Source organism: Aythya fuligula, chromosome 2 (assembly GCF_009819795.1).
Source record: "Aythya fuligula isolate bAytFul2 chromosome 2, bAytFul2.pri, whole genome shotgun sequence".
Classification (NCBI taxonomy): Eukaryota; Metazoa; Chordata; class Aves; order Anseriformes; family Anatidae; genus Aythya; species Aythya fuligula.
In genome coordinates this window covers 99,642,305-99,786,483 of record NC_045560.1, presented here as the reverse complement: position 1 = coordinate 99,786,483, position 144,179 = coordinate 99,642,305, and the positions used below count along the sequence as shown (strand labels likewise).

General features: G+C 35.9%; 1 protein-coding gene across 3 annotated transcripts; it reads right to left on the bottom strand.

The window, feature by feature from the left end:
- Positions 1-73,984: 73,984 nt before the first annotated feature.
- Positions 73,985-143,460, bottom strand: NETO1 (neuropilin and tolloid like 1). 3 transcript variants are annotated; one of them, XM_032183411.1, is made up of 11 exons: positions 143,239-143,460; positions 139,612-139,665; positions 137,933-138,070; positions 129,833-130,081; positions 106,584-106,625; positions 106,351-106,478; positions 92,752-92,980; positions 79,777-79,890; positions 76,974-77,532; positions 75,796-75,870; positions 73,985-74,511 (listed from the first exon to the last, which is right to left on the bottom strand). In XM_032183411.1, the coding sequence occupies exons 1-10, from the start codon at positions 143,264-143,266 to the stop codon at positions 75,810-75,812; spliced, it is 1,602 nt and encodes a 533-aa protein (XP_032039302.1). In that variant the 5' UTR covers positions 143,267-143,460; the 3' UTR covers positions 73,985-74,511; positions 75,796-75,809. The 3 variants fall into 3 exon arrangements, with proteins under 3 accessions (XP_032039302.1, XP_032039303.1, XP_032039304.1); XM_032183412.1 differs by lacking the exon at positions 73,985-74,511 and adding an exon at positions 74,666-74,956; XM_032183413.1 differs by lacking the exon at positions 73,985-74,511 and having other exon boundaries at positions 75,801-75,884.
- Between the last annotated feature and the right edge of the window lie 719 nt (positions 143,461-144,179).

Sequence of the window (144,179 nt, the reverse complement as noted above, 5' to 3'; positions counted from 1 at the left end):
TATTTATAATTTTTTTGTTTTCCTTTTTTGTTTGTTGCTTTTTTTGTTGTTGTTGTTTTGGTTTTGACCTGGACAGTATATGTAATAAAGTCAAAAATTACAATTCCCACTTAGGCAACACACTTGGAATCTGAATTTGTGGATGGAGAGCTTCTCCATGACAATTTTGAGATTTTTCAAATTCTCTAATGAAAGGATTTACAAAAGACACTCAGACTGAGATGATCGTTATTTTTTATTGTGGCTTTGTTATGTTTCCCCCCCCTCCCCCCCCATCAGATTTTCTTTTATTTCTTTTATAATTCAGTGATGACAGTCTGTAATTGTAATTACTGTGTTCATTTTTTTTTATTTTTATGTTTAAGTTTGGATATTAGTGTAGCACAGCAAAGATGTAAAATACTACAAATCTCAACAGGCATTAAGAGGCATAATTATGAGAATTGGCCTACAAATTTATTTAGAATTCAGTAACTTAAAACACCTCTTCCTTTGTAAGACTGAATCCTTTAAATCTAACTAAGGTGTAGGTTGTGTGTTAGGAAAGTTGCTTTTGAAGGAGCAATTTTCATTAAATTCCAGATCAATTCAGGGACAGCAACTCTAGTTTAACAAATATGCTTGACTTTTCTAAGGATAATTGAGCAAAGTGATGGAGGGATGTAGCTGACATTATTTTGTTTAGACTTCTAACATATTTTATTTTGCATGACAGGTAAAAGTCATCTTGAAAATAAAGTCTCTTGAGGCTATAAGAATAACAAAGTAAACTGGAACATGGCTAGAAGAAAGAAGGAAATATCTATGATTTATGTAGTAAACATAGGCTAAAAGGCAGTCATTTTTGCAGTCCCTTAGACAAGGCACAAATTTTCACATTTGTTATTTTTTATGTAGATCCTTAATCTCTTTTCTAACAGTAAACTATTTTGTAAAGTATTGTAAACTATTTTTGTAAACTAGTTTGTAAAGTATACTAATTAGTTTTTAATCCCTACAGAATGTAATTATACATTAGCAACCTAATTCTCACTCTTGGTGAAGCTCAGTAATCAAAGTCAACATAAATTAATTAGGTAACAAGTGTCAATTTATTTGATCTCATTTAAAATATTTATTTTAATGAAACATTATGATACTTAGGCAGAAAAAAAAAATCTTTAGCTATTCGTGTTAAAAAAGATACAAAAAGTGTTAATAATTGATTTAATAGTTGTATAATAATGTATGTTATTTGCTTGCCTGCTGCTGTTGGTGGTTAAATTCAAAGTGCTGACTTATGTTGAATTATCAAGGCTTTTTTTTTGTCTTTACATTAGATTGGATCTAGAAACCAAACTTTTACAACTCTAGACAAAAGTGAAACTTGGTAAATGAAAGAGAAGCCTGAGCAGAAATGTACAGAAATCATTTCTCTTTAATAGAATCATATTTCTGCATAACTGTTACACTTATTTGAACTGTATGCATGCTATGGTTGAGCATATTCCTAATTTTGCTGTTTTGTCAAATTGGTTCTAAGCCACCTTCTTTTGAAGGAAGACTGTGACTGACTCTTTAAGGAACTCTGGAAACCATTTAAGCCCAAAGCCTGAAATGTACAGGAACAGTGTGGGAACAAAGAGTCAAAGAATGAAACAGAAGTTAAACTGGTGGTTCTTTGCCTTAACAATGCGTGTACAGCTAGAATCCTAGAATGGTTTGGGTTAGAAGAGACCTTAAAGATTATCTAATTCCAACCCCCCTGCTATGGGCAGGGTCAACTTCCCATAGACCAAATCAAAGCCCCATCCACCTGGCCTTAAACACTTCCAGGGGTGGGGCGTCTACAGCTTCTCTGGGCAACCTGTTCCTCAGAGCACAGTAAAGAATTTCTTCCTCATATCTAATTTAAATCTACCCTCATTTAATTTAAAGCCATTACTCCTTGTCCTATCACTGCACTCCCTGACAAAGAGTTCCTCCCCAGCTTTCCTGTAGGTCCCCCCTAGGTATTGGAAGGTTGTTATAAGGTTTCCCTTGAGCCTTCCTTCCTCCAGGCTGAACCAGTGCAACTCCCTCAGCCTGTTTTTATAGGAGAGGTGCTCCAGTCCAGTAACCATCCTTGCAGCCCTCCTCTGGACTTGTTCTAACATTTCCATGTCCTTGTGCTGGGAGCCCCAGAGCTGAACGCAGTACTCCAGGTAGGGTCTCAGAAGGGCAGAGTAGAGAGAGGGGAAGAATCACCTTCCTCAGCCTGCTGGCCATGCTTCTTTTGATGCAACCCAGGTGGGCTTTCCAGGCAGCAAGAACACATTGCCTGCTCATGTAGAGCTTCTCATCAACCAGTCAAAGATTTATGCTAAATGGAGTCAAAGATTTATGGCAGTTGCTTTCTTACTCCTACATGATATAATAAGCATGGAATCTCAAATAACTTTTGCAGCTATGATTAGGAAATACTGATGAGTATTTGGGCAACAAGCTTGTTATTAAATGACTGTGAAAGTTCTATTTGTAGTTTTTACTGACAACCAAGTTTTTGGGATGTGTAGTACAAAAACTTTCTGAGAAAACATCATAAAGCACTTTACCTCAATATTATTATATATTTTTTTGCTTTTTCATTATTAAGTCTGGATGACTTGGCACAATATACTTCTACAAAAGGAAATTCAGATTTTGGATCTATTAACAGTGCATAAAATATTTATTAACTTACGGTATATCATGAGTAAATTGGCAATTGGCAGGCATCAGTGAGTCATAGATTAACATAACACCACTGTTGTATTCAATGCTTTCTAAGCAATCTATTTCAGACCAGATTTTTTTAACAGACACTTCTTTTATTCTTCACTAAAGGCATAAAAGGCATTTAAGTTGGTCTGTTCATTTGCTATTGCTTTGTCTGTAGGCATAACTCTATGTTTTGTATTGACTGGAAGAAAAGATTTAGTATGTCATCAATCATTTCTGAGATTGCCATCACATCTAGCTATTTAGCATAGGAAGGGATATTCACTATGTAAAAATCAGCAATAGAACCTGCTGTTAGTTTCTGGAACAATTTTGTGATCTTGTTACAATAGGGAGTGAGGGAAGAAGTGGCAATAATAGCACGATGTGACTGTAGATTAACAAGGGCCTGTTTCTTCAGCATGATCTCAGCAAGGTTATCATTCTTGTTGAAGAGTGGCTTTCTTCCCAAATGGCTTGTGCCAGGCAAACTTTCTCAGATAAACAATTATCAACATGCTGAGAGAGCAAGAGAGAGAATTTTCCAGTTCACTCATTGTTTTAACTACGCATTCCTTCTCCATATCATGCAACTGTAAGATCAACAGCATGCTACTTTCTCTAGCTGCTGCTGATATTCCTCCATAGAGTAATTCAAAAAAACTGATAGCTTAGAAACTTTAAGGTACTTCAGAAAGCAGTAAAAATCTCAGAGGTTGTCTGACGTTTTGGGATCACTGACACTTTTACCCCCTGCAATTTTATCTTGTCATACTAGGTCAAGAGCTTGAAAGAAAATATAGGTATTTTCCTTTTAAAATGTACTCTAATGGTGGGGGGGAAAAAAAAAAAAAAAAAAAAAAAAGGGTTCAGCAGAATTGGATTTACCCCAAGATTGTAGTGAAAATTTCACTGTGAATTTTAAAATAGGCCCTATCCCTACTGAGTGTCCCAAGTTAAGCAAAGTAAAAAGAACAGATAAGGATATCACAAAAATTTTATTTTGGCTTAAAGTTTTTGGATATTGAGTTTAAAATGTTCAGTAATGTTTTCATTTGCTTAAAATACATATCTACATACTTTTTTTTTTTTTTTTTTTTTTTCCAATGAGAACATCAAAAATTCTTATTTCTTATAGACATGTTCTGAGTGAGATGTGGATCTCTTGATTTAATTTAGAAAGGAATGTTAAATATCCCCAAAATTGTTCACACAGACTTTTCTCAACCAAAAATAAAGTTTTAATTAAATCATATTTTTGACAGGAATAGTCAAAGTTAAAGACTAGTTATAGTCAAATATAAGTCTTTAACAGGAAATATTAAATTTATTTTCATTCAAATTAACTTTTAAAACCACACACAACAGCTTTCATTTAATATAATTTTTGCTTTATCTTATAAAAAAAAAAAAAAAACAAAACACAAAGAAACAAAACCTCCCTACACAAATTAATGTGGTATGGCATACTGAAAGGCTTATTAAAACTGACAAAAAATAAATATTACAAACATACTATTTTTTCTAATAGATTCTTTTAACTATCTGAATAATCATTAACTAACCTTGTTGTGTTTTTTGTTTGTTTGTTTGCCTTTTGTAAATTTTGTTTTTATTTCTTTGGCAGTATTGAGTCCATCTCACAAAAAAAAAAAAAAAAAAAAAAAAAAAAGAGTTCTTGAGGAGGAGAGTGCTTTTGATGGGTCGGAAATATGAAATCAGTCAGTTTTGTTCAAACCAATACATTTGTAACTTATTACAACGTGAAGTTATCAAAAGATTACTCACAGCAAAACACAAATCTGAAACTTCTTATGAGTTTTATGAATTAATAAAATTCACAATGATTCAGTTTGATATAAATAGATCAGAAATTTAAATAAAAAGGAAATAAGGACAAACAATATTTCTTTAAAAATAAATAAAAATCATTGATCTTTCATTAGGACTGATAAACCTATGCCATGTCTATATCTGTGTTAGCTGATGTATATTGTGTTATTCCTATTTGTCCTAATTGGTCCTATGTCATGGAAACATACCTGACTTCTCTACTCACCTACAGTTTATTCCCTCCAAATTAAAATTCTTACTGTTGTAAATAAGTATAGAAATGGTAACGGATCCAGCTCATTAAGTAGTTTTTGTGCATATGTTAATTTAGAATAGTATTTCACTTTTCAAAACAGTAATAAACAGTTATTAAAGACTGCTGATTAAATACTAATTTTCTTATCAGTGATATTTAAAAGATTAAAAAATAAATAAAAATAAAACAAACAACAGATCTTCAATAAAAGGGAAAAATAGCCCAGCCAATATCAGTGTATAATTCATGAGGGATACCGAAATTGTACAGGGTACTTTCATACAAGGTGTAAACCCTGAGAGCTCGTCAGAATAGAAGACAGCTTGGGGTGATTAACCATGCAGTGATGGCTACTCCTAGCTTATAGTGTATGCATAGCACGTATTGTGATTAACCATATCATACATGTTTTCTTCATCAGAGACAAGCAGAACTAAATATAGAAGTACTTATTAACATGCAATGCTCATTAAGAAATCAAATGATATTGATAACATTTGTGTAATTTTGTAACACTTCCATTCATGCACCAGTAATACATGGTTTCTGCCACCAATCACAACACATGAAGATCTTGATATTTGTGGAATAAGCTGAGGGATCTTTCCGAGTCATATAAATCTTTTGATCATTATCAGAGTGCAACAACTGAACAAAAAAATGTCATGCTAAAGGGTAAATGCCGAGAAGCAGCAAATCTGAGCTCCCACCTTAGGTAAAGCTACAGGTATAGGTTAATATGCTGGAAAAGTATTAAGGAATTAATTTAATGAAAGATAAAAAGGTAATTTTTATGTTGAATCTTAGTTATTTTGAAAGTCTTCTTTCTCCTCTGCTAAGAATGTTGTTAATAAAGCAAAATACAATAGTATTTCTGATCATGGACAACTCATTCTTTATATTTTACTGCAATGTTTTTTCCTGTCTTTCACAGCATATGGCTGGCTAGTTTTAAGACATAATATTTGCTGTTATAGAGACTATACAGACACAGCACAGCTCCAGGGTATGAAATGGTTCGTAAATGTTTGAAAAGGGATTCCTGCCTCATTGGTTTTCATAATGTATCACTGCCCCGCAAGCAAAAGGTTATCTTCTTCTGACACCCCCAGTGACTGCTAAGAGGAAGGATACCAGTCTGACAAATGAGCAGTTTTAGTTTGGCAAATTTTTGTTTCTAGTTCTATTTAGATTAAAACTGGGGGAAGAAGGGGGGAAGGGGAAAAAGGGGAAGGTTGTTGGTGTTTTCAGTTCTAGTGTTTTTGTTCTTTTTTTTTTTTTTTTTTTCATCTCAAAGTATGCCCATCCTGCAGGAGTACTATGGATTGACATTTCTAAAATAAACCCCTTGGAGATCCACAAAGCAGGCAGCTGGAAAGCTGACACATAAAGGAAAGAATAAAGGCACTTTTATATTTTTTTGCTGAAGCAAATGATGGCACTTAAAAGCCCTCAGTCCATTTTTAAGTCAATCTCTATTTTTTTGTGTTTTGCTTTTGTTTGTTTGTTTTTGTCTTTCTTTTTCCCTCTACCCTACTATTATTACAAAAAATGTGTCAGATTATGGTAATGCAAAAAGATTAGTAGGGGGAGAAGCTCATCTTTCCATTGACAGAAATGCATGTACTTAGGCATCATACAGAGTTGTGTTCAGTTCTTTATACTCATCTGATCTGATTTATTGGCCATTCACCTACAACAGAAAACTCAAAAGCTTAAATTACCCTTCTAAAACTGACATATTGGCAAAGGGATTCAGAATGGGAATCACAGTGCCTGAAATTCCTTAAATTCATGTCAGTATACACATCCATATCCAAATACACAGATCAGATTTAAAAGGTTTTCACTGGTTGGAAATATGAATATACATGTATATATATACACTTATAAATATATGTATATAAGTAACAATAAATACCACCACAAAATAAATAATTAAACAAACAGACCAAAGAAAAAAACTAAGGGCCAGGACAGACCAGGATTTTCTGTGTAAGGAAGCAGGGAAAATAATCCCTGGGAAGAAAACAGAAACAAAATTTTCAGGGAGGGTTTTTAGCTTGGTAAGACAGAAAAACAAAAAGAAAACAAAACAAAAAAATGGTTTGAAGCAGTTAACAGTGACACAAAAAGTGAGACAGGAAGAAAACAGTTCATGTTATATTGCTCTAGGATAAGTTATAGAAAAATAAATTAAGGAAAATGTACAGAAATATATAAATTAAGACTTATAAACCATAAATGATTTAGGTTTTGAGACATGAGAAAATAAGAAGTATACAAAAACAGTTTAGCCAGCAGCAGGGAAAGATTTTAAAAAATAGCAAATCACTGAACTTTCATAAAAGTTAATCAGGTAATGGTAACAGTAGTAGATCTCCATATTGGATAAGTTAATTTGCAGCCATACTGTTTCCAGAAACTGAGTCAGCTTTTGGTACATGAACTACTCTGCCCACATACTCTTTTTTTAAAACATTCCTGGAAGGAATAGTATGTGATTAGGTTCCTTCCTTCCTTCCTTCCTTCCTTCCTTCCTTCCTTCCTTCCTTCCTTCCTTCCTTCCTTCCTTCCTTCCTTCCTTCCTTCCTTCCTTCCTTCCTTCCTCCCTCCCTCCCTCCCTCCCTCCCTCCCTTTATAACAAATGTGATTCTTCTTTGGGAAACTGAATTATTATTTTGCTACCCAGTGATGGAGCACTTCCAGCTTTTATAAAGAGAGATTGTCATATGTCTTATCAATATTACACTGTAAACCAGAATTAGATAGGTAGGAATACTCATATTTAACTTAAATCATCTGAATAGTTAAATGCAATGCTAAGTTAGCTAAGAACTGCTAGTAACAGAATGGATACAATTTTCAAATGCAGATATGAAGTGTGGACATCAATCTAACAAGGTCTGATCTAGGTACACCACTGCTGAATCATCTACCACCTTTTCCTTGTCTGAAATGACAAGAGTTTAACTTTGCCATGTGGTTAAAAACTCTACCAGCAAGGGGCTGGGTTGCAGAGGGCTGCTATACTTTCTATTAAATTCCTTGTCTTTTACACGCCCTGCATGGCCCAGGGATGGAATCTACTTTGGTCTAGTACAGATCAGAATAAATAGCTTATCTTAAATATGGAGTTCCAGGAAGCATTGTCCCTGACTCGGTATTGGAATGCCAGAATTTAGATTAATTAAATGATTAAGACTAATAATATTTGATGGATGAAAGGATAAAGGAATCATTCCTAAAAAAAAAGAAATAATAAAAAAAATCTTGTAGAGTAGTGGACGTAAATGTATGTAAATGTACAAATGGATATAAATGTTACATACGCATAGGCAAGTAATGCAACTCAATAGCAGGGAATCTACCAGGTGAAACAGATGGTGTTAAAGATCCAGTGTCCACACCACTAATATAATGTTGACGTTTACTTTATATTTGTTGTAATTTGATCCTGAGGCCTAATTTCCCAATAGCTGTTGGATTGCATTTAACGTGGTCCTAGGCCACATCTTCCAGATAAGTTCACCTGAAAGAAATCTAGCTCTTGTACTCCTGAGATTGCCTTACTTTGAGAAACAAAACAGTTTGAAAAAAAATATAAAATAAAATAAAATAAAATAAAATATAAAATAAAATAAAATAAAATAAAATAAAATAAAATAAAATAAAATAAAATAAAATAAAATAAAATAAAATAAAATACAGCTTTCAAACACAAGTATACAACCTTATTTTATTCCTATGTCTGAAAATGAAGGGAACTCTGCTTCCTCTGAGAGATCTAGAAAGGATATTCAAGAAAATTTTCTCTTATCATCTTCACTCATAGACTCCAAATATGACGTTTAGCTTGAGCCAGATTGAGGGATATATTGATTTGACAGCCACTATTTATGATAACACACATTGTTTTCTCTTACAGGGAGCTGACATCTGCTTTTCTCTGATGGAAATGAAATTATAGAGAAGAGAGAAAAAGGAAGTCATTCATGACTCATTACATTTTCATGACAATGAATGTTTTTATAGACAACAGAAGACAAATGTTCACCACATACATTTTAATATTTTAAATTATCATGTCTTACTCCTAAAATTTATGTGTTCATTGTGTTATTACCTGCAAAATACCAGGGTCACATCTAAAAATAGCTGCCTGTTTTTGTATAAAAAGTGTATATCCTAGAGTAGGACATGCAAACCTTAGAACCAAACTCCATAGAAACCTGTTTGTACCCTATAAACTTAAATAATAAGCCCTTCTCTGTCATTTAATTTGCTTTCCTATTGTATATATTTTTACAATTATCAGAATGTCTGCACTCTATTAATATCAACATAAAATCTATAGCTTATCTCCTGACCTGCTCTTCAGAATATACATATCTAAGATATCTTTTTATAAGTTTAATGGTCAAGTTAGAATCATAGAATCATTAAGGTTGGAAGAGACCTTCAAGATCATCTGGTCCAATTATCACCCTACTACCAATATCACTCACTAAACCATGTCCCTAAGCACCAGATCAAACCTTTCCTTGAACACTCCCAGAGATATTGATGCTATCATTTCCTTGGGCAACCCATTCCAATGCCTGACTACTCTTTCTGAGAAGAAATGTCTCCTAATTTCTAACCTAAACCTTCCCTGGCAACACTTGAGCTCATTCCCTCCAGTCCTATCGCTAGTTATCTGTGAGAAGAGGCAGATGCCCAACTCCCTACAATTTCCTTTAAGGTACCTGTAGAGAGCAATAAGGTCACCCCTGAGCCTCCTCTTCTCCAGTCTAAACAACCCAGTTCCCTCAGCTGATCCTCATAGGACCTGTCTTCCTAGGCCCTTCACCAGCTTCACAGCCCTTCTCTGAACATGTTCCAGGGCCTCAATGTCTGTCTTGTAGTGAGGGACCCAAAGCTGAACACCGTACTCAAGGTACAGCCTCACCAGCGCTGAGTACAGAGGTACAACCACCTCCATGGTCCTGCTGGTTACACTATTCCTGATACAAGCCAGGATGATGTTGGCCCTCTTGGCCACCTGAGCACACTGCTGGCTCATGTTCAGATGAACATCAGTCAGCACCCCCAGATCGTTTTCCTCTGTACCCCAAGCCTATAGCACTGCATGGGGTTGTTGTGGCCAAAGTACAGGACCCGCCACTTAGCCATGTTGAACCTTATCCCATTGGCCTCTGCCAATCGACCCATCCTGTCCATGTCCCTCTGCAGGGCCTTTCTAACCTCCAGATCAACACTTTCCCTGAACTTGGTGTTGTCTGCAAACTTTCAGAGGGTGCACCTCATCCAAATCATCAATAAAGATATTAAAATAGATGGGCCCTAACACCAATCCCTGGGGAACACCACTGGTGACCGGTCGCCAGCTGGATTTCATTTTATTCATCACCACTCTCTCAGCCCAGCTCTCCAGCCAGTTTTTAACCCAGCAAAGTGTGTACCTGTCAAAGCCCTGTGCTGCCAGCTTCTCCAGAAGACTGTGAGAGACCATGTCAAAGACCTTGCTGAAGTCTAGGTAGACTATGTCAACAGGCTTTCCCTCATTCACCAGACGGGTCACCCAGTCATAGGAGGAGGAGGTGAGGTAGGTCAGGCAGGACTTGCCTTTCATGAACCCATGCTGATTGGGCCTGATCCCCTGGTGGTCCCACATAAATTGTGTGATCTCATTCAAGATGACCTGTTCCACCACCTTTCCTGGCACCGAGGTCAAGCTGACAGGCCTGTAGTTCCCTGGATCCTCCTTACGACCCTTTTATAGATGGGCCTCACATTAACAAGTCTCCAGACATCCGGGATCACTCCAGATGACCAAGACCACAGACAGATGATGGAAAGAGGCCCAGCAATCACATCTGCCAACTCCCTCAGCACCCTCATGCGGATCTCATCTGGTACCATGGATTTGTTACAGTCCATGTGGAACAGCAGGTCTCTGTTTCTATCTGAACTGTGGAGGAGTTCTTCTGCTCCTCATCCCAGACTTCCAGGTTGGGAGGCTGACCACATCTAATCCACCAGAGTAGTCCACAAGTCTATGGTTTCTCTTCTTTTAACATTCTGATACAGAAGTGCTGAAATAAGCTTAAGGATACTTTTATTAAATTAAATCCATTTTGCTTGAACTTTACTATTTGTCAACATCTTCCTAGAATTCAGTTTGTTGTCCAGGCTAATCTATATGAAAGGATCAGATCTGATTTAGTTTTATTGATTCAAGAGTGAAAGTAGTCTGAAGGACTATAAGCTGTGAAACAAGAAGCTGTACTATTTTATAGAAATTAATTCTTTCTTGTATACACAGACACACATGCTTATTTCTGTATTTTCCGCAAAGCTGAGATGGTCTGGGCAAAAACAATTCTTAACAGGTCTATCCATACTATCCATAGCTTTTAAATCCATTGTGGGCTAAAATAATGGTCATTAAAGTAGATTGCTCCTAAACATAAAACAACTGTTACATTTAAAAATGCATATTTTCTTCAGGGATATGCACAAACGGTTTTAAGAAATCTGGTTAATCATGGTCCCTCAAATCTATCTTGCTAAAACACACGTATGGCACTAAAACACAAATAATTTTATGTACAAATATATAGATATATACAGACATTCATGTTTACACACTCTCATATTTACATTTACACATTTTACGTATTTATATAAGTCCTTTAATTGATGAAATGTTTTTTGGCTTTGATTTCTTTTAACTTCATAAACACAAAGATAAGAAATGCATTTGTATTTAACTACTTCCTGATGTTCAATACCAAACATTTTTGTTTAAAACAAAATATATTTCAGGTTAGATTTTTTTTTTTTTTTTTTTTTTTTTTTTTTTAATACCAAGTGAGACTGCAGTTTTTCAAAACACTTATGATTTTTAGTTCAGCAATAAAGAAAGTTGTGCCAGGAAGTACCATTCTATTCTTATTTCAGTATTTCTGAATGTATTTCAATTTCTATTCTGCATAAATATCAAGTCACATCAAAAGAAAGTTACGATATGAAACCAGGAAATATTTTATTCTTCAAGAAACGTGTGAAAACTATCCTATGGCCACTCGTGCCCTATATTCCTGTGCAAAACTTCTGCACTGTTAGACTAAACTGAGAACATAGATAACATGCCTGAAAGCAGTGTTATTTCCCTGTGAAAATGCAAGGAGATGGAGTCAGACTTTATCCTTTATTGTTTCAAAATGAAATATCATTTGCATAGTTAAAACTTCTTAGCTTAAAAAATCTCTTCTGAAAAAGCATTTTGTAGTGATGTTGAGAACATTCTTTAATATTTTAACTCTGGGTATGAAATTTTGTCTCAGCCAAAGTCAAATCTTCTACTCTATCAGGGTTGAAGCTGCATTAATATTTTTCAAAAGCTTGTAACAGAAATGTATTTCTTACCTATATAGTAAGGATTTCTCTGTAACACAATCCTGTGATCGTTAAAAATACCAGGTCATCTTCTCTGAAATTACTATTCTTCTTACTGAAAACATAAAAACCAGATGACCATATAAAGCCAACTATAGCTTGTCTGTGGAAACATAGCATCTTAAAAATATTCTGAATCTATCTGTATTTCTCAGAGATTATGTTAAAATGAACAACAACAACAACAACAAAAAAAAAGTCAATCAAACAAACAAACAAAAAAAGCAACGGTATATTGCTTCAAAACATTTAGGAACAATGTGGGACTGCTGGAAAAATCTTTCTCCAGCACCCTGTTTCTGTTCCGCCATAACCTTACAGGACAGCTGTCACTCCGTATGACAGTCAGTGCATAAAGTTTAATGTAATTATTTTTCCTATAAAGGCAAAATTCACCTGAGAACGTTTCAATCATACTTCATTTTTATGTCAGAATGCACTCCTCCTTTGAACGAAAGGAGGAATTGTTATACAAGTAAAAAAAAATGAAGTTAAGGTAGGCTTTTTACTGTTAATAGTCCAATGAAGGAGTCACAATATGCTGAAGTGCAAAAGCAGACAACGACAGACATATGCATATCATAGAAGTGGTTGAGATACAACACTTATACCAATCATTACAGTCTGTAATATACAGGGATTCCAATACAACCCAATTATTGCAGAACATGAATTAGACATCCAAGTTGAAGCAGCATACACACACAAAGAAAATGCATAGCTACCCATCAGTGATTTTAAAAAGAACTCGAAAAATTATGTTTATTAAAATATATTATACTCTACATGATTATCTTATTTGAAATGTGGAGCTATACACCTGCCAAGTTGGGAAGTTCTGAACTTTTCATTAAAGAACTGTATATCAAAAATTGTTTCAGTACACTGTTGTTTTTTGTTTGATTGTTTGTTTTAATTGTACATTAGTGTGCCAGTAAAAAAGGAAGAAAACTATCAGATTAATGTAACTTTTCCCTATTTAACATATATGTTGTATACATTCTGTCTATCCAGAGCTTATTTACATCTTAAGAAAGTAACACTTATCTCAATGTTTCTTAGGTAGTCTTTTCATGTCACTGAATTCTGAAACCCTGTGGCATTTTATAAATGTCTTTAGAAAAGGCTGAAAAATTTTCCAATTGAAGAAGATATATACTCCTAGTTTATGGAGTATATGTTATAGAGGTTGTTGGTGACTTTACACAATTACATCATCTTTCCTCTATGAGCATTTACAGACCTTGAAAGAACTTATAAGTGTTACTTTTAGAATGAATTTATGGTTTAAAACCAACCTATCACAGTAAGAAAACACATCCATAATGAGATTCTTATCTTGTGATATACTTCTGATGCAATGGTAACTCAACTGCTTGTTTTATGGGCTCTTATTACTCTCACTTCTCCTTCTTAGAATGTCAACATTTCCATAAAGAAATAATGCAGTTACTAATTCCTAAGGCTTTTATTTTTATTTATTTATTTATTTTTCTTTTAAATCAGGATAACGTCTTCCACCAAATTTCAAAAGTGTTTTTTATTATTATTATTATTTTTTTTTTTAGCCAATTGTGTTAAGAATGTCACCTATCCTTTTTGTCGGAAGGAAGGAAGGAAGGGAGAAAGGAAGGAAGGAAGAAAAAAGAATAAAACAAAACCAAAATACACTTTCATGAAATAAGTACAATAAGGACCAGCTCAAGCTAACTCTTATTTTCTTGGGAATAAGTTGGGAGAGAGCAAGGTGCAGACTGTCACATGGAGTGTGCTGGAAGAAAGAAAAAAAAAGTTGAGAAACCAGCGGAAAAGGATCTGTAGCATGGTGACCATGAGGCAGATGGAGAATTTCTGAATTTCTTTTAACAGAGTTGGATAGAAAAGGAAGTCTGAACCATGAGCAAAGAAACTGCTTTCTGGTATTTGCCCCTGCTGGGTTCAAAGAAAGAGTATATTCTTTTTGTGTGTTCTGTCTATATAAGCAGATCTGTACTGATAAAATATTCAGGTGAACATCTAACAGAAAGCTATCTTATGAGCTTGAATATTAGTTAAGCATCCACACAGAAAGGGAAAATGTTTTAGCATATAACTGCCAAATAATTTAGGTTGGAGGGACCTCTGGAGGTTATCTGGTTCACCTTTCTTCTTAGAGCAGGGACAATTTAGGTCAGACTGCTCATCACCTATATTGTACTTTCTTACAATAAAAAACTTTTACCTAGTATGTAATCAGAGTTTTACTTGTAACAATTTTTTTTTTTTTAATGTCTCTCATCCTGTCTCTGTGCCTTTCAGAGTGGCTCCATATTCAACTGTACCTTTTATTAGGATATATTTGAAGGCAGCAGCTAGATCTCTTAACCTTCTCTTTTTTAGAATTGAATAAAGCCAGTTTTCTCAGCCTCTCTTTGCACTTCAAGTGTTGCATTCCCTTGTTCTTTTTGGTGCCTCTCTGCTGGATCCACTCCAGTATGTCCATGTTTTTCATGTACTGGGGAGCCCCAAACTGTACATCACCACAAGGGCATACTGCTGTCTCATACTGCTTGTGGACCACCAGGATACTGAAGTCGTTTTGTACTGAGCTGCTTTCTCTGGCTGTACTGTAGTATGGGGTTATTCCTTCTCAGGTATGGGATTTTTCATTTCCTTTTGTTGAACTTCTCTAAGTTTTTGTCAGCCCACCTCTCCAGCCTGTAAAAATCCCTCCGAAGAGTAGCTCTGCATTCCGAAGTATTGACTGTTCTCTCCAGTTTGGTATAATCTGAAAGTTTCCTGAGATTACATTCTGCCCCATTATCCAGGTTGTTAAATGCCATTGCATTGAAAATTATTGGCCACAGTGTGAAATTAAGAAATGCTTCTACTAACTTACTCCGACTTGTGTAACTCTGATCACAACTCTCAATTCAGGGTTCCAGTAATTTTCCATCAAGCTTCTCATTCATCTATCCATTCATTATCTCACCAATTTGCCTCTAACTGGAGGCCATGTCAAAAGCCTTCCTGAAATCAAGGTCAACAACATACATGGCTTTCACCTTTTAGTGCCAATAATCTCATTACAGGATATAGTCAAGTTGGCCAAGCATAATTTGCCCTTTTTGAACCTGTGCTTGGTGTTCCCAGTGACCTATGTGCTTTTTGAGTCTGGCCATGGTTTCAGCAACTGTATACTACACATTACCAGGAACAAGTTATAAATGATTTCCGTTGAGCAATATGGTAACTTTTTAGACCTGAGCAACCTTTACCCTTTTTACCTTTTTTTTTTTTTTTTTTTTTTTTTTAATACAAAGTCTGTACATTATGTGGAGTGAAAACTCACCATCTTGCTAGAGCTTTATGTTTCTGACAAAGATGAAAATAATGTTAAAATGTTCAGCTCGAACTTTTCTCTGGCCTCAACTGCTCTAAGTATTGCTATCTTAGGACTTTTTTCTTTTTTTCCTATAAAAGTTGTTATTTTTGAGACTCATTTAACATTTTCTATTTGCAACAAAAGGAAAATGTTCCAGACAAATCCTACTAGTTTGCACTCTAAATCAAACAGCAAGGTAAGACACATTATTATGAACATGCATTGAGCCTGAAGGTACTGAAATGTGCAACTCAGTTTTTCCTTTCTTTTTACCTTCCAATTAAATTAACAGATTGAGTGAGCTTTCTGTCTATCTGACAATAGTGCATATTTTATCTGACAATGTTTGTTTTGAGAAAACCACAGGGAAATCCCAAGTTGGAATTTTGATTTTTCTCTTCATAATGTTCTCTGGCTGCTATACTGCCTCATAATTAAGTAAGCTGTCAATATATATTGCATCCACTGGAGAAGGATACTCTGTCAACACTTTTCCCAGATGAGAAGCACATTAGAAGGACTTCCACATCTGGCTGAAAAAGGTGGGAACTGGAAAATACAAAGAAAACTCAATGCATTGATTTCCTGTATTATTATTAACAATCAAAGTTCTTTATTTTTACTAAACCTAATCAATCAAGTCTTTTGGTACCCAGTCAGAGGCAAATGAGTAACTGTGGAGAAAACTGCATTAATTAGTGGATAAAACTAACTGAGAATCACAGAAAAGCATGAATGGTCTGATAGCTGTATTGGGAAGGGAAAAACAATTTTTATAAGGTTTGAATAAACAGTTTGGTTTTAGCTTTATTATTATTATTACTACTTCGAAAGAGGTCAGGAGAAGACCAGATAAGCTGAAACACGTTATTAGGAATGATACATCTATTATAATCCTTACCCCGATAAATATGAGCAACATAATTGGTTAAAAACAACAAACAAACAAACAAACAAATGAAAAGGTAGCAAAATAAGAGAGTATACATAAAATTAGAATACTGAAGGTGGGTGCCTTATTCTTTATAAAAATTGATGTAGTTATTTGAGACATACAAGCAAAGTAAAGCAAGATTTACATGTGTTCTGAAAGGTGTTTTGCCTACAAGACAACAAGCAAAGTCTAAGAACTATGGCAGGCTGAACTGACTAATGAAATTAACACATAATTGCCTGTCTTGATAGTTCAACATTTGGAATGTTAGAGTCTTTCAACCCAGGCCAGAGGAGAGGAGAGGAGAGGAGAGGAGAGGAGAGGAGAGGAGAGGAGAGGAGAGGAGAGGAGAGGAGAGGAGAGGAGAGGAGAGGAGAGGAGAGGAGAGGAGAGGAGAGGAGAGGAGAGGAGAGGAGAGGAGAGGAGAGGAGAGGAGAGGAGAGGAGAGGAGAGGAGAGGAGAGGAGAGGAGACAGAAAAAAAAAACAAACACTGCTATTTAGCTGTATTAACAATACAAATATTCTGTTGTTGTATAAACAAGGACTTTTTTTCCCCATGATTAGTGGCACACAAACCACCTGGGGCACACAAAATACCTGGGTCTCAGAGATGCTGCATTAACCTTTTTCTACCCTAGAATCAATTCAACAATCTAAGACTTGAGAGAAAATGTCTTTAGGCAATGGTATAAATATGAAACAAAATTTCTAGTGTTGCTTCTCCAATATTAATATGAAAGGATGAAATCGGATTTGGTACTTCCACTATTCATGATAGGAAAATACTGTCTTGTAAAATTTACAAAGCGCTTATAGACCAAACCATGCAGCATTAGAGAAGTTAGAAATACTAGTATTTCCTTTGTTTCTCTGGTAAGTATCAAAAATAAGTATAAAAACTCTGTTCCATCATGCTATGTTTAAACATATGACACTGAAAGTCCTGTCCTTGGTAGGCTTTTCAAGACAATGCCATGTAAAATATTTAGTCACTGCAAGATTAAAGGAGCCTTTCAAACAGTGTCATAAGAGCAAAGGAAATTAGAAATATTTTTGTACCTTATGAATCCAAAGAAATTAGTACAATACTTTAAGTGAATCCTAAAGGAACCTTATTGATTACCAAAAAAGCTTTGGCTGCACCCTACTAAGACTCAAGACAGAACTAACTCATACTAAGAACTTTCTGCTCATGCACATAGACATACCACCCAGATAGAAGTCTGACTTGCAAGAGATCTTAGATGGTTAAAATCTGAAAAATAAGTTTGTGTATTTTAACTACGTGCACTAATATCTCTTTCACATTTAGTGATTTGAGAATCTCAGACATGCCCAAAAAAAAAAAAAAAAAAAAAAAAGCATGAAATTACTTGTCAGCCTGGAGGAAAACACAGCCAGTGAAAACACATTTACATCCTTTCCCTGGTACTGAAGGTAAAGCATTTTTAGGACCTTCTCTGTATTTTACAGACTCACAGAATTTCTAGGTTGGAAGAGACCTCCAAGATCACTGAGTCCAACCTCTGACCTAACACTAACAGGTCCTCCAATAAACCATATCACTAAGCTCTACATTTAAACATCTTTTAAAGACCTCCAGGGACGGTGACCCCACCACTTCCCTGGGCAGCCCATTCCAATGCTTACAACTCTTTCAGTAAAGAAGTTTTTCCTAATATCCAACCTAAACCTCCCCTAGCACAATTTTAGCCCATCCCCCTCATCCTATCATTGGGAATGTGCACGAACAGACCAATCCCCACCTCACTACAGCCTCCTTTAAGGTACCTGTAGAGAGCAATAAGGTCACTCATAAGCCTCCTCTCCTCCAGGCTAAAAAAAAACAGCTCCCTCATATGTTCCTCATAAGACTTGTTCCCCATACCCCTCACCAGCTTTGTTGCCCTTCTCTGGACTTGCTTGAGCACCTCGATGTCCTTCTTGTAGCAAGGGGCTCAAAACTGAACACAGTACTCAAGGTGCGGCCTCACCAGAGCCAAGTACAGGTACGTATGGACAATCACTTCCTTAGTCCTGCTGGCCACGTTGTTTATTATGCAAGCCAGGATGCTGTTGGCTTTCTTGGCCACCCGAGCACACTGCTGGCTCATATTCAGCCGACTATCAACCAATACTCCCAGGTTCTTCTCCGCCAGGCAGCTTTCCAACCACTCATCTCCCAGCCTGTAGCGCTGCTTGGGGTTGTTGTGCCCCAGGTGCAGGACCCGGCACTTGGCCTTGTTGAACTTCATACAGTTGGCCTCAGCCCACCAGTCCAACCTATCCAGATCCTTCTGCAGGATCTTCTTACCCTTGAGCAGATGGACACATGCACCTAACTTGGTGTCGGCTGCAAAATTACTGAGGGTGCACTCAATCCAGTTATCTAGATAATCAATAAAGATATTAAAGAGAACTGGTGCTAGTACTGAGTCCTGGGGGACTCCACTAGTGACCAGCCTCCAACTGGATTTGACCCCATTCATCATGACTCTTTGGGCCTGGCTACCCAGCCAGTTTTTAACCCAACAAAGTATACACCAGTCCAAGCCTTGAGCAGCCAGTTTCTTCAGGAAAATGATGTGGGAATCTTGATCCCTTTAACGTCTTTCCAAGGGACATAAAGTCCATTTTGATATTTCAGAGTCTCTCTGTTGCAGCCTCATTTGTTCCTACATGAAAGAGTAGGAAGAGGTGGTAGTCTTCTGGCTCCACCAGTCTGGATAGCCACTTTGTAGTATCATGAATGTGGGCCCCAGGATGGCAGCAAACCTGTCTGGAGATAAATATCTAGATGATTTAGAATTAATAATTTCTTGCAAAATATTCATCATTAATCTTGCATACTATGAAAAACATAAAGAAAACAGGAACACAGCTTAAAATTAATTCTATCCAAAATACTTATAATGCTGTACTAACTCTTATGAAATACCAACCTATAAGGTCCAAGAAAAATGTATCAGTGGATGAGCATGCATCACAATATGCCAAGAAAGTTGTATCATTTTGGATAATAGGTACTCTTACATACCAAAAAAAAAAAAAAAACAAAAAAAAAAACAATGAGGCCAGAACAATAAACCTGCTTAAAATCACCTGAAATGGTCCTTCTTCAGAGTATGGAGTAATGTCCACCTGCTCTTTAACTCAAAATAAATCTGGTGCTGAATTTTTAAAGGACCACTTAGTTCCTGTAATTAATATATAAAGGCAATAGAACACTAACAACTACAGGACTTATAAATTTGCAAGAACTGCTAACAACACCCATTGTGTTCTGATGTTCTATTTAATAATGTAAGGTTGAATTTTTTTTCAGGGAATTCTAATTCACCAGTTTAAAAGCAATGAGATAAACTGTTGCAATATCTTCTTTTTAAAGTACTTCATAGTCTGTGTACGTAGCCCTGTCTTGAGGATTAAAAGTTACAAGAATAATTTAATGTCACAACAATCCAAATTCCACTCCAAAGCAGACTTTAAACATAATCCATCACCTCTCCATGTGAGTTATTTTTGTTATTCCATAAATACCCCAACAAATATTCCTGTATATTAAATGAAACGTTTACATAAAATCAATAGATTTTTACATTATTAATTTAAAATACTTATCAAAAATGGAGAGTAAGTTCTATAAATAATAAGGGCAGAGAGTTCACATTCCATAATTTATGAATTATAAATCATCATTGTAGAACATAGAAGAGCAACGCAAAGACAATGGATAAGACAGCATTCCTTCATTTTAGGACTAAGCTACTAAGGAAACCAAAGAGACTGATATCCATGATTTACCACAACACCTCACTATAGGAATATTACAAGTTGTAGAGTTAGTCCTCGTATTTTGTGGTTAACAATCAAAACCTGACTTGGTATCTTCAGAGCAGATACTATGAAAAGGGTGGAAGCTTGTATGCTTCAAGACCGAATCCTTTAGTGCTGTTTTCACAGCATAGCCATAACATGGGGTAAAGTTGTACATTAGGAAAGGCTTACATGGATTTGCTTCCATTATCCTTTCACACACCATACTTAAAAGTGCTGAAAGCAAGAAAACCAAACTTTTAGCCTGTAATGCCTCTCTTCTCTGTCTTCAATGAGATTGAAACAATGAGAGTTTATAGACTGAATATTATGGTGCTTGAGGGAAACATGAATATAAGAAGAACATTAGGGGTTGACATCATTAGAGTACTTTTGAAGAAGGCAGTTCCATATACTTTACTCTTTTGCCTTCAGAACGTACTAAGAGCTCATTGTTATGTTATTTTAATAAAACACCTAATTACCATGAGTTACAGGGATGATTTGTTTCCCTTTGTCTCTTCTATTTCTTATCCTCTAAGCCAAAGAACTAATATTCGGCAATGATTATAAATGCTGCATTAGGATATTTTAGCTGAAAGCAGCACAAACTTCAAATAATGGCAATTTACATACTAAGTTAGGTAAATATAATGAAAATAAATTTATAAATGAATGTCTATGCCATTCAGGCATGAAGACAGAAGGAGTCTGAGTCAGCATAATACTTTATTTTGCTCTGGGGAATATTAAGGTCATCATCGAAATGCTCAGTATCTAAACCCCATATTATGCATGTGACAGAAAAAAAAATGGAGCTTCACATCATTAATCCTAACTATCAACACTTAAAAGCTATTGTATTAAAGACTCTATGCATAATGTTTATTTCTTTTGCTATATAAAGCTGTATTAAAATGTCTTTGCTAAACTGACATTGTTAAATATGCTCTGTATCCTCTTTTATTGCTGTTTCAGAGGCAATTGTTTTGATTGTGGAAGGATATTTTTTAAATAATGGTACAAGTAGGGTGAGACTTTAGGCAGCTGTATGACAAGGCTCATTAACCCTGTACATATAATTATTAACGTACCACTAACTGAAAGAAAAACAAACAAAAAATATTAACAGTATAAGAATTTAAATAAAATGCTGTCTAACTTAATTTATCTAGTCATCTATAGCTGCCAGAGCCTTTAGCTTTCCAGGTGTCTCAGATATCTCTGGAGTTAAACTACAATGGCAATGTTCAACTCATTATGGAGTTAAACTACAATGACAATGCTCAGCTCATTATGCTCTCACTTCAATAGCTGACCTCCTTCCTCTCCCTACCAAAACGTCTTTAATATTTTTTTTTTTCTTAATAAATAATACCTATCTTGAGTCTGAAGTTGAAAATGAGATTATATCATAGAATAAGCTTTAGCAAAAAAAAGTTAAACCATCATGTTATCCATTCAGTTTTGACACAACTACAGTTTCATTCAGGAGTTGTTCAAATCTCCATGGCCTGTTATGTTAAGTTGTTATTTATGATGTCTTCAAATATCAGGAGTACTCAGACTAGCCAAATGTTAATGTCTGAAGGTGCTGTCTGTCAGATTTAAGAGTTTGTAGGAAAAAATAAAAATAAAATAAAAAATCATATAATCAGTTTTAGTTTCTTCTGAGATTTATCATGCTTACAATTATTTTTGGATCCCACAGATTTCATTTTGTGGAACAGGAAAAGGTGTAATAATCAGACTGTAATTAAAATGCTGGGAGCACAAAAAAAAATAACAGTAAGGTAAAAGGATAAAAACCTTTCCTTTATGAAAATTTCAGACTGTCAGAAGTGGTGTTAAAAGGCTTCAAGCCTAAATTCAGGAAAACGGATATACAAAAAAGACCAACAAAGTCATTGTCATTTGTTTCTGAATGACCGAAATCACAAGGAACATTTCCTTTAGTCAGGGAAAAAGGAAAGAAAATTAAAAAAAAAAAAAATACAATATTCAGAGCTGAAACATTATGGCTGTTGCACAAGGCTCTTGTGGAAACTCCAGTGAAATACTCTCTACACTTATTTGCACACATATCAAGCTGAGTTAGGAGCTGGGAGGAAAGACACTGCAGGCAACCTAATTTACAAGAAAAGGTTTTATGTCTGTCTAAATGGAGGGAACCTGCGGATGAGGTAATAAGCCCTGCTGAGATTTTCTCTTCCCCTTCAGAAACATTGACAGTATAGCAAAACAAATATAAAATGTTAACAATTAAAAATAACAGACTTTACTTGGATGGGAATCACCTTTGACCTTTTCTGTGTTTTTATCAGTTGACTAAAGGGCCAATTTAAAATAAATAAATAAATAAATAAAGATCTTCTTCACGGCACTTCCTGTATTTTAATTAAACTTTCTCATACATAAGGTAAAGTCATATTCCATTGCTGAGACTTTATTACGCAGAAGACATCATTTTACTGAATGCTGTAGCAGAGCATTCTCTTCAGGACAATTACACACAGAGCCTCCTGTTTTGCTCAATGGAAACAGAAACACATAGAGAATATGGAGTTGAAGGAAACCTTCACACGCAACTTGCACATTAAACGCATTTTAATGGACCTCTCCAACATGTACATTAAACAAAAATAATATTGTTGAGCAATGTAGCCTTGTTGTGAGACAATTTCAAGAAACAGATAGAATCTTAGAAACTAAAAAATAACCAAGTTTACATAATGAATTAAATAAATTGCATTTTACACTTTTTTAAAAAGCATATATACACTCAAGTGGCTTTGAAAGCAAAAGAATGATAGGTCCCCAGAAGCACTTTCTATTTTTTGAAGTGCATTGCTTTCTAAGGATGGGAAACCTCTGTATATTGTTCAGTGAAACATTTTTTTTTTTTTTTTTATTAAGCAATGAGAAATCTTTTTCCATAATGGGAAGCTTTCTTTTACACAAGGAAAGACAAGTATCCAGGCATTTGGCTTCCTCTGTCTTAGAGATATTCTCTCTGGGAGAGGTTTTTACTCCACAAAAGAGGAAATTTGCAAAAACTGTGTCCCTTCAAAATCTTGAGCAGCCCTGAGGCTGGTATACAGAACATAACACAGCAGATCATACTCACCTACACAGAGCTAGTGCATTAATTAAAGCAATTAATACACCTTATTTTCACAGAATTTATATTCATTATTATCACTTCTATTTTCAGCGTGTTTAGAGAAGCTTAGCTGAATTTACTAAATGCTACTTCCCCCCGCCCCCCCCCCCAAAAAAAAAAAAAGGAAAAAACTAAGTATAGGAGAGAGACAAAAGAAAAAGCTAGAACATTTGCTTTAAGTGGGGACATACTGTCAAATGGAGACAAATTTATGAGAAGCTGTTTACTCAGGAACACCTTTCTCTATTCTTTTTATTTTTTTCTTCGTTCAAAAGCTATTTTTTCTTCTTCCACAATGAAGATAACGCAATGTATAAACAACAAAAAAAAAATCCAACCACAGGCTATGCCTGTGTCGCCCATTAGTTGAATTCAAATTTCAAAATCTTGTAGCCTACGAGTGATACAGTTTAAACAAAATTAGATTGGTGTCTAAACACTGAATCATTTATGAGAACATTATGTAAATATATTTACATTTTGTGCTACATTTTTTGCAGTTGGCCTAAAATGTAACACAGGGTTTTGCCACTTTAAATTGTCCTTTCCTGAAATCAAGGCTTTTGGATAATTAAAGTTACTTTTAGAGAAGATGAGAATGAAATCTGCAACCCCACTAAATAGTTTATATATATATATATATATATATATATATGATTTTAATAAATTGTTTTATTCTGAAATAAATGGTAAAAATATTTGTCAAATAATAATATTTCATCTTTGTACCTATTTTTCTCCATTCAAATTTTGATTAATTACCTTCGGAGAGGGAAAATTCTGTAGATTCAAATGAGTAAGTTTTATGGAGAACTGCCTACAAACCTGGAGAGGAGTATGAATAAAATTTGATAGTAGGTATCTCAGGCACAAAGTGACAAGTAGATAATATGGATTTGAAAATGGAGTTAAAATTTTTAGTCATTCAGGTTCTTGGAAATTTATGTCCATTTTGCATGGCAGGATTAAAGTAGCATTTCAACCTTTCCCCTAACGTATTAATATATGTTGTTTTGTTTGTTTTGATAAAGGAAGACCTTAATGACAAAGAAGAAGTAAATGTAACTATATATAGAATTTTGTCTTTCTCATTTTTCAGACATTTCAATAGATACTTTAGAGAAACAAGTAAGATTCCATTAGACTAGGTTTTTGCAACTTACCATAACTTTCAGTTATTAAGTTTAAAGTGCTGATGATTGTTAAAAACAAAATTAGATGTCGAAATCTCACTGTAGCCCACAGATATCAACTGGATGTATGCTGAAAAGTAATTGGCAGTTGAGCTGTAATATCAACAAGAACAATTGTATTATTTTAATGGAAAAAAAGGAAGAAGAAATGAAAGCTGCATAGACAAAACATAGACAGAGGAAGAGTTCAGATATACAAAGAGAAAGACCAGAAACAGTAATTGTCCTAAAAGCCTGTGATGGATGCCTGAGCTGGTGAGAGCTCTGGGATGTTCAGATATCCAGATCTTCTATAGAGTTCTCCAAAAGAACTGAAAGACTTTTCAGTACTGAAAGCCCAATTTTATTAGTCTGTAATCTAAGATCATGAACTTCAGTTAAGAAAATTCAAAGTGACTTGAGCAAGCATAACATGAATGCTTCAGTTCATGTCCAACATACCCAATGTCTTATAAATGAGTCTGGCTTCCAGACTTGATTTGAGTCACTCAGTAATTTTCTCAGCTGCAGGAAGTCACTCAGTAACTTTCTGAGCTGCTTAGAGAAGCCCTTCCTTTTCCACTATAATTGGCCTCCCCCACCCCTTTCAGCAGCCTTGCAATTTTGCTGTCTGAACTATTAACCACAGTTCCTGCCACCACTTTCAATCTCCTCTATCTTCCGTATTTGACCAGGATCTGTAGCAACTAAAGGCAACAATCCCTCTTTTACATGTAAGTGGCTTTGCCTGATCCAGTTTTTAAGGAATTAACATTATACATGTATAATTACATATAAAGATGGAAAAGTCTTAAATATCATTCCTCCTGATGGGCATCTTCCTATTAAGTTGTACCATTTATAGCAAAAAGGCATCACGAATAACAAAAGTTAACAAATTATGGGCAGTCTTTTCTTAGAGTACTAAGGTCAGATACTAATACTGAAGAATTTCATATGGATACTTATATATCAAGGATTTCATTAACACTGGGGGATGACATGTTTTTCAGTGTGTAATCCCACCCACAGCCGAACTGAAAATCAGTCAAAATCAATTTGCAACTCCTCCATATAACATTTCAATCACTCTTGTCAGGTCAGAAATAACAGGTGATTTACTTAAAATCACTTCCCATCCCTAAAAAGATCTTCATGAACACCTTCGTGCCCCACTGACATCAAGAATCATTTGTGGTTGCCTCAGCCTCTTCTTATGGCTTCACTGTCTCCAAGACCCTAAAGACAAAGACACAGTTTTGTGTAACATGAATGAACTTGCAGTCAGTGTCTCAGGAATGCTATGCAAACCCAGACAGGTGATTTCCTGCCACAATCTGTCTGAACCATTCTACCACACTCCTAGCAATCTAAACAACCCTACATCTTGTCAATGACAATAAGTAAAAAATGAGCCATAACCATGTGCAGTAGAAGCAGCCTGAAACTGATGAAGAATAGTAATCATTTGAGTGGACAGAGGCAGATTTTTGAGAAGGAATTCTGTGCCTACGTATCAAGAAGAATGAGGAAAAGTAGGTGTTTCACTACACCTGCAAATCTGGGCTGCTCTTTCTTTCTGATGACATTCCCAATCACATGAGCTCCAGATCAGAGAGGGAGTCATAAGGAATTGAGGGATGGATCACATTACAAGGTCAGCATCTGCAACACAAACACTGCAGCGAGTGTTGATATATTCCTCCTGAGAACAACTGAAGGAGGATGACTTCCTCACTAATGGGCACTTACTGTGCTTTAAAGGGACATAAGGGTTAATATTTCCCAACATGCAGACTATTCGTTTCTAATGTATTTCCTCTCTCTGATTGGTCAACTTGAACCAAGGGCAGCTGTGTGGAAATACCTGACACTTCCTGAAGCTGGAGGCAGAGGGAATGTGCCACAAACATGTTAGTTATGCAGACTCCTTCCTAGCATCATTTTGACCTAGGTTCAGTAAAGGCATAAGCTTAAATTTAAGTCTGTAAAAAGTCCTACCACAGTCAATATAACACAAATTTCATGGTTAAAGTAATGACATCTTAGATGCTTTACAGCAGCAAGCAATATGAAAATTGCTGCATTTTGGTTATGGCAAAAACTATTTACTGACAGTCCCAGTAGCCAAGAATGAGATTTCCTACTTACCACAAATATATTTGTTTACCTGCAACTCTTAACCTTTCTAAAACTAAATCACTAGACAATTAATTGATTTATCAATGTTGTCCGGGAAGAAACTTAATTGCTCGAAAGTGGAAAAGATGTCAATAACATTACCTTGGGTCAGACAGTGGCTTGGCATGGAATGTGACTGGACACATAAATTAATTTATGCACATACAGATAAAACACAGAAGACCCTTACAGAGTAAATGTAAAGCTAACCAGTAAATTTACAAAAGGATAGGATTGCCTTACTGCCACAGGGCATGAAGAAGTCTTGAGGTTAATTTACATCCTCTTTCTTCTTACTCCATCTTCCTCATAGACTGAATATTTGTTGTTTCCCTTGGAAAAATAAGCTCTCAGAGAGAATAAGACAACCTTTAAAATAAGGTTATTATTCTGCTTTTAAACCACTAACTTTTGTTGGACATCTATTTCACCCTTAGAAAATTCTCCCAGAGCTTCAGAGCACAACCTACCCGGTGCCCTGAAGGACCAAGTGCCCTGCTATACACTCTGCAGCTCCCTCTTTCAGCCAGGACACCTCAGCCTCATAATTGACTTAGTATTTGCTCCTTGCCTCTTCAATCTGTTCTCCATTTCCCCTCTCATCTTGGTATTTAAATGTTGTATTTGCCCCCTAATCCTTTGGATTGGGTATAGGTGGAAAGCTGTTGGCAATGGTAGCTGGCAGGGTTCCTCCTTGAGAAGAGGCCAGAGGCGCCTGGTGCCAGACACAGCAGGTTCCAGCCGGCTCCAATGACCACACCACAAGGCATGTCTGAGCTCAGCTGCCACAATGGGGAAAAAGACAAGAAAGGGGAAAAAATGCTGCACAGCAGTGAGAAATGGTGAAAAGAAAACAAAAACAAAACAAACCAAAAACAATCAAACAAACAAAAAAAACACCAAGTGAGAAACAGCTCTGTGAACACCAAGGTCAGAGAAGGAGGAGGGAGAGAACGTGCTGCAGGTGCCAGAGCAGAGATTCCTGCAGCCTGTGGAGAGGACCATGTTGAAGCAGGTTGTTCACCTGTAAACATAATGGAGGATTATGCTGGAGCAGATATCCTCACTGTAGCCTGTAGTGGACTGCATGCTGCAGGGAGATAGATGGGCCTAATCAAAAACTACAACCTGTAGAAAGCCCTTGCTGGAGTGGGGGAAAAGTGTGAGGAGGAAGGAGCTGCAGAGAGGAGCTATGGACTGTTCGCAACATCCATTCCCCATCCACCTGTGCTACTAGGATGTGGAGGGGAGTTAGAGGAGCTAGACTTTGAAGGAACAAAGTCAAGCCTGGGAAAAAAAGTATGGGCAGGAGAAGAAAGGGTGGGCAGGAGGAAAGATTTCTATGTTTGTCTTTGTTTCTTACCATCCTAATCTTTTTTTTCTTAAACAGCAATAAATGAAATTAATCTTCCTCAAGTTAAGTCTGTTTTGCCTGTGATAGCAATTGTTTAGTAATCCTCCCTATGTTGACCCATTCATTTTTTTCTGACCTATTTTCTCTCCCTGTTGTGTTTAGGAAGGGAGTTGAGAGAGCAGTTAGTGGGCTTCAGGCAGCTGGCCAAGGTCAACATCACAACCCGCACCTACCCCCCACACTCTCTGAGAAAAAAATAGAACCAGAAAAACAGAGCCACCAATGTATTTTTCAATTATACTCTGCTTGTGTATTATATAATTTTTAAGTTCAGGGTACATATTACATAAACAAAACAAAAATCCTGCTTGTTGGAGCACTGACTACTTTAATACTCTATAATTGCAGAACTCTAAGAGATTACTATGACTATAAAATACTCATAATTCATAAATTGTTCCTTCCATAAAATTACCCCCAAATCTGTCTTCTTTTCTCTGTGCTTCCTACCTAATGGCTGTCTTGGCAGCTCAGAGAAGCACTGTCTGTTTGTAATAGGAGTATTTGCAGAAGAGAGCAGCTGCAGCAATAGAGACAGAAGGGCAAAGAAAGATAAGATCCTTATCAAACACATTGCTCTGTAACATGAAAACCTCCCGTGACATCATGCTCCTTTAAATTACATCCATGTAGAAGGTAGCACGTGCAAAGATGACCAATCTTGTTGCACATATCACAGTTAAAATGCTACACTGCAAGTTCACGGACTGCTCTGCAAGAAGACAGGTCCTAGTTCATTACTGCATCCTCACACCTTGTTAATCACCCGTTTGCCTGCAGCTTTCTCAGCTGTGGCACATCATATGCTTTAAAATAGCTCTTGCAGGTAGTCATTCAAATCAAATGTCTGATCCTGTCTTTGAAATCAGACCCAGAGGCATTTCCCACATGGCCCTCAATAGCACAGCTGTGCACTGCATGCTTCAGCTCAGTGAGGCAAGGGCCTCACTTCTGTGCTCATGCCTGGAGGATTCTGGTGGTCAGTAAAATGCCCAGCACAACCTTCTGAACGTGCCCGTGCTGTAAATAATGTAGCATTTATCTGACAAGATTATTTCAAGGATCCTGCTTATGAAAGTAATTGGCACCCTCTGGTGGTTTGTCGGTCTTACTGCTTGAGAACTCTCTCCCGAACTGCAGTGCCAGAAGGTACCAGTTTCTGTCATGATGACAAAATCACTTACAAGCCCTGGGAAAAATGTCAGAGTCTCTCAAATCTGAAAGCAGGCTATACTCCGTTAAACTGTTTAGATTTCAACCCACCATGCTCTTCAGAGAGAGTCAAAGACAGGAAAAATCATTCCTGTTCTCATAACAATTTTTTTAAGACAGTGGGGGGAGGAGAGGAGAGTGAGCAGCCTAAATTTTTACCTTTTCTTTGTGTTTAAAATGTTGAAAATTTCCAAAAAACTGTAGGCAATTAAAATGATGTCAAGCAGGAAGGCAACAGTACTATGATATTTGCATTCACTTGTATCCCTTCCCACAGTAAATGTTAAGATAGAATTTAAATCTTTTTGGTGGTGATGGTGGTGTTTTGTTCATTTGTTTGTTTTTGCTTTTGTTTTGTTTTGCTGGGGGTAGATGAGTTTTACAATAGAAGGTATAATTTCAATGACAGGGCTAATCTAATTCAAATTTCAGTTTGGTGTGATTGACATGTAGGAACAAGAAAGCCAGCTTTACTGGTGGGTGCCTTCCCAGTCATGCAGAAGATTATATAAGCTTCCCCAAAGCAGTTCTTCATAGAAAGGGCAACACACAGAACTGTGCACATCGCATGTCATGTTATGAAGGGCAAAAAGGCAAATATCATCAGACCTGGAGCCGCATGTGCCCTCATTCTTTTCTTTTTTTGTCAATGGAGCGTTATTGCTGACAATATTGAGAATGTCATGGCAATTACTCTGACAGCACAAGAACTACAGGGGTAGAGATGACTGATTTTGCAAAATCATGTCATTCACAGCCAGCACTTCACATCTGTAAAGTACATGTGGGAGCAGCGGTTTATTCAATGCTGCCCCAACATTCATCTCAGGTGCTTAGTAATAATTGTGTTGATGTATTGAGCTGTTTGTTAAAAATAAGTAAGTTCCCTGTATACTATAGAATTCAAAGACCATGTTCAAGAATTGTCTTTATCTTTTGCCCATGACAAAAAAAAAAAAAAAAAAAAAAAAAAAAAAAAAAAAAGTATCATATCACCAACCCATCTTGTCACTTCTTGTGGAAATTCATTATATCATGCTTTGTTTTTTCTCTTCAGAAAGGAAGCAACCAGAGAAATCCATTTTGGAGCCAGTTTCACAAGTGGACCAATATTTAATGCTGTCTTGATTACTCCAATCACCATTATGAAGAGGAGATGATGACTGACTATGTCCACCTCACAAATAGCAAAACTGAAATAAAGATTTACAAAATGATTTGTCATGTCACATAGGTTATCTCCCTCAAGTTCCTATTGCTAATCTATTGTCCACAATCATCTAGCAATATATTCTAAAATCTATTTTGATTACTAAAGGCCTTAAATAGAAACAAGAGTAATACTCTCTAATTCGTATTCTTAAACCTCATACCACAAAGAATATGGGCCAGAAGGTGTCTTTGAAACTTGCTTAGTCCAACTCCCTGTTCAAAACAGAGACAACTTCAAAGACGTTAAGGACCTCTGGTTGATCAAGGTTAATCCAATTCAACAGTATGTTGCAACATATAAAAGAAATTCAGTGATTCATAGAAAACTATTCTCTTTCCTCATAACTAATACTGTTCCCTTTGGAAGGTATTTTGCGAGGCCCATATCTGAAATCATACTATATTTAGGTGTCATTTACTACTTTTTTCTTTTTCTTTTTCTTTTTTTTTTTTGGGGGGGGGGGGGGGGGGGTGAAGGGGAGGCAGCAGGGATTTCTGTTTTTTCTTCTTCCTCTCTTTCAGTGGTGATACCCACTGAGTCACAAAATGGGATGAAATCGAAAGTTCTAGCAAAGGAGTGACTACAAAGTTGCACAAAATCACAAGTCCCAGCAAAGTATGATGAGACAGCAGCATTACTTCCATATTAGATGCATTTAATAAATGCTTCATAAAGAAATATAAACAGAGGGAAATAAAGATTACTCTCTTGTTTACATGATGATAGGATGTGAATATACTCATTTTCACTAAACCTCTTCTATTTTCAGCTAACTCTCCAAATTTTATTAACAAAGATTGTGTCAACCCCCACATTGATTAGATGTATACAATTAGTATACAATTTATGGGTGAGATAACTTTTGTCTTGTTATATTTCACCTGGAAAACAGGCTATTTTTTTAGCAAGGTAATAATTCAGCTATGGATTGAAACAATTTAAAGATGGTTATGCTTTCACCACAAACTAGTTGTAAAAAAAAAATGATCAGTCTCCCTTTAAATCTTCACCTTCTATGATATAATTTAATCACCAACAACATAAATATATTATTGTATTATTCATTTACACTTACACTGACATTATTTAGTCTGGGAAGCTTTCAATGTTCTGCACTGCTACTTACAATGACCTGAAATTGCCTTAAAAATTAGTTTTCAGGTCTCTTTATGCGGGACAGGGTGTTCAGAGTTGAGGGGGGAAACTCTGAAAATGTCAGTTAAGACTTTCAATGTAGGTAATATTGTAATATTGTTTGCTAACATCTGTCACTTGTCCTCAAGTCTTTTTTATTATTTTTTTTCTTCTAATGAAAATGTATGTTTATTTTACTTAAACTGATAAGGAAAAATTAATATACTGTTCATATTTATTTTTACTTTTTTTTTTTCATGTTTTCTTCATGGATAGATATGCTGTTTATGTTGAATGCTGATCTTCGCTGTATCATAGTTATTAGAAATGAAACTCTGGTCCATTAGTTTAGTTATTACCTATTGATTTTAGATTTGAGCATATAAAACTTAAGAACCAAAAATAACAATCAACACATACAAGACAAAACATGAAATCTTTACATTCATAACACTTATAATTCTTGTTTGCTGACCTTTTATCCAGCTGATGGATCTAGAACAAAATAAATACTAATTCAAATATTTAAACATAGGACAAGGATGTCATGCTTGACACTTTTTCATTCTCCTTCCTCAATGGGTCTTTGGACATGGGAATCATTTGTCATGTTTGAGGTATTGCATGCTTCCACTTTTAAGGAATAAAAATTTGAAAACCTTTCCCTGTAAAATCTTCAGTAATTCAAGAACAGTGTCCTGGTTTCAGTTAGTACAGAGTTAATTTTCTTCCTAGTAGCTGGTAGAATGCTATATTTTGGCTTAGAATGAGAAGAGTGCTGATAATGATGTTTTAATTGTTGCAGAGCAGTGCTTACACCTAGCCAAAGACATTTCAACTTCTTACTCTGTCCTGTCAACGGGCAAGCAGGGGGTGCAGCAAGAGCTGGGAGGGGACAGACCCAGAAGAGCTGACCCAAACTGGCCAAAGGGGTATTCCATACCATGTGACGTCATGCTAAACAATATATAGGGGTGGCTAGCTGGGGGAGGAGGGCTGGACTTCTCAAGGTTAGTGTGGGCATTGGTCAGCAGGTGGTGAGCAATTGCATTGTGCATCACTTGTTTTGTACATATTATTAGTAGTAGTACTATTATCATCATTATGGTTGTTGTTATTATTATTATTATTATTATTATTATTATTTTCCTGTCTTAATAAACTGTCCTTATCTCAACTCACAGGCTTTACTTTCCTATTTCTCTCCCCCATCCCAGAGAGAGGGGGGAGAGTGACCAAATAGCTGTGTGATGTTTACCTGCCGACCGGGTTAAACCACAACAGTCAGTCAACCTAATTTACCTTCCCCTGAAAGCCTAGCAAACAGCTGCTTTACCTCAATGTCAAGATGCAATAATCCCAGTCTGGGTCATTTTTTTCCCCAAGTGTTACATGTGGAGAAAAGGTTTTGGAAACTGTCAAGTCTAGATGTTAGAAGTGTGTTCAGCCTGCATCTAGGGGTAAATGTCAGGTTCAAATGGGGAGAAGCTAATAAACTAAAGTTATGGCTAGGCCAGAAAGAGCTGCTAGGCTTTGTCTGTTCTGAGTCTGCTGCTTAGAAGGACAAGTCTAGAATTGGCTCTGTGTTTAGCAGAGATTACCAGAGCAGAGTGATAGACAGAGAACAAATTATGTAAGAATATGTTTGCATGCTTTTAAGTTCACCATTATAGTACCAGCACATCTATCAGCAGAGATCTGTTTGCTTTGTGTTGCTCTGAAACTGCTAATGACTCTGGACATAATTAAAGCTAAGATTAGGATTGCAAACATTGGTCAGATTAGTAAAGAACTGCAAATTATGTTAAGGGCTGTGTTTAGAGAGACTGTCTAGTTCAATACTGGTGCTAAAAGCAAAAAGGGTTGGAAAGCCTCCGAAGCCAGTGATGTCTAAGGCAGACAGTTTTGAATTGACACCCATAGCTGACACCTTGTTCAATCTGCTGAGTTTGCCAAGGATGATTCTGTTATTCAGACTGACAGGACTGGAGAGCCACGCCCTTAGTTACTGCCTCTGAGGGAAATAGAATATTGGGAAAATCTGATTTTTGTTTGTTTGGTTGGTTAGTTTGTCTTGGTTTCTATACGGTTTGTCTTGGTTTGAAAATGGTACAGGATGAATGTTGCAGCCATCTGATAATCTAGAGTTGTACCTGATTGTAGAATGGGCAGTAGAATAAATTTCTCTCACACATCTCCAGGTGCAGCAAGCTTTGTGCTGGTCTGAGACTAACAGGGGCTTCATAACTATGATTAAAGCTAAGGCTGATGTTAGGATTAAAGATATAGTTGAAGTCAACAGACAACTCTGGTCATATGTGGACATGTAGCTCATGGGGTCTGAAGCCAAAACAATTTTACAATTTGTCCAGGTAGTGTTCCTTGTTCAAATGTTTATTTCAGCTGCCTTTTGTCACTAGTATTTTCACACAACGACACCATAGGACTCAATCTTGTTTGTATTGAACAGATTTAAAATTGGTCTTGATAAACAAGAAACTTGAAAAGCTCACTGTAAGGAGGAGGTGTTGTAAGTGTTGGGGAAAGCTCCTAGTCAGACCAAGCATATAATTTTAGACAAGGAAAGATTTGTCAGTTGATAGACATTCTCTAAGGAGAAAGGTGTAAGAAGCCCAAAAATCCACAATCTTATCTGTTGCCTCTCTGCAAATATGTTTTTCACAAGTAAAGTCCATGATAAAGAAAATGACCTTTAGAGAGCTGTGAGAACTGTGACATGGAAAACTGGATATATATGTATATATATATATATATATATATATTTGTTTTTCTCTATATTAGACAAAACTATTTCCTAAGGTCTGTATTTTCTGACACTGAAATTGAAGAGGCAAATAAGCACTTATATGACGTTATATAGTGTTTAAATGAAAACTTAATGCAGGGATTAGCACGGATGAGCAGAAACAAGAAAAGTTTGGTAATATGCTATTTTTTAACAGAGTTGTTCAATGAGGAAGAAAAACAATTTTTAATTTCCATGTTTTTCCTGTGTTGTGTGAGATCTTTAATTATCGAGAGAGAGGAGAAGAGAAATGAGACCTTTATTTTTCCTCATTCTTCCTCCTTTCTCTCTTTTTCTGTGGTAAAGGTACAACAGAAAAACATAGACAGACACCACAGTGTCTGTATATATATATATATATATATATACATAAATTATGTATGTAATTATGTATGTGGAAAAGACTGTATGTGGAAAACTGAAATATGTAACAGAAGGAAGGGAAGACAAGGAAAAGCAAAAAGTGAAAGTAGGTAGGAAGAAGGAAGGAAGGAAGGAAGGAAGGAAGGAAGGAAGGAAGGAAGGAAGGAAGGAAGGAAGGAAGGAAGGAAGGAAGGAAGGAAGGAAGGAAGAAAAAAGATTTATTCTGACACTTTTTAGAATGAACAATCTTTTACACACTTTCTTAGATGAGTCACTAAAAATGTTTATTTCTCAAGCTACTCTAGCAGGAATGAAGTCAGTGGTGTTTTACAGCAATTAATCTAAAAGCAAATAAATCAGAAGAGAATTATAACATTACTATGCATTATTATGTACGCCTTTAAATACTTTGTAACTGATGTTGGCGCTTTCACCTCAGGTTGTATCATAACCCTACAATCCAACCTAATTAAGGAATAGTCATTCCTTAATGACTTAATTAAGGAATGTTCATTCCCAGGGATGAACAGATGACTGAGCAAGAGTTACGTTTTTCTCTTGCTGCTGGTATGACTACTTTACAATAATATTTTTTGCTAGTTTCTCACCCTTTGCTCTGGTTGGTGCTTGAGCATGGCAGAGGAGACCTCACGCTTATCCTTGTTCTTTGGTTGAGTATTAGGAGAAACAGCAGCAGTGTTTTTCTTTTGTACAATATAGTATTTTAAATATCTTGAAGACTGTGTATTTCTTTCTGTTACAGTGTGAGAGTTCACCATATTTTAAACAATTCTGTATATCCATGGGATTTTTATAAAGGATGTAGACTGCTAGTCTTTGCCCATTTCCATTCTCACATGTATCACTATCATTTTGATGAGCTCTGGATGCCAGTAGAGTAGCATTTGCCTGGGGAGGCAGCTATTCCACATGCATTGAGTTTCAGGTACTGTCTACATCTGGCTTACATGTGAATCTGACATGTTTGTTTGATTTTGATCTTTGATCTTGATCAGGTGGAACAAGATTGTCAGTTTTCACTTTCACAATTTTCTCTTTTCACTGTAGATTTAAGAAGAGGACAGAGGAGTCCATTTCAACATAAGTCCATTTCAACAGCTTTCCTTTCTTTTTAATAAAAATGTCAGAAAAAGTTCCTTTATATCTTCCTAACAGTTTGGAGTTGGATCAAAAATCCTATTCAATGATGTTGAAATTTTGTCAAAGCACTACATTCTGATTGACTTGTCTTTTTTAAATGAAAAATTAAATATATATTTCTCTCAGAAACAGAAAATTTCTGTATTGATGTTTGTACAGAAGACAAGATAGAAATTTGAAAACTAGAAATAATTATTTGGATATGAGAACTTTGAACCAAAGAAATTATCAGGTAATAAACAATGTTATTAACTACTCCCAAGTGCATAAACTTTCTGCATCCATTTATGTTACAGTCAGACCAGAATATCACAAGGAAAAATTCCTTTAGAGCATGGTTCCTTTTACTTTAAATTTCCCCATAATTAATGATTTGTTCAGAAGGATTAATGTCAAACAAGTTCTATTTCTTTGCCATTAGGTGTCTCTGTTATCTTTTGAAAAACACCAATGCTGTATGTTTTCCAGTGTTTCTTAAAATGTGTTCCGACAAGTCTTGTTATCCCTCTTGCTTATGCTTCTATTTAGAATCATAGAATCATAGAATATCCTGAGTTGGAAGGGACCCTTAAGGATCATCAAGTCCAACTCTCGACACCGCACAGGTCTACCCAAAAGTTCAGACCATGTGCCTAAGTTCACAGTCCAATCTCTTCTTAAATTCAGACAGGCTCGGTGCAGTGACCACTTCCCTGGGGAGCCTGTTCCAGTGTGCGACCACCCTCTCTGTGAAGAACCCCCTCCTGACGTCCAGCCTAAATTTCCCCTGCCTCAGCTTAACCCCGTTCCCGCGGGTCCTGTCACTAGTGTTAATGGAGAAAAGGTCTCCTGCCTCTTGACAACCCCTTACGAGGAAGTTGTAGACTGCGATGAGGTCTCCCCTCAGCCTCCTCTTCTCCAGGCTGAACAGGCCCAGTGACCTCAGCCGTTCCTCGTACGTCTTCCCCTCAAGGCCTTTCACCATCTTCGTAGCCTTCCTCTGGACACTTTCCAACAGTTTCATGTCCTTTTTATACTGTGGTGCCCAGAACTGCACACAGTACTCGAGGTGAGGCCGCACCAGCGCAGAGTAGAGCGGGACAATCACCTCCCTTGACCTACTAGCGATGCCGTTCTTGATGCACCCCAGGATACGATTGGCCCTCCTGGCTGCCAGGGCACACTGCTGGCTCATATTCAACTTGCTGTCTATCACGACCCCCAGATCCCTCTCTTCTAGGCTGCTCTCCAGCATCTCATCGCCCAGTCTGTACATGCAGCCAGGGTTTCCCCGTCCCAGGTGCAGGACCCGGCACTTGCTCTTATTGAACTTCATGCGGTTGGTGATCGCCCAGCTCTCCAACCTGTCCAGATCCCTCTGCAAGGCCTTTACGCCCTCATTTGAGTCCACAACTCCTCCAAGTTTGGTGTCATCAGCAAACTTGCTCAAAATACCCTCTATTCCTACATCCAGATCATTTATAAAAATATTGAAAAGTACCGGCCCTAAAATGGAGCCTTGAGGGACCCCACTGGTGACCGCCCGCCAGCCTGACGCAGCTCCATTTACCATAACCCTTTGGGCCCTACCCGTTAGCCAATTGCTCACCCATCGTATGATGTTTTTATTTAGCTGTATGGTGGACATTTTGTCCAGTAGGATCCTATGGGAAACCGTGTCAAAAGCCTTGCTGAAGTCCAAAAAAATCACATCAGCTGGTTTCCCTTGGTCCACCATACGGGTGATCTTATCATAAAAGGAAATCAGGTTAGTTAGGCAGGACCTACCCTTCACAAACCCATGCTGGCTGGGACCAATGACTGCTTTGTCCCCCAGGTGCGCCTCAATGAGTCCGAGAACCAACTTCTCCATGATTTTACCAGGCACTGACGTGAGACTGACAGGCCTGTAATTGCTAGGGTCTTCTTTCTGACCCTTCTTGAAAATCGGCACAACATTTGCCAGCTTCCAGTCTACTGGGACCTCTCCAAATTCCCAGGATCGTTGAAAAATAATTGATAGAGGTTCCGCGATGACATCCGCCAGCTCTTTCAGCACCCGGGGATGAATCCCATCCGGACCCATGGACTTGTAGGGATCCAGGTGGAGTAGCAAATCCCGCACACGTTCAGGGTCAGTTGGGAGTTTGTCATCCCCACCGTCCCGGTCCTCCAGCTCAGGGCACCCTGGGTCCCGAAGCCCATCATCGGCATTGAAGACAGAGGCAAAGAAGGCGTTAAGCGTCTCTGCTTTGCCTACGTCATCGTCTGTGAGGAGACCTTCCCTATCAAGGAGCGGCCCTATGTTTTCTTTAGTTCTCCTTTTTCCATTTACATATCTAAAAAAAACCCTTTTTATTTTCTCTCACAGACACAGCCAGCTTCAACTCTAGCTGTGCTTTGGCCACTCGAACTTTCTCCCTATAAACACGAACAGCATCCCTGTATTCTTTCCATGACGCCTGGCCCTCCTTCCAGTAGCGAAACACTCTCTGTTTCCGCCTAATCTCCATTAGAATGTTCCTGGTCAGCCACGCCGGCCTCCTGCCCCGCCTGCCTGACTTGCGATATTTTGGAATTGCCTTATCTTGTGCTTCTAGGAGGCATCGCTTAAAGAGTGACCAGCACTGGTGGACATCGAGGCCTTCAAGAGCAGTTTCCCAGGGGACCTTACTGACTAGTTCCCTGAGCAGCCTGAAGTCCGCTTTCCCCATATCTAGGGATGAGGTTTTGGTGGCACTTTTCCTTCGGTCACCATAAATTTTGAACTCAACCAACTCTATTTGTGAGAGAGCTTATATAATAGATTAAATATTAGTAGTTTTAAAAGTGCTATTGTTGCTTGGCACATGCCAAATAATGAGAAAAAGTTTTCAGTGTTGCATCACAACAAAAAGGAAGAATTTTTTAATACTAATTTGTTGGAGTTCAAATAAAATTAAATTCATTAAATATATATATATATAAAAGGTTTTTTTTTTTTTTTTTTTTTTTTTTTTTTTTTTTTTTTTCCCAGCAATTTTCTGGATATCTTCTCTCAGAAAACCTCAAGTGGATCAAAAGTAGGAGATAAGTGAGATAAGGTCTTACAATGATAAAGTATGGATTATTGCATGAATCTCTGCGTCCTCATTGCCTCTACACCTTCATTTAACTGTACACTATTTTCTAATTAGAATGCACAAAAAAAAAAAATATTTTCTCCACATTATAGTTTTCCAAAAGTTTTTCTAGAATGAAAACCATTCAGATCACTCTATTCTAGATGCCTCTATATCATCAAATTTTCAGAGAAAAAGAGTAAAGAAAATAAATTAGAAACAGCGAACTGTTTCTCAGCAATGCCTGTTACATTACATCAAGAGCTTCATTAAAGCTGCACAACTAAATGAGAAATTTCAAAAATAGCCCTCACACAGACAGCAAAGAGACACCAGAGTTTTCCATAATAATTTTCATTATCTGGGCAGTAGGGAAACCTCAACTGCCCAAGTGGCCAAAGACACATGAGCTGCCTAAATATTAGATTAAGCAAACACCAGCAGCCCATGCTACTTTCTGAGGGGCGACAGACTATGAAAGCAAATCCAACTGTGGGCTGGTGTGGACTCCACTATGCTGACAGAAAAACTTCCGGTGTTTTGCTGTCTGATTTCTGAAAGAGTTGGTGACATTCTGTCTTGCATACTTATATTTTGATCCTCTATGTTTAGTAGGTTTAGTACAGATCTGAGTACTGAACTAGAATCTTTACCTGACTCAAATGGCATGAAGGTAATTGGTACTTAAGTTCTCATTACAAAGTCTATTCCTCTGTTGATTCTGGTACAATAAAAGACAACTTTATTTTCGCAAACCACACAAACTTGCACACAGCTAGAAAAGCCAATTTCTAACTTGTAAAAAAGAATATGATTTCATCTGGTAACAATTGACAAGTAATAAATGTGGAATCCACAAAATATGTTTTTTATGAAAACCACTTTGCTGAACAGAACCACATTTTAATGTCAACTGAGTGTGTGTTTTATGTTGAAGAAAAAACAGCTTAGTGTACCATCTGTTACTTCTAATAGCAAACAAACAAAATGAGTTGTAGTTAATACTGTTGATGTAAAATATAAGAGGGATGTTATAAAACTGCTTGCTGACAGATATAAACATGCTTTGAAATATGAATGAGCTCAAGCAATTCAATATGCAACTTTTACCAGCCAGCTGTTCTGAAAAGATAATGCAACACCAGAATTTTAACAAACTGTGCCAGACAAATGCAGGTTTATTTTACCAACCCACAAGATGATGGGAGAGACATTTCCTATCTAAAGCATATATAGGGTGACAGATCCATTCAATTAAAAATGTCCAATTTAAGGGAAATAATTATGCCTTATTCAGAATTGTCACACTTCCCAAAGGTGGTTTGAAAATGTCATCATGAGTATATACATCTAGAAGAGACTTTTGGGACAAATTTCTGTACAGAGATGTCCAGAAAAATTCAAATAGCAATTCTTCATTTTGTGCTTGACTAATGGTCATAGAACCATAGAATCATAGAATGTTTTGGGTTGGTAAAGACCTTAAAGATTTTTATGAATTTAATGAATTCCAACCCCCCCCCCCCCCCCCCCGCCATGGACAGGAACACCTTCCACTAGATCAGGTTGCTTAAAGCCCCATCTAACCTGGCCATAAACACTTCCAGGGATGGGGCATACACAGCTTCTCTGGGAAACCTGTTTCTGTGCCTCACCACCCTCTGAGTGAAGAACTTCTTCCTAACATCTAATCTAAATCTACCCTTTTTCAGTTTAAAGCTATTACCCCTTGTCCTATAACTATACTCCCTGATAAAAATCACTTCTCCAGATATCTTGTAGACACCTCTTAGGTACTGGAAGGCAGTTATAAGACCTCCCTGGAGTCTTCTCTTCTCTAGGCTGAACAACTCTATTTCTCAGCCTCTCGTCTTAGGTAGCTTAGGCCACCTTATCTTAGGCTCCAGCCCTTTGAACATCCTCTTGCCCTCCTCTAGACTCACTCTAACAGAATCATATCCTTCTTATGTTGGGGTCCCCAGATCTGGATGCAGTACTCTAGGTAGCATCTCATAATGCTGCAATGAGACTAGTTATAACATAGGCCTTGGTGCTATATGTGCTCAGGTACTGGGATATGGCACATGGATAAAAGCACAGCCAATCTATATTACAGCTCCCTTTGACAAGCTCAATACTGAATTACAAAGAAGTGGATCTGCATTTCTTTTCTCTTATATTAAAATTTAACATTATACACCCTTTGGTTAATACACATTTCTCATTTTTGGATGATCAAGACTATGATTTAGGAAGCTTAATTAGCCTATTGCCATTAATAATTGCCAGGTTTCCTTTCTGATAGCTAGTCGTTCATTGTTTAATTTTGTTTTCTGTGAAATTTTCTTCCTCATCCTGAAGACTCCAAATAAACAGACCTGGTGCTTGATAGAGAACAAATTGTTGAAATCTTTTTAATAATGTCTACTAATGTTTTGCATTTTGGATGAGGAAATTTTGATGGTTTTCTTGATCCATGTACATGTAGTATTTATGCTCAGTAATTCTCTCACAGGCTTAAATTAGTGTCTGTTGCATTTCTTACCAATGATGAATTATTCCAGTGTTAAGTAGAGCTATGTCAGGTTCTGGCCAAGTTACTTCTCAGTACCTACACTGAACATTGGTCAGTAATAGATGTAAAGTACATGTTGAAGTCAGTTTAAATCAAAATTACTATCAAAATCTTTGGAAGCAAATGAGATCATCTCACAGAATTTCAGCAGTACAAAACATGTCCAGTGCAGCCTGTTCCCTTTGATTCCCTTTGTTTTTGTCTTGGATTATATGTTAATTGAACTTGATTGAAACTTGATTAAAAGTATGGGTTACAAATTGGGTCAATGCTGATAGTAGCAGATTCATGTGCAGCATTTGATTTTGTTCATCTAGTGGTAGGGTATTAGAAAGTATACAGTCTACAACTTCCTCGTAAGGGGGTGTCGAGAGGCAGGAGACCTTTTCTCCATTAACACTAGTGACAGGACCCGCGGGAACGGGGTTAAGCTGAGGCAGGGGAAATTTAGGCTTGACGTCAGGAGGGGGTTCTTCACAGAGAGGGTGGTTGCACACTGGAACAGGCTCCCCAGGGAAGTGGTCACTGCACCGAGCCTGTCTGAATTTAAGAAGAGATTGGACTGTGCACTTAGTCACATGGTCTGAACTTTTGGGTAGATCTGTGCGGTGTCAAGAGTTGGACTTGATGATCCTTAAGGGTCCCTTCCAACTCAGGATATTCTATGATTCTATGATTCTATGATATGATAAGTGATGTGAATGCACAGAAGATGATCTAATTTCACCTATCATATATGCCTTGCACCCAGACCTGATGAATCTAAACAGTAAATTTACACATAAAAAGAGCAGTATCTCAGGAGAACTGTTCTTGAAACTCCAGTAATGCCTATTTCAGGTGTGATTTGCCCAGCTTTGCCTTATTTTCATAGAGATCCCAAAGTATTTATCAAATTAACCTTTTCTTAAAAGAATTCCAGGGATCCCTGTAATGTCCTCAGCAGTTCTGCCTCTAATAAAATTGTTTCTTTTCAGATGGCAAAGACTAACTTCAAATCCTTAGTGGAAGGTGTAACAAGATAAATAACAGAATGATTTTTAGTAATGTAACTCTGCAATGCTTGCTTTGTTTCCTTATCCATGGACAGGCAGTCTTGGAGACAATAACTTCAAGTAATTAACAACAATATTTATGCACAAATGTATCATCATAAATCCATACCATACTCCATAAACTCCTTACTGTTTTTGATTACTGTAGCATGACAACACCGTATTAAAAAGAAAACAAATAAAATAACCTTAAAGGTAACCAATCTGCCCAGATTTCAATTTATATTACTTGGATTCTGAATTTGTTGAAGACATTTAAGTGGATGTCTTTCAGGAGTTACCGATTTAGATGATAAAAAGCTCACACATTATGTTTCAGATCTAATGCCATTCATTCAGGGATGAATCAGGGATGATTTTTAAATTCCTGTTTTGCACAATTTCATGTGAGCAAGTGAATGAGGAGTAGTCATTTTGATGTGTTCATTGTGTTTAACAAAATTTTAAATATCATTCTCAGAGGACTTTTCATATATTCACAGTTATCAGGTAAGTACAGGATTTTCTTGGTCTGTTTTAAAGGTCACAGTGCTGTACCAAGTATCTCACTAAAGCAATAACTATGAAAAAGATAACAGAGATATTCTGCAACTATGCTAGCTTAAATATGTATACATACACATGCATATTAAAATCTGTTGGGAAGTAACCCCCTAAAGAGAGTGAAATCATCCCTCAGATTTGAAAGAGGCTTTGGATTAAGTGAAAAATGCTATAAAGCAAACAGATTTATTTGTTTAATTATGTAAGACAGTCAATTGTTTTTAATTCAAAACAATACCAAGAAGTAAACAGTACTTGAATGAAAAAATGGATCATCATGTGGTCTGTTTGATGGTTAATTCATGTACCATCCACACCATTTTATGCTACATATAGATACACAGTACTTTCTTAATTATAGGAAAAAGAAAAAAAAAGAGAGAGAGAGAGAGAGAGATTGTTCTACCGGTCAGAAGAAATTGCCAAAATTCTGAAAGCACTGACTGATGAATAGCAAAAATGACAATGAAAAAAAAAAAAAGGTTCAGGTAGACTGGCATAATAAATATGAAATGAATACATTTATCTGATAACACTGTTCCACTGTCTTGATTTAAAATAGAAAAATATTTCTGGTAAATGCAGTTGTGTTTTTTTGTTTTTTTTTGTTTGTTTTTTTACACACCAGAATGCTTGATATTGAGGGATTAAAGAAGGACAGCCATTTTATTTGCAAATAAATGGTACAGGAGGCAAATATATTAGAAAATATATTAAATTATATTATATTATATTATATTATATTATATTATATTATATTATATTATATTATATTATATTATATTATATTATATTATATTATATTATATAATTATATATTATATTATATTATATTATATTATATTATAACTTTATATTATATTATATTGTATTATATTATATTAGAAATATCTTATTTCTAAACAGCAGACATGGCAGAAAACTTGCCATCCAGTAATTTTTTTTCTAAGTAGTTTATGGATCCAGATAACCCAAAGTTCCTTGGTTGCTTTCATAACTTACCCCTGCTTCTTTCTAGGAAGAAAATGGCAATGGAGATTATAAAATCAGAGCTGGGCTGCCTCAAAAAGTAGGGGCTGGACATAAAAGGGGTTGAAGAAAATAACAGAGTGGTAGAGCCCTGTAGATCTAAGCTCACTGCTCAAAACTGTGAAGTGTTCTGGCCTAGGTGGTGGGCCCACAGCCCCAGTGATTAGTGGCTTCAATCATGGCTGCAGTCTGGTACCAAGGGCTTTTTTTTCATTTCCATCATAGGTCTTCCCTGTCTGGGAAATAGCCATCTTTGTTTACGCCACTTTGTCCAGAGTATCACAAAAATTTGCTATCTTTCTTATAGTATAGTAATCTGAACTACTGGCAAACAAATTCCTGATTCTGATCTCTTCTGTGCATACTGAGTAAGAAATGAGCCCAGACAAAAACTTATTCAAACACTTTAAATTTAGCCCAGCTTGAGAATTTTCATAGTGATTGTGCTTCTTCAATAGTCATATTCAGAGCCAATATGTGTACTCCTGTTCAATCCTTAATTTCACTTAAATCAATGCCAATTTGTGCTGAAGAGTGCTTTTATACTGTTTCTAAAATGCGAGTCAACCAGCTATCTACATGGTTAGTTTATCAGGATTTTCAGAATGTCACATTTTCTGCTGTGGATCAGATATTCCCCAAAATATTCCCCAAAGCTTTCTTTGATCTACAAATCACATACATTTTATCAAAAATATTAAGTATATAATGTTTGGTGTGTATTATATCTGTTCCATAACAATCTACACTAATATTCTGGTTGTTATTGTTGTTGTTGTTTTGTTCTGTTTTGCTTTGATTTTGTTTGTTTGTTTGTTTGTTAGAGATTAATTTATATAAAAGTATAAAAAGTAGGCTTTTGTAGACCTTAATGAGTAAGATATTAACCTTAGCTTTCATTCTGTCTGTTATTAATAAGGTTGTCATCACAGTTGAGATAACAACCATTTATTTACTAATTTGTAATTTTTTTTTTTAACTTTGAGGTTAATATTACTTTTTAAACTCCTTGTTTTAAGCTAACCTCTATTGCCCTATTGATTTTTGTAATTATTCCATTGTAATTCTTTTAACATTTAGTGTACTGTTGTTCCTGACCAGTTAACTCTCAAATTCCTCATAATTTGTGAATATTAAAATAATGGCTCAGGCTGGGGGCTGGAGGGGAGACAAATTCGCTGTTCTTGTCTATATAACTTAGTTTTAAGGATTTCAAGAATTAGTTTTTGTGAAGATTTTCGGGGAAAAGTTTTATTTATTTATTTATTTATTTATTTGGAAATGCTTCATAGCTGTTAAAATTTGAAGCATACTTTTCTTAGAAAGAGTAGTCAGGCATTGGAATGGGTCCAGGGAAGTGGTGGAGTCACCATTTCTGGGGCTATTCAAGGAAAGGTTAGGCCTGGTGTTTAGGAACTTAGGTTTAGCAAATAATATTGGTGGTAGGGTGATGGTTGGACCAGATGATCTTGAAGGCCTTTTTCAATGTTAATGATTCTATGATTCTATGTCTAACTGCAGTGTTGTCTTAGGACTCTTGTTCTCAGATAGATTCCATTTGATCATTTGATCTGATATGGCAATTAGTCTAGAAGCAACTAATAGTTGTTACCTGGCCTAAAAATATATGAGCAGATGTGCTACATATTTTTACAAACTATTTCCATTGCCATCAACAGGAAGCAAGTCTAATATATGCAAAGGATTATTTCATTCTGGTACTTTGTCAGGAGAACAACCCCAGCAAATGCTATTGTTGTTGCTAGTTCTGAAGAGATGAGCTCTGGGTTTCTCTGAATACTTTCTAAGCACTCAGCCCTGCTAATAGTCAGATATAGACAGATATTTCCTAATGTGGGACCTGGATCTTGGCTCTACAGTTTCCTTCTTTTTCTTCAGTTGTCCACCAGATCATATTTAGTACCTACTAGAGTGCCTTCTCCTTTTCCTGGACAGGTGATGTTGCAACTGTGACAGCACCAGAAACCAATGTAGCCTTTTTAGATTTTTATGTTATTTATTCAAGTTAGGATCAATTTCCAATATTTTCATATTTTCACAGCAGAATTATAGCTCCTCAAAGGAGCCATCACATCACCAATTTCAAAAATAGTTTTTCATTAGAATTAAGCAAGTCATACCAACACGTTGGGTAAACAATGATTTTGTGTAGATTCTTAGAACAGTTCTCTTCTCAGACAACAGGAAGGGATGATGCCTACTTTTACATCACTACAGCAATACAGAATACATATCTACCTAGTTTGGCTGGCAATTATCAATGGAGTTTTACCCTTGACCGTCCCTACTTAGAAAGCTAGTTTCAAAAGTGCTACTGGAAGGAAAAACAGCCTGCACCTTATGAAGGAGACATAGGAAAGTTTTCAGTTTTCCAGACAAGGAAAACTGTTTTCATCCTTCTCTCCCACTTATCTTAAAGACTGTTGATCATAATTTGACATTTAAGGAAGACATGGATACACTGGAAAGGGTCCAGTGGATACACTGGAAAGGGCCACCAAGATAATCAAGGGACCAGAGAACCTCTCCTATGAGGAGAAGCTCAAAGAGCTGGGACTGTTCAGCCTGGAGAAGAGGAGGCTCAGTGGGATCTCATGAATGTGTATAAATACCTGAAGGGAGGGTTTAAAGAAGATGGAGCGAGGCTCTTTTCTGTCATGCTCAGTGCCAGGGCACAAATTGAAACACTGAAGGTGATCTGTATATCAGGAAAAACTTCTTTACAGGGAGAGTGACGGAGCACTGGCACAGCTTGTTCAGAGAAGTTGTAGAGTCTCCCTCCTTGGAGACCTTCAAAAGCTACCTGGACATGATCCTGGGCAGCTGCTCTGTGTCAAACAGGTGTCTTTGTTTGAGCAGGGGTTTGGACCAGATGACCTCCAGAAGTCCCTTCTAACCTCAACCATTCTGTGATTCTGTGATTGTAGGTCTTGAGAATCATTTAAACTTAGTTATATTTAGTCATGTCAAATTTTTCCATAAGATATTTTGAAGAGCACATTTACAAGAATCATTAGAGATCTGAATCTTTGACTTGCTGATATTACTTATGTCTTTCGTTCCCCTCAAAGTGGATGGATAGAAAAACATGCAGATGAATCATTCTCCACACACTTCTTCACACTTGCCTTTGGATGGAATGATTCACTCTTCAGGGAAGCATATGGCTTGATATGGCTTGATCCACTGACTGCAGGGGTAACTCAGCTAAACAAGATATACATAAACGATAGAAAAGACCAACAGCTCATTCCAGAACAATTCTGAAGGTAGAGGGGAAAAAAAAAAATCCCACTGCTCACAGATGTATCAAGCCTCCAGCCTTTGCCACGTGAACTGGCAGCTGTAGGACTACTGTCTCCAATTATACAATAATAATGTGCCTCAGCAAAATACAGATTTCTTTTAAAGCTGCAGGTGCTGGAAAATCTAGCAGCTGATTTTCCCAATCCAGTATATGATTCATGCTCATTCACTCATGATAACAATCCTATCCAGACTGCAATCATATCTGGCTAAATCCAACATACCACCCCCACTACCTCCACCAAAAAAAAAAAAAAAAAAAAAAAAAAAAAAAAAAAAAAGTAGAAAAAGCTTTTGCTTTTACTTCAGTCTATGTTGAGTTTACTTCAGTCTACGTTGAGTATAAATACCAGAGGTGAAATCCGGTGTGGTTGAGTTCAGTGAGCCTTGTAATATCGACATCAATAGAACAGTATTACAGAAGTTTTGCTTCAGAAAAGCCCCTCTTTCTGTGGGCTAAAACCTTAAGCTACTAAAAGTACTTAGTTTAAAAATACCTCACATGAAAACAATTACCTGCAGATCTTAGAATTCTTTTATCAGTATAGGTTTTAGTACAGATTCAGGACAGTGACCATGCGTTTTGCTGACATTGCAATTGTTCAACAGCAACAATATGTAAATCTGCTATAGCAATATAAATATATGTATGGAGTAATCAGTGAAACAGAAATTCAAAAGAGCTCGCAGAAGTAAATTCATGCCATTAGCTGATATGATGGAACAATCAGGAGTTGGTGTTTTTCTCATCTTTATGACTTATTATTATAAGCATAAATATTTTTTAAAATCTTATGGTACATTTGCAAACAAATGAAACTTCTGTATATAGAAAAATAATGCAGATTTCCTTTTAATATATACAATGAAGACAGAATCACATTAATTTAATGGACACCCTGCCAACTTCATTTTCACAAATCAGAAAAAATTATCTCTGAATTTTTAGTCTTAGATTAGTCAAATTCAGAAGCATGTTTGAAATAATACTAATGTGATTTCTGTGTGTCAGTGACCACTAGCGTACAAGTCTGTATAATGGTTGCTTAAACTTTAAAATATCCATATTTTTATATTACACACATTCTCCAGACAATTTTTTTTTTGTCAATAGAGAATTTGCAAGCAACACAGTGAAGTTGTTGCCTTTGAAGCAAAGTTCAGTTTTGTATAATCTATTCTATAGATTAAAAATTAACCTATTTCAAAGATAAATCATTTTTGAACCAAAGTTCAGTCAGTTTGCAGATGAAATGCAATAATCAATCAGTATTTGGTAGTGCTATGTTGAAAGCTTTACATAAACAAATGGGGATTTTTTTCCTCTGCTTTAAAGTAAGAGGAAGACTTTTTTCAGCACAGTACTCTGTAGTACTTGGAAATCATTCACTTAGTTAGGGAAAACCATATTAGCCCTGAGAAAGTTAAAATGAAAGGCGTAAGAGATTGTCAGAAGAATGTTTGGTGTTAAGATGTTTTGGATAAGATAAAAGCAAAGCAAAGATAAGCAAAGGTTTGCTTATTAGACTGGGGAGCTGCTCCAAAGAATAAAGGAGCAGGTAACCACTCATCACATTAGAGCCACAGACCTCAATCAGAAGTGTTCACTTTTTAGACAGGCTACATGTGGTAGCAATGTAGTACACTGAAATGTGTACCTACTGTATAGAACTGAAGTGTAGAACTACGTCCCTGCTGTTAGTCACGTCTGAGAGACATTTAAATGCAAATGGATGTGAGTTGTTTGTCAGTGACTAAAAACTCTCTTTCAGGCAACTGCCTCAGTAATTAGAAACCATCTGGTATCATGAAAGAATACAATATTTTCAATATATCCACAGGCTAAAAGGATCTATGTTTTTATGTTAGAGCTGTGACAATTAATATGCAAAATCTGATCAATTTTGGTATTTTTTCTCTGGGTCACTCCTGGAAAAAGATATAAATGAGAAGTGTGAAAGAAAGAGTGACATAAACTAAACATTTGGAATTTAAGATGAACGCACGCACACTGACAGATGAGACCCTAACAAAATGAAGGAGCCTTGTTGAAACCTATACCTCCTCATTACCTGGCAAGATTTTGTGAGACTTAAAGCAAAAGATAAGTTTGAATGCTCACCTCTCAAAACTTACAAAAGTATGTCCTGTATTTTAATGGTATATAGAAGATTCACAGAATATAGCAGTCTATTTTAAGTAAAGTAATTTATCAAAAACATATCTCTTCCCTGTCCAATTTTAAGATTTTAATGATTGCAGAGACTAAAACAAAAATATTTTAGTCTGTTAGTCTAAACCTGAACTACACTTCATCATCTTTGTTTCCAAACTAATATACCCTAACAAATAGATAGGCAGATAATTCTTTATGAAAATAATAATTAAATTAAAAAAATGCAACTTCAGTGCTAGTCAGGGACATTAAGTGGTACTGATATCAAATAATGATATAAATTTAAATTAATAATTGCAGTACTTGTCTACTTCACAACATATCATCTTCAACATCTTATTTGCATCACATTAACAATTTTCAGCTTCATCTGGCAGTTTGTGACAGTTAGGAACAATATATATATTTATATAAGTGTATATATATATATATATATCAGTTCCAGAATTTACTAGTTATAATAATTTATTAAGTATGTGGAAAAAATAACATTAAAATATTTATTTTTGATAGTTTCTATGATTAAGAATAATTCAATAATCCAATAATTAGGAATAATGAGGAATATTAGAAAGAAGTTCTTTACTGTGAGGGTGGTGAGGCACTGGAACAGGTTGCCTAGAGATGTTACGGATGCTCCATGCCTGGAAGTGTTCAAGGCCAGGTTAGAAGGGGCTGGTCTAACCTGGTCTAGTGGAAGATGCCCATGACAGAGGGGTCGGAACAGTTGGAACTAACTTTAAGGTCCCTTCCAACCCAAACCATACTATGATACTAAGATAATTACAGAAGTAATATGACAGGCCCACTGTAGTGACTTAAATAATACAGTTCTTATGCACAATGAAACCTCTGAAAGATCCAGGTTTCTGTTTTTGTGCATCAAAATAAAGAGGTGATGGTAGATCCACAATTGACCAGGCTGCATGATGTCCTCTCCAGGACAGAGCCAACAATACAGGTTACCAGACTAGGTATATATCCGCAGACCATGTTGTATCCTGTACCATCATGCAAGTATTTCTAGGGCTATATACTACAGAAACTGTAGTTTAGCTGTTCCTAAATTTATTCTTACATGTACCAAAATAAAATCTCTATCTGCTGTCTGTGTAATTCATGGAAGATCTCCCTTCAAAAAAGTACATCCTCCCTTCTCAAAAAGTACATCAGAAGTATGGAATCTGAATCATCAAAACAGTGAATAGTAAAAGTATCATCTGTGTGTGTGGGCAGGGACTGTGTGCTTGTGTTTCTGTGTGTATCACATTTCCACAGCTCAATTAAGAACAGCATTTTTTCTTTGCATATTTAAGTGAGCATGGTAACTGGGATTTTCTTTCAGGCTCTCAATATGCAGGATTCTCTACATAGTAGTACCTTGGGATATACCAGCTAGGAGCAATGAAACTAATTTACAATTACATAAATATATTTGAGACTCAACTTTGAATCATAATAATTATTCTGCTCATGTGATGTATGCTCTTAGGTTAAGAGGTCTTGATTTGGTTTCTCTTCTAACTTTTGTTACAAAACAACTTGTACAAAAAGTACACAACCTTGTGTACAAAACCAACTTTGACTCTCTAGCACTCATAAAAGATGTCTCTTCACATTAATGGTTTGTTTTATAGTCTTATTTAAATCATTAAATGGCAATATAGGGAAATCAATCATGTTTGCCAAAAACTATGCTTCATTCAATACCCCTGTGTGTAATGGTTATTTAGACAATTAATTTCCATATCAGCACACATTCATTCTCCTTTTGTATATAAGAGGTTGAGTTATATTTCTGCATGTATTTGGGTTATTTTCCTAAGTGAACTTTAATCAATGAGATAACAAACCTCTATAGCCATTCAGTTCCTCATAATTTTCAGTTAATTTTCTTTGCCAACTTACCCTTCAGAATGGTTTTCTAATGTTCAGCCATTGCATCCATATTCTCTGCTAATGCACAAACATTACTTTGATGTGAGAAACTAGCAGGATGATGTATCCTGTCATCAGTATCCTGATGTATCCAAAACATTGATGGTTTTAAAGATAGCTACATAGTTAACAATTTACTCGCCATTTACTCGCCATTTGCCGAGGCGATCGGCTCCGGGGCAGACGTGTTCTGCAGCGGAGCGGGGGATCGGGCCAGGCAGGGCTAATTTTTTCCGGCATCGAGCCTACTTGAGGGAGCCGCCAGGACCCGGCAGCCCTCGTGAGGGAGGCTGACGAGGCGAAGGCGGAGCCAGCAGCGCCCCCTCCCCAGGCGTTCAAAACCTGCCCCTAGGGAGCGCGAGCGACCAGGAGCGCGGCGACCAGGGCGGGCAAACAGGGCGTGGCGCGTCAGAAGGGAGTGGCGCGGCAGTTAGCGCGGCAGTTCGTGCAGGAAGGGCAGAGCGCTCCCCCTACACACAAACAACACCTCCTTAACAACAGCCGTAACTAGGCGATAATGGTCGCCACCAGGCACGGCGTGCACTCCAGAAAGTCGGTACACACGCAGACCGACTACCCGTTAAAAAATGCAGCAGTTCAGGTCACCGGATGCAAGGAGTGTCTGAGCCTGTTGCTGCCATCGGCGGGAGGCAGAGAAACTGTGTGCGTGAGGTGCGAGCAGGTGGATGACCTGGTCCGCATGGTGGCGGAGCTCAAGGAGGAGGTGGAGAGGTTGAGGGCCATCAGGGAGTGTGAGTGGGAGATAGACTTCTGGAGTAACTCCCTGAAGGGCCTCAAGGGGAGGTGCCGAGGTGAGACTCCTCAAATGGGGGCGGACCCCCTGCCCTGTGCCCGTCGGGCAGAGGGAGGGGATCTGGGAGCTGAGGAGGAATGGAAACAGGTCCCTGCTCGACATCGCAGGCGATGCCCTCCCCTTCCGGCCCCACCTTCCCAGGTGCCCTTACACAACAGGTTTGAGGCCCTAGAGATTGAGAGGCCGGTGTGTGAGGAAGAGGTAGCAAATGTTCCCAGGAGGATGCCTGGGGCGAGGAGGTCAACTCCGCGCCTCAGGACTGCCTCCACCAAGAAAGACAAGAGGGTTATTGTTGTTGGTGACTCGATTCTTAGGGGAACAGAGGGCCCTATTTGTCGGCTTGACCCTACCCGTAGGGAAGTCTGCTGTCTCCCTGGGGCCAGGGTCAGGGACGTTGCCAGGAAGCTTCCTAACCTGGTACGCCCCTCTGACTATTACCCCCTTTTGATAGTCCAGGCGGGCAGTGATAACATCGAAGAGAGAAGCCTCAAGGCTATCAAAAGGGACTTTAGGGGACTGGGTCGGTTAGTGGATGGAGCGGGAGTGCAGGTGGTGTTTTCGTCCATCCCTATGGTGGCAGGGAGGGGTTCAGAGAGGACACGGAAAGCCCACCTGTTACACATGTGGCTCTGGGACTGGTGCCAACGCAGAAACCTTGGGTTTTTTGATCATGGGGCACTTTACTCAGCACCTGGCCTGATGGCCGCAGACGGGTCCCTATCTTTTAGGGGAAAAAGGATCCTGGGCCAGGAGCTGGCAGGGCTCATTGAGAGGGCTTTAAACTAGGTAGGAAGGGGGATGGGGCTGAGGCTAGGATTGTTGGGGCTGTGCCAGGGGGAACAATGGCAAGGCCGGAGGATAAGGCAATGGCCCAGCTGAAGTGCATCTACACCAATGCACGCAGCATGGGTAACAAACAGGAGGAGCTGGAAGCCATCGTGCGGCAGGCAGGCTATGACTTGGTTGCCATCACGGAGACGTGGTGGGACAAGTCTCATGACTGGAGTGCTGCAATGCCTGGCTATAAGCTCTATAGAAGGGACAGGCAGCACAGAAGGGGTGGTGGTGTGGCTCTCTAGATTAGAGAGTCTTTCGAGGTTGTAGAACTCGAGGCTGGGAATGACAAGGTCGAGTCCCTTTGGGTTAGGATTGGCAGGGACAACAAGGCTAGTGTCCTGGTCGGGGTCTGCTATAGACCGCCGAACCAGGATGAGGAGACGGATGAGGAATTCTACAGGCAGCTGACAGAGGTTGCAAAATCATCAGCTCTTGTACTCGTGGGGGACTTCAACTTCCCTGACATATCCTGGAAGCACAACACAGCCCTGAGAAAGCAGTCTAGGAGGTTTCTGGAGAGCGTGGAAGATAGCTTCCTAACGCAGCTGGTTAGTGAACCTACCAGGGGAGGTGCCCCGCTAGACCTTCTCTTCACAAACAGAGAAGGACTGGTGGAGGACGTGATCGTCGGGAGCTGTCTCGGGCAGAGTGACCACGCAATGGTGGAGTTCACTATTCTTGGCGAGGCCAGGAAGGGGACCAGTAAAACCGCTGTATTGGACTTTCGGAGGGCTGACTTTGAGCTGCTCAGGACACTAGTTGGTGGAGTCCCTTGGGAGGTGGTTCTGAAGGGCAGAGGGGTCCAGGAAGGCTGGGCGCTTTTCAAGAGGGAAGTCTTAATGGCGCAGGAACGGTCTGTCCCCACGTGCCCAAAGACGAGCTGGCAGGGAAGAAGACCGGCCTGGCTCAACAGAGAATTGTGGCTTGATCTTAGGAGGAAAAAGAGGGTTTATAAGCTTTGGAAAAGTGGGCAGGCCACTAAGGAGGACTTTAAAGAAGTAGCGAGGCTGTGCAGGGACAAAATTAGGAAGGCCAAAGCTCATCTGGAGCTCAATCTGGCTACTGCCGTTAAAGATAACAAAAAACGTTTTTATAAATACATCAACACAAAAAGGAGGACTAAGGAGAATCTCCATCCTTTACTGGATGCGGGGGGAAACTTAGTTACAAGAGATGAGGAAAAGGCGGAGGTGCTCAATGCCTTCTTTGCCTCAGTCTTTAGCGGCAATACCGGTTGTACTCTGGATACTCAGTACCCTGAGCTGGTGGAAGGGGATGGGGAGCAGGATGTGGCCCTCACTATCCATGAAGAACTGGTTGGTGACCTGCTACAGCACTTAGATGTGCACAAGTCGATGGGGCCGGATGGGATCCACCCAAGGGTACTGAGGGAACTGGCAGAGGAGCTGGTCAAGCCACTGTCCATCATTTATCAGCAGTCCTGGCTATCGGGGGAGGTCCCAATCGACTGGCGGCTAGCAAACGTGACGCCCATCTACAAGAAGGGCCGGAGGGCAGACCCGGGAAACTACAGGCCTGTCAGTTTGACCTCAGTGCCAGGAAAGCTCATGGAGCAGATCCTCCTGAGAGTCATCATACAGCACTTGCAGGGGAAGCAGGCGATCAGGCCCAGTCAGCATGGCTTTATGAAAGGCAGGTCATGCCTGACGAACCTGATCTCCTTCTATGACAGAGTGACGCGCTGGGTGGATGAGGGAAAGGCTGTGGATGTGGTCTACCTTGACTTCAGCAAGGCTTTTGACACCATTTCCCACAGCATTCTCTTGAAGAAACTGGCTGCTCTTGGCTTGGACTGGCGCACGCTTCGTTGGGTTAGAAACTGGTTGGATAGCCAGGCCCAAAGAGTCGTGGTGAATGGAGTCAAGTCCAGTTGGAGGCCAGTCACTAGTGGCGTCCCCCAGGGCTCGGTGCTGGGGCCGGTCCTCTTTAATATCTTCATCGATGATCTGGACGAGGGCATCGAGTGCACCCTCAGTAAGTTCGCAGATGACACCAAGTTAGGTGCGTGTGTCGATCTGCTTGAGGGTAGGAAAGCTCTGCAGGAGGATCTGGATAGGCTGCACCAATGGGCTGAGGTCAACTGCATGAAGTTCAACAAGGCCAAGTGCCGGGTCCTGCACCTGGGGCGCAATAACCCCAAGAAGAGCTACAGGCTGGGAGAGGAATGGTTGGAGAGCTGCCAGGCAGAGAAGGACCTGGGAGTGATGGTGGATAGTCGGCTGGATATGAGCCAGCAGTGTGCTCAGGTGGCCAAGAAGGCCAACGGCATCCTGGCTTGTATCAGGAACAGTGTGACCAGCAGGGCTAGGGAGGTGATCGTCCCCCTGTACTCGGCTCTGGTGAGGCCGCACCTCGAGTACTGTGTTCAGTTTTGGGCCCCTCGCTACAAGAAGGACATCGAGGTGCTTGAGCGGGTGCAGAGAAGGGTGACGAAGCTGGTGAGGGGCCTGGAGAACAAGTCCTACGAGGAGCGGCTGAGGGAGCTGGGCGTGTTCAGCCTGGAGAAGAGGAGGCTCAGGGGCAACCTTATTGCTCTCTATAGGTACCTCAAGGGAGGCTGTAGCGAGGTGGGGGTTGGTCTGTTCTCCCACGTGCCTGGTGACAGGACGAGGGGGAATGGGCTTAAGTTGAGCCAGGGGAGTTTTAGGTTAGATGTTAGGAAGAACTTCTTCACTGAAAGGGTTGTGAGGCACTGGAACAGGCTGCCCAGGGAAGTGGTGGAGTCACCATCCCTGGAGGTCTTCAAAAGACGTTTAGATGTAGAGCTTAGGGAAATGGTTTAGTGGGGACTGTTAGTGTTAGGTCAGAGGTTGGACTCGATGACCTTGAGGTCTCTTCCAACCTAGAAAATTCTGTGATTCTGTGAATTCTTAAAAGATTCTTAAAGATATGACTGTGACAAGTTTGAGGTGATCTACAAGTAGATATTTTAAAGTTCTAGAGACAACATGTAAAATTTCTGCAGAGCATCCTATCTGAGTAGAAACAATATGTAATACATGTATATCACATAATCAACATCATACTTGAATGAATTCTAGCATTTCATATTTTTATGTCATATTTTTATGTCATATTTGTTTCACAAAGAAGAAAAATGGGAAACAGGAAGGGGAAAGTTAAAAAAAATGGAAGGGGAAAGGAAAAGTGTTTTATTTTAGGTAGACATAAAAAAGGGAGGTTTACTTATAATTCCTTATAATTTTTAAATTATCATATTTTGTAAAAAAATATGTAAACTTTTTCAAGCTGAAGATGTGTCATTATCCATAATATTAAATGTGGTTCTTCTTTTATAACATCACTCACACAGATAGTCCTTCAAATCCCTATTCTTACTTGTACAAGTGGTTTCCCTGAGTAACTTTTCTTGCCAATATTGATGAAAGGTTTCTAGCCTGTAGCTTTCATATTTTAACTCAGTTTTACTGAACTAAAATTCAATAATATAGATGACAAAAGTAATTTACATAACATAAAAGAATAATATTCCAAAACTTTTCAGCAGTGTGATCCTAGGTTGTGGGGTTTTTGTCATTGTTATTTTATTTTGTTTTGTTTTGTTGTTGTTTTAAGAATATAGCTTGGCATACCACCAAAATTGCAAGATAGGAAAAGAGATTTCTTATGTCAGGCATAATAATAATAGACATAATTTGTGTTCTTGCTTGAAGTCTAAGAACTAGCCATAAGAAAATGATAAAAGAAAGTGTTTAACAAAGTCTGTTTAACAAAGAGACTATCTAAAATAAAAGAACAAGTGCAATTTTTATTAGAAAACTATAATATAAGAGCAACTTTCAAATATCTAGTAACCCAATGTGAACCTCAGGAATATATTTACAATTTATATATACAGATTTGCAGTTTGGTTGTGTCATAATCTACAGTAAAGCCAGTCTGCCCACACAGGATATAACTTTGCAAAACACAATGGTGCAATTTTCCAGTGTTCAGAGAGTCTTGTTGACCTATACAACACTGTTAACAGCACAAATGGGGTCAATTAGGCTCACATCAATCAAGAGAAATAGGAACTATCACAAGAGTCACCTCGTATGAAACACTTTTTATAAGAGAACACATTAGCAGGCAAAATATCATTTATGCTAATTAAGATGCATTATTTGATTATAAAGTTTCTGTGAAATTTCTGTGAATTAATGATAAAATTAATGCCTTCCATTTCTAATGGGAAAAGACAAGAATTATTTAGGAGTCCCACTGTATTATTCTCTTTCTAAAACAGATTTTTCAAACAGCTCCATTTCCTGTAAAGTTCCATTGTAGTCAGCCAGAGGATTCATGGTTTATGGAAGTATCGTAGAGGATGGAACCACCTCAGATGTGCCAAGAATCCACCTTTTACTATTTGTTCACCAGAAATGATCAGTTTTTTTGAAGATTGTGCTAGCTAAAAATTACAAGTTACTCTCTTCAGAGGTGCCAGAAGGAACAAGAGTTTCAGAGTCATTTTGTTTCACTCTGTGCATATCTGTATGCCTAGGAGAGGGAGATGAAACACTGATAAAAAGAGACAAATTTTGTTTGACTTTTCTCCAAAGTACCAGAAAGTGATTACTTCAAGTTTTTGGGCAGAAATGGAAGGACATGAGCACCATTATGCAGAAGGAGAAAAAGGAGAAAGTATCAGGAGTGTCTGGACACATCTGGCAGAAATCTTTCAAGCTCCTTCTTCTTGCCTTTGAAAATTACTTGCTTTAGAGCTATGGAAATTATGATTGGCAGTGTCCAAACCTTCTCACTGTTACAATAATGACTCCTGGAAGTCCAGAGGCGAAAACCAGAAGTCCAACTACACATCTTTTGAGTACTCTAGCCTTGAGTACAAGAATTTTGTTGGTCCTTGTCATGAGGTTTAAGGATCTCCTTTTATATCAACTGGAGAAGGCAGAAGCAAATCATGTGCTCAAATGCAGATGTATTTTTAAATTGTCATATGTATGCTTTTCATAATCAGTGGAGAGGGGATGTGGTTTAGGGACTTAGTTCATCAGATCTACTTTAAATAACTTCATGAGCATGATAAGATTTCTGCTACAAAAGCGCCCACACAATCTACAAGAGAGATCTTGAGCAACTAAATCAGATGTTGAGACAGTCCTGCAGATGTCTTAATCAGACATGTCAAGAATAAGAAGCTAAAAGCCCTGAATTCATTAGCTCAGTCTGTGCTCCCAGGCATTCAGGATTTCACACATTTACATGACTTGATACATTTTTTTTTGTTGTTGTTTGTTTGTTTGTTTTTCCATTTGAATATACATGGGTTCAAGAGGTAGGGGAGAATTTAGTTTTACTACTTTCTCTTCACTTTAGGAAAAATCTTTGAAGTTATTCAGAAGAAAAAAAAAAAAAAAAAGGACCCTTTTATCTCCCTAAGGTATTTTTTTAAAGAAATCTTTCCTATAAAAAGTTTTCCTTCAATTTGTAATGTCTAAATTCCTTTCATATATATAGACATTTTGAAAATGGTCACTTCTCATAAAATATACAACTCTTGGTTGTGCTATTAGTTTTAATTAAAATGCTAGTGACAGAAAGTCAAGTGTCTAGTGATATCACTAATAGTTTTATATCTGTATGTCAAGTATTCACATACTAATGTGTTGGAAATTTAAAACTTAAATTCTCCCCTGTCCTGTGGGAACTAAGAAATACTTAGATATGTATCTGCATTGTTTCTCATAATTTACCAGTTTATTATATGAACATAAATTTCTGCTTTCTAGATCAAGTATTCTGAATGCGATTCTGATTCATATTCTGAATATGAGCAGTGAGCCATACATATAACCATTTTGCCAATCACATCACAACTATTATATCTTCAAGATCTTCTAAGGTCTGAGGAAAGGATGCCACTTGCTTAGAGCAGACTTTTGCTAGATGTCTGTTCATTTTAGGAAGTAAAGGCCTGATCCAAACCCCGCTGAAGTCAATGGAAAAAGAATCCCATTGACTACAATGGGCTCTGGATCATGCCCTAAGTCCAGTCTCTTCGTTAATAATAAGATGACTGTCCAGTAGCCTGGAGTACCTAAGGTCCCATCAATTTCACTTTAGACTGCAGTCCACTGAAATTTGAAAGATGAAGCTGAGGTCTTTTTTTGGTGATAAGAAAACTTAAACTGTGGGCATTTTCATTTCCTAATTATAGACAAACCCATCAGTTCAGTAGAAATCTTTAGGCATCCTAATGAGAAAACACCAAGAATAAGCGAAGCTAAAGAAATCTATGTTGTCCTGAACATACATGCTTCAGAAGCATAGTGTAGGCTCTAATTTGATCAATGAACAAATGCAACACAATGGTTTTGGAGAGGTCAGCATAATGGCTGACTATACAGGAGAAGCTAAAATGTTATATATAATACAGTTAAATATTTAAGAGTTTAAGTTTTATTTCTTTTTAAGCTAACAGACAAAGCATGGTACAAAGATTCTCAAAGTGTTTTCTCGGTTTTCACGACAAAGCACAATAAGTTCATAATGAAAATGGCAGAAAGTTATTAACATTACAAACAGTAATAACACCTCTAAGTTTTTTGAACTTGCAGATATAAATTTTGAAATAATGTTATATTAGTATAAGCTTTGACAGTAAATGAATGGAATTTTTACAGTGTCAATAAATCAGATACAAATATATATATGTGATCAGTTTTATATATAAAAAAAATCTGAAACAAATATATGTTGTGCTTTTCTTATTTAAAATTGTATTTCTAATAAATCATTGGGCAAATCAGACATTCCAAATGAACCCAAGAACCCCATGTTATCTATTATCTTTCATTAAATTGCCATTAGCAATACTTATTATTTTACCTTGTTTATTCATATTGACAACAATAGTTCAAATATATATCTATATCATCCAGGCTGTTGTGCACTATATAATAAAGATCTTTCTAAAGATATATTTTATCTCTTAAAAAAAAAAAAAAAGTAAATTTATTGTAAATTCAACAGGCTTTACTATTAACAGATCAACATATTCAGTGATCAATGAATGGAAAAATAAAACAAGTGACATAATGGTCCTCCCACTAAGCTAGTGGGATAGAAAAATTTAAGGTAAGTTTTGAGCTGAAATTTTTTTTTTGCCTTTGCATTAATGTAGATAAACATTTCTACGTCAGGTATCAGATGCATTTCTGTAACACTGTGACACCACTTAGGTTTAACTTTAAGCAACTCAATAACCTGTTGATAATATTTATACTAATTAATTTCAGATATAAAAAAAATGAGGTCTTAAATCTCTTCATCAAAATATACCACTTTTCCAGATAAGTATATTAATTAGTATATTAATTTTGCTTAACTATAATCACAAATTTGCTAATCCAAGAACTCTTATGAAGTATGGGAAAAAATTATATTTGGATCCATAGTATGAATCATGTCAGACAACAAAACACCTGAATATTATAATTATGAATGTTATTGGATGTTCTGGATTTCTCTCTTTCTTTTTGAATTAAAAAACTATGCCGATTTTGCTGTAAAATAAAGGTATGTAAAACTTACAAATATTGCAATTTTTTTTGGCAAAGTAAAATTTGCCTTTCTCTAGAGCTCCCGGTAATAGAACACTGGCACAGGTTGCCCACAGAAGTTATGGAGTCTCCCTCCTTGGTGATCTTCTAAAGCTACTTGGACATGGTCCTGGGCAACTTGCCATGGGTGATGACCTCCAGAGGTCCCTTCTTACTTCAGGCGTTCTGTGAGAATGATGAGATTCACTACTTCAGCTTAGAATCTAATACTTACCAACACAAAACAAACCCAAATTAAAAGTTCACTGAACAAATGAAGTACAAGCTCCCTTTATTTTTTTTTCTCCCTTCATCCTTGTGTAATGTCTAGTCAATCCTATTTCATTCAAATCATAGTCTGAAATTTAATGGAAAAAGTGAAAGCCTCCCACCACCTGGATCAGCTGGAAAAAAAAAAAAAGAAAAAGAAAGAAAGCTTGTGCATTTTACATGCTGTTGTCTGAAGCCAATGTAGATCAAAGATTTTTTTCACATCTATTTAAAAAAAAAAACAAAAGCCATTAATTTGCCTTGATGTGTTTTTCAAATTATCTGAGAATATCCATTTATGACTTTTCAGATTATAACTGTGGCTATCATCAGTAAGATTATCAGATAAAGGCTTTTCAAACAAGTTTTAGCAACTGCTTGCCTGAGGCATGTTGGCTACTAACTAAATAGCTTGGATTATTAGATTATATAGCTAACTAAAATTAGCTTGGATTATTAGATTATAAATAATATGTTGATTTATAGCCCCCATTTTATTTAACTATATAAATATTAAATTCCTTCACTTAGAATCTTGTAGTGACACTATCCAAAATTCAAATTGTAGAAATTGCCCAAGATGTACAATGTATAGAAAACTTCCCCCATTGGTTTTCAGATAGACAAAGTATTTGTCCAGCACTGCTAGAGAGGATTTCACAGCACAATTCTGCTTTGAAAAAAATTCTTCCTTGTCTACTTCCTACAGCAAGGAACTTAAAGCACACAGGATGCTTGAACTACCTCATCAGAGGAAAAGTTCAAGTCACGAAGACATCCATTGTATTGTTTAAGCTTGTTTTAAAATCAAAAAATTAGGCAGAGACATTTGTATATTAAATATATATATATATATATATTAGCAGTTCCGTCTTTCAGAGTACATTGGAAATAAAAATTTTGGGTAAGTTTGTAATGTTCCTTAGATACCTAGAGAAATCAATAAACAAGGCTGGAATTAGTTCACAGGCAGTTTTTTCATTGAAAAACCTTGTAAATAACGAACAGTTTCATTCTTATGAGTAGTAGGGCTTCCTATAACACATCTAAAACCTTAGACTTTATAAATCAGGTTTTTAAAGCAGAAGAAGCTACATTTTATGCCATTAGAAGTCCCTTGTTACTTTTGCAAAAAAGTAGATTGGGTTTTAGTTTCTCCTTCTTCTCTTCTCTTCTCTCCCTCTTCAGTTATTAAATGAAAGTGAAAATGCAATTTTTCATTATTTTCAAGAGCCTTACCAAAGTCTTCAACTGTCATCTTCATGTACCAATATGTTGTGTGCACTTACACAGAAGAGAGACAAATACTGATCTTTTTGGCCTTGAACAAAACCCAAGTCAGTAATTGTAGTGTAAAATCTTTGCATAGATCAAAGTTAGGATTTTCATGTATGTACCTGAAATGAGGGCAATGCACATGAATTAATGTATAAGCCATGCGATACTACTGATACATACACAGCAACCCAATAAGTTGCTAATACAAACTGTGGTCACAGTTTAGTCACTAAAACAAATCAAAGTGAACATCATACTTTTTTTTTTTTTTTTTTTTTTTTTTTTTTTTTTTTGTCCCTCTCCACTACTCAGGTAAATATCTGTCTTTTTCATTCCAGATCATACCAGCATATGAATATGTTTTCAGAAACATTGCTTGGTCCACATCTCCTCCTTCACTCTCTTATCTGAATCTGTAGTCCCTGTTATCACATACTTTTCACTTGTACTGTCAGCCACAGCAAACACTGCCACAAATTGCATCAAAAGGCAATATTTTTAGTTGACAATGATGTAAACTCATAAGAATTGATCTCACAGGTTTACAAAGAAGAATGAATGAATAAGAATGCAACTTCAGAAATAAAGTTGAGTATCAGTAATATTTTGTTTCCATGATAGAAAATAGAATAGGCTTCTATTTCCTCTAGAAAGGCTTGATGATAAACATGATTTTTATTAACCAAATGCATTTTTTTTTTTTTAATTAGAATAAGAGAGAGAAGGCATGCTTACTTTCAGATCCCCGTTCTTTTCCCCATTCATCCTCAGGCAAACACATTTGATAGATTAGGTCTCCACTAGAAAAGTTATGTTCATTATCGTGTTTTTCTGTCTTTAGAAAACCATCAAAACTGAAACATATTCTGAAAAGTTTAAAAATAAAATAACACTACAAACAAAGGAACTCTTAATTAAAACTTAATGAAGAACAGAAAAAGCAATAGCACAATATCAAGGGAGAGGTAGAAGAGAAAGAAGCATTCACTCTGAGATACTCGATATTTTAATTGGTTATCTGCAACAAATAAGAAACTGTGTGTTATGATTCTGATTCTAACCTTAATAAAGTCCATGGCAAAAAGCCCAGTGAGTTCAGTGGGGCCAAGATGAAGTTCTAATTGAATGAATAAATGACTTCAGATAAAATAAGTTACTTTATTTCCTTCACATGTGTATTCTAGCAGAAAGAAACAACAAAGATTTATTGAAATCTGTCAAAGAGGCAGGTAATTGAGTTTATTTTGACCTGGATCAAAGGAAATAAGTACTTATGAGGAGAGTAATTTTGAGTATGAATTCATTGAAGTAATGGAGTTAGACATTCAGTTTTCCATTTGAAATGTATGTGTCTAAAACCTGCCCTGAACTGAAACCTGAACTGTCTAAACACCTTCCTGAGAAGGAAATTCTATTTTAACACAACAACTGTTGAACCATTCTCAGAAAAATATGCAGAATTTGTTGACAAAAAGGGGTTCATCCTTCTGTGCTTACAGTCCTCTCTACCAGTCTCACTTTAAATTCACAAAAGAAGGAGCTATTTAAAAATCATCACTCATCTTTCCTGAATGCAAAAGGACTTAGCTGTTAGCTATGAAAGACATAATAATAGATGAGAGAAAGACCTCCTTTGCCCTCTCCCAACACCACCTCAGGGTCTCCTTCCTCCAGTTGCCACTAGTTGTTGCCACTAGTTGCTGCCACCTCTTTGTCCCAGGTCATCTGTGAGAGAGACTGATCTGGCAGAAGGCTATCTAAGGCCATCTAATTATGTTGGGGAATTTTCTGTAGGGATTTTCTTCCAGGGCTCAGAAGCAGGAAATTTCAAATTCAATGCACTAGCAGAACTGAAACATGGAAAGATGGATGCAATATCAGAGTTCTCCTTTAACTGGAAGGTTTCAGATATTGTTGCCCAAATCTGTCAATTCAAGCAATTCAAGAAACAGGTGTAATGAATTATCCTAAAACTAATTGCCTGCAAATGCAGCTCTAGCTGTACTTCCATAGTTCTTTGCCAGATTACTATTATGAGAGTTATTCTTCTTTCTGTTTAAAAACAACCATTCATTAGAACAAGAGGGAAAATTAAGGTAGAGGAGTAGGGAAGAGCATAAATCCTTAGCCCAGTGGTTATAGACCATTTTATTTCATGTGGGAGACTAAGGTTCAAACCTCATGGATCAGTTTAATGAGAGACCAATTCTACTTGTGAAAACTAATGCAGACAACAACTTGCTAACAAAACAGAAGAATATCAGAGAGAGAGATTGAATCTGCATCTCATATTCTCTTTGATGTCAGCAAGAGCATCTTTTACAGATGAGGGTCTTTCTTTACAGTGCTTTGGTTCCAAACATACATTGAGATTAAAGATTACAACAGACATGTCGAATTTTTTGCAGAGAAAGCCATTTGTACCCATCATTCCCTTTGGTTCTCCTCATCTTATCCTGGTGAGTATTCCATCCATTGAAGTTCTTCTTGAAGTAAGATTCAGTTTCAAGATATTACATATCCTTGACTAGCAGCTTATAACATTCATTAAGAGTAATTGAAAGGTATAACAATTTATAGCAAAATATAAATAAAATATTTTAGTCATGATCTGGTAGAGCAGATGTTTTCTAAGCATCATGACAGTTTAACTACATATTCTTCTCTCCTCCATCTCCCCCCCCCCCACCTCCCCAAATAAAACATTACAAGCAACTTCAGCAAGTGAACTAATAAATCTTTTAAATTTATGTTCGTTATCATAGGAAATGAAATACATTTTGGAATGCCAAGCATGAAATGTTCTGGAAATGGATTGAGAGGTTTTCTTTGTATTTCTCAGTCTAACTTCTATGTGTAATATCAGTCCAAATACTTACAGCATTAACTTGGGAACATTTGCCATTTTCAGCAATCTGATGACTGCTTACTGCTGTCTGGGGACACATAAACGCTTGTGTTCATTCTGAAGTATCCACGTACCTGTGAAGTATGCATACTAAATGATGGAAAGCATGCTATATTACAAAACTGATTGCATATGTCAGCGTATGCACCACATTTTACAAATTAGTCTGTGTTAAACTCCTCTTCATGCATGATTTAAGGGGAGATTCATGACCTTTGTTCAAACTCAAGCTTCTTTCTAATTTTTTATCTGGAGTTTCTTTTCTGTTGAAAACAGAAAAGGCAAAATGCTGTAATATTCTGATAAAATGTTTATTGGACTTATGAATTTTAAAAACCTTCAATAACAAGGTTAGGGGAGGCTTGTATAAGCATTAGCATTATATGTAACTATCAAAAGCCTGTATCAGCACAGAATTTTCTCCTAACAGCACATCACCCAAGCAGCAGATATAGAGATAAGCAATACTATTATCATGAAAGAAAAAATCTGGATTATGTTTTTGTTCTCCCTTTCTCCTTCACAATGCCTCTAATCATTTGAGACATCCGCATATGAAAAAGGACAAATTCAAGCTCTTCAAAAATAACTCTGCACTGACTTTTCACTTAAACATTCATTTCAAGGTTGTATGGATCTTGTAAGTGACTTTGTTTTAGATCATTGTATTTTTCTCCATCAGACAATGTATTATGACTACAGTACTGGCTAGATGCCATATCTATGCAATGTTTTGCAAGGCACAACAATAATTCCATAGCATAGATCCTGTTTCTTCTATAAAGATTTATAAAATATGTAGAGCAGAAAGTGTCTGAGCTTTCTGACTACTTCGGAATGTAGAGATTTCATAATTCTTAGAGCTATATGAAATAAACATAATTAAAAAGTTGTCAGCCAATGTCTTGTCCAAGTGTAAAACCAAAACCAATAAACCTAGATGATTTGCAAATTCTCCAGCAGGAACAGAAGTGGTCCCATTTCACAGCATGTTGTACATTATTTGTATGTATAAGTGTACAATAATTGATTTACTTACCACTGCTGCATTTTTCAGTGTTTTTTCTTAGCAGCCACTTTACTTTCCGCTTTTTCCTGTTTCTATTTTGCAAATGAAGATAACTAGGATAACCAGTTTTAATGTGGAAGAAATTAAACTATAGCATAAACCTAGGGGTCTGGAACTTTAGTTTCTTTTTTCCCTTAATATTGGGAAGATCCACATGGAGGATCCAAGTATTCAGGTCATTCTTCACATTGAGAAAATAATTTAGCAATCTTCAGAAGCAAAGTTTATTCTTCTCTCTTTTGACCCAGCTGATACTCATCATTAACAAGTCAGCCCCAAACAGTATAGCAGTTCCTGATTGGCTTGGAGGGCCTTAAAATCTCAGGAAAAAAAAAAATAAATAAATAATAAAAATATCTTAAGAGTTTTGTGCTCAAACAAAGTGTCCTTTGAATCATGGTATTCAACAAGAAATACTTCAGATGTGAATATGTCTCAAAAATGCTGAAGAAGACCCAGACAGGATGATAGAATGTGTTTAAAATTTATTTTTAAATATTTAATAATATTTAATTAAAATAAATAATAAATAGTATATGAATAAACAATAATTTGTTTTAAATTTAATTAGTTATTTCTACTTTGACTACTAAAATATAGAGGCAGATACGGTTGATATGGATGGGTGTATGGTTAAGGCTTAACTGAAACAAGTTCTCCATTACCCACTAACTTCTGTTGTTATCATCATAAATGGAGTTTGAATTGAAAGTGCCACCAAAGTCAGCAATAAAGTCTGTCACAAAGACAAAGAACATCACCTCTGTATCATTAGCCAATTTAGTGTCATCAGCAACAAAGGGCGGTGAGCCCATTGTCATAGACTGGGTGACAAGATTTGATTCAGGAGCTGACCAAGAGCCTCAGTAATCAAAGAGTTTTGTTAGTGGGTTCATTGTATACTACGTTCTTAGTGTGTGGCAGCTTTAAACCATAAGGCTTACAGTAAAACTAAAAACAAAGGGAGGTGTCAAGTTTTACAGTATTTCAGGGTAGTATCTAACAGGTTTGAAGTCACACACCATACTTCTCAACAGTCTTTTTTACCATGTTTTCCTTCTCTTGTTTCTTAAATACTGATTTTATACTTATTTAGATATTTTGTTCACCATGGTGTACCAACTATGCAGACAAGAACCTATGCAAATTCTGTTTGACTAGTTCTGAGTGTCAGAAGAACCACTCAGTTTCTCAAACCATTAAAAAAGTTCCTGAATGTTTTCTTTCTTTTCTCCATATACTCAAAACAGATGTATGTTTAAAACATTATGCTATATGAAGTTTATGTCCCTGTAGAGATTTCTATAAAAGTTTATGCTTGTTGAGCTTTCTGTCTTTTGATCAAAGCCAGTTGAATAATAAAACTGAGAGAAGTAAAATCATGCAGAGCTTCCAGAGTAGTTTTCTATTTCTGTTTTTATGCATCTTGGATATAATAATTTTCCAGCAGTACATTAAGTGATTCAGCTAAACTCTAATGACATCTGATAGCTCTGATAGCACTTTTTAAAAAAAAAAAAAAAAAAAAAAAAAAAAAAAAACAGCTGTGCATTGTACCACAGTGTAGTTTTATGTTTTTGTTTTGTTTTGTTGATTTTTAATTTTTATTTTGAGTCACCAAATTGACATAAACATGTCTATATTAGGAAAGGGATAGGAAGACTAAAACTAAGAATCCTAGCTGAATTTAAGGAGAAAAATCACACATATTAAAACACTTATGATGTCACATCATTTTTGCTCCCTTCTGATAAGAACTGAAAGTTCTTGAAATTAATGTCACTCCTCTTTTTCAGTCACCAAAGTGATGATGACACTACCAGTGGAGATCCTATACTTGCATTATTTCTAAAAGTATTTATTATTAATAGCTATCTCAAAATATTCAATATTTGCCTAGGTTGGTGAAGACTGTCCACCAACACACTACAAGTTAACAAGATCCATTATGGCACTAAAGTTACTCTCAAATGATGGCACAAGTCTCTGGGCCTCAGTCATGAAAGTAAAAAAACATTACACTTTTGTCTGCAGGAGGAATTTCTTCAACCTTGGTCTAAGTAGGTGCCAGATGCATTTAGAGTATCGAACAAAACCACCCCAAATGCATTTTCTATACCAAAATATCCAGTAAAATGTGGGAGTGAAAAAGTTAGAAAGGCATTTACTTTTCTACCTTAAAGGGGTTAGTTAAGCATAAAACATTACATTTTCTTTGAATCACTGATCTGTTAAACAAAGAGAAAGAGCAGCTCACCTATATCTTCACTGATTTTGAAGTCCTTTAACACTAAGGAAAAAATCATGGAATGAAGCTCTCCTTCCCCAATGTAAATTGCATTCTGTTCTTCACTAAAGGCAGTGAAAGCTATTCACTTCCAACAAACTGCTTTTTCCTAATTAAAATTTTCACTGAAGAGAGAAAAGTAGGATCAAGAGGGATGATGTGAATAGGTCATGAATCAGAGCCTGCAGTACTATTAGAAAAATCACAGATGCAAGGCGTCTTCCTTTATTGATGCAGTTGTTGCAGCTGAATGGTTCATTTAACCTGTATTGAGGATCTGTGCAAAAACTCCAAATATTTTTGTTTTACAATAGTTTCAGCAAACATTGTTGTTGTCTTTCATATAGGAATACTGTTAAATGCCAAATGACCACCTTCCAGTGAAGCCACCATTTCAAAAAAAAGTTGATTTTGTTTACTGTCTCTCACTGAAGCTGAGGAGGATGGATTGAAGAAAGGTAAGCTTAAAAAGATTAAACAAGTAGATATTGCAGAGCTATGTGCTGCATGTGACATCACAGGAATGCTCCTATACTCCCATTAAATCCTTGTCTGCCTACACTTGTATAAGAAGCTGCTAAGTCCTTTCCAGAGCACTGCACAGAGTCGGTACTCACAGTTGTGGTGTCCTGCTGCCTAGGATAAAGCAGAATTTCACAGCAGTCTTCCATTATCTGAGAATGAAGAGACGTAATGTTTATGCATGGTGTTGGTCAGGCCTGTTACTTTGATAATGAAATCTGAGCAATGTTGTTGCTTCCATTTTTTTATCATGAGCATTTGGATAGTCTGTACTCTCAGTTGCAGTTTGTATAGGGTTTCCCTTTCTCCTATGGTGAGAGAGAGCTTGCAGATCAGCATGATTCTCTCCTGGGAAGGAAAATGAAAGGGAAGCAGCAGCTCCCAGTAAATGATGTTCTTACCTTGCTGCTGCTATCTCTGCCATACCACTGGCTGGTGTTTGCAAGGCTTTGCAGCAAAAATGTGTTTTATTAGACATGTAAAAGAAACTAGGATGGTGATTTATGTTGTGGGAAATAGGATAAAACATAGAAGTTCCTGAAGCAAAATTTGGTTTAACAGTAGTGCAGGTATCACTGGGAGAAGGGAATAGGTGGAGGTGAGTTTCTCTTTGCAGCACATTGAGGTACGGCTATAGCAGGAGCAAGCATGCCAGCCCAGAGGTGGGCAGCCCAGACAACACTGAGGCCCAGTAATTAAGATACAAACCCAGTATCCTTAATAAACCTTTACTCAAGACCTTCCCAATACATCTTTATGGCTTTTGTTGTGCTGTATAAATTAAAGGTGACTATGATAAGATTAAGATGGCTCTGAAGTGATAGATGGGACAGAGCCAGGTGAATTAAAGGGTACAATAAGGTCAAGGAGCTAATAGGATTTCAGCATTTTCAATTAATTTGATGGAAAGAGTGGAACAAAACTAAATTCACTGTGGACAAAAAAGAAATGTAAAAGTGAGAATGACATAAAATCATCATCAAAGAGTAAAGAGAGATGATGCTGAAGTAATGATAAGGAAGAGGAGCAGAGCCATGAGTCCAGGACTTCATATCAAATGTTGAGTCAAGAGTGAGGAGATAAGAGACTCCAAGTTCAGATACAAACTTCCATGTTTAACAGTTCTGAATGATGCACTTTTCCTTCTTTGTATCAAAAGAGTCTTCGTCTATATTCCCTTAACTAGAATATCTCTGTGTGATAGCAGGGAGAGTCCACATAAAGCAGAAGACAAGAAAATACAAAAGACGAATTTGTTGTCTGCAGTATAGTGTTTCCATAAAGCAGAGGTAATGCGGTTATCTTGGAGCTGGACATGGATACTTTTTACATGGTAGCTAAATGTGTCCACAAATTTGTGAATGGATGTGAGAAAAAGTCCTTCTTACTATTCTAATTATATTCCTTTCTCTGCTACTTTTCTTTGCTTCTGCCTTATTTTGGTGCTAGCAGGAAACCTTTCCCATTGGTTACATCCTTGCTAGGTCTGAGAGAATATCTTAAGTAGAAAAATGGAGAAAAATAGAAGAATATGTTACTAACATTTCTCAGATCCATGTAGTTTTTTTTTTTTCTTTCTTTTCTTACTTTTTTTTTTTTCTTCAATCTGTAAAAAATGGAAAGGTATAATTACAGGAAAAGGAATTCCTGTAATTTTGTAATGACGTTGAAAAGAAGACTTCATGGAAGTCTTGAAGACTTCATGGAAAGACCTTACTCCCTGTATTGGAGAAAAATGGGTGAGGCTGGTTGTTCAGACTATCATCTAAAAATAAAAGTAAATGCATAAAAATACAGCTCTAGGAAAGAAAAAAAAAAAAAAAAGCAAAACTGTGAGCAATATGGTAATGTATCATGGTGGAAAAACTCATCTTTAAAAAAATATGTAAGGAATAAACATACTGTGAACATGGCTATACATCACACACATTGCACCCACTAATCAAACCAAAGCAGTCTAATAACTACTAGTCTTACTTTTATCTTAAAACAGATCTAAGGTAAAATGCATGAAGCTAACATGCCCAACTCATCTGATTCAGTTATTTACTAAATTAATATACAAAATACATGTAACTGTGTTAATTCAATAAGCTAAACCTTTTTTTTTTTTGCCATTTTTTTTTCCCAATTAATGCAAAAAGGTATAATAGAAAAAGTAAAAATTTCCTTGTAGAGTGTTCAAATTGCAATTGTGAGCACCCCCTTTATTTGAAACTGAAAAACTTGCTTGAGTTGCTTTCTGTTTTTTAAAAAAGTGGCTTCATGATAATAAAAAATACTCATAGGAAAGGCGAACTTTTTACTTTTAATGACAATCCCTTTTATTTTAATATTATGAGTTTTATAGATTACATTAAGATATCTTACTGTTGTGTGATACTGAGAAAAATTTTTCCTTAGTTTGTTATAGAATAGACTAGATTATTATTTACACTGACTATATGCAGAATATAATTTCTCAAAATTAAATCTTTCTATTTTATAATTTTAATTTGGCTTGAATTTATAATTGTTTATTTCTTTAAAAATTAATTGTATAATTTGACCCTCTTTCCCCAGTATAAACATATTTTGTCATTAATAATGACAATTTTGTGTAAGGGTACCTAGCTCTTATTTATTGAGGAGTTTCCAAGAACAAGTAAGCAAGTAAGCATTCCATCTTTGTTTGAACTGCTATATTTTAGGTTTTAATGTTTTTCTCTTATTTTCCCTGATACAATTATTTTAAGAAAGTAAGGATGTGCGTATTACATAAGTACTAATACCCATGCCTTCTCCAGTTCTCTCAGCCAACACTGTACTAAAAAACAAAAAGCAAACAAACAAACAAACAAACAGCAAAAAAATAAAAATAAAAATAAAAATAAAAATAAAAATAAAAATAAAAATAAAAATAAAAATAAAAATAAAATAAAATGGATTTTCTTGTCTACATGATTAATAAAGACCAGGTTAGCTGTACATTTCAATGGGATTTAGGCACTTAAATATCTAGCAGCTTTAAAATTTAGCAGCTTTAGCATTTTTCTAGGTGACCAGTGTAATTAGTTCAAAGCTAAATTCACATATTTAGATTTCTCCTTATATATTTATTTATACACTATCTTATCAGCAAATATTTATAAATATACATAAACGTGTGCAAATGTTTATACATTTATTGTCAGCAAGCCTTTCCTACTTCCTTGTTTTTTTTAATGGATGCACGGTTGTATCCATTTTAAACATGGATGTGAGAAAAAAAAATCTTAACATAATATATTTAAGAAATGATCATGAAATAGACGTTGGAAAGTTTAGGAAAAAAATGATAAATTACATGAAGTTGGAAATGGATCTATACGTCTGGATATAGTACTGGAAATTCATCTGGAATTCTGGAGTACATCTGGAAATGTATTATCACATGCAAAAAAATATCCATGTAATTGAGAGATGGCTCTCAATGACTGTAAAGGAGGGAGGATTGTTTTTCAGATTATGTGTTATAGCAAACGAATCAAGGTAAAATCCTGTTATGTAAAACTTATTGTATCCTGTACAAAAAAGGAGACAAAATACCTGAACTCCTCCTTCCTCTTATGTAATTCCTAAATTACTTTTGTAGAAAATGTTTTGTAGAAATTAGATTTTCTGTATTTGTAATTATGTAAAGGATGTACTCTCTCTATATATAAATAACTGGTATAGATAACCTCTCGATATATATATATATATATTATGCTGGCATTTAAGGCTTCTCTTCTCCCACCTTTTTATATTTTTGGGCTATCCATGATATTATTTCTACTTTTTCAGTAAATCTAGCAACACCTATCAGCAATACCAGGGGGAAAAAAAAAAAAAAAAAAAGAACAGAAATGATACAATATGTTTAAGAAAGGATTGGGATTTGTTCTGAGACAGAATTTGCAAGGTAACAGTTTAAATAGATGATCGTCCTATGACTTCATTCATGGTTAATGAGTTATCAAAACAAAATGATTTTGTATATTTGTTTGTTTTTCAAATTTATATAATTGCGGCTTTTCAGCCTACACTATTTTCATACTAAATTAACCTTTTGTATTTGATTTCAGTGTTGGTTACTGATGTTTATGGCTTGAATTATGAATTGCATTTTATCTTGCAGGAGGAACTGATGTTTATATGCATCTCTAAAACTGAAGTCCTTCCATAATATTTGCATAACTGGTAAAAATCAGATTTTAGGCTGCATTGAAACAAACTTCCTGATAACATATTAATGTAAAAAATACAGTGTGCAGAATTGAAACCAAATGTTTTCACAAAACTTTTCATTGAAATTAAGCAATCATCTTTATGTAATATGAATTCAATTAAATCTCAAGAAATTAATGTCTCAATAAGTAAGGGGTGCGAGGCAGCCGATACTCCAATGTGTCTGACTTTCCAGTTAAACTTCTACAAAATTTCTAATTTTAGTAAAAGAAAATATTGACATTAAACTCAAGGTAGGAAATTATTATACATCGTTTCATGTATCTTTATATAAAAAGTTACAAGTAGCAAGCATATGACACAGAAATGGAACAGTAACAGCAACAATTGTGAATGCATGCTTTTTTACAATGTGTCTAATAAGGGGATTTTTGCCAACTCAAATATTCAGTAACATACATGCAAATTATTTTCTCAGTGTCAAATTCAGTCATATTGCTAGATGCTTATCCAACAAACATTTCTATTGAAGTGATTATGAATGGCTAAATACCTGATTTCAATAAATTGTTCCTGAAATTGGGAATTTAAATTGCAATGACAAGAAAAGAGAAATAGAAAAAGAGAAATGACTGATAAGCATAATAATGAAAGTCTTATTGCCTTCTAGTAATTTTACTCAACATTGCTGAATTTTGTCATGATATGAGAATAGCTGGTCAGAGAGTCCATAAAACCTCTAGCTGGTGTTTCCAAGGTCGATAGTTTCACATTTCATTGTAGCATGTTCAAAATCACCCAGGAGCGCACTATTCTCAAGCAGTCTATATAATGAAAACAATGTACATACAACAAAAGTTCAATGTAATCTTCTTCCACATATCACACAACAAACAAGTAGATAACAAACTTAAAACATATCAACTAAAATAAAATGAAGAAAAAAAAAAGAAGAAGAAAAAAAAAAAAGTAGGGACAGTCTCAGTCATCTCAGTCAGGAGTTAATTTCTTCAAGTTTGCAGTAAACCTTATAATGTTTTTAAAAACTAAGGAACACTTGGTGGCCAGAAAGTGAATTACAAAATAAACATATTATTGTGCAGTGGGAATCCCTTTCAAAAGAAGTAAGAAATGTCTGTAACTTTTAAGTTTGGATAAAGGCAGTGAAATGAAATTTGAAACATGTCCACTCTGTCTTCCTGATAGCTGAAATAGTTCACTATAGATTTTTCCATTCACAGTTCCCTTGATTGTATAAATAGTGTTTCTCTGAAAGCAAAACAAAGTTAAAATATGTTCTCCCTGTGAAGAGAAATACAGACAAATATTTACCTAAACTATCTGGAAGCAATAGAAACATTAATGGAATATCTCCCATTAAAAAATTGCTATATACATATGCATGTGTAAACATGTATATACATATATATGCTTAGATATGTATATAAGGAAATTGACAGACTAGCAGCTATTTATAACTTCAGTAAAATATGAGATTATGTTTATTAAGTGTTGATAACAAATTATACAAAATGAAAAGTCTAGGAAAAGACTCAAAAAAAAACAATCAAACATTAACATTAGTGCTACAGAATCTCTAAATTTATCTGTTCTCTTATGTACTCTTCCTATACTCCCGTATACTTCACAAGGTTGAATGAGTAAAACAAACTGAATACAAGTTGTTCCATATCTTCATGGCTTGGGCTAGGTTGCCAAATTTTACAGTTTCTCATGCTGGAACTCTAAATTTTATTTTCATAAATTAAAAATGAATAAAACTCTACAGCCATGAAAAGCATCTATCTTTATGATATGTTGAGAATACAGATAATATTTGGCTGGGGGATTATATTTAACTGATTCTACAGTCAAGAGTAATAATTTAATAGGAAAGAGTAATAAAATAGGAATTTAATTTTTCATAGTTTACAGTGCTGAAGTGGTCATCTGTCTGATTTTCAATCTTCTCATTATTAAAACATGGCTCTCTCCATGCAAGGACAAGGTGGTGTATAGCTTGAGGACTAACAGACATTTTAACAACATAACAAATAAAATGGAATGGAACAGATGGTTCATTTTTTTGTATAGGTATTTTTACTTACCTCAAGTTTGTCTCCTAGACCCTAGTTGTGTTGTACTCAGACTCATGTTTGCTTAGAGACCCAATGAGGCAGAACCTGGAATGTTATGGCTATTTCATTCAAAATAATAATGTTTGCATAGAAAAAAAAAGAAATATATGCATATAGATACTTAATAAAATGCACAAATTGATAATCTGATCAATATTCATGAAGAAATTTACATTGGCATGCAGTTAGGTTAAAATAGTCAAATAACTTGTTTTAGAAGATAGAAGTGCCTTAATGTGCAAAGAAAATATGGAGAGCATGTAAACAGTCACAAGAAGTGCATAAATTATGCATGCAACAGAAAACTTAAGTATATATATAAAAAGTTTCTTTTTGCTTTTCCAAATAAATGGTTCATATCTCTTTCTTCTTTTCTTTTTCTTTTACTTTTAATCATTCATATTTACAGTCATTCAGAATGTAATATACAGTAGAAATATCTCTTTTATTAAAAATATCATGCTCAACTTTTTCATTGATTAGAAAGATTCCTTTTAACTACATTATTCTAAGTAAATATAGGATCATTCTCTATTTACTATTCTGTCTCATACTGTAATTAATATATATTTATATCTATAAACATACTGTGATCAATAATGGAACAGATACATTAACGTTTTGCAAATATTTTCATTTGTTGTATAAAAGATAATGTTTCATGGGAAAAGGGGTTTCCTTACCCCAGGTTAGTGATTCTCATTATTGTGTCATACATCAAAATGATTTTGAAATGTTAGACTAACAGTAGATGATATTCAAGGCCACCTCAGTTTCAAGGAAACCACATGCACGTGGCTCTATCAAAAACTAGACTTGCACAAAATCTTCTTTGTTTTTTTTAAAAAACGCACTTGTTCTCTGTTGACCAGTGCATGAATGCATGTGGGCAAGTATATAAAATAGTAAAAGAAAAAGAAAGATATCACGTAGAAGGGTAAAACAGATACAGAAGCTTCCAGGAAACTGGAGCAGAGATGAGAGAGAGACAAAGAAAGATAATATAATGGTATATGCTATCAAGAAACAGAAATTTAAACAATAAACAGAGAGGAAAGAAAATATGTCTTTACTGAATAAAGAGTGAATATGCTTGGGCAATCAAGTCCTTACACAATAGTCTTCATCAAAAATCTATTGATACTGACCGCTGAACAGCTTTATCATGTCTGGACAGCCTGTGGCTTGTGGTTGGTACCTCTTCAATTTCATCTATCTCACACGCATCTGCAGCATCTTGTGAGTAGCTATGCTTCATGACAAGGATATTTCTCCTGTTCATGGGCTGAATGAGTGGTTTTACAGGTTGCGGTTGTATTTCTGTCAAGACAGAAGCATCTCTTGTGCTGAGGTTACTACGGCTGCCCTTAATGCTAGACACTTGTGATCCACAGTGATGGTCATGAATGCATTTTGAAGATGATCTCCGCAGTTTATGATAATTTTCAAAGTCATCTGCAACATCAGCAAGGTCAGCTGTAGGCCCTGTCCCTCTGAGGGTGCATAATTCATAATGAGGAGGCTCAAACACCTCCTGGAACACCGTTTGATCAAAGTCTGTTTTCCTTTGGACAAATTTTTTACGAGGCTGCTTGATCTGTACTATCACAGAGATAACAATGAGGATGATAACAATACAAGACGTCACCCCAATTATGGTCCCACTGGTATTGGTAAGTTGGTCCAATAGGTTAGCTTTTCTTTTTTCTGTGTTAAAATAAATAAATAAATAAAAAAAAAAAAAAAAAAAAAAAAGCACAGAATTAGTTGCAGTTCAAAAATAACAATGGCAATGAAGGGTTCACAGATTACTGTAAAGCCATGCCTAGTCTATGTCTGAGTTCAATTAATCAGTCTTAGTGGGGAAATAAAAACGAATCAAGTATTCATGAAAACCAAATGAACAATACATGACTCCACTAAGTGGCTTGGTTAGTGCTTTTTTCAAGCTCTTTTAACTAGATGAAAAATTTATTTATGTATTTTTTGTTGTTGTTATTTCGTATATAAAAAGCAACCACCATAATAAACGGATGGATCTGTCTTCTCTAGTAAATATATGTTGCTAGAACATTAGGATAAATGAAATATCAAGCCTTCACAAGTTTTAAAAATAAATTGGGAACTTTTTTGAACTCCTACTATTTATGAGCTGAATGGGACTGTTGACTGTACTCAGTGAAAAACTAAAACTAAATTGAATAAAATAGAAATGTTATTCAGAAAGGAAAGGAGTTTTCAGAAAGAACAACAACAACAACAACAAAAAGTGTGCAAGATATTTATTTTTTTCCTAACCTAATAATTATCAGAATGTTTTAAAACATACTCAGTAATCCAAAAGCTGATTAGACCTACTATCCTTTACTCAGAGGCTGCTAGGAAGTTGGCCAGCAAAATCAGTATTAAGAATAAAAGAAAATAAAAAGTATGCAGTAAAATAATACAGAGACAAAATTTCGCTTTCCTGTTCTGCATATTTCTCTGTGATTTGCTTTCAGATGGCTTCAGAGAGATAAAACAGTGACTGAGCCAAGATGAAAGTATTCACATCAGTCTCTTACAGGCATCTCAAGACTTGACAAGTCTGATTAAGTTTTAACACTCAGTTTAGTGTAATTTTTCTTGGCAACCTAAAACATACCAAAGGACTTGAGGAAAAAAAAAAATAACATTCACCTCTTTATAATCTTCTAGGTACCAACAATGAACTTTTTATCACTCCCTATTGCCTACTCTTGTAGACTCATTTGGGGTTTCTCTGACTGACACAGACTCTGCAGAAGGAGCTGGTTTAGAAAAAGCAACACAGCAACAAATAGCCTTTTTTTTTTTTTTTTTTTTTCATGTAATTATCAAACCTCATTTTTCTAGTCTGAAATACAAGACAGGGTGATTCTATTGGCACATGAGCCAATAAAAAGACACTCAGCAAATAAAAGATGAAAATAATTTTGGAAATTACACAGGGGAAGGTTTTCTGTTTTCTTCTGTGTTACAGAAACAGAGAACATATAGTTCTTTACCATGTTTATTTCTTTTGAAGAATATTATTTCACATCACAGTTTTGTTATGTTCATTTGAAATATGATTTCATTTATGTTTTACCCTACTGCATTGCTTGTCAAGATTTGACAGGCTTCAACAGACTAATGGGATGACTTCTAATCTTCATTCTGAATATTTTCTTGATTGGTTTCTAAGTTCATTATTACCCATGTTTTCAGGAGCAAATCTGTTGTAATAGAGGAGGAAAAAAAATAAAAAAATAAAAAAAATAAAAATAAAAACTGTGTCCCTGCCTCTCTAGCCTGTAATGAAAGTTAGTTAAGCTTTTTTTCTCTGAAGACAACAAAGATTCTGATGATTTTTAATTTCATTTTATTTTTTAAATACAGAGTTATATTTAGAAACCATTGTGAACATCTGGTAGGGAACATCAGTCCCTACCTATGAAATAGACATTATGTCTAATTTTGTGTGTTGTCTTTGCACTTCATTTTCACTGGAGGATTATATACAGATTTGGCTGCCTTTTTACAATGTTAGTTCTACTTCATCTGGGATTTTTAGCCCACCTGATCTATTATGGACATGGCATGCAGCTAAAATACACCTGTTATGCATATGCTACTTCACTACAAAAGTAACTACGACAAAGGAACTAAAGTATTACTTTTAATTGCATTGTAGCTTGTACAGAAACAAAGTGATCAGAAAGCCTGCCAGAAAGCTATAACCACCACAAATCAACACTAAGCAAAACAATTGCAAAAACTGAAAGAAAAATCCATCTGTATTTTACCCTCTCCATTTTCTCTCTTGCTTCATGCTTGCTGACCCTGAATTACTCCTCCTGAGCCCTCTCACAGATATTAACAAGAAACTAAGAATAATACGTAGTATCTCATGCAGTCTAATGAGTTGACAGTTTCAGTCCTACACATTACCTTTGCAGTGGTTTTCATCCCAAGGATACACACAATTCTGGAGTCCATTGCAGACCAATGTATTATTAATGCACATATTACTGTGGCAAAAGAATGTGTTGGCTTCACAAGGGGCTAAAAATAAAGAGAAAAAGCTGATATTAAATAGTAAGTCATTCAATTTTCCACAACAGACACATCAAGGAGGAATCGTGTAGTCTGTACCAGGGGAAAACTCTACAGCAGAGGATCCTTGTTTATTTCAATATCTGACATATTTAATATCTGACATTCACCATCAAAGGCACTTAAGTCACACACTTAATATTCTTTGAATATATATTTTCACTTTTGTCTAAGTGCATTGACTATGGACTTCTTTCCCATAGTTTGCTTCTAATGGCTGCAGTATGATGACAACTTCACATTTCTGGCAGGTCATTGGTGCGTTATCAACACAGTTTTAGCCACAGATCCCAAACACACCACTGTATGGGCTGCTGTGGAGAATTTTAACTATATCATAGCCAGTACATGGCAAATAATTAGTTTCAAAGTTCCTGAAAGTCCTGTTTTAGAGAAAGCACTGTGTGGCTGAATGAAGATATATACTTTACTGCTCATATCAATGGTATCTGAGCATTTATTCCCAGAGAAAATAAAACCATCAAAACAAAACAAACAAAACACCACCCCAGTCATACAAAATGCTACAGTAAAGTATTCTTTTGATTACATGAGGACATTAAAAACAGAAATAGTCATCAATGTCCAAGGAGTCTATGATCTAGAAGAATCATGCAGGATTAAAGCTACCAGATGAAGTCTTTACTGAAGGACCTTTACCATGATGGTAGTTTGGAGGTCATCAGCAGGAAGTGTACCTGCTGCTAAACTCAAGTGCTAGCGATCCTTACATGTATCCTTAAAGTCTGGGTTGTACTCCAAAATTCTGTGCAGTAAAGATAATTTACTCCTCATATTTTATTCATTAAAAATAAACCAGAAGCTCTTCCTCAATATAAGAAAAATTATATATATATACATTTTATCAGTGTGAAATCAACAAAAAATGAACTTATTTTTCCTTTTTTTTAAGCTCAACTGAAAAACGATATTATAACTATTTCCCAAGGAAAAGTTAAAGAATAACCTAAGACCCTTACTAATCAGAAAGGAGTTACGATGCTCACATTACTAAATTTTGGTATTTATAATTTGATGTTTCATGGCAATATTTCTCTTCTGCAATTTTAAAAGCAGTTCCTATGACAACATATATCCTTAGCTCAGAGCAGAAGACTGCTTTAGTTGTTTGTTAACTAAGGACAGTACAAAGGATTTAGATTGTAGAATGTAATGACTTCATACATCACGTCAAGAAATCCACTTTTAAATAACTGCTTAAGTTCAGATATCCATAACTGACTATAATGGCTTCTTCAGATCAGGTATAGTCTGTTAAAGAAATGATAAACGCCATCAAAACTTGTCCCTAAAAACACTGCCATCCAATCAGATATAATAGTATACACATATACTAAAATAGCATGCACAGAAGTTTACAATTTCAAATAGCATATATTTTCAAATTTACTCACCCATCACTTTTACTCACTTCACCAGAAGCCTAATGTTGTCAGGAGCTTAAACAGTTATTGGTCTAATATATAAATAACACATTTTTAAAGTGCAGATGCTTATGGAGAAAAAAAAAAAAAAAGTACATATTTTATTTGTAGGAGTGTTCTCTACTGGCTTTACGTGTTTGTGAACTGTGAGACATAACAGCTCTTTTGTCTCCATCATTTACACTGCTTTCTAAAAGTAGCAGCTAACGTGAAAATTTATATAGTACATTAAAATACCCCTTAGTCACAATAGCTACTCCCACAATAGAAGATCTAATGTAATGCTAAGAGCTTTGTATGCTCCTTCTGCTTGAGTTTCAGCATGAGTTTTGTGGTTATCTGGCCTCAAGGCTCCAGCTGCTGGAAGAGCTGGGGGGAGATTTGGGTGCAATGCTGTGCTACTGCATTTACATAGCAAGATTTTCATATCAGGGGGCTGCAGGGGTGGTCTCTGTGAGAAGAGCCCAGCAACTACCTATGTCAGATCAGATCCAGTTTCAGCCAGTTCCAAAGGGACCTGCCGCTGCCAAGAGCTGAGCCAATAAGCAATGTTGTTTGCACCTCTGTGAGAGCTAATTTAAGAAAGGGGAAAAAACTACTGCACCACAGCAACTGGGAAAGTACACCAATAAGCAGCACAAGGAGGGTTGGGGTGGTGGGGTAAAGTGCAGCATTAGGAAAGAAATAAAGACATAAAGAAAACAAACAAATAAAACAGAGACTGTCATTCTCATTACAAGTGAAGTGGTGAGGAAAAGGTCCTGTCTCAGCAGGCAGAACCTTCTAAATGCATATGACTTTCCCTTCCCACTTTAAATCCAAGCTGATCTTATCCTGAATGTGACAGCAAAGACAGGAATAATAGTGGGAAAACAGCTTCCCCGAAGAATAGAGAACAACTTACGGGAAAGAAGGACAGTTGTGTGGGCAGAAACGTGGGCATTTAGAAGCATACACTTGTTAAATAGAAAAAGAAGATCTGGATAGAGGAAGTAAGGGAAGAGAAAGGAAAAGGAAGAATGAGAGAACTATGCAAGACAGCAAAATAAATGAAATATTAGGCATTCTGCAGTGAAATAAATGACAACATACTGTATCAAGTGAGAATATTAGGAAATGTTTCAGGAACAAGAGAGAAAAAATACGAGCAATTAATTTATTTTTTTTTCTTTTGGATTTTAGAAGACAGAATACTTATGCAAAGTGATGTCAGGGAGATCTGAAGACAGCAGATGAGGAAACAAGGAATAAAAAAGAGCTTCTGCTTCCCTAAATCATGCTGTTGAACTACAGAGGAAAGAAATGCTACGTGAATAGTCTCACTAGATGGACAGACAGCAGAGAAATTTCAAAACAAGTACAGAAGTCTTAGCGTTGGAGAAACCCAAGTGCAGCAGATTTCTAAATCTAAAGATAAACTGTACATTTCTGTTTATGTTTTTAAAATTAGAATAGTCAAATCCTCTCTGTGGTCCCTTGAGCCTAGAGTGATTAAGCTGGACAAGAAATCAATATTTTTTCCCCACTCTAATGAGGCTTTTTTGTTAGAGTGAATGAAAGCATAAAGGGAAGCTGAAAACTTGTCAGTCCCAATTTTCATTGAAGGAATTAGCTCTTTGTATTTTATTTTATTCCTCTTGAAGAGGCACAGTGATAGGATCTTAGGGCGCAGTACCAAGGATATTCTAGTAATAGCAGAAAGATACATGAACTGGTAGTGAACAGGATTCTTTTGCAGCAAGGTGGAACTGGTCCTAACACTTTCCTGAGGCCGTTACAGAACCCTGCATGGTAGTGGAATCAAGCAGACAAAGTATGTGGCTCCAACACTGGAGAGCTTAACCTAACCTTTGAACATCTGTGGTGTTGCCTCAATACGTGAAAAAAAAATAATTAAAAATGAAGAAAGGGTATGAATGTTTTCACAAAAGGAATTTACTTCTATCACTACCTTCAGTTAGATAAAATAAGGCAAACTTCTCCACCTACCTGCCTCCACAGATCTATCAGTATGCAATCTTCACTATGACTAAGTGTCCTTATATGAGAGAGCAGTGGAAATGAACAGTACTCTGCCTTGGCTTGTGTTGAGCAAACTGATAGTTTTTGGGTCAGGATTAGTGGGCAGACCAATGTGAAAGAAGTCACACATTCACAGACCCTGGTCTTTAAGGGGATTTTAACTACCTGTGGAGGGTAGCACAGCAGGGCACGAACAATCCAGGAGGTTTCTGGGTTTCTGGAGAGCTCTGGCAATAACTTCCTGATACAGGGAGCTGTTTTAGAGAATTCTGGTGGGATTCATGCTTTTACAAACACAGAAGACTGGTTGGGAATGTGAACACTACATGCAGCCTTGGCTGCAGTGATAGTGAGATGTTGCAGTTCAGGATCATGAGAGGAGGGAATAAGGAAAAAGCAAGATCACAATCCTTGGCTTCAGAAGAGCAGAATTTGTTGAGGGATTTACTTGGAAAAATCCCACGTGGAAAGATAAGGGGTCCAACAGAAGAGTTGGTTGACTCTCTATGATCACCTCTTCCAAGCTCAATAACCTATCCAAACAAGCAGAAAATCAAACAAAGGTGGCAGTTAGCCTGCATGGATAAACAGAGTTCCTGACGCAGACAAAAAATAAGGACATGTACATGAGGTGGAAGCAGGGTCAAGTGACCCCAGTGGAAGTATAGGGGCATAGACCAAGCATACAGGGAAACAGCTAAGAAAGCTGAAGTCCATCTGATGTTGAATCTGGCAAGGACTGTGAAAGGCAACAAAAATGATTTTTACAGGTATATTCGCTGCTGAAGGAAGGTGAGGGAAAATGTGTGTGTGATGCTGAATGGGGCATGGTACCTGTTGATAAGAGATATGGAAAAGGATAAGGTACTAAATGCCTTCTTCTACTCCGTCTTTTTTGGTGGATTTGCCCTTTGGAGTTCCAGGCACTTGAGATGAAGGAGACAGTCTGGAACAAGCAGGACTTACCCCCAGTGGAGGAGGACCAGGTCAGAGAACATCAAACAAACTGTACAGGCATGAATCCATGGACCCTGGACTTGTGGGATGCCCACAGAAGTTGGCTGATGTTGTTTTCTTGATTATCTCAGAAAGTTCATGGCCATAAAGAGAAATTCCCACAAACCTGAAGAAAGCAGATGTCTCCATTGTCTTTGAGAAAGGCAAGAAGGAGAATCCTGAGAGCTACAGGTTGTTCAACTTCAACTTAATCCCTGGAAACAGGATGGACCTAATTATCCTGGAAACCAATGAAGGTTTCCAAACAAATGAAGGACAAGAAGGGAGTAGTCTGCATAGACTCATGACATAAGTCAACAGTGACATGAGTCGGCAGTGTGCACTTGTAGCCCAGAAGGCCAACTGCATCCTGGGCTGCATCAAAAGATGAGTGGCCAAGGAAGATGATTGTCCCCCTCTATTCAGCCCTTGTGAGGCCCCACTTGCATCCAGGTCTGGGTCCCCAGCACAAAAAGGATGTTAACCTGTTAGAGCGGGTCCAGAGAAGGGACACAAAGATTATCAAAGGGCTCGAGCACCTCTCCTACAAAGAACGTATGAGAGAGATGGCACATTTCAGCCTACAGAAGAGAAGGCTCTGGGGTGATCTCATCACAGCCTTTCAATACTTAATGGGGTCTTATAAAAAGGATGGAGAAGGACTCCTTAGTAGCGTAGATAATGATAGGACAAGGGGGAATGATTTTAAGCTAAAAGATGAGAGATTTTTATTAGATGTTAGGAGGAAATTCTTCACTCAGAGGGTGGTGAGGCAGAGGAACAAGTTGCCCGAGTTGGATGAGGCCCTGGGCACACTGGTCTGGTGGGAGGTGTCCTTGCCTATGAAAGGAGGATTGGAACTAGGTTGTCTTTGAGGTCCCTTCCAACCCAGGCCACTCTGTGATTTTATGATTCTATGACCAAAACTGGCTGAGCAGCCAGGCTCAAAAAAGTGATCAACAGAATGAAGTCCAGATGGAGGCCAACCATTAATGTTTTAGCACAGGGTTCACTTCTACAGCCAGTATTGTTTATCTCCCTTTATTTATATCCTGGATGATGGGGCAGAGTGTACCCTCAGCAGGTTTGCAGACAATGCAGACCTATGAGGACTGGTTAATAGAACAGTTGGTTGGACAGCTGTAGAAATGGACCTTATCAGGCTGGAAAAATATGTCTATAGTAAGCACGTGCATTTCAACAGTGAAATACAAAGTTCTGCAACTGGGGAGGAATAACCCCATGAACCACTAAGTCCTGGGGAATGACAGACTGGAAAGCAAGTTTGCAGAAAAGGTGCTTCTGTACAGTAACATGACCATGAGCCAGCACTGTGCCCCTGTGACAAAGAAAGACACAGTATTGTAGAAAAAAAAGAAAGATCATTGCCAACAGGTGAAGAGAGGTGATCCTTCCCCTCTGCCCAGTACTGGTGAATCACTGTTTGGTCCAGTTCTGGGCTACCCAGCACAAGAAAGACATGGACATACTTTTGTCAGTCTAACAAAAGGCCACGAAGATGATCAAAGACTTGGATAATCTGACATATGAGGAAAGCCTAGGAGAGCTAGGACTGATCAGACTGGAGAAGAGAAGGCTCAGGGGAGATCTTGTCAATTTGTACAAATACCTGACAGGGCAGAGTAAAGACAGAGCTAGGATCTTCTCAGTGGAGTCTAGTGACAAGACAAAAAAAATATGTAATGAGCACTAAATAAAATGCAGGAAATTTCACTTACATGTCAGAACAAATTTTTTACTTTGTGGCTTGTCATTCACAGGGCAAGATTTGGTTTCTCTGAGAGGCTGTGAAGACTGTGTTGGGGATATTTAAAACCCAACAGAATGCAGACCCACAGCCCTCAACAAAGAAAGTCCAAACCCCAAAGTCTCTTCCAACCTCAGCCATTCTGTCTCTCTCTGAAAAGATGGTTATTTAGTTAGATCAAGAATTACATATTTCATATATTATAATTTAATTAAAGTGCCAATAAATATATATAATATCAAAATTGAAGTTGAAAATTTAAATATATATTGATATATATTATATAAAATTGATATATATAATATAAAATTGAACCATATATTATTTTATTTTATATATAAAATTATATATAGACATATATATACATATAAACTTTCAAAACCTTTCCCATTATTTTAAATTTCCATATGTTCTTTTTTTTTTATATATATATCTGTGTGTAAGGATAACTGGTATCTTAACACACAAGCCGATATTTTAATTACGGACAAAAAAGAATGTAGTGTCTTCCGCTTTTCAACAAGTATTTATACTGAACACAAGATGGAGCACTTATCCTAGAACATATATAAGCAAATGCAGTTTGATAACCCAGTGAATTTTTCAGATTTAGAAAACCTATACTTAAAAAAAATCCTAGACTAATTATATTATTTATGTTTGCTGACTTGTAAATATATTTTTGTTTCTAATGGGGACAAACTAGGAGGTTAGAGGATTGTTTCAATAATCATCTTTTCAGAAAGTTACCATCCCAGTATTCAAAAAAACCCATATTCAGCATTTGAAACTTACTGCTTTTAAAAGTTTAAAAAAAAAAAAAAAAATGAGTCAATGGAGTTGTCTTATTACTTATATCTGATTACTATTAGAAGGTTCTGAAAATGCATATGGAGATAATAATCCATACTTTTTCATTTACTAATGAAAAATGATCACAATTTCTTTTAATCCTGAATAACCCTAAGGCAAAGGAACATAAAGAGCATTAATAGTTCCTCCATATGCCATGCTTACAAAGTAATATGAAATAAAAATTCATGTTTTATATTTTTTCCAATAAAATACTGCTTTCACTGGGGCAGTAAAATAAATAATTGCAAGTAGTATATGGCCATTTATAAAATAAAATAGCAATATTTATACAGCACTATAGCAAACATTATTTGTGCTATTAATAATTATTATATCGTGATATAGTGGCATTAATAATAAAATACAATGTCTGTGTGTGTGTGCTGTGCATAATTTTGGGGAGTGAGGATATTTTGGATATAAAATACAGACATGGTGGTGTAAAAATATTTTTATATGATGAAGTCAAAAGCCGACTTGCTGTGGACCTATTGTGAAGCTTAGCTGTTCTACTTCAGCCTTCCCCGGTGTATTTACTCTGTTTCTAAGCACCATGTAGAGTTAGCATTAACTCCATACCTTCTGTGTGAGGTGTGCACTAGATCTGAGCAAGCTAGCTTGGGAATCTATGTCTCACTTCACTGAACATTGTGGGCTTGCCCTTTGAGTCCATTTCAGGGTAGGGATTTCAATCTGGGACTCCTTAATCTTAGATCCCTATTCTACTTACTGTTTTCAGGCTTCTCTATCTCCACCCCTTCCATTCTTGTCATAACATTTTCTGAAACGTTTTGCTTTCTCCTGAGGGTGAATGGGAAAATTCTGAAGTCTGAAAAATGGTTAGATGTGAAAAATAATTTCCGCTGAACTCATTACACATTTCACACCTACTCCTCATGTTCTCAAGATAGCTTATTGCATCATGCTCTGCACATTAATTCTTTAGGCATAGATCATTTGGAATTTCCCACTGTTCCTTACTGAAAAATAGAGCTTTCTTTTCTTCACAAGAAAAAGAAAAATTAAATTCTTCAGACGTTCCTCAAATCATCCTTGAAACAGAAGAAGTTTTCTCTCAGCATCCCCAAGGAAAAGTCCATCAGTCATGCTGACAGACAGTTTCACTTACTTTCTTAAAATAATAAAATTATTACAATGGTTTTAGTAATGCACACTAAATTGTGTTATTTGAAGTAAAATTACTTATCTTTTCATTTGCCACTAATGAAAAAATCTTATTAAAATATAGCTATTAGATACTTGAAAATGGAATGTGTTTAATTCTTAATTTTCCTCCTCAGCCACCTTCAGACAAGTCTGTTCAAAATAAATACAATGTTTTCTGAGTGTTAATACCAGACACATGTCAATATGAGATCAGCAGAGACTGTCAGCTCAGAAGTGTGTGCTCAGAGCTCTATTCAAAGTTCAATTTATACACTCTAGGCACCACAGACACCTATTTTGTTCAGGAACAGAAAGGCATAGGGTTGGTTAGCCAGTGAAGGTTTTTGACTACAGATAGCTGTAGATATAACAGAGGGGCAGAAAATCACAGATGAGTATTCACCATTAAGGAGGCAATCACAATAATTTCTTTTATGTATATGTGTGTGGAAGCAGGGAGCAAAAACAAAAAGGCTGTAATCTGTTTACACTCTTAAGTCCTTCCAAGAGGAAACTATCTCTTTGCATGTATTGCACTTATCGCATTGCTGTTCCTTTTCTCATTTGTTCCTTTTGCATTATCACAATAAACACAGCCATTAATATTGAATACCTGCAGAGCCTTTTCCCCATTAGAAAATTGCCCATGCTGGGATGATCATCTTCAGGGATTCTGGCTGTAAATAAGGACTTGGCTGCTGTTACTCTATAAAGCTGTGCACTACTCTTCTAAACACAGCATTAAATTTCTATCTAAATATGTTTTTTTTTAATAAAAAGAAAGCAACTATAATAGAATTTGTGCTCCTTTAAGAAAACACCATGAGATAGGGGTTTAAAAACACCCTTAAAGCTCAAAGTGACAACAAAATAAGAGAATGAATAATATTTTTCTGCTTGATTTTTTTTTTTTTTTTTTTAAAAAAGGAGTTTTGGATATAGAGGCAAGCAGTGCTACCAAATAGCTGTCAGAGCTGAGAGAATAAGCATCTTGTGTGCTCTGCATATAGAGGGATTTTCTCTTATCCCCTATGCCCTGGTTTTATGAAACCGCTTTTTAAAGTGTAGGTGTGCCTGCTCAGGAACAGCTTTTGAAGAAGCTGTAAGTGTAGCATGTCCATCAATCAGGCTGGAGATCACTTTCACAACCATGGAAAGTGAAATTAATAGTTAGTAGGCGAGAAAACAAGGATTCATTTTTCAAGTCTTCTTAACAGATGAACATATGCCTTTTGATGATACCAGATTTCTTTTTTTTTCTTTTTTCCTTTTTCAGATTCTTAAATTAATGTATTTGCTATTTGAAATCTATTATAGAAAGTGACTACCACACTACCATACAGAAAAGTATGAAGTAAATGTATATGATTACAGGTTGTATAAAAGATTGAAAAGATAAGGGCATGAACAGAAAAAAATATATATTTGGAATAGCTGATAATACTGATCATAAAATATCTATCATCGTTGTACCTTATCAGCTATTAAGAATTGTTTGTTTGCTAAATGTTGATTAGAGCTATACTGCTATTTTCATGATTTAAGAATCATTACTGATTTTCTGGAATAGTAAATGTAATGATTTCTTGCATTGTATTCTTGTTCTTTCTTGAGATATATTAACAGCACTTCTGCTTGGCAGATCATCACCACTAGAGGTTTGGAAACTTGTAAGACCACATTTTAGAGGAAAACAAAACAAAACAAAACAACATATATCTACATATATTTCAGATGAAATTGAAGAGCGCTGATCAAACCATATGAAAATAATCATATAAGAAATCTCTTTAAGATTTCTCTGTTCTACACAAATGTAAAGTCCCCAGGAAACAGCTCTGTAACAAGAATTAACACTGAACAGACTTAGACAGAAAGAAAAGATTCCTCAGGTTAAGTAGCCTGTTTCTGTTTCCACAAAACAAACAAACAAACAAACAAAAAAAAAAACACCTTTGAAACCTTCCAATTCACAGAGCTTTGTGTGACAGAGGACTACAATCTCACTTAACTCTACAGACAGTACCTCACACTAAGGAGAGGAACTTGAGGAGCTACACATAACCTTCTGGTCCTCCTGGTCATGTGGTCAATGACCTCCTGGCCATTACCACAGCAACAATAAAAAAGAACTTTTACTTTGTCACTCTTTCACAGCAAATATATATATATATACATATATATATGTTTTTTTTTGTTGTTTTTTTTTGTTTTTTTTTCCCTCCACAACTCTAAGGGAACAAACTAGCTTTTTTTCCCTCTTTCTTTGTCCCTGCATTTTTGCAGGGACACAGACATCTGTTGCTTGATGCTTATCTCCCTGAATTAAGTCTGACATTCCTACTTTTCCACACAGATGATCTAATTATTCCCACACATTACTGAAAGACCTCACAGTTTGCATGCTATGTGCTGTGTCTCACTGTGCTCAGACTGGACATCTGCTCTACCTTACTTCATACATTCAACACCAGTTTGCAGTATAGGACAGAACTTATGGACAGCTGACATAGCATAGAAAGTACAGTTGTCATCACCTTTAAACCTTTAACATCAATTTACAGCATTAAAAACACAGATGCAGTTTCCCCTAATATTTATGATCAGGCTGTGTAGATATCTCAAAGTACAATTTCACCCTTTGTAAATTTACAGCTTTTAGTCTGCAACAACTTTGTACAGTAGAATTACAGAAGAAACATCATGTTAATATTTTTAAACTCCCAGTCACAGTACATTATAAAACATTATCTGTTTACAAGAAAAGAGTAGCTCGTAAGCTGTAGGATGTCAAATAACCAACCATATTAGGCATGTTATAAGGAAAAACAAACAAACAAAAACATTATCTGTCCTTCTTTTCTTTTAAAATATGAAGCCTTGCAAACATACAATTATGCAAACCCTCATCTCAAGTTAGTCATCATAGTGTTTCACTCTCCAGTTCTTTTAATGCTGTGAACCTCCAGTGTCTATGCAGTTGTTTCTAAGGTAACAGATCAGGACGCTTTGTGAAGAAAAATTAAAACAAACAAACAAACAAACAAACAAAAAACAAACAAACAAACAAACAAACAAAAAAAACAGATCTTGAATATTCAAGACATCCCCAGTTGCAGAAATGAGACAAAGACAGTGTCATCTCAATTGAGAGTTCTCAGTATCATTTAGACCCTGGCCTGATTTGCAGACAAGAAAAACATAACCCACCCTAATGCTACAGTGTGAGACTACACTGTAGTGTAGTCTGCATATGCAGTAAAACTGCATATGCCATTTCAAACATGCAAAGTGTCAGAATTTTTTTAATCAGAGCCATAATTAAGAAATTATGGAGGCTGTTCTCAACAGAGTCTTATTGCCTCATTGCAGGGTACACACACACAGAATACAGATGAAGACTATGCTTGGTAGGAGTGTGCATTCATTTCAGTAACTCACAGTCACACAGAAATCTTCTTGTGAAACTTGTGGTGCACAAGTCAAAAACAAAAACAAAACAAACAAAAAAACACCATGAAACAGCATGTGAAAATAAATGCTTATACTCCTTAAGGGACCATCTATGCATTGTTTCCATGAAAGAAAATAAACCAATATCTTTCACAAGTGATTAACTGAATTAATAATTTTCAGTGAATGAGATTATTGGGTTTGATGGGGTTTTGTTTGTTTTTCAAATTGGCAATAAGTAGCGTTTTTTTTTTTTTTCTTTTTTTTTTCTTTTTTTTTTCCCCAAAGGCTACTTTTCCTATTACCTGAGCTCAAAAATCATATAAATCATAGAATCATAGAATCATAGAATATCCTGAGTTGGAAGGGACCCTTAAGAATCATCAAGTCCAACTCTTGACACCGCACAGGTCTACCCAAAAGTTCAGACCATGTGACTAAGTGCACAGTCCAATCTCTTCTTAAATGAATATAAATATAAATGAATGCAATCTGCATAGGGAGAATATTAAGTTTGTAAACAGATATATCATTTAAGCTTTTAGATAGCTTCTGTTACTATATATATATGCATATACATATATCAACAACAACAACAACAAAATCACCACTAAATTATTTGCTTAAAACTGTCTGATATGTTTTTATTGATATATGCATTCCAGCATATGAACAAACATATTCATCATCTATGATAAAATAATCATAAGGTGTTTTTGAAGTGCCCATCATTGTAAGATCTAAAAAAATCAAATTCATAGAAAAAGACTAGGCTTGATAAAATCCTTCAGAGCTGTATTATTTTCCAATTGTGTAAAGGAAAACTGAGACAGAGTGGACTGGTATCTTGGGAATCTGGTAAGTTGTGGTCATTGTGACTAGCTATACCCGTCTTTCTGTCTCTGAATCCTGTGCTCTACTTACTGTGTTACAAATTATTGCACACTATGCATGGATTTAAACTATTCTAGTGATTTACATAGCTTGTTCAGGACCATCCTTTGATGTTACTTATTTATCCTTACCCTGCATGAAGAAAACATTAGCAGTTTGTGGGACTAGTGTCATTTAACAAACTGAAAGGTGGGCATATTAAGGTCTTACGTTCTTGGAAAGATGTGAAGAGCATCTGGAATCGGCTGCTTCGACTGCCTTCATCTGCCCACATGCGGATCACACCGAGACCCGTCCGCAGCATTACATCATTAGCAACAGTGCTGCAAAACTTTGCTTTTAAATCCTCCACAGAGCTGCTTCCATCATAAACAGCAACAAAATTCCTTTTGCATTCATTGGAATTCTGCATCTCATAGTCCAAGAATCGCAAGTATATCTATGATGCAAACAAACAAAAAAGTCAACATGTAGACACATTTGAAAATGGCTAAACAAACATTAAAAAACATTGCTCGGTGTTGTGAGAGAAAGGCCACACAACAACATCAAAATAATTTTTCTGGTGCTGGTGATCCAGAATTTTCATTTCTTGGTCATTTTTCTGGATGGGCATTAATACAGGTAGTGAGCCCAGTTTATTCTTCCTTGTATTTTGCCTTACTTCAAAGTAGAATCTAGTGGAAGATCCAGCTTTTTCTTTTCTTTCTCCATGAGAAGTGTGTACAACAGTCCTTCAAGCTGAAGGGCAGACAAGCTAGAAATTTCTTCTTTCACTGGCACAATATTGCTCTATTACTTCCCTGACATGGAAAATAATAAGGAAAATAATTGTTGCTCCCTCCTCAGAGTCAATATGTGTCATCTTTGTGATATGTCTCAGCTACACTGCTTCAGGAAGTGAGAAGCTGGGAGCCAGGCAGAACTCAATCATTAATCTTTTTATGTTTCTTCAAGCAATTTGGCTATCATTTCAGCTTTTCTAAACAAAGCCTGTATGGTATATTTCTTCATAACTTAACAGGGACAAAATCAAGAATATTTGATGGAAACTGCTAGAAACCTAAGGAACCTAGAAACTGCTAGAAACCTATAGAAACTATTTCCTTAGTTTCCTAAGGAAATGTCTCTTGCATACCAGTTAAGTTATCTTATAAATGTAGTAGATGTCTTGTCCTTTACAAAGAACTCTTTAAACCTACCTAAAAGGAAGCATGGGTGAGGAGAAAAAGATATTATTTGATACTCAGCTATATATGGACTTTAATAGTCCACACGCATTTTAGTCCACACACTCATTTTAAAAACAATTGCTAAGATGAGCAACATCAAATATTCCAGTAACAGAGAAACTAGTACCATTTTCAGTAGACACACAGTACATATTCAAACTGCTAAGGGCACCCAGGAGACCTCATGAGAATGATACAAAAAAGTGGAGGAGGGCAGAATTAGCATGAAAAGTAAGTATACTCAGCATCCGGTTGCATGCATCTTGAAACAACGACCAAAAAAAGGACTCCACTGTATTAGAGATCAGATCTACTTCTTTACAAATGGTCTTATTAACTTCATGTAACTCTTTACATACACAGAACAGTTGCTGAAAAATCTTCTCTGGATTTGCATAAAGTACACAAACAGCATACCCTAGCAGCATACAGGGCTCAACACTCCATGTTGTTGATATATTAGAACTCACATGTTTTCAGAATTATGTACTATCAAGAAGTCTGATGGTGCTTAAAAACAGCTCAGATTTTTAAATGAATTTTTAAATTTAATATACTAAATTTCATTTTTCCTGCCTGACCTTTCTCCAGCATGTTATTTCTTACAGCAGATCTTAATTTAGTTCCAACATTCTCATCCTCCAAAAGAACTGTAAGAAACATATGTTAATTAAATTGTTGTTAAGTAAATCCTTCTTTCATACTTCTTCCATCCCCATCCCCCTCCCCCCCCCCCCCTTTTTTTAAAATACTATAAATTAAGGAAGCTGCTTCTATTGATCACTACAAAATGGAACATTTAACAGCAATACATAAAAAAATAATCTTCAGATAGAAAAAAAACATAGGTGAAGAAATACTTTTTATAGTGTTTATTATTATTATTATTTTATTTACCACTTGTTACAACTCTGCAGTGGAATGAAAAATTATGAGTTCTCTCATCCAGCATTGCTGAAATTTTCTCACAGTATCCACCAATTTTATAAATGTATTGTCTTGAAATGTCTTGCCATTTCCTCTCCTACTGGGGGGCATACAGTTCCATTCCTGTTAAAACAAGTCACTTTCTGCCTTGGCAAAGTCATACTTAAGAGCTTGTTTTGAATTCTTAAATCTGTTGAGTACATGTATTGTAGTTCTGAAGTTTCTCTGCACTGGCTGTATCCCTTTGTAAATCTCTCTTTCATTCTCTGCTGTCTCCCTCCCGTCAATAGGTGCTCAGGAATTTGAGACTTTCTCCTTCTTGTGCTCCAAATTCTTGTTCTTGCTGTTCTCTAGCTATTTAGAGCATTATGTCCTACTGATGTCTGATGACTTTAACCCCTCAGGTCATCAAAGTCTTCAGCATGTCTGCTGCTCTTTTCCATTTATACAACATCAGCCACTTCCACAGCCAGCAGGCAGATGGCTGAACTTCACTTCCAGCAGAAAAAGTCCAGTGGGAAATGTTCAGACAAGAATTCTGGACCAGTGAGAGATTCAAATGAAGTCATGCAGAACTGGGATGGGCAGTATGAGAAGTGCTTTTATTCTTCACTCCAGTGGTTTGAGAGGGCCCTCTTGTTTTAGTGGCTCCTGGTTTCCAGCTGGTACAGGCACATCACTGCCCTGCAGGGCAAGATTTTGCAAGAGGGAAGGATGTATTCCCATACAGGGAAAGCAGGACCATGCATACTGGCCATCAACTGGCCAGAACTGGGGCACTCTGCAGAACAGCTTCCTGTGTCATAGAGAGCAGTCAGTCCTGCTCAAACAAGAGCCTAACAGGCACTGTGAAACCCTGGCTTCTAGGCTCTCCTTTAAAGCTGGTGAAATAGTCCAACTCTGAATAATATTTCACTTAGAATGCAGAGTTAGTGCATCTTAGTTTTCTTTCTTCCACTTCCTGGTTCTGACAGTGGCAATTCAGTGCTTACCAGCTTTGTCACCAATAATGCAATCACAGAATCATAGGGGTTAGAAGGGAACTCTGGAGATCATTGAGTCCAACCCCTCTACTAAAAGCAGGTTCCCCACAGTAGGTTGAACAGAAAAGCATCCAGGCAGATGTTGAATATCTCCAGAGAAAGGAAATGCTTCTCCACAACCTCTCTGGGCAGCCAGTTCCAGTGCTCTGTGACCCTTATTGTAAAGTATTTACGCATGTTTGTGTGGAATTTCCTGTGTTCCAGTTTTTGGCTGTTGCCACTTGTCCTATCACTGCACACCACTGAAAACAGCCTGTCCTATCCATTGGCCTCTTGCACTTTAGATATTTATAAACATTGATCAGATCACCTCCTTATCTTCTCTTCTCCAGGCTGAACAGACCTAGATCTGTCAGTCTTTCTTCATACAGGAGATGCTCCAGGCCCTTAATCATCTTTGTGGCCCTCCTCTGGACACTCTCTACAAGATCCATGTCTTTTTTGAACTGGGGAGCCCAGAACTGGATACAGTGTTCTAGATTTAGCCTCACCAGGGCAGAGTAGAAAGGGAAGATGATCTCCTTGAACCTGCTGGCGACATTCTTTTAATGCATCCCAGGAGCTCATTGGGCTTCTTGGCCACAGTGGCACAATTCTGGCTCATGGCCAACCTGTTGTCCAGCAGGACCACTAGGTTCTTCTCTGCAAAACTGCTCTCCAGCAGGTCAGTCCCTAACTTGTACGGATGCATGCAGTTATTCCTCCCTAGGTGCAAGACTCTACACTTGTTCTTGTTGAACCTCATCAGGTTCTTCTCTGTCCTGTTCTCCAGCCTGTCCAGGTCTCACTGGATGGCAGGGCAGCACAGCCTTCTGGTGTATCAGCCAGTCCTCCCAGTTCTGCATCATAAGCAAACTTTCTGAGGGTAGACTATCCCTTTGTCTAAGTCATTGAATAAAATTCAATTGAATAAAAACCTTCAGCAGCTGATTATGTGCAATATTGCGTACACGACTGTTTTCCAAGTAATGAAGTACATCTGTGTATGTACTCTCAGATGAACATGTCTTATAGGAAAGGACAGAAGGCTTCTGATACATTATTGTCATGAAAATTTGTTTTTATGCCTTATATGCCTTTCATGCATACCATATGTATTATAGACAACATGTATGTTTAATAGACCATACAGGTATAATATAACGTACATAGATCATACTTTATCTTATTCCACTATTCAGGAAAACTCTTAACCTACTCAAGGAAAAAAAAAAAAAATAAATGGGGCAAGGATCTCTCACTTTTGTTTGCTTGTTCTCTCTCTTTTTTTTTTTTTTTTTTTTTTTTTTTTTTATCCTGCAGTCTTATAAATATACACTTATATGTATTTGTGCATATATACATTTAAGCACTTATATATGTCTGTACGTTGTGTACCATTTCAGTATTGAGACGCAATTTATAACAGCTTTCATTCTTACAAGAAATGTGAACAAATCCTCACTATTATTGTAAAATACCAGCTCTCACAAATATTTCCAGCATTCATCAATTACTCCTGATCTGTTTCAATAGATTGTTCTTATAACAGTACAGCCAAAGTCTTACTTTGGGCTCATCCTTTGACATTATTTGGTTTCTGGTGACATGCTAGCCTTTTAAAATAATAAAGTATTTCTGGGAGTAGGCAGTTATAAATGTTGAGAAGGAATAAAGAGAATGATAGCTTAGCATTTCATTTGATTCTTTCAGTGAAGAAGCCAACATTTTAAGCTCTTCCCAAGACTGAGTTCTGGTTTTGGTGACACCAGTTAATTTCTGTGTGTGATAAGTTCAGATAAGTTCATTATATATAGATAGATTTGATAGGTACTGGAAATGAATAGTTGGCTTAATAATCTACATCCATTCTTCAGAAGAAAGACGACACCTTCTACAATGGCATGAAGTTTCATAAATTAGAGAAAATAAACTTGTGATGTGTCTGAGTTGAGCTGGAATTTAATTTCCATATTAACTATGTCCAGGACTTTATATAAAACAAAGAAGAGTTGATCCAAGGCTACCTGAAATACATTTACTTAAGTTTATTTAGATTAGATCTATGAATTAAGGCTGGAGTACATTTTTTAAAACTGGGAGCCGATAATACAAACTGACACCATAATATTGAATCAGATTTTGTTTTTAAGAACTGTAAGTAATTTAATTGCATCTGCAAACTTCTGCCAATTTTCATGGTCTTATTACAATATATTTTCCATTGTTGCTGTCACTGGGTATAAGACCCACACTGGCAGAGAAAATTGCTAATAAATTAGGATTCACAAGGAAAGAATAAAACTGATTATATAACAAAATGTTATCAAATACAAAATATTCCTGATGCATGGTTTTCTGAAATCAATGGCAAGATTCTCATTACTTTTACTGGCATGTGGATCTCACTAAAAGGAATTAAACATAAAGTGAGAGAAAATAGTATCCATATGGATATGGATAACCATTCTGGTTATTTCATTTTCTATGGACTTAGCCATTAATTCTACCAGCAGTAGATAATCAACTTTGTCCACAAAAAAACAAAGAAATGAACAAAAAAGATCACACATTCAAATATCATCCACTGTCTTCATTAAATCTTCTTCCATTGATGCTAATGAGAGCTTTTGGAATGTTAATATTTCTGTAGGTAGTGACACATAAGATTAGCATTACAAGTACTTTCTTGTTGAAGAGAACATCTTATTTGAAAGAAGTATAGGCAGTATCTTCTTTCACATTTTACTTGTAAAGTTTTAATAAGACACTTTCCTCAAATCATCAAATCCACATTATTTAGAACAGACTGCTAGTGCACAAGTATTAACTTTTACAGAGCTTTGAGATGTCACTACAAATGCCAATGCCACTCACAACAAAGCTTCACTGTACTGTGGCATATATAATTTACACTCAGTCACATTCTATTTTAAATAGTTGTCTTGTCACCTTAACGTTTGTATTGTCATCATAATAAAGAAAAAGGAAATGCTGGATAAGTTTTACTATTTTATTTAAATTTGAAAATGACAGAAAACTCTGCATATATTAGAAAAAAAAAAAAAAAAAAAAAAAAAAAAGGTTTGTAAACTATGAATAATATATCACTTCAGTAAAATAGTCAGATTATAATCTCTTCATAGTGAATCACTTTCCATGAGGTCTGCTTTTTAATCAATCTGTGAAGGTTAGTGCTGACAACATGATTGATCAGACCAGTCAGGAAAAGCTTCAAACCATATCCTAGCATATCAGACTTAATATACGTGTACAGACATCCAGTCCCTTATATTACATCAAAACAAAGCAAACAAACAAAAACAAATTAACCAAAAAACATTGTTCAACTGCCAGAAGTATTTAAGATGTGAGACAAAAACCTTTAACAGAGCCTAACTTCCAGATTTTTCATATTAAGCTTCTAGGTTCAGTCAATTCTTCTGCGAGCACAAGACTGGGAAAAATAGGTTTATGTCCTTCCCTACTGCTCAGTGACCAGTTACAGTACTTGCTTTATTTTACATCTTGTTCAGCTCTATGTGATTAGCAGATCACAAAATCACAGAATTTCTAGGTTGGAAGAGACTTCAAGATCATCGAGTCCTCCAGTGTGTTGGCCTAGAGAGAAAAAAAAAAAAAAAAAAAAAAAAAAAAAAAAAAAAAAGAAATTTAAAAAAAAAAAAAAAATAAAAAAAAAAAAGGCAACTTTTCTCTTAAAGATCAGCTTTATTTTAGCTGAAAAGTGTTAATGGTACCATGTTCTGGGGGTGGGTTTTTGGTCTTTTGTTTTTTGTTTGTTTATTTTGTTTTGTATTGTATTTTGACTTTTTTGGGGGGCTATTTTTTACTCATCTGGGACCATGTTGTGAAAAGACTCTATGCTTCATATTTTCCTCTCCGCTGGGACTTGGAGAATGCTACCTGTCAGATGACAACATTATACGGCACTTCTAACACCCTGTGATTCACAGCCAGCCTTAGACATCAGAATATTGTCTTCCATTATAAGTGAAACTCTTTAGATTTCTTTATTTTGTTCTTTTTTTTTTTCAGACTTCTCCAAGTTCCCATTAACTGACATTTATTTTAGCCATCAAGATTTCTTCATTTTGTTCTCTTGTTCAGTGGAAAAATGCTGGTAAGTGACAGCTTTTAAGTTTCTTGGTACTGTTCTGCTTTCTAATTCTCAAAACTGTAGATCAGATTCTGATTCTGCTGCTCTCTTTGGTAGATGTTTTATTACTTTCATTGGTGGCCTTTTTATTGTATTTGCTAGCAATTGTTTGGATTGAGAGTGCTGAGGTTGGTTATATTTTTATACCTGAACAGGGTAGATTCATGTTAACTTAACAGTGTTTGTTTTTGCCAGTTCCACTTGGGCATGCATATTATCACATCTGCTAGATAAGATTCTACACACATGCTGGTCTTCCTATGTCATCTGAAAAAAAAATGTTTCTGATAAGTAATTTTAATATTTTAACATAGGTAAACAATATTTTATATTTGTTTAAACATAATTTGTCCACCATGTTTCAGGAAGAAAACTTAACATGCTATCAAAATTTACAGAGTTTCTCATTATTTGCAAATATTATTCACATTATCTATATGTTAATAATCTCCAGAGCTTCTTTAGGGATGGATCCCATCTGAAGCTAGTAAACATGACTTTGTCTCCTCTTAAATTTTTTAATCTCTAAATTCCATTTTTTTTTCTGTAACATTTGAGGAATCACCATCCAAATGTCTCCTATTGAATTTTAGTGTCCCGTTTCAAGCTTCTTTTCTACATCTGATAAAGAAGAGTCCAAAAAATAGGTTTATGTTAATTCATTAGAGCTGACAGTTTAAACAGTTTAAACTGGGTCTCATCCCAGAGCATAAATTTCCACTTTGCTTATGAGAATAGAAAATGTTTTGTCAGGCTGGTTTATACAAAATTGTAGCTCTGGAATTTGCTTCTCATCCTGTTTCTTCCTGTTGGTCCAGAAAACACATGGGCAACAACCAAGTCTCTCTCAAAATTTTGTTTAATCTGAAAGTTGTACTCCTGGAATCAAAAGCATATTTGTGTTTGGTCAGGTAAGAGGATACAAGGTCAATTGTGAAAATAGCAATAAATTATTTAGAACCTCTGCCAGGTCAGTAGTAAGAAGTACTTATCCTTTGTAAGTAAGTCAGTGTCTTGAAACTTCCTTCCTGACTTGAATACAGCAACACTTTACGGGCATGCCTACATGATCAAGCAGTGGTCTCCCACTCTTAATTCCCCTGCCAGTGTCCTGGGTGCAAGTGCAGGCTCCACTTGGCTTGGGTTCCCCCATACACACAATTGGCTGAATATGGTACAGCGGTGTGTCATTCTGTGCGGTGGGTAGCTCAACCCAAGCATGGGCCCTCAGAACCCTGGATGGGAGTTTTTACCCCATGCTTAGCTTCACTGCCCACATCCTTATGAGCCAAGTGGCCACTTTGGCTCAATCTGGGGCCAACTCTGTCAACACCAGCCATAGAATCATATCATAGAATGGCTTGGGTTGGAAGGGACCTTTAAGATCATCCAGTTCCAAATCCCCTGTCTGTGCTTTGGACACTTGTCTTCCTTCCTATGCTGCCCAGAGTTTTTGATTATGAACACTTTTTATAGTTTTGTGTCAGAACTGGAACACCATATTTGTAAACATTTTATTACTTTTACCATCAAAATCTACTATTTGTTGTTTCTTGTTTGGTTGGTTTGTTGGTTGGTTAGGTTTTTCCCCTACAAAACCACTCAAGGACTAAGCACAATATGATGGTAGCTTGCTGGGGAAGTTACCACCAAAAGGAGCACCATATCATCACAAACATACATTTTATTTCTATTTGGGCTTTGTCAAACTCTGCTGATGTATCCAAAATAGAAAAATGTTTCCTGACAATCTTTTCCTCTACCTTTTCACCCCAAACAGAAAGTAAGAAATTCATAGAGTCATAAAGTCATAGAATGGCTTGGGTTACAAGGGACCTTGAAGATCATCTAGTTCCAACCTCTCTGCCATGGGCAAGGATGCCACCCACTAGATCAGATAGCCCAAGGCCTCACCCAACCTGGTCTTGAACACTTCCAGGGGTGGGGAATCCACAACCTCTCTGGGAAACCTGTTCCACTGCCTCACCACCCTCTGAGTGAAGAATTTCCTCCTAACATCTAAGAAAAATCTCTCATCTTTTAGCTTAAAACCATTCCCTCTTGTCCTGTCATTATCTGATTGAGCAAAAAGTTGCTCTTCATCTTTTTTATGACCCCTTTAAGAACTGAAAAGTTGAAGTAAGGTCACACCAGAGCCTTCTCTTCTTTAGGCTGAAAAGCACCATCTCTCTGGGATGTTCTTTGTAGGAGAGGTGCTCGAGCCCTCTGAGAGCCTTTGTGGTCCTCCTCTGGACCCGCTCTAACAGGTTAACATCCTTCTTGTGCTGGGGGCCTCAGACTTGGATGCAGTACTCCAAGTGGGGCCTCACAAGGGCTGAGTAGAGGGGGACAATCACCTTCCTTGACCTGCTAGCCACTTGCCTTTTGATGCAGCCCAGGATGCAGTTGGCCTTCTGGGCTTCAAGTGCATACTGCTGGCTCATGTCAAGCTTTTCCAGAACACCGAAGTCCTTCTCTGCAGAGCTGACATGAGCTCAAGGAGTTCTTCTCCCAGTCTGTTCTCATGCACTTGACCCAGGTGCAGAACCTTGCACTTAGACTTGTTGAACCTCATTAGGTTCATGGGTGCCCACTTCTCAAGCTTCTCTAGTTCCCTTTGGATGGCATCCCTTCCTTCTGTTGTATCAACTGCACCACTCAGCTTGGTGTCTTCTGCAAACATGCTGAGGATGCACTCAATCCCACTGCCGAGGTCATTGATAAAGATTTTAAACTGTACCAGTCCCAGGAGAGATGCCTGAAGGACACCACTCATCATCAGCCTCCACCTGGACATAGAGCCAATGACCCCCACTCTCTGGGAGCAATCTTCACGCCAACTCTTTATCCACCCATCAATCCATGTCTCTTCAATTTGGAGATCAGGATGTCATGTAGGACCATGACAAGGCCTTACAGAAGTCCAGGTAGATGATGTTGGTCGGTCTTCCCTTGTCAACTGATACAGTCATTCCATCATAGAAGGCCACCAAATCGGTCAGGCACAATCTGACCTTGGTGAAGCCATTCTGGCTGTCTCGGATCACCTCTTTGTCTTGCATATGCCTTGACATTGCTTCCCATAGTTATTTTATATTTCTAATTTTCTATTCACAAATAAAGGATTCTTTGTTTATCCACAGCTGTAGCCAAAGACGATTCCAAAGTTTTTGAAATCCCAGTGCAATAAACTTATCTAATTTCTCTTTTGGCATTTGTTTTGCAGTGAAGGGCCAAGTATCTTGGAATGGAGAGGTTCTTTTACCTCTTTATTGTTCTGAGTAGGTTGCCACATTCAATCCGCATCTCTCTTCTTTATTTGCCAGTCTTGTTCTTTATTGATTGAAATCTACTTCTACATGTAATACAGAACCCCCAATATTTCTGAACTCCAGGTTCACAGTTATCTTACTCAGCAGGAATTGACTTCAAATGAATGCATTAATCACACATTTTGCAACCCATCACTATCAAACATAAGGCTGCAAGTCTGCATAAAGATTGAAGTTCTGTTTAAGCTGCCTTCTGCTTTCTTCTACACTTACAGAAAGTTTCCATTCTGCATGCATTTTCAGCATTTTAATTTTTGTGCTACAAGGTGATCTGTGATGACTCAGTATTTTAAGCATGTGCAAGAAATGTACCATTCTCTGTCCCATTCTAGCTTGCTGAGAGTAGCAGCAATGTTACACCCAGACTGTCAGGTTGAAGTTCAGGCTTAGAGCTCTCAAGTTCCTACACCCGGACTGATCTCATTGCATACATGTTGAGCTCAGACTTGGCTTGAATCTGAAACTGCAAACCATGGAAGGGACTTATATCTTCCTTCTGCAGACAGTTTAGATTGGATGAGCTTAAGCCAAATGAAATTGCAAACAGCTCACACTCTGGCACAGTTGAAGAAACTAAAATGTAAGGATCCATCCCAAATTCTGTCTGAGAAACACTGACCTTTTAGGCATAGTTCCCAGTAACAAACAGTACAGCTCAGAGTACAGGAGCATGTAGATATAAAGACAGTTGATGAGTTCTTACTGTTCTTAGCTGGAAAGCCTGTTTTCATAGGTGGATACTGTTATAAATTAGAATGAAGTCACTGACATTGTACTGAATATGTCATTAATTCAAGGGTAGATAAGCACAGAGGAAGCAGACTGTAAAATATGGACAACAGAATTCAGACCAATAAACAATATTAACATAGATCTTACTTCTTACATGATTTTTTTCAAAAATTATCCATTAATTTGTTCCTTAATACTTGAATATTTTTCAAACATTCCCAGTGTGGAAATACCATGGACATACGTGTGTTTGTGTATATAAACATATATATATATATATGTATATGAAAAACAGGTTAATAAAGTTCAAATGCTAAATTAGTTGTCCTTCAAACTGAATCAAGGCTTCAAAATTGGCTTTTTTTCCTAGCTTACCAAAAAAGCTTTCATTTACATGTTGGGAAATGATGATTTATGTGCTGTTATATTGTTTAATGTCTTTACCCAGAGAATTCTGTAAGATGGGAACAAGAAGATTCTTCAGGAGATGACTCAGACCACCCCTCTTTCTAAAGGTAAGATTAGTAATGTTTGTCTAATATTTAGTTATTTATTTATCTTTATTTATTCATTTTACCTCCACTTTAACAATGTTAGCCATGCTGGCTGAACAAACCTCCTTAACCAATCATTTATAATCCACTCCATAATTTTTTTCCCTAACATTTAACCAGAATCAATCTTTTTCCAATGCAGAACCATGACTTGTCTGAGCCATGGACATGAGAGCAGCCCTTCCTTGTTATTAAAACTTTTTAGATACTGTCTCATAACACCCTCCTTCACTAGAATCTTAATGCGATATTTAAAAACTTTTGATCTCTCCTCATGCCTTTTAGAATTTTCTCATTGCTTTCCCTTCCATTTACTCTTTTGCCAGTCTATGCTTTTTGAGATGAAGTACAGCTAAATCCAAGTATAAAAATTCACAGACTAACCTATTCACAAAGAACTAACCCTCTATTGACAGTGGTAGTGTGGCATACTTCTGTTACACATTATGGTTACAGTTACATGGCTACATATATTGTTTTTTTATATCAGGACTAAATTGTGGATAAATCCTACAGATAAATAAATATGACATTTTTAGGAAGACTTTAAATCATGTGACACTTTAGAGTTAGATCAAATAAGAATGTCATGATGACATTATCTGACCAACTAAGAATACAGTGGAATTAAAACTGTAGGGCAATTTTATTAGCTTATTTAATTGTGCTGAATCTATATTTTAATAGTGTGTTTATCAGTTTTCTTACCAACAAATATCTAAGTATATAATGTGTAATAATGATAAATTAGTCCAGTCATTTCACATGTATAGTCTGAAAACTTCATCTACTTAATTGGAAACATTTATGAATATTGAATTTTCCAAACAGTAAAAAATATGAGACTAAAACATATTCTGGAAATAATTTATCTGTAGTCTTATGAGCCAACTGTTCAACACCTAAACTTTCACAATAGAAAAATTTTTGATACTAATGCATTTTTCTCTACTGGAAACTCTTCATCTTGCTTATTCAATATTCAGTGCTGGAACAGTGTAATGTATTCCATACAGTCTGCTCTGGGATTACACACAAAAACCATACCTGTTTAAAGATCCAGAGATTATTGGATATAAAAATTATACCTTGTAAAACTTTTCTAGTACAATAAAAAACAGATAGTAAAAATATACTGGGGAGTTCTCTTTAGCAGTCTAAATGAAAGTAGATGGGAGCACAGAGATGTTCCAACTGCAGAGAGGAGAAACAGTAGTATAGCCAGCAACAATTAGTCCAAATAATAACTGATAAGAGACGAACTCAAGCAAAATAAAAAATAAAAAATCATTAAATTCATTGCAGCACTGTCCTGTGTGTTACAAAGACCTGTTTTGCTGATTATGGTGAGAGAGAAATGAGAACACTATCTCTTTTTGTCAGTGGTTCTAAAACAAAGGAACTAAAGACCTTGTACATAGTAACATTAATTTACCTTGACTCCATTTTCACCATTCCCAGATGAGAAACAGTAATGATCTTAGGGACCCAGCAGTTCTCTATTAATAGTCTCTGTGTTAGATAAGATCACCTCCCACTTAACTAAACACACCAATTCTTTAAACATATGAGCAAAATTAAAGATGAATTTAAGAAAATTATTTATGGCACAAAAAGCACATTAATGCTGCCCACATCATTATTTATAGAGAAAGAAGGTTATTTTGATTGAGGTGAAAAATTACCTTTCAACAGCAGAAGGAAAAAACAGTTTACAAGTTCAAGCTGTAAAGTTATTAAACAAGATCTGTCTGTATTAAGAAATGCACAGCATATTAGAAAAGTCAATTTCTTAAATTAAGTGGCAAATCAGCAAGTGGACAAAGGACTGACCTTGGATCTGGGTGGTGCTCTGATGTACCATTTACAGTCTACTGCTTCAGTTTCAGAAGCTTTTCCTTCTTTGACAATTTGTATAGATTCCACAATTCCTTCAGGTCCTCCCATCTCAAACTCACAAACTAAATAACAAAATACCAGAAGAATGAATCCTGAACAGCAAAAAAAATATTTTCTACAGCAGAAAGCAAAGGCTTCTGAGTCTTAGGAAGAACCAATATACCAACCTGGCAATGGTTTCAAAACTCCAAGGTCCTTAAAATCGGGATCTTGAAAATTGAGAAAGAGAAAATTAGTTTTGTTCAATATCTTGTGTATAACATCAATGCATTAAAACTGGACACTTCAGTGATATAATTATACATTTAGTTCTTTGGAATGTGACTTGTTTCTTGCAATGGGCTTAAAAAGCTATGACAACACACTAATTATTAATGCAGAAAGTGTTGGTAATACCGTGCAAAGTTATTATATTTTTCCATTATAGAATCCTGCTTTGAAAAATGTTGTCACAATTTTCTCTGTCTCACTCTCTTTCAGAAGAATGAATTAAAAAACAAAATCTGTACACACTAGAAAGCAAGAACATCACACAGCTACCCACATGATATTTTAACATCAGTTAAATTAGAGATATCAGTCTAATGAAAAAGATATATTTACAAATCCATTCAGAAACCCTTATTTAACAACATTATTAGAACACAACTTCATTCTGTGGTTATGAATATCAAAAATAAGGAGTTTCTTTCTTTCTCAGAGGAATCAATTTGGTATTCCAGGAATACATATCATAAGAATTTACCATGGAATTTATTGTGTTAACAAGGTAATAAGTCTAATACATGTGTTATTTTTAATAAGATAAACATGATAATATTTATTGCCTGAGATCCTTTGTATTTTGCTTTTATAGCCAGATATAACACTTATATGAAATGATCTATGGTCATGGATCTATGGTTCAATAAACAGCTATCCATAGACAAACCAACATTTTGTAAAATTTTGCTGCAGTTTGAATATATTGCCAGAAATGTGAAAGGGGCTAAATTATTTCAATTATCTCCTCAAAATAGATTAGTCTTGTCTGTTTTGTCTGTTGTTTTTTGTTTGTTTGTTTGTTTGTTTTAATCTCTTGCACTATTATGCTACTTAACATGAAAATTCTGTTATTTTTCCCATCTTCATGGGAAAGAGAACAAAAAAGAAACCCACTGTTGTTTCTCTTTCTTTCTTTCTTTCTTTCTTTCTTTCTTTCTTTCTTTCTTTCTTTCTTTCTTTCTTTCTTTCTTTCTTTCTTTCTTTCTTTCTTTCTTTCTTTCTTTCTTTCTTTTTCTTTCTTTCTTTCTTTCTTTCTCTTTCTTTCTTGAAATTTGGCAGGATCTGGTCTTCTGAAAACAATGTTAAACATCTACAAGTAAACACTCTGCATCAAGCTTCTCCTGGGCCACATTCCACCCAGGCCTCAAAAGGACTGCACAAAAAGAAAATCAAGGTCAAATTTGAGCTATACAATATAATCATGGAACTCATCTTATTGCTTCAGGATTGACTCAATGTATCCAAAGCTATAAAAACAATAAGTCTGACAGTTGGAAATCAACTGGAGTAAAACCAAACCAATACAGCAAAACCGGCTGTTCCCCTTTAACCATTGTTTAGTTTGTACAGTAACAATTATAACCAAATAATATCATGAAAAACAAAGTCTAGTGTCTTATGAGTAAGAACAGCAATTTTAGCCTGAACAATGAGGATATACTGTCAAAAGCAGAGTTTTAAAATCACCTTTTAAAACTGTCTTGTTATAACCAGGCTGCTGCTTTTTTTTTTTTTTTTTTATTTCCCAGTTTTCCTCTTACAGTGGCACAATATAAGTCCTGACTAAATACTCATTAACTTAAGGGGCTGCAAATATAAGTGAATAGGAAATTAGTATTAATTGTTATTCAGTTTTATAGATCAGCAGATAGATAGGATAATAAATGTAATTAGATATTTCTGTTAATATACTCATATGTTGATATCTACTGCTGAAAGCAAGGTGTTTAAAGGAAGTACACTTTACTGGTTCAAATCATGTCTAGTGTATCCATCACATTTCTTCTAGTCTGAGTTTACAGAGATCAGTCTGATCTACTCAAAACACTCCAGCAAATTTACAAAGTAGAGAGGAGGAAAGAGGGAGAAAAAAGTTCTGACAGGATTTCTCCTATATGAAAGGTTTTTCATAGACAGGAGTGTTGATAGCAAGATTCCTTGCTGATTTACTGGCCTTACTTAACATATTAGAAATAAGGATTGGGGGTGGGGTGATAGGGATGTGGAGGATGTTGAAGGCAGACTGCATGTCAGAAAGAAAACATGAATGACTTTTTGCTCTGAGGTTTCCAAGTCTGAGCATACCTTACAAATAGTGTACAGCTCATTCTAGCTGCTACTATAATATTTACAATTAATTTGCAAAATCTCTTCCTTCAAGAAACTTAATGTCTGAAGTGCAATCATGTACTTTGACCCGCAAAACATATCTGAATATATGTTCCCATTTTTTTTAACAATGCAGTTATAATAAAATCACACAGAAATGCAAAAATCTGTTAACATTCTAGAAATATGGTAGATCTAGAAGTGGACATGCAAGTACTCAGCTGTGTTTACAAGCATTCAACATTTGCAGAGGCTTCTGGACAGGCTGGATTAATGGGCAGAGGCCAATGGGATGAGGTTCAACATGGGTAAGTGCCAGGTCCTGCATTTTGGCCACAACAACCCCATGCAATGCTACAGACTTGGGGCAGAGTGGCTATACAGAGGAAAAGGATCTGGAGGTGTTGCTTGATGCTCACCTGAACATGAGCTGGCAGTGTACCCAGGTGGCCAAGAAGGCCAACGGCACCCTGGTTTGTGTCAGGCATAATGTGGCCAGCAGGACCAGGACCCCCTGTAGTCTGCTCTGGTACCTCATGTACTGTGTACCTCAAGAAGGACATTGAGGCCATGGAGTGTGTCCAGAGAAGGGTTACGAAGCCAGTGAAGGGCCTGGAACAAAAGTCCTATGAGGAGTGGCTGAGGAAACTGGTGTTGTTTAGTCTGGAGAAGAGGAGGCTCAGGGGAAACCTTATTACTCACTACTACTGCTTCAAAGGAAGATGTGGGGAGCTGGGAGTTAGCCTCTTCTCACAGGTAACTAGTGATAGGACTAGAGGAAATAGCCTCAACTTGTGCCAGGGGGGATCCAGTTGGAAATTAGGAGAAATTTCTTCTCAGAAAGAATAGCTAGACATTGGAACAGGTTGCCCAGGAAGGTGGTGGAGTCACTGTCCCTGTTGGTGTTTAAGAAAAGGTTGTATGTTGTACTTAGGGACATGGTTTAGTGTGTAATATTGGTGGTAGGGGGGCAGTTGGACCATATTATCTCTGAGGTCTTTTTCAACCTTTATGATTCTATGATTACATGATTTTGAGAGTGATAATCTAATAAAGTATGTAACATGCTTTAATAATAACATTATATTTAATATTATATTTAATAATAACATTAATAACCAGTATTATTATAATAAAAGCAACGATTTGTAAGTAAGGTATTATGAGAAATACTGAGATTTCTACCATGTTTAAGCATATTGCCAAAACAAATGTCTGGTTTTGAAATAATCTACTATTAAATAGATTATACTTTAGCAGCTCTTCTGTATGTAATTCAATCAAATTGTTATTATCAGCTTGGCTGAGTCAGAAACCTTTTAATGATATCTAAATACTAACTGGCTAGATCTTCTGATAGCCAGATACTCTTTTCTTTTGCACTAATGAAAACTATGTTTCATTAGGGAAGAATCCAAAGTCAGAAAAATTTTGTTGTGAAAAATAAGATTGATCACCTATAATGAGAGAGAAAAATATGAGGTAATAAGTCTTGAGAGGATTGTAGTACATGGATTTATTTAATTATTTTTAATGGGGATCTCTCTCGTAAAATGAAATCTGTAAAACAGGGGATTTATATAAAAAATGTATAAATGTGTAAAAGTTATGTAAATGGAAGATCTTGAAGCCACAATAAATTCTGGTATTCTTTGCTGCAGCATTGAACATCTCTCTTAAAACAAACAAACAAACAAACAAAAGTATCCAAAAATTTCCTTTGGTGATATATTATAACCCATTCTACAAATAATAGATTCCTGCAATGTTTAGTTAACACAGGTTTTCCTGTAAGGTCTCTGTGAAGCACAGAATTACATTTGAAAAATATTATGAGATGTAAAAATATGTACCAGATTATTCAGAGTTACTGACAAACAAGCAGAAAAAGAAAATTCAGAGTGGCCCAAGGCAAAAATTATGAAAATCTATAGATTCTCTTATAGATAAATAAGAGAAGAAGGAATTATTTGATCAAACTATATGGTATAGAGAGTTGATGTCTGAAACGTAAGCAAGTTGATTTTATTTTTGAATACAAAACCTACATTTTTAATGGATATATACCAAGAATATTCAAAGTATGTAGAGAAACATTATTTGCTGAATAAGGAAAACATTCAACTTCATTTCTTGAACAGACAGCTATAGATATATCTTTTCATTTTCTTATATTTGACTAACTAGAAATAGTCATTCAAGCTTCATTCTATTAATATTTAAGGAATTCTAGTGTATACACATTGTTGCCTATCATAGTATTTATCAAAGACCTAATTTTACATTCAAATGCTTGTGAAAGAGTAAGCAGAACTGCAATATTTAGCAAGGCACTAGTTATTTATTTTCAAGTTTATGAAACCAGGTAATTTTTACAATTATTTATGGGAGCTTATGTCAGTCCTGCATTCTTGAGTGGTAATTTTCTGTAAAAGCAGAGCTTGCAGAACTCAGAAAAAAAGACAGGATTGTTCTAAGTTATTGTATGTGGTTGTCTTATAGTATTTGATGATGCAATGCAAAGACTGGATGATGACCAAAAGATTTTAAAAGTATTGAAATAAGCTAAAGAATCACAAAAATAATTTTAAATTAGGAAAAAAAAAAAATCTATAAGCAAACATTTTGTGGTGTACAAGCAAGGGGACTTAAATGTTCTGCTGAGAGAGTGAGGGAAAAGTGTTAAGTAGTACAAAAGTATTAAGTGGAGTAGATACATAAAAATAAATAAAAACTGTTGTATTGTCAGCTGAAAAGAAAATTTGTTCCAATTTTCAGTTCTGTAGTCTTATTGAAACTTCAATTAATATGTCTATATCTGTATTAAAGATACAACAAGATCTTAAAAGAAAACATATAGTTTGCTAGACACCCTGAAAAAACAGTTCTATAAAAATTCTATCTGGCAAGAGTATGTGCTACATTTTCTATTTGTTTTCTATGTACTTTTATGTACTTTTTTTTTTTTTTTTTTAATATACATATAATCTAAAACAGTGCTTTGTATATTGTTCACTCCTCAGCACAGTTATGAAAGAATTTAAAGGCAATAAGTGTTTATGTAGAAGTGACTATGACTCTTAATCTTTCACCTTAAAGTCTTACATCAGCAGGAAGTCATGTGAAACCAAGTAAGTTGAAAGAATACTCTGGAGTATTAGCTCTGTTTTTGAAGATGTAGTTCCATCAGGAGAGACTACTTTGTCTTGTGTTTCTGATTCACAGTAAAATACACAGCTACTATTTTTCTTAGGAAGAAATTTTATAAATGAATGCTGCAAGCAGTAGGGGATGCAACATCATAATTTAAAAAAATCACAGAAAAATACAATCCACTCACTCTAGCTACTTCAACTTGATTCCTTATAGTACTGTAGTATTGTTGAAATAACACAGACTGCCTCCCAGAGTTTTTTGTTTGTTTGTTTGTTTTGTTTTTCAATTCTTCTAATGTCATATTTACTGATCTTAGTTCATATTGACAAGCAAAGCATCTGTAGGCTGTAACTGGTATATTATACTGACATACAAACCACTACTGTGGCGACCTGAGATATACTGCACGTGTTAACAAGAGCTAGGCATTTTTATACCAAAAGTTAATACTTGTTTCTTTGACATCATTTTGGAAATGAAAAAGCAGTATCATCAGAAAAAGAAAATCTGTATCTTTATGTAGCTTCTTGCTAAGATTGGTCAAAATACTTAGACAAGAAATCGCCTGAATGAACTCTACTAGAAAAGAATACATGAATACAGAGATTGAATTTGGATTTCTCTTTTTGAGTACACAATGGCAGGATTGATATATTGCATGATATTGTGCCTGCTTTCCTCCCCTGTCTGCTCTGTCACCTACTTAGAGAAGGTTCTTTCTCCATTGTAAATTTTGTATGGACAGGAACCAAGGAACTGTTCTGGAAGGTGAGAGGGCTCATAGGTCACATCCTCAAAAAGTGTTTGGACTATTCAGTATGTGCAGCTAAATTCCAAAAGTGAGAAGTACTTCTTGATACTGCATTATAGACTTACTCTAAAAAGGAGAGCAGTAATGGGCAACAACATCATACTCTGAGACTGCTCAATGGAAAGAGGAAGTCTGGGGTCCTTGATGATCTGGGTGGGATTATTTGGCAGATAATTTTTATTATGTTAAGTATTTGTACTTGCTCCTGAATGCCCCAATTAGGAATCAGATTCCCTTCATGCAGCACAGTGGCTGCATATACTTAATGGGCTGCATATACTGCCAGTTGTCCAGAAATGTCTGAACCAAGAATCAATGAGCTCAGGAGCCCACTCTATCTGAGAATAGCAGCCAAGCAATCTCTGCTGACAAAGTGCAGCCGAACCATGAGGACTGACTGTCAGTCATTAAGGGCAGTACAGCATATGTGTCATCCCAATATAATATCTCAGTGGCTTCCTGTGATTGACTAATTGTGTCTAAACTTCACTAGGAAGAAAGGTACAACATAGAAGTGCCATAGAGCCTTTCGTGAGTGATGTTGAATTTGGCCCAGTTATGCAATTTCATCATAATAATATCAAGGCTTAGGGTTTGTATCACTGATTTGTTAAAGATGACTCTTAACAATCCAAGAAAATAATACTTTCAGTGCACTCTGCAGTGCATAGGGAAAAATGACTCAGAAGGTTTAGCCACAACTGGTTGCTAAGTGTTACTTTTTCTGACTGAATCAATTTACAAGTTTTTTACTTGCTACCACTACATAACTGTGCATAATCTTTTCAAAGAAGCTGTTCATGTTACAACAGTCTATCTCATAGATTTACCAGGAAAGAGAGAGAACCTAAAGGAATAATTTTTCAATATAAAGTAACCATTGTGAATTTATCATAAGGGAAAGGCCTTCCTTGTATTTAACTTTTTATTTATTTATTTATTTATTTAAACCCAGAACAAATACACTCACTGCAACATTCCCAATTATTTTGAAGAACTACATCTTTTTCAGCTATTATATTCAACAAAATATATCATTTTTGTTACTTCAAGTAGTACTGAATAACCTGTAGCTGACCACACAGTAAGACTCATTTCCAATACAGACAGAAACATCAGCATTGTGTTTATACTACCTGACAACCCCTTGCTGTAGCTGTCCATGCTAGCTATGGCATATAGGTTATGTCATTTTTGTGAAGATAACTTCATCTTTCATGAGAACCACAAGTGTCTCCTCTAGTTCTCATGTGTGAACAGTTCATCTTCCACTTTAACAAGAGATCTCTTTCTATTTCCAAATATTTTCTCTTACTGCCTAGCAAAGCAACAGGTGTACTTTTGTTAAAGTGAATAACCTTATGAGAATGGGAATCGAGCTGTGTTTGCAAAAATGACAGATTGTTTAATCATCTGGCCATATAAGATACTAGAAAGAAGAAATAGACACAATACTCTTGAAAATATGATCCTTAGAATGGAAAGTGAAATAGCCATAGTACAGTGCCTTTCATTAGTTCACTGTGCAGCTTCAAGACTTTGGGAAGTTATTGGATTAAATGTATTGTAGAGCTCTCCTATAACAAAATCTCTTTATGATTCCAAAAGCCAATGTCATGGGATGTGTTTTAAAATGGAGTAGAAATCTGTAGACATTTAACAGAAAGGAAGAAGTCTAGATTTTCATTGCACTTCACTGGAGCCTGAATGCATTGTTTCTAAAGGAAAAAAATATATATAATTTATTAAACTGAATCATTAACACTAATAGCTATTGTGTATGCCTACCACAGATGGTGGAATATCCACTTTTATCAAATAAGAAGAACTCTAAGAGCCCAGCAACTCAAGGAATTGCTGAGGGATGCATATCTGCACCAAGTCCAAGAAACATATTCAAGGAAAAAAGTATTCTGTCCTGTCCTTCCAGGATACATAACAGTATAGCTTACAGTGATACCAGTTTTGCTTTTCTTTCAGCTGCTTTTTGGAGGTTTATTGCCTAGAAATCATTTTCCTTCAGGGAGCACTGAGCTATTGACCCCAGCAGGTTTCCCAAATTTACATATCACTCTCTACAGGATGTGAAGATGGGTTTTCATGAGCTTGGAGATATCTTTTCACTGTCTTTTCCTTATTAATCTTTTTAACAACACAGTGTAGAAGTTTTCACTAGGGGGAAGATTTTCAGGATAGTCCAGTTCTCAGAAAAAAAAAGCTGTGTGTATTAAATTGTGAATTCCTACTTAAATTACCCAAATAATTATGAATTTTACATTTCATTATACAGGATAAAATCTAGATATTTAAAGGATATAAATAATATATGAGAAGAGAGCAATAACCCTTCCACTCTTCCCAGCATTATGCAATTCAACTTCTCCTGAGATTCCACGAGGAAGACACTTTGATAAGTCTTTCTCTACCTAAAGATTTACAGCTAAGTTTTTGCCTTACATTTCGGTTGCTTTCTGTTGGTTACAGCTTCATGAGTGACATTCTTTTTTGTTTGAATAGATCATTTTGATCCCACTTCAGACAATTAAAGTGCCAGAGTAAAATCCAAACCACGATTAATTGCTAATAGTGACATAGCGTAGACATAATCTGTTAGAAACAAGACACCAGTGCAGTTGAGACTTTATTATTTTGATGAGGAGAACCCTACTGTATGCTTTACTATGTATTTGACTAAAACAAACATAATTCATATTAATCCTATCCCTAAATATTTTCCACTTAAATTAATGAATAAAAAGCTTTGTGCATCAGTAACAGTAAGCTACGTTTTGCCATATATCCACATGAAAAAATTAGCAAGGTGATAAATTCTAAAACAAAATGTCCTCAGACTTTCAAACTTTTTTCTTTAAACAAGATCCTTGTAATAGATTGTCAGTTCTTCTGAGTATCACTTATGTCACATACTCAATGTTCATTAAATGATTCCAAAACTGGTTTATCATAAACATGAGGGAAAAAAAAAAAAAAAAAAAAAAAAAAAAAGGTATGTGTGTGTCTGTAATCTAGAGTTTCAACAGATTTATATTTATTTCTAATAAAAAATAATAATAATTAAAAAAAAAGTTACATATGGTTTTCCTTGTGACAGAAACCCCACTCTTAGTCAGGTTAAAGAATGATTATATTCATCTTATTACATAATTTAAAATTCCGTTTTCATAGCTTGGGAATTTAGATTAAAAAAATTATAGTTTCCATAAAACAAATTTTAAGCTTTTCTTCTTTCTTTAAAAACTACCAATCTGAAGCAATAATTTAATTACCACTGGATTTGCTAACAGTTTTAATATTCATTTTAACATAAACAGGTTTAGGCCCACAATCTGATATGAATTTAGCAATTAGTGTATTGAATATTACACTAATTGACTAGCTTAGTATCATGAAAAGAATGAAAACTGGTCTTCTGCATTACATTCAATATTAAAAAAACATTGTGATCCACTGAAGGACACAATGTTGTTGCGGTTTAACCCAGCAGGCAGCTAAACACCACACAGCCATTTGCTCACTCCCCTCTACCCAGTGGCATGGGAGAGAGAATCAGGGGTGGGAGGGCTGGGGGGTGGGGTTAAGGTTAAAACTCTTGGGTTGAGGTAAAGATAGTTTAATAGGATGAAAGAGGAAGGGAAAAGAATAACAATAATTGTTAATTATAATGATAAAAGAATCATAAAATCAAGCGATACACAATTTTCACCACCTGCTGACCAACACTTTGCTTGTTCCTGAGCAGAGGATGTCTGTCCCACCCTAGCCAACTCCCGCAAGTTTTATTCTTCATCATGACACCATATAGAAAGGAATATCTCTTTGGCCAGTTTGGGCCAGCTGTCCTGGCTCTGTGTGTCCCCTCTGAGCTCCTGGTGCACCCCCAGCCACCTCACTGGCAGGGCAGCACAATAAGCTGAAAAGTCCTCAAGAGTAAGTCCTGCTCTACAACAACTAAAACATCAGTGTGTCATCAGCATTATTCTCATCCTAATTCCAAAACATGGTACCATACCAGCTACTGAAAGAAAATTAACTCTATCCCAGCTGAAACCAGGACAGCAGTGTTCATAGGCCCTTGTGTCTATGTTATACAATGTTCAGTATTGCCATTAACTGGATGAAGAGACTGGGAAAAGAACAGCAAACCGGGTACTGATTAGAAATTTTCCAGTTCTTCCATTGATATGGTAATATTTAGAAAAAAAAAAAAAAAAAAAGAGAGAGAGATCGGAACAGTTTTCTCTGTCAGCAACAGGTCAGACAAGATCATAAGTCACAGTACTTAGGATTTTTATGTATGGGTCAGCTGCTTATCCAGGCAGGCAATAATTAAATTTCATTTGACCAGATCAAGTTTCTGGCTGCCAAACAGCAGGATTTTTCCTAGCTTCATTTGAAAGAGTCATTTAAAGCTTTAGTTTAAAAAAAAAAAAAAAAAAAAATCATTTAAAAGCACTTGGTAGATTATTGATATAACATACATATATTGGAATATCACTGACATGAAACATTCTGGAATACAAATAACTCTATTACTGGTACAAATTGTCATTTTGTGGAGAGCATAAACAATTAAGGAAATTCAAATTATCCAAATATGATTTTTAAACTACTACACTAGTATGCATTTTATTAAATTAAAAAAAAAAAAAAAAAAAAAAAAAAAAAACGCACTTTATTTTGCAGAATTTTAGCATGAACTTTGTAGTTGATAGCAGTTAATAACTATATGAACTTTGTAGTTGATAGCAGTTAATAACTATAATCCATAAAATCAGATCACCAATAAAGAATAAAATATTTTTGATAAAATTCCTGCATTCTCTTTTAATATTCATTTCAACATCGAGTTTAGAAATGAGCTACAGGAAAGAAAGGAAAGGAAAAAATCAAGAAATAGTATCATATGATCTTTTATTAACCCACATACCGAAGCCAGCAGATTTGATAACATTGTCTCTTGAGCTTCAACTATCAGATAACATCTGGCAAATGATGTTTGTAAGTCCTGTTACACAACATCTTCTGGCTTCTCAGTGTCATCTAGGGGACTGATACGTGACCAGAATAACACATTTCATGCTGTCTGCTTTTGTCATGCTACCACAGGTTTTTAACAATGGATGTGCTAAGGCATCAGTTTTTTTGAATTTGATTCTCAGAAAATATTTGGCATTCCTGTTCTCATCATCTTTCTCATGACTCAAGCAATCTTTCTTAACACAAACCACAGTGTAGTCTTTCAACATCAAAGTATTCAAATAACCTTTCTCTAATGTATAATGATCTCTGAAGCAATGTTTTAAAGTGTTGTTCAAAAGCGTTTACTTATTTTTACAGTTTTGCAATGATTCTCAATGATTCTCAATATTCTCAGTTGTTTGGTAGATGTTACTACCACAAAAGTTACTTTTTTTTTTTTTTTTTTTAAATAGAGTCCATTTTAGACTACGTAGCCTAGACTGAGACATTTTGTCTCACTGAATTTAAATTCTCATCTGCAAATCTATATGAGGAAACACTGTTGTCATTAATCTAGTGAGTTACAGACTGTGCTTTTGTCATGCTAAGTACATTCGACATAACTAAATAGAGTCTTCAGAGCAAGAATAATTTGAGGGCACCAGATCTCTTGATTTCAAAATATGTTTGTGTATTTGAGTATTTGTAGTATTTATGATATCTTTTTTTTTTAATTTTTTTTTTATTTTTATATTTTTTTTTTATGAAACTGAAAATGTAAGCAGGTGTAATTTTGCTGCCAGTAGTATCACTTCATTTATTTATGAATTACTAATATATTCCCAGTGAAAAGTTCTCAGTCCTTACAATTGCAAAAGATTTGTTTAGTTTGGGAATATCATAGCAGAGCAGAATACCAGACTAAATCTAACACATCTGACTCTGTATCCAACATCAATGATATGATTAAAATCTCATCTTGAAACTGGAAAACAATTTGGTCCATTGAACTGAAAATTTTCTATATTGTATGAAATTGAAGACAATGCTTTTATGCATAAGATTATAATACTTAAACAAATAGACTGCAATGGAACCACTTTGAAAAACAAAATTTACATTTTAGGAAGACATGAAGAGTTAAGGAATTCAGTGGTCTTCATTTAGTAATCAAAAATGCCAACTTTGAAAATAGTATCGCCTTGCATTAATAAATAAAAAGATAATATGCAATTTCCAGCAAACAAGCTTTTCTTTTTTGTTTGTTTTGTTTTCTTTTGTTTTGTTTTCTTTTGTTGTTTTTTTTTTTTGAGCAAAAGGGGAAAGGTGCAAATGTATAAAATATAATTGAAAGATAATGAATTGGCAGATCAAAATAATCTTTTAAAATTAAAATATTTCTAAATCTAATTTTGCTTAAATTCTGTTTATTTCAGTAAACATCTCAGCCTCTAATGCATTTATATTTGTTCCTAAATGTGCTAAGAAGATAAGTGAACAGAGATTGTAGGAATTCCTAGGTGTCTCCAGATTGCTGAATAAATAGATGAGGTTACTAAGAAATAAATTAGTTAAAAATACTGTCAACAGCATATAACATGGAAGACAGACACCATTCTCTGGAAGAAGAATGGTGTCTTTTTTTTTTCAGTTTCTCCATTTTTGGAAGACAACTTCTCAATCCTGACTTCTACTGAATTCCAAATTCAGACAGAGAGAAGAGATCAGATTTTGGAGAGACAGAAGATCGTCTTGGCTTTTTCTAGGTACATTTTGCTTGTAAAGATTTTGTCTGAGCCTAACTTCCAATTTCAGAGAAAGGAGTACATAATAATACACACACACACACACAGAATACTTATTTTTAAAAAGAGACAAAAAGCCTCTTTTCTTATTATTAACAATTAGATAATTGTTCCCTTCAAAAAATTATCTTCAAATACTTCTCCATTTTCATTTTAAAAAGCTCAGTTACCAACAGATGCAGTACCAAAAGCTGACATAGTGGGAATGTATCAAATATCTGTTTATTTTATATTCAAAATATAAAATCCAAGGAGATTGAAAAACTAGTATCACTGCATTTTATGAGTAGTAAACCTGACTGACAAACTGAGTTGGACTAAAAAACATAGCTGAATGAATTGTTCTATGAACTATTTTTATATACAGAAAAATAGTTGCAGATGATTAAGAGTTGGTATTTGTTTGTTTTTGTTTTATTTTGTTTTGTTTTGAAGAGCAAGGATGTCTGGAAGAAGAATAGCACAGAAAATGTCATTCTAACACATACAAAAACTCAATTTATTGTAGCAGAATTTAATAAAGGAAATGTAATAAAGGAAAACAGGGAGTTAGTGAATAAACTTAGTCTATCTTAGGTTTACAATATCGGTTAAACAGACAGTCACCAAATTGATATAATTTGAGTAAAAGTAGAAAACTATATTTTGATTCATGAAAAGAGTTGAAAAAATGGTAGTTCAGTTCTCCAGAATAAATAAATATTTCAGTTTGACATAGGTCAGCAGATGACAAGGTGGAAGACAGTATTTGAACATACCTTTAAGTACCCATGGTGAGATGCCAGAGATCTAGGTATGTGCTTCAAGGTAGACTTGTCCTGAAGTGTTTTACTAAACTGGGACTACAGTTAGTAGCTTGTCAGTTCAGTATTTGAATATAGCTAGCTTAAGCAACTGTTCTTTGGAATTATTATTTAGAGTGTATAAGAAAGTAATTTTGGTGACTTTTGATGGATTACAATGTTAAATTATAGTTGCCTTTATTATTATTTGGCCAAAGGGTCTTAATGAAATGCACATTTTTTGAAGAGAAGAAAAATAATGATACCTAACATTTGGACTTACGACAATATAAATTGTGTGCAAATTGAATTTTTTTTCAACAAAGATGATTCACTGGCTTTCCCAAGCAAAAGAAAAACATCAGCTGAGCTAGTGGCATTCGGCATGTAAAGATGATTTCAAAGGTTTACAGGAATGGAAATTATCCTTCTTTCCTATCTTCCTTCCTTCCTATCTTCCTTCCTTCCTTCCTTTCTTCCTTCCATCCTCCCTCCCTCCCTCCCTCCCTCCCTCCCTTCCTTCCTTCCTTTCTTTCTTTCTTTTTCCAATTTCAAAGCTAACTTGTAAGACACCTGCAAGACACAGTGTAAGCTACATTCCTTGACATTGAAGAAATAGATTACTTGAAGCTGGCAAATTCTGGATTCTGGTATTTTAAATAAGGATGCTCTGTGGCATCCTATATTTGGTGACTGAACTTTTTCTCAGCCTTACACTTTTGACCTGAAGAAGGTGCTACTCATGAGCTTGTAAAGGAATATTGTTGCCCAAAGGGAATTAATATCAGAAGGAAAAAAGAAAAAAACAAAAACAAAACAAAACAAAAATTCTTTAATCTACTCAACATTGACAAACATTAAACAGGACTCACAATAATCAGGTGACTTACATGAATCCACTATCATCATCACATACTTCTTAATTATAAATTTTCATTTTAAAGTTTGTATTCTTTTAAGATTTTGCTTAAAATCTTTTTTTTTTTATTTTTTTTATTTGCTATATATTTCAGCTACAGTTACTGAGATGGACTTTATTCATAAATCCTGAAATGGATATATATACGGTAAAAGTGTATGTAGTAAAAAGATCTGGTCAATAGCTTGAATTAGAATATAATTATACAGACAGACTGTGAGAGAGGAAGGGAAAAACAGCTAGAAATAAGTCTGTGCATTTAGAAACTTGATTCAAGCACATGATTTTCCACTAATTTCATGCATAGCCATGCAGTTGCCATCTATCTCACAATAATTTTGTATTTCTATTCCTCATACAGAAGAATCTCTACCACTTAAGACCACTATAATAATATATTGAAGATTGTAAGGTCTTTGATATCCCATAAGAAAGAAAGAGAAGACAGATCAAATGCATAGATAAAAGGTGTGACAAAATTTCTACTGAAGTTGATGTAAGCGCAGTCTTACTTTTGGATATGGGCATCAAAGAAGCTCAGATGTGATATTTAAGATGAAAGAATTGCACAGTCAACAACTAATAAACAAACCAGTATTGATTATATCACTCAATATCAGAAAATATATATTAAGATGACAACATATACCCACTGGAGTTGAAAGTATACAAAACAACATTCAGTAAAAAACACCTCAGTACTGGTAAGAAAAAAAGGCCCTCTGGATTGATTTCTTGACAAAAAGTATAAATACTAACCTAAGAAAATAAATGAATGCTAAACATTTTTTTGAGTATACATACTAAAAGCTGACAGATGGCATACTTGAATTTGACACATTTACTAAGCACTGCATATTGTAAAAATATTCAATTCTAGGAACAGAAACATGACTGACTTTTTCAAAGACTACATTATGTAGAATAAGAGCTCCTACTTATTGGGCAAGAAGTTTTTCTTTGTTACAATGGACTTACTAAGGCCAATTACTAAGGTCAATTTCTTTAAGGAGAATTAAAGAACTATACAAAGAGTACAAAAACCTGCTACGGAAAGCTGTATATGTCAATAAGGAGGTTTACTTGTTGGTGTTAGATTTGAGAAATACTTCAGTAAAAGAACAGATGATAAAAAATAAAAGATCACAGTTACTTGAACCTATGCAAATGTCAAATTATCAAATATAGATGAAAGAAAACAAGTGATATAAACATGTTTTTGTATCTAACATGAAAACATAATTTCATATAGGGACAGCTAAAGAATCAGACCACTTACAGGTCTGTGGCTACAACAGAAAATAGCTTCTCTGCCTAACAGAAGGGCCACAGTCATGCTGATTAGACAAAAGTACTGAGATGATTGTCTAGATTTATTGGCCATAAACCCCAGAAACCTGTAGATACAATACATAAAAATGAAAATTTAGCTGCTTAAGGAATGGATAAGTAAAAAAGAAAAATTGCTTCAATTCCACATTCACATTGCCAAAGTCACCAACAGTGCCAAGATGAGGCCACAACAGAGTCACCCAGAAATGCATCCCAGTAGAACTGTTAGAAAATCTGCTGAAACAGCTTTGAAGAGCATTCAAAAACTCAGTATCTGATACATATGAAGTAAGAAGTTTTTAATTTTTTATCTGAAGAAAATAGGTGTAAAAGTGTTTGAATAATAAATACCAAGTAGGATGTTTTATAAGTTTTGGAAGTGCTATTCTGAATAGGTGAAAATGTTCATAGTAACCACGTTGCTTTCCACAACCACTTGTGGAAAAAGACTACCCGGGCTTTCTGTTCAGTACAAATTCTGTAATACCTTCTTTTCTGTATTATTTCCAAGTGCTTCACAAATGTTACAGACAAATGTTTGAAAAGGAAAATAAATGCCTAGGGCTCACTGGTTAAACACTTTGCAACAGTGTTTAAAGCAAAGGTTAACCACTCTGTACCAAACCTGGGGCTCACCAATTCAGTGTACTAATAATGCAAAGACAAAACTGTATCCTTAGGTGGAAAAAAATATAAGAAAAGTCACAAGTCACTAAGGTGCTCGAGTGAGTCAAGAGAAGGGCAACAAAGCTGGTGAGAGGTCTGGAGAACAAGTCTTATGAGGAGCAGCTGAGGGAGCTGGGGTTGTTCAGCCTGGAGAAGAGAAGGCTCAGGGGTGACTTTATCACACTTTATAGGTAGACTAGTATAGACTGTAGCAAGGTGGGGATTAGTCTATTCTCCCACGTGCCTGGTGACAGGATGAGGGGGGATGGGCTAAAGTTGCGCCAGGGGAGGTTTAGATTGGATATTAGGAAGAACTTTACTGAAAACGTTGTTAGGCATTGGAATAGGCTGCCTGGGAAAGTGGTTGAGTCACCATCCCTGGAGGTCTTTAAAAGACATTTAGATGTAGAACTTAGTAGTTTAGTGGAGGACTGGTTAGTATTAGGTCAGAGGTTGGACTCGGTGATCTTGGAGGTCTCTTCCAAACTAGATGATTCTGTGATTATGTGAAAAGGATAATATTGAAGGAAAATCCTACTTCGCCTCTAAGATTTTTCTAGATTTCTGAAATAATTAATATTATAAACTGTTTTGAAAATTAGAATCATGTTGTAAAACTGCAGCTTTATATTAAAAATCTTTTTTTTTTTTTCTTTCTTTTCTTTTTTTCTTTTTTTTTTTTTTTTTTTTCCTCTAGTACTATTTCTGAATTCACATCTAAATATCTAAATTTGTTAAAGTTTGAAGTTTCTTCCCAGGTGCTTCCGAAAAGATAGATTCTTTGTCAGGGAAGTGTGGTTCCTCTGTAAATAGTATTTAACAGTGCAACACCATAATGACCTTTATTGGTGAGCTCACAATACAGCAAGAGAAGCTGTGGAAGTAAAAAATAATTATTTGTACTTATGCTACATTGCACTGTCCTAGTAAACTTCCTTCAGAAGTCTGTGTTCAGCTAATTGTGGAAGACACACAGAGAGAGGCTCTTGGAGGGAGGTGGGGTGGTACTGATGGCAAGTGGAACAAAGAGTCCATAACATAAAGCAAGTAGAAGAAATTGGTTTGTGCAGCCAAGCAAATTGACATCTTAAAAAAGATATGACTAACATCTTTATGCTGCAGTGGCAGGTACTCCTGGTGGGAACAAACAAACAAGCAAAAAACAAACAACTAAAAAGGTATTTCAAAGCCAACAAGTAATATTGGTGCAAGAAAACAAAGACATAAACTGACCATGAATAATTATAAGTCAGATATCATAATAATTTGGATTCTGAGACAGGACTTCCATAGGAATGTCCATATAGAAAATAACTAGATAAAATAAACAAGGAAAGTCTTTGAAGATCCATTAATAAAGGAAAACAAATTTGAATATTTATGCTATGAGTTAGAAACATGTTGCTTATAATCCTAATGTGAGACAACACTACATGACTTAGAAAGCCCCTTAGCTCCAACACAGTCAACACAAAAGTAATTCTCATGTCCTCATTGAAAGCAGTTGTTAGAAAACCCTGCAATAGTTCTGCCTCCCTCCCCCTTTCCCCCCCAACACCGCAATATTTGAATACTTAAAACTATGTCCTCTATTTCTATTGTTTTTTGTTTGTTTGTTTGTTTTTACAGCAAGGCTAAACAGAGTAGCAATAATATGGTAATGTGATACTTTCAGCATACAAGGATTTCTAAAACAGGAAGTTCAGTAATTGTCTTTTGAGTATTGTAGAAAATAAAATAAAATAAATAAAATAAAATAAAATAAAATAAAATAAAATAAAATAAAATAAAATAAAATAAAATAAAATAAAATAAAATATCAATAATAAGAAAATAAAGTAAAATAAGGATGTGATAAAAAGGTAATATGGAATATGAGAATCCTGTAAGATCTTATATACACTCATTTGCTCTATGAAATAAATCCTTTTTAGCTTGACATTTAAAATAAACATATTACTCCATTACCTTCTGATACGCATGGTACTGAAATACTCCGGATGTAAGCCTACAGCTCATAGAAGTTAATGGCGTCTGTAGCACAGAGCAAAGCAAATTCCCTTGAAAAGACAACATTTATGTAGCCAATCATGATTGTGATTGTAACAAGAAAATTCATCATCCTAAATGCTACAGTGAAATTCATTCTTATTCACAAGACCAGAAGTCCTAATACATTTATTATAAACAGCAATGTAGTGCCTGATTGTTGCACACTTGTATGGATACATTAAAAATTCATAACTCAAAGAAGCTGCTTGTAGCAACTTGAAGTGCTGAGGACTAGAAACCTGAGTAAATAAAAAACTCAAACAAAATAAACAAACAAATAAAAAATATTGTTCCAGCTCAAAAGCTTAAAGAAAAGGTTATAACGAGTCATTTCACTGATTTCAAACCAGCTCTTATCCCAAAGGATAAGACTGACACATTCAGAGTCACGTATACGACTGCTTAATTGTTCAGAAAACATAAATGGATTACAGATTGGCTAATAATTTTTGTCACAGAAGTTAACTTGAAAGCAATGAGACCATTTTTCATCAAAAGCAAAGAGACCATTTCATCACTCTGAAGAGAAATGGAAAAAAAATAAATAAAACAAATAAAATAAAATAAAATAAAATAAAACAAAACAAAACAAAACAAAGCAAATTAAAATAAAATAAAATAAAAGCAGGTGAGCAAGCCCTTACAAATATTTTTCACCTGTCCCAGATGGCTGGGAGGCTTAAATACACAAGTCCAAGACAGGACTTGGACATTAGGTGCCAAAATGACTTGACGATATCTTATCTAACTTCTTTCAAACTGCAGTTGAATTCAGTACACCTATAATACTGATTTTTCATCAGTCCTAAAATATGGACCTTCCCCAGTCACGGTGAATTTCAGTCAGGGTGAATTTTGCTTCTTTTTTGTTTGTTTGTTTTTTTGCTGTCCATGGTGATGTTATTATTGTAATATTCTGACTTTCTACAGCTACTTGTACCAGTACAATGTTAAAGTAAAAGTACCATTGTTCTGCTTAGACAGTTTTATGCCCCACTTTTCAGTACATAAGAGTATAAAGTTTGTTTGTTTGTTTGTTTGTTTCTTACTTTTCCATTATCAGGCAGTTGAACAGAAAGCATTACTGACTGAGCTTTATATTAATGAGGCTAAATAAAAACACAGATGGTTTCTATTAAATGATGGAACTGCAAGTAATGATGTGCTATCTTAAGCCACTGTCCTGCAAAATCAGGGACTGGGATAAACAAAAATCTGATTATTCGAGCTGAGTAACACAGCCCAAATAAATGTCCTCTCTCTGTCTGAATCCTTGTCTACACTAAAAAAAAAATTAATCATGAAGAATTGTTTTCAAGAATAAGTCCCATTGAAGTAGTATTCAAAACAGAAAGACTGGACTAGACAAAACAGTGAATCAACATCATTTCAGAAAATGCTCTTGACACTATCTTTTTAGGAGAAATGAGGATAACAGATGGAATACAAGGACACAGAGATGTGAAATGAAATTTGTGCTATAGGCCTTACAATGATCCTGAAAGTGATGAAACAAGAGCAAGGGACATTTAACATGTGATTCATTTTGTGTTGTCTTTCCCTAGCCAATCTGATTTTTATTCAGAATGAACAAGGAACAACCTGAAAATATTGTAGTCTGAGATGTTCTTTCTATCATATCTGAGACTTTTAAACTTTCACATATACAAAATATTGGAAACTTTATTTTACTTCCAGATTACATGTTGTTATTACTGGTATTTACCAAGAATAACATAAAAGAAAAAGACAAGTCCTTCCCTTATATTAAAAATATTCAAGCGAGATTCCATACATACAGCTTTATTCAAACATGTTTTGCTTAACCATAAGACTTATAAAAATGAAAACATAAATAGAATCTTTTCTCTATTTCTCTCTCTATTTCTCTTATTTAGAGGGTTTGTTTTGTTTTTGTGTGGAGTTCTGGAATTATTTGTCATTGAAGTCATTTGTTCTGCTAGATTTCATCTTTCAGAGTGCTGAAAGTGCTTTGAGAAAATTAAGTACTGTTCTATTTAAACAGAATAGAGCTTATGACAAGACAGTGATGCTTGTCTCAAGATGCCTGAGATCCCAACCTGTTGAGAGACTTCTGAAATTCCACTGGTGTTTTGCTTTGGTTGATGAAGCTCAATCTTTGCACAGAGTCTAGGACTCTGACAATTTAAACTTCAAGAGGTCAAAGAAATTATGAAACAGAAAAGGCTTAGTAAATGCAAAATAATGCTCTATTCCTTAGAATTCTTCTATATAATTTATTTTTTAGGACTTAATGCTAACTAGTTTTAAAAAGCCCCAGGTGACAGGGCTCTTTCCTTATGCACAGACTAATAGTTCTTCATTGGAACATTTGTCCAGTTACACTAATTGATCTTTTTCTTCTAATTTCATCTAGTTAGCTGTTTTTGTACACCCTGAAGACATAGTAAATAATTTCTTTTCCTGTTTCTCTGTGTACCAGCCAAATAGTAATAAATGGTTGCAGCTTCAATTTAGTCAAATTTACTTACTTATTTTTTAAATTGTCATACTTACACACACAGCCACACTCAACATCACATTTCTTTTTATCAACAAGCAAAAGCCTTGGTCAAGATACCACCGGCAAAGGTAGCAGTTGAGGAACTTTTCAGCAGTATGTCATGACCACTCAGGTGGGGACCATCAAAGACTAATGGTACTAAACAGACACCTCTATTGTTTTCACCACCAGGATGGAGGAAGCCTCCTACAGTTAGGACTGCAGTTAGATGGAGTTTGTTGCTTGCACTTAGTGAGATGGAGGCAACAAACTGCATCTCCCTGAGCATCAGCTGCTCTAGACAGAAAAGTTCCAGAATTCTTTTTTTTTTTTTTTTTTTTTGGTCATATTATTGATTTATTTTTTTTTTAAAGAGAGGTTAGCTGAAAATTTTCTTCTGATCTTTTCTATGCAAATAGTTTAATTTCAGAAGTAGTCACTACCAAAATGGATCCAGATGGTTTAGGTGATAATATCTGGATCCAATGCCTCTCTGCTACCGTTACACATTTCTGAAAGCTGTCACTCTTTGATGAATTGACAGTCATCCTTTTCACTGCAAACCTTTGGACAGTGGATCTCAAAATGTCAGGCCTAATCCATTCCACCTAATAAACAGCTTGTCAAGCAATTCATCTAGAAAGATAGCTTCATCCTATTATTGGTGATTAAGGAGGTATAAATGCTGCTTTGCACTTGTAAAATTAATCATATCCTCATTCTGGCAAATATTCATAGAAGCCCTTTACCATTTACATAGCTTTCAAGCTATCAGGAAGAAGAAAGGAGGAAGAGGAAGTGCTGAGGAGGAAGAAGAAAGGAAGTGGAAGGAAGGGAGGAAAAAGGGAGGAAGAGATAAAATAATAATAAAAGAGATAACTACTGCATCTGAAGTTGGGAATAATTGATACTGCTACAGTAATATAGATACAAAAAAAAATTGATCTCAGTGTAGAAAACCACCTTACTTCAGGAGAAAAGGAATGCTGATAAAACATGGTGCATTAAGTTGTTTTTCACCTGGGAGTTTTTTAGTTGGAAGAAACTTTAGGTCCTGCTATGAACATCTTTTCACTCATAATGTTTTGAAACAAGGACATGAAATCTAAAGCAAAGAATTCTGGGGGAAGATGGTGAGGAAAATGACAAAAACCCACTGACAAATGTGTGGAAAAAATACAATTTCATCTATTGTCTTTGCATTTACAATAGATATTTCTATTCAGATATATATCTGGCTATCACATCATTCTCTAAAGAAATTCTGTGTTTTGTTGCTCTTTAAATCTTCTAAATATGTTTTTCCTGTGGAATACAGTATATTTTACTAAAAAGAACATTGAACTACCCTGTGTAATTTTATAAGAATTTTTCTTGCATCAGAGAAGGCCACAGAAAGGAACACTCAAGTAGTCCTGGTATCTTCTATAGTGCTAGTGGAATAATTTAGAAAGCAGAATGTTGAGCCAGTTAATTTTAGTAGATATTCTAAAAAATATTCCACCTAACACAACAGTTGAAACAATAGTGACATAATTGACAAAATTACATAATAATTATAGTGCTCTGGAGTAGGCTATATTAAGGTATGACTCATCACTCAAAACAAGAAAGTACAGAACTACGTCAAATACAGCAGTGCAGTGCAATATATTGTAGCTTCAGCCAAAAATGAAAACTAAGATCAGCAATCTTTTGTTAATAAGTGGAGGAAAAAAAGAACGGAAAGTTTGCCTAAGAATATTACCTTACTTTAATGAAGTGAGTTTAAAAATTGACAAAAAGGGAATAATTGTACAATCTTAGACAAAACTGTATTGAAATTTTCTTCCTTGAATTAGCCTTACTAGTTATGCAAAAGATATATACCTTATACCATTTTCCTATCTATGAATACTTTCTTTGATATTAAATATAGTCCTCATTAATATTAATTACAATGGCACAATTATACATCATTAACAAAGTTACTACACTAAGATTTTTCTATTAAAAAGTATGATGTTTTGTACTCACCAGGTGTAAAATTATATCGAGCAGAAAACCCCATAGATTCCAGCTCACCATCAGCAAAAAATTTAATCCACAGAAATCTGCCACTGGATTTTATCATAGGTGGATTTTGCTGTCCACAGAAACGTCCAATGATTGGGGAAAAGCCAAAAGGTCCATCTCGTACTTCAATGTGGTCAAATTTACACTCCCAAGAAGGTTCTATGGAATATTTTTCATCAAAGCGTAGTTCAATGCATTGTCTAGGGGCAGCTAGAAATTAAAAGAAAATGAAATTATTTACTGAACCAAAATCCTTAAAATCTGAAACAAAATTAAGAGTATCAAATATATATTTTTATGAATCTTAACATATGCATCAACTTTTTCCTTAAAAAAGTATATTCTGTTTTTGAAAATTAGTACAATATTTAAAAATTTATTTATTTATTTATTTTAGATTTTGCATCATATGCTTACTCATCTGTTCTTCTTTTAGAAGTGCTTATGATAGTAGTTTTTAGTGAAACTAAAAGAGATATGTATGATGTAAAACAACATACAGCCTTGGAAGAATTGGTTCAAGCACAAAATCTTTCAAAGGATCTTATGTATGTGGAAAACCACATACATACATTGTTTTGAGGGGAAAAGTTAATCAGAATACTTTTTAACCTAATGAAGAAAAGTCTGGTGGGAACTGTGCTATAGGACTAAGCACTCTGGACTAAGCAGTCAATGACTAGCTTGAGTATAATCATCTCATTTATATCCTAGGAAGAGTGAAGTGAAATTTCATTTAACAATAAGAATGAAGCAAAATTAACTAAGAGTAAAGAATACTCTTAAAAAAAAAAAAAAAAAAAAAAAACAAAACTTGAAGAAACTTATAATAGTCACCTCAGACAACAACAACAACAACAACAACAATAATAATTTATATTATTCATAGCTTAGTACCAGTATTCATAGGCTAGTAGCAGTCACAATGATCTCAAAAACAAGATTTGCTGGTCATTTTGTGTAAAAAGCAAAACTCTTATTGTTTGAACTACAGCATTTTGTTAAAAGGATAAAATCATAGTTTTGCCTAGAAATTTTAAGATGCAGAATCCCTGGGGTATGTACTCCTGCATTGAATCCTGTCCATAGCTAAAAATGTATTATGTGTACAGATCTTGGTGTAATATCCTTTTTTCTTCTAATAATGTTTTCTGCTAAGACAAAGGTTTGTTGTGTCACTGCATCCTCTGCCTCTCATGGGATCATACACTTTCCAAATATTAGAAGAGACTGAAATTTCTATGAGCTTTGCCCAAGTTATCAGTTTTTTCACATTAAAATATACAAGATCAAACTCCAAGCTTAACATGGCAACTACTGCCACTCTGGCAGCCAAATATCCTTTTATTTCTTACTTCAGGAACAGTGAGAAAATGATCAACATGGCCTGAAAATATACATTTTTAAATGGTTGGAAATGAATCTTTTGGGATGAGCTCATAAGAATTGAGAACAATTAAAATGAACAAAACAAGTGGATACAACCTTATACTCTTACATAAGATCTGACACCTCCCTCTTGCAACTATCATATAAATTGACAGGCTCATTTTATAAGATTCTGAAGAGTTAACTCTGAAATTAATTACACAGGTTGCTTGAAAAGAAAAAATATTTTTAATAGTTTTACTTCTAATTTTAATATGTTTGTGTGATTTCTATTTATTGAAATATTTAACATAGAAAAAAAAAAATCAAGCTCCTTACCTACTGTTATAAAATTGAACAAGTTCATAATTAGGAAAGTACTTACTATTGGCCCACTGTTATTTACATGACATTGTAGGTAATTGAGTTATATATATTTCTCTGTAATGCTTTCATCCTGTGATCTTTGTGTCCATACAAGTTTAATAGAAAAATAAAAACTTAAAACTTTATATGGAATTATATGAAATTCACAATTCCTGGAAATTAAACTATTTTGAAAGTGAAAGAAAAATAAAATCAGACAATAAAGTTTGTAAAGACAATTAATGCCACCTTGGGTGAGGTTTAAATACAGAAATACATCTTTTAGATTATAGTAATAGTCTGAATAACTGGAAGATATCATTAATTATTTTTTTCAGATGTTTCTACTCTTGGTGTCATATATTTACAATAAATATTATTTTAAACTTAACTAAAAAAAATACTAGGGGAGAAGAAAGCAATCATCACCTTTCAGTCTGTGATCACATTTTTTATGCCCCTATTCATGTAAAGAGATTTGTTGAGATCTATTCATCATTCATCTAGGGACTGTAGAGTTAAGTATCAGAAACTCCAACAGAGTAACACTTTGGGTAAACTTGAGAATTCTTATTAAGACTTGTAAGTTTTATATACTCACTATCCAAAATACAATGTTACTATCCTACTTAAAGATTTATTTTAATTTGTTAATGTTGCAAACTAGATATGAATATTAATTCCACTAGTGTTGTTAGTGTCAAACAGCATCTTAACACAGCATATAACTCCTCTGCTTTCCATGGCAACAAGAAGATACCTGCTTCAAAAATGACCTTTCCCATTGTTCTTGTGTATATGCCATTAACATAACACATTTGTTCTCATTAAACTATCGGTGTTAGGTCTCACTATTCCATTTTATACTAAGGCTTACCAGGGCAAGCCTAGCTAAAGCAAGCAAGTTAAATACTTAGCAAGCCTTGCTTGAACCCAAAACTCAACATATGGTAAGAATGGGCGTAAGGCCCCCTCTGAGTTATGCATATCATATAGATTTTGTTGTTGTTGTTGTTGAAAAGGAAACTTAAAGTCCATTATAATCTCACTATAATATAAAAGAAGTTCTTGTAAAAGGACTTGTAAAAAGGTAAATGAAACTCGGTTGTACAAACTTAAGCATAAAATCAACTGACTCAGTAGAAGTATGGCCTGGTAAAGACTATGCAATTTTTGTAGTATCCATACAGAACTCTGAATCTCACATTGCAAACTAGTTTTAGGATCAACTTTTTGCCATAGCATACTCTCTTCTATTTTTATTTATTTTTCAACAAAGTCAAGATAAGGCTTATTCTAGTCAAGCTCAGTTCTTGTTAAAGGATCACAGAAAATCACATCAGTTCAAGGAGAGTTCGAGGAAGTTTTTACTTTTCGCCAGGTCTCCCATGGATTCAGTCTGCAACACTGGAACAATGGAGTATTGATAGTCCATCAGTACTGCTTCTCCACTGCTAAATAAAATAAGGCTGGGGGCTGAGCCACTGACTGTCCTTATTCCTTCAACCATTAAAAACACCTCCTGGCATGATTTTGTCCCATGCCATTCAGAACTGCCAAAAACTGTCTTAGGCATGATGTAGCAGTCCTCATTGGTCAAGGACTATTCACAACTAGTTTGGATATGTACTATTCACTAGGAAGGTGAAAGGATGTTGGATTGTGCCAATCAGTCTTAGGCCTGACTTAAGTTTTATTATTAGCACAGGTACAGCCCATGTCCCAGCCTGCTCTGCACACTAGCCCAAATGGTTCTATGTTCTTTCTCATAACTCATCTGGGGAATGTAATATTTTGTGTTTCTGTATTTTCAGTGACTGTGGTCATTACAGAATATTGGGCAAAGATAGAATGGAATACTGTGCAAGCATCCATGCTACCTTTCCACTATGTGCTTTCAAATACACTTCCATGCTTCATCTTAGAGTAAAAAAGTAAATGTTTTGGTTGCAATAATCTACCTAAGTGATTCAGATCTTCCTGAAAATGACAGTAAGGGAAGAAAACATGATTAAGATTCCCAACTTTAGCTGTCATTTAGCCAAAAAGGTGTCTTTTTAGAGTTATACTCTGACTTTTACAAAGGGTTTCTTTGCTATAAGTGAGTTGAAGCAAGCAGGCATTGTATGAACACATCTCATGCCACCGTTTTGCCTTCAAATTTTGTGTACAAATTTAAAACTTATGGAAATAAAGCAATAAAAAGTACAGAATGATGACTAAGAATAATGTATAACTACAATAAAATAAAATAAAATAAAATAAAATAAAATAAAATAAAATAAAATAAAATGAAATGAAATGAAATGAAATGAAATGAAATGAAATAAAATAAAATAAAATAAAATAAAATAAAATAAAATAAAATAAAATAAAATAAAATAAAATAAAATAAAATAATAAAACAAAAGAGTAAACAACCAGCAGCCACCACAACAGTAAAAAGAGAATATATATCTCTTCCACACTGGAGCAGTATCTGGACATCTAATCAGAAAAGAAGGGGTAAAGTGGTAACTTCTGATATCCTCATTAACAGGTAAATCATATTCACATCTTCCAAAAAAATTTTTTGGTGGTTACTATGTCAGAAAAAAAGATGTTATAAAGTCCAAATTAAATATGTTGAAGCTATCTCATAAAGTGATTGTACTTCAAATATTAAAATTTTCCATATTTAGCTTCTAATTATCTTTCTTCAAAGATGCTTAATACCATGGAAAGACTTCTTAATGCTTACATGTCTTGTCATCTTTTTCATCTAATTATCTTACACAAGTGCTATCTTGAGATTTTATATTCAATGAAAATAAAAGACATTGGGTTCCAACTTTCAGAAGAACATTTTCAGCAACAAACATGCAATTAAGGTTTTAGTTCTGATCAGCCTCTAGGTCTGCATAACTGACAGCTGAAGTTAAGCAAAAATATCTGTTTTAATTTATGCAACTGCATGGAAATGAGACACTGAACTCAACCCCTGCCCACATCTATCAGGGCTGTACAGAACTGATAGTCCTTGATATTTCTGGTTGTTTGGCTATTATTGACAAGTAAATCACTTATAACCTCCTTTTAAAAGAAGATTCTTTCCTCATTTTAATGAACACTATTTGGACACAAAAATCACCAAGAAATACCAGAGGACTTTGACATGAGATTTTTCATACAGTGAAATGTCTAGAAATAAGGTGTTTAATGACCTTAAGTCAAAAATATGGAAGACCTTCAAGAGAGCTAACTTTAAATATCCAGAAGTATATACAGTGGAAGATTTTCTTTATATCTCCATAAATCAATTCTAGTCTATACCTATAAATAAGCTTGTAGCTATTAAAATAAATAAATAAATAAATAATCAAAACATATAAGATTCCAGATTTTCAAACCAGTTCTTAAAATATATTGTGTAAACTATGTCTATCCCACTCCCCACATATTTTTAGCACCAACAAAAACTGTTCCTACAGAAACTCCTGTGCATATATCTCTTTGAAGCACACATGCCAAATTTTCTGCAGTCTGGCAAAGGCTGCTGCTGCTGCTGCTGCTGCGGTTGTTGAATTTTACAGCTGTGAATTTTGCCAGGTAAGAGTCATGAATATTCAAAACAAGGGTAAAATTGGGGCCAACAGGGAACTTAATGTGTACACTCAGCTATTTCCTACATTCTCTGTATGCCCAATAAGACTGAACCAAAATAAATAAATAAATAAATAAATAAATAATGCATTTTGAAAGGCAGATGGGACTCACCAGAAGCTCCTCTATAGCATAATAATTTTTGTACTGAGTCCATGACTTCTGGATGACCTAAAGGACTTATTTTAGAAAGGCATCCAACCTGGACTTCAAAATTCCTAGTTGTTCCAACAGCTAATTGTCATTACTACCAAAATAGAAGGAAAAAAAAAAAAGGGGGGGGGAGGGGGGGAGACAAAGAGAGAAAAAGAAAAAGAAAGTTCTAGCTGTTTGATCTTCTTATGCTGATCTTCTTTGACTGCTAGTATAGGCTCCACTGCAATCAAAAATGCTTTTCCCTTTTAGAAACTCACAGTGTATGATCATGGCAATTTTTGCCAGCTCTTTTACTTTACCAAAGTAATTTAGAAATGATAAAAGGTTTGCATACATTTAAGATGAGCTAAAATACAGGGGAAAAAATTGTATCTTGAGATTAAATTCAATTTTATTACAACAAACTACATGCTGCAGTCCTCACTCAAGTCCTTTATAGTCAGTAGGAATGGTGTTTGAGAGAAGCCACCAGAATTTGCTGTAGATTGTGTATGATAGCAAAAAAAAAAAATGAAGGAAAGAAAGCAAGCAGACAGGAAAGAACCTGTTGATCCATATATGTATTTAAATTCAGGTCACACAGCTGTCAGAACCTGCCACACTGAGTTATCTAAGACATACAAAGAGGAGAGAGGAATGTGGGGATGCTATACTGGATCACATTAACAGCCCCCCTAGTATGCTACTAGATATTCAACAGCAGAGAGAAGCTATTCTAAGTTTTTTGAAATATCAATATTAATTACAGGAATTATAGGTATATAGAGATGTTTCTGGTTTATGCTCAGGTTTAACAGACGTTTAGGTTCTGGATTAGCAAAGATTATCCACTCCGTATACTGTTATCCTGCCTCAAAGATATCGCAATTAGTAAAAAAATAAAAATAAAAAATATATATATATATATATATAATCTTTTTTAACCCTTTAAATCTTATGTCAGTGAGTATATATAAAAGATACAGGAAAAGTTTTTCACTTCATTATATTTTTCTGTCATATCTATATGTTGTAAAAAGTATAAATTTGAACAAATAAGTTATTCTAACTACTATATATATATATAGTGTATATATATGTATATATGTTTGCCCTTTGGTGTGTCTCTTTTTGCCTTTTTTCAAAACAGTCACTTTTTAAAGTATGGTTACTGAGACATTTCTATTTATTTTGGTGACTTTTTTCAGACATATCTATTCCTGATCTTTTTAGAAGACAGAAACAGGTAGAGCTGAATATGTTGTGCAGTATACATGGTTTTCACCAAATTACATATTGATGCAGTTGATATTATCACAGATTTTAAGCTATGCAGTTAGAATCCAAACTTTAGAACATGGTTGGACACACAGTAGTAGAAAGCAAGTGTGTTGTAAGAAATTATGTGTTGGGTTGTTTTTTTTTTTTTTTGTTTTTGTTTGTTTGTTTGTTTGTTTGTTTTTATATATATATAATAAAAGGTCTATTGAATTCAGGCTATTTCTTGTACTGCTCATTACTCCAGACTTGTCAACATGGAATTTCACCTTCATCACAGAAGATGTTTGATTAAATATTTCCTTTATTAATTGTTCTTAGACATTTCTAATTTATTTTAAAACAGTCTATTTCAATAGTGTATTAAGCCACCTTTCAGCTTATTACCTATATTTTCATAAGCAAGTAATTAATATGATAAAGACATGTCTTTACTATAAAGAACATTCAAACACCACTAATGAGAGGAACAACTCATGGTTTAAGATACTGGATTAGGGTTTACAAAAGTGGTCATATTTTGTTTCCATAGCTCTTCTCTTTGATTATAAGATTATGTCTCCATGCCTCAGTTTTCTGAAGATGAAATAGGCTTACTTTCTCCCAGCCTCATGGGCTGGGAGAATAATTTGACTACTATATACAAAAGACATGGATTTAGCTTTTGTTGTTGTTGTTGTTGTTGTTTGTTTGTTTGTTTTTCCTCACTCCTTTTATTCATTTCTAAATATTCTGTCTTCTGCCATGTTACAGCATTTTAGATTCTATACATTCTCTGAAAATACTGAAATAATTCTACTGTTTATCACTAAGGAACTCCTGCATACTTACATGAGATAATTTATTAGTAGTATCAGAAAACAAATCTAGTATTTGCAAGTATTTCTTAGTATGTAATGCAACTTATTTAAAGGAAAGGGCAAGGCAAGGCAAGGCAAGGCAAGGCAAGGCAAGGCAAGGCAAGGCAAGGCAAGGCAAGGCAAGGCAAGGCAAGGCAAGGCAAGGCAAGGCAAGGCAAGGAAAGGAAAGGAAAGGAAAGGAAAGGAAAGGAAAGGAAAGGAAAGGAAAGGAAAGGAAAGGAAAGGAAAGGAAAGGAAAGGAAAGGAAAGGAAAGGAAAGGAAAGGAAAGGAAAGGAAAAGCTTTTCTAAACCTTGCTTCTTGAAAAGATTGATCATGATCTTACAGACTTTACCTACTGTTTACATATAGCAAAGTAAAATACATTTTTGAATCAGTTGAAGATAGAATACAAAGATTATTTTGTTGGTCACCTTCAATAATGTAGACACACTCTCTGTCAGGAGGATATTTGTTGGGATAATTGGGAGAAGTGAAGATGCCTCCTTCTGCATATTTTGTCCAAGTTCCGCACTGCACTGGTTTCTGTCCTTCGGCAGTAGTCTGCTTTTCTGTGAAATGATCACATTAAGTATTATATAGTTAACTGTTGTTATGTCCCTATGAAGCTTTGAACTCTCTTACAGAATAAAAGAGTTTCTTCTCTTGGTGGTCTCAGCTTTTTTCTGTTTAGACTGTATGATCATTGATCTGGAGGGGAATGAGTCAGTGCTTTAAGGATATGAACCTATAATTCTCATTGAAAACATAATTTTTTTTAAACAAAGAAGAGGCTTGGATGTCTAGGGGAAGTAGTACTTATATTGCTTTTTAAATAACAACCTTGTAAGAAAAACATGTGCTCAAGAATGGGAAACATGAGTTTCCCACTCACATATCTCAAAAGACTCAAACATGTGCCTTGTCAGCAAGATACAAGCTGTAATACCAAAATACGTCAGTCACAAAATCAAGAAAAAAAAAATAAATCACATCATACTGATAGAATGTAAGAACTGTTTTTATTTTACTGTGGCTTGGCTCTAGATTCACCTGACAGAGATGGATGGAGGAAATCCTGGATTCTGATTCAAAAATATTCTTTATTTTTATTTTGCTGTTTGCTGTAGAATTAATAATTATCTCTGGGGTCACAAATCACAACCCAGAACTTTCCTCTTCCTAGGTGAGTCATCAGAAAAGAGAATCAGACCTTCTCATTTGCTTTCTTCCTAGCCCTGAAACTCTTGCATTCCTTTCAGCACACTCTCTGAGAGCCTGGACATAAAGCTTTGAATCTTTTCAGGTTGAAGGAGATGAAGAATCACTTCTTGAACATTGTACTTTTAACTAGTAAGCTAAAATAAAATGGATTTGTTGGAGGAAAAAAATTAGGCTTGATGGATAGTAGGTTCTAGGAAGGGTAGAAATTTCTAGACCTTACCCAGGCCTCCTGGGTAAGGCCTCCTATGTGTTGCTCCAAATCAGGTGCCTATATCTAACTGTTCTAGCTAACTTTAGCCTCTCATGTTCAGAGATGAGTTGTTTGCTCTTATGATCAATGCAAACGGATACAGGATAATTCTTCCTGTCCTGAAACTTCTAAGGATGATTTTAACCACAAGAGATTTGCCTTGTACTCTGCATACATTTCTCTTTCTTCATGGTCTGTATCCAAACTAAGGACGGTGTGGATCTTAATTTCCTAAAATGAATTCAAGCCTGCAGGGACTGAGTATGCAGACACAAATTCAGACACACACTGTGCTTATCATTTCTCCCTGCATGGCTGTCACCACACTTAACATCCAGGGTGAAGAAGAACCTTTTTCTATACTCAAAACTGCACAAGGAGCCAGGATACCTAATTTCAGATTTTGAATTCTACTTCAACAATCAAAAAGACTTTAAGATTAGACAGCTCAGTACCCAATCTGAACATGTCAATTTGGAAGGACGGGGCGGGGGGTGGGGGGTGGGGGGGTGGGGGGAGAAGTTTACAGCCTTTGCAAGAGTCAGGCTAAGCCTTTAATTAGATATAGCCATGGATCAGGTCACTAACTCACTTCGGGCTTTAATATGATGTCTGAAAAAACGTCTGAAATTTACATACCTGTTCCTTTTTTGGTTGCCCCAGACAAATGTAGGATGATTAGACTTGCTACAACTGAAAGAGAAATATACATTAGATGATATAACAGTGTGATATGGCCAGCAAACAAATCAACTGTAAGCAAAAGGATATAAATTAAATTACTGTACAAAACCAACGTTTCATTTACTTGGATCTTTATTTTTTTTATTATTATTTTTTTTTGATCTGCCTATGTATTTATCTCTGTGAATGTATCCAAATTAAGAGAAGTTTTTGGCTTAAAACAAAATATTCAAGCACTGATGTTTCCCTCTTTTAAAAAAAAATAATATTAGAAGAAAACATTTTACCAATATTTATATTTATATAATCATCAGTTGGTTCAGTAATAATAATAAAAAAGGCTGTATTTATAGACAAAGACCTACTAAGGTTCAGTGCCACTGGTCTCACTTAGGCCCCTTGCCATGGCATAATAATATTTGAAAATAAGTACTTTCATAAGCTATGAAAAAAGTGAGGGGTTGTCTTTTTCCATTGAGGTATATGCAAACCTTTGGTGAAATAAACTATTGTGTGTGCTTAACAGTCTCATTACACTAGTTTGTTTGGCCAGACAAGGGTATGTTGCTTTATGCTGCAGTGAATTTGCAGTCTATTTTACAAACAAAAATCTCCTGTTTCCAACCATACCAAGACAGCTGGGGCTTGGGAGCAAATGTGGATTTTAACTGCAGATAATTCTTGAGTTTCTGGGTGTTAAGGCTAAGAGGGAAAAGTTCAGATCAATAGCAAAGAGGCTGGTTTGGAAGACCAAAATGACTGGATAGCTACCTGATGAAGCAGACATGCACTGATGGTAATCATATCTTTCTCCCATCTCCTAAGTCCAATAGCCAGTTTGGCTATTGGAGAAAGTGGGATAGCAAGAGCATGAAAGAACAGGTACATGAGTTCCTGGAATGCTCAGAATTTTGACCCCAGATAGTTTGGCATAAAGCCCAGACATAGCACTCAGACTGCACTAAAGTTAAAGTGGAGATGAAGTTCCTTATTTATCCTGAGTATTTTGAATTGATCTGCTGCCATTTGTATTGTTGACTATGACAAGGAATTGATGGACCTGTAATCTTTAATAAATGTAGTTGAAAGACATATTTTCTTCTTCTTATCTCCAAGAGATGCCAAAAATCATCAAGAGCTACTACGAAGGTACCCAAATGGTCCTTTTGAAGATGGTGCTTGCATACTTTTCAGCTTTTTTTACTGCAAATTGTGTGCAATTTTTACCTTGAAGGAAACAAGTCTCTTTGTATTTCCCAAATTCTGATAACATGGAGATCTCTATTTCTATGCCTCTTCCTGTATGACAGAGGGCTTTAGCTCTGGATGATGGCTAACTTATTAAAGAGGTAAAGGTCGTAGTGCTGGGAAAATGAAGGCTTGGCAGCATATTCACTATTTCTTGGTCAGGCTCACAGTCCCCGTGTCTTTTTGAATCCCCCAGCTAACAGAGACGGATATTGGCAGAGCTGGTGGCTAAAAACTCTTCTGTGTCATGGGCATTCAGTGAGAACATTACATCTTCTGCTCAGATCTGGATGCTACCCAACCATTCATGCCTTTACTCTCCTCAGGGATAGATTCTGGAAATACATCCTAGCTGGGACTCTGTCCATCAGCTATGTCAGAATCTGAAGGCAATGAAGGATTCACGCATTCACTAAGTTGCTCATTTACTTAGCTGGGTTTCATGCAGTGAACATACTGCATCTATGCCTATAATCCTCACTAGTCAAAATCTAATTTCTTAATATTTAAGGTGGTTTGTTGTTGGAATATGTAGCCAGCTGCCAACATTCTTTCTTCTCACGAATTTATAAAAGCTCTAATGGAAGGTACAGCAGCTAAACAAACCCTACATGAGAAATGTTTCTTCTTGGACAATTAATTCATATATTATTCTAACAGCTTCCCTTCAAGTATTTTTATCTATTAACACTTCCCTGTTTTTCTGCATGTTAAAAATTAAGTTCAGAGAATTAAAGAGATTCAGTCCAAATTAATGGGATATTATTACAGATATGAGAGCAAAAACACAGGTCTTTTCAATTCCAGCTGTTACCACTAGAAAGAGTGCTTCCAAATTGCAGAGCCATGTTATTCCAAAGCAGGGAGCTACACTTACACATTAGCAAGCCAGTATTTATTATTAATAAGGAGTCAAAATGGTACTGATAATAGAATGTAACATGTAATAGATAAGAAGAGACTAAGAGACTCTAAGCTTTTTTTCAACACATATCATATCCAGCATTTGGAGTGAAATACTTCTCCCATATTAAAATAAATAAATAAATAAATAAGAAAAAAAAAATCTTCTTGATTTAGTAGCATTAACACCACCATTACAAAAATATGTACGATGCCAGAAAGTAATTAAAATTATGAGCTTTATGGGAAAAGATAACAAAATATTTTTCACCCAAGCAGTCAAGATAGTCCATTTTATTCTATAACCCCTTGAATTTTTCTTTCTCAAACAATGGGAAAAGAACAGTGTTTCTCACAGAGGTATAAAATAAAAAATAAAGAAGAAGAAGAAGAAGATGATGATGATGATGATGATGATGACTCCAAAGAGATCAGTCACAGTCTTTTTTCATTCAAAGCTGTCACTTGGGAAGCTTTGACAGTACTGTAACAATATTGGCATTATCCGGGTTTGGGAATTATTTCAAAGAAGTTTCCACTACATTTTTGTTGCATTCTCTGTCTTCCTCATCCACTTTTCTCTCCTAATCAAGAGTGTAATTATAATCACACTTTCTATTTCCACCGATTATGCATCTTTGCATTTTCATGGATCCATGCTTTTTTTTTTCCATCACAAGTTGTATATTAAGAGATTTATCACTCTTCCAGGCAGCTTTTCAGAGGATATGATTTGGTATGGACATGGTTTAGCCTAGCAAAGAGTTTTGGGAAAAGCGATACCTGCCCATAGCACTGCTGTTTTACAGGTATGGGCGTAGGGTGATGTGCTGAAACTAAGGGGCCAGACAAGCCCCTTCAGCAGAGGGGACCCTCTGCAAAACTGTGGCAGGGGAGAGGGTCCTATCCATTCAGCCCGAGGTCTCCGACGAATAATCAACTCATTTCGCGGCCTCCGTGCCGCTCCGAGAGGATTTATCCCGAGGGGGCCGCCAGCCTGGGACCCCGGCCCGCCCTGGCTTTCCCCGGCGCGGCGCTCGGTGCTGCCCCGGGGATGAGGGTTCGAGTCCCGGCCAGGGCATCACAGGAGCGCAGCCGGCACGAGGGTCGCCTCTCTCCCTTTACCCCCACCATGCCAAAAAAGACAAGACGCGTCGCGCCTGGGTGACAGCCACCAGCCCACACGAGCGTGACCGTGGGGCTGACAGATACCTACCTCCCTCTGCTGTACCGCAGAGTGATGGGGAAGGAGATGGTGCGGTTGTTTTTTTTTTTTTTTTTTGGGGGGGGGGGGTAGGGGAAGATTGCCCCCAGGGCGCGGAGTCTGGGCGTCCCGTTAGGCGAGCTGGGGAGGCAGAGGAGGGTACGAGCCCGTGAGCGGCGGCTGAGCTCAGGAGGGGAGGGGGCGGGCAGGAAGAGGGACATACTCACTGTGAAAGAAGCTGCGCCCATGGGTCATGTCTGTGCCTTACACAAGGGGCTTCGGTCTCCACTAATTCCATTTAGATACGGGAGGACTTCCAGTGACGGGGAGAGGATGGAAGTAGGAAAAGAAGAAGAAAAAAATCCTGAAGCCCACACACACAGCAGAGCAGAGCAGCCCTTCCTCTCGCTCTCTCTCCCTCGCCGCCCTCCACTAATCACCGCCGGCTCGCTCCCATCGCACCCGAGCTACCGGCAGCACCACCAGAAGCGTTGCATCGCGGCGGCGGGCAAGGCGGCGGCGGCGGCGGCGACCCGCGCATCCAGGTGCCGGCGGGCGGCGGCGGGGCGAGCCGAGCCCCTAGTCACCAGTTTCATACAAAACCAAAAGCAGATCGAAGCATTTCCTGCAGGACTCCGAGCCCAGCGACTTCCAGCCCTTCGGCTTCTTTTGATGCATTGAAGAAGGGATTAATGGGTCCGTCATCAGCTCCCTGTGCTTGCTCCTCTGAAGGGGTGGGGGTGGGCGGGAGGGAACCCAAAGAGGAGGGGTGGGGGGAAGAAAGATTTACCAAATAGGGGATTTAGTCATATTTGTGTGCAATGCGATTCTTATTAGAGAAAAAATCCTTTAAAATCGAACAAATCCATTTTGCAAAGCCCTCTCCCTATGCGTTGCATAGTATCAAGTGGTTGCAGTGTCAAGAGGATGAAAACACATTGCAGCGTCTCAAATCCTTTCTGGTATGGATGGAGTGAGATAGAGATGGATGAGGATAGAGAGATGTCCCCTCACTTCTCCAGTCCAGGGCGAGAAGCAGAAGAAAATCCTGGAGACTCTTCCATTTACTCAGTGCAGAGAAGGGGAGGGGAGGGGAAGGACGTGAGGGTGGCGGTGGTGGGGAAAGAATGATTTCAAAACTGGGAGAGGAAGAGTGACAGGAGAAGGA

Bases quoted from the DNA above. Each gene is read 5' to 3' on its own strand.
- NETO1 (XM_032183411.1), bottom strand. From the start codon at position 143,266: ATGACCCATGGGCGCAGCTTCTTTCACA. The intron at 106,479-106,583 runs GTTGGTATATTG...TTTGTTATTTAG, and splicing joins AGTTTTGAAACCATTGCCAG to TTTGTGAGTTTGAGATGGGA. The intron at 75,871-76,973 runs GTCAGTATCAAT...ATAACATTCCAG, and splicing joins CATGATAAAGCTGTTCAGCG to GTTCTGCCTCATTGGGTCTC.